This window comes from Eucyclogobius newberryi, unplaced genomic scaffold, assembly GCF_026437365.1.
Source record: "Eucyclogobius newberryi isolate DKJ021-1_F unplaced genomic scaffold, fEucNew1.0.hap1 SCAF_19, whole genome shotgun sequence".
Lineage (NCBI taxonomy): Eukaryota > Metazoa > Chordata > Actinopteri > Gobiiformes > Gobiidae > Eucyclogobius > Eucyclogobius newberryi.
In genome coordinates, this window is record NW_027315823.1 from 14,941,258 (window position 1) to 15,085,436 (window position 144,179).

Consider the following 144,179-nt stretch of genomic DNA (forward strand, 5'->3'; position numbering starts at 1 on the left):
GAACAGAGGCGTGGAAGGACAGAGGAGGAACAGAGGCGTGGAAGGACAGAGGAGGAACAGAGGCACAGAGGGACAGAGGAGGAACAGAGGACATATTGTGCATATAAAAGCCTAAGTCGTGACTTGTTCTAAACCCGGGACAGATGTGTGAGAGGGACATTGGGGGAAAGCATCCAATGACAATAAGGTGCTGTCATTATTCTTTGTTTCTGGATTGTGAGTTGATTAGTTATGTTTTAATTCTGAGTAAACTTACTTGTGTTTATATTTGATGGTCCCAGTCCCAGGTGATGACAGAAGCAGGAAAAGACAGAGATACAGTGTCATGTTATGCAATTTCATTGAATACACTTCATGATATACTTTTTAATGTCTTCATTTAGCACTTGAAGCTCTCAAAATTATATTGACATTGAATATTAACTTAACATAATATTAGTTAATAACTTAATATTAACTTAATATTTGCATAGAGGCTATACACAGGTCGTATACACCCCTCTCCCCCTCTTCTCTCCTCTCTGTCTTTACAGTTCATGTGTTGCTGATTATCACTAGTCCAAGTCTGGACCACCACCCCTCTCTCTCTCCCTCTCTCTCTCTCCTCTCTCTCTCTCCCTCTCTCTCTCTCCTCTCTTTCCCCCCCTTCTCCCTCTCTCTCTCTCCCTCTCTCTCTCTCCTCTCTTTCCCCCCCTTCTCTCTCTCTCTCTCTGTCTCTCTCCTCTCTCTCTCTCCTCTCTCTCTCTCTCCCCCCTCTCTCTGTCTTTCTCTCTCTCTCTCTCTCTCTCTCTGTGTCTCTCTCTCTGTGTCTCTCTCTCTCTTCCCCACTGGAAAACCCCTTCAGTCCAAATCAGCAGCATACTCCACACAGCTCATTGTTTATGGGACTCAACCAAAGCAATATCAAAATATGGATCTTGATGAATTATTCGAGACTTTGACGATGGATTTTAGTTTATTTAAAATGCAAAAGGTGGCCGATGGAAACTAGTAGCTTTAGAAAACTTTGACATCAACACTTCACAAATATTCTCGTATAAGGCACCACCACCTCCCCTCCCTGGGGCCCGTTTGATTGACAGAGGCTGCTCCTGTGAGGGATTATGCTGCAAAGGTGGGCTCTGGAGAAAGGAGGGTGGGATAAAGGGTGGAGGGGGGCCTAGAGGGGCCGACAGGGGCCGACAGGGGCCAAAGACGGACGGAGGATTAGGCCGCGCGCTGGGCTTCATTAACCTGAATGTTTACACAAGCTGATCTCTCGCAATGAGCCTCCTTTCCTTCCCACAAGTGTCCCCTTCAGAATACCCCTGCGCCCCTTCATCCCGCCCTCTCGCTCCTCTGAGGTCTTCAAAGTCTCAGCTAAGCCCAAGTCTAGAGCCACAACAAGTCAGGCGTGAGGGCCAGATCGATAAGAGCCAGGGAAATAAGTGTGTTCGTCATAGTGTTGTTCCATAGCCTCTGGCAGTTCACTTGTATTTTCTGTTTAGTTTCAAAGTCATCGGCCGTACTTGACTTAAAGGGGCTGTATCTGTATGTGATGGTGTTAAAAAAAGCATAAAAAACAGAATTAGTTCATTTTAAACTTTTTGCAGTGGTGCAAAGTTATTTCTCACTTTCTAATTATTCACTCCGATGAGTTTATAAGCGCTTTTCACAATTTTTCAGAGACCAGAGCGAAGTTTGGCCATGACTGTAACAGCTAGCATGCTAACGGTGCACTTCCTGGTTTTCAGACAAGACAACATTTTGGGTACAGACTCTAAGTACAAAAGGAATGTGGTAAAAATGATTTAAAAATAGGGCTGTTCAATATGTGAAAAGGATGTATCAGGAGTTTTATTCAATTTACATTTTTCTGTTCAAAAACACAATAAAATGGCTGTCAGTATTGATTTCACGCACATAAACATGAATTCAACACAATGTATAGGCATAATTCTTCTTCCGAACACCAAACTCTCCTCTAAACCACATGCTTTTACTGACAGACTGTTGACCTCTCGATCAAACACTGAAGCTAATCATTGAAGGTTATTTGATTAATCACCCAGCCCTGAGTACCATCTCTCAAACTTGGGCAGAAAAGCATCATTACATTATAAAAAGGCCTAACGTAATTACTCATGTAGGACGTAGTACTGCATTGTGTCATGTTTTAATACTTGTGTACACCTTGCCTTACTCTTGACCTCCTCACATCTTAAAACTTAAATGTGAGATAGCTGAAGGAGGTCTGTATACATTTCTCTAACTAGTTTCCAGGTCTAACAACCCCTTTCACACATCACTGGTATTTCTTGAATTTTCAGTCACATGTGCATGATATAAAATCAACTTTTTGGAGCTTTTAACCAGATCAAGATTGTTTCTCCTTTTCATTCAACCACTCAAAGTACTTAGAGGGATTTCTATTCTTCTGCGGACAAGACGCCATTGCTCCATGTCACATCCACTGCTCTTTACTTACTTCCATCTGCAATTTCATTTTCTTAGACGGTGATACACTTGATCTGGCTATAGCATTTTCAACCCCGAAGGAGGCCGAATTGTTTTTATGTTCAGTCGTTTTAGATCAATATTGCAATTAAAATATCCAAAATATATCATAATGATCCACGAGTGTCGCAGATTTGAACAATAGAGCAGACAAAAGCACAATAGGTCTTCTTTAAGAACAAGCAGGGGGGACCGCTGTTGCTACAATGTTTTATATTTAGATGTCATGACCAAGCCCAAAATCTGGAGATGGGCTCCTGGGTGCTGCACTGTGATTGGGTCAAATGCAGAGGGCCAATTGCTCCTTACTAGGCAGGATCACATCTTTTTGTTATTTTGTATTAGTAGAATGTATGCGTTAATAATTGGCCAGTGAGAGATTTATTTTCTTAAGCCACATGTTAATAAGCGATATTCAGCACGCTGTTCTCATTTATTTTAAGTCTGAGTAAAAATAACCAAAGGCTGTCTTGTTCAGATTTCTCCTTTTTTCTTTTTTTTTAAACTAATTATGTAATTTGTCCTGTGACGAGTTGGCCACTGTCCAGGATGTACCCCGCCTAAGGCCCGAAGTCACTGGGATAGGCTCCAGTCACCCGCGACCCCGAAAGGGAACAAGCGGTAGAAAATGGATGGATGGATGTAATTTGTCATCATTATACAAGTTGTTTTATACTCAACCTGTGCATGACATGGTTCGAACAAAGTCACAATTGTAATCTCGTCTGAATCCAAACACAATGTAAAGAGTACTATGACAAATTACTGCAATACAACGTGGAAGTTTGTGGAGCAGTTAAAATCACTCAAGTACACAGTCAAAGTTGTACCGTTTGAGTTATTTTGTGCTGCCACGGTTACATTTGCTAAAGTGAAATTGTGTTTTTTACGGATGATGTTTTTACGCGTGTCACTGACTTCCTGTTTGGCCACATTGCCATTTTAACATTGCTTATTATTGTTACTTATGTTTCCTTCCCTTTTGAATCACAAACCTAATTGTAGGAAAAAACTTTGTCCACATGAGTTAGTCAACCTGTGCAGCGCTTTACTATGAAACAGGCCAAAACATTAGGGAAAAACCGCCAAAATAAAACAAGTTACTGGATACTGAGGGTTTTTTTTCCTTTTTTTTTTTTTTTTTTTTACATATTTGGAACATGCAACCAACAGAGCTATCATCACAGAAGGTAATCTGAAAGAAGCTATTGTTTGGTGCCGCGGTCTTGTTGAGGCTAGTTCCCTGATGGACATTTGAGGAAGTCTTCGTGACGGTGGACGTGACATTGACAAATCTAACCTAGCTTCGTTCTGCCAGTCTTGTTCACTCATTCTCACTGAACGCTCACTATTTTTCTTAGTTGAACTGCCAACAACTTTGACATTTCCTGTTGCTAAGTCTCCAAATGCACGTCAACATCACGTAATGCTTCGGGACCGAGAGGGTAAAGAGCCAACCCATGAGTGCCAATCACGTGGACTTCAAAAAGCTCCGACGTGTGCTTTTATTTCGTTCCTCCGCGGACTCGTTTGTCTTTCAGTTGTTCCTGGGCCTCTACGACAACACTGGGGGCTGTTTATGTTTTAGATCAGTGCTTCTCAAACGGTGCTATGGGAACCTGAGTTGATTTAGTCCAAGTTTAAAAGGTCCAAACATCTAGTACACCTTAGCAATGATCCGTGAAGCTCTTCTCTGTTTTTACAGTCAGTCTTTACCGGACACAATCGTGACTCCACAACGCAGCTTAGCAAGTTCATGCTATTGTTTTTGGCTCGATACAAACTGCTACACCTTTCAGTAAGCTAGCAGAGGCAGGCCTTTAGCCTACTGGCATTTTGTCTACCCAAATTTCATGACAAAACAAAGAGAACATAAGTTATATTGCAGAAAATACTAAGCTACTGTATTTCAGATCAAACATTTTAGCCTGAATTCTATAATGCATCTTTTTTTTAAACCCTATTTAGATTTAACGGTGCAATCCAGTCATCTTTACAATGGAAAATCCTGCTAACTGTAAATTCCTTGGAATTTCTTTCTTTTTCTTTTTAGATTCTCAACTGTCCATCTGTTTGAGAAGCCTTCGAACCTCTGCAGTTTTAAATGTGTTATGTTATATTATGCAACTACGTCACTCTCAAACGTCGCTTTATAAACTGTAAATGTAATTTATGCATTTTGGCTGGTTGGACTCTAATTATTACTCATTATTTTTCCACTGGAACACAGAAACTATGAGAAAACATAACTTCCGACAACAGGAACGCATAATTATTCCTGGTTTTATGCTGATCTGATCGGGTTTAGTATTGATAACCTGGAATTGGTACTCTAGAAAAAGGTTAAAAGTTCTGCTTTGGATAGGATTTAGTCTTATTTTAAACCTGTTTTAGTCTTGGTTTAGTCCGCGCTACGACTGACAGTCATTTAGAATTAAGTTAAAAAGATGCAGGGACAATACAAGCGCCCTGTCCTGATTTAGAAACGGTTAAGTTCCAGTTTTGTCTGTGTCAGTATTTTGACCTGCTGAGAAAAAACTAAGCAAGTGTCAAAAGTTGAAAGAAAAAAATAATTGTTTTGCATCTTGAAAAAAAGTGTTTTCTCTGGGCGCTGAGGTGGAAAAGTAAATTAGCGTTGGCTTTGGCTGGCTCCGGCTCTGACACGGGGAGAATGGTGTGTCGACAGCCATGTGATTGGCCTCTTCAAAGAGCTGTAACCAAACGGACACAGCCTGTGCTAAAGTAAACAGTGTGCAGTCCGGAGCTCTTAGGGAGATGGGCAGGCCGGGGCAAGTGCTGAGATACGCTCGGACATCTCATCAAAAGGAAAAGGAGGAGGTCGTGTTTGCCATGTGGGAGCAGATTAAGGTAGACATATGATGCAAAAATGACGCACTTTGAACAGTGCTCTTTTAGCGTTATCTTACTCAAAGTTGTATTTCGATTCATTCATGCAAGTCTGAGTATTCCTGTATTTTCCTGCAGTTGACGCTCGAGTGCTCAGAAAATGTCCCCGCCCACTGTTCTGCACTTACTTTAATAAAGAAAAATCGGACTAAAAGGAGTTAAAAAATGTCAAAACATTTTCATAACAATAACATAATAATAAAATGTAATTGAAAATCTGCTGCTTGCTACAATCAAATTAAGGGGCGGGGCTTGTCAGCTCTGTACTTTTGAACAGGAAGTCTGAAGACATTTTATTATTGATGCATTTTAGATCAATATTGCAGTTTGCAGAATGTGAAATAATTATCTTTGTATTTTTGAGTTTAATACTAAGTACAGTTAATAAAAGCATAATATGTTTTCCTTAAAGTTAAAGTCAACTACTCCAAAATGGCCTTGTTTTTTGTCTTGTTTTTTATTGCCTTAGGTTTCAGAGTTCTACAGTAAATGAGGTCAATGTCAAGTTTATTTATGTAGCACATTTAAACAGCAGCCCAAAGCGCTGTACACATTTACAGACACAAGCAGAAATAAAGAAAACACAACATGGAAACAAACACACAAAGTAAATCATAAGGGAAAACTCAACTGCCAGTTAAAAAAAATGTTTTTCAGTGATTAAATGTGGAGCTGATACTTGTTTGATGTCTTGTCAGTTGTTAATTTAGTCTTCCCTACATATATTTGCTAAGCTTTCAAGTCACCTCTAGCTTGTTTGGCTAACCGTGATGTGTGGTACCTTATAAGTAAAAATAAAAATAAAACACCTTTCTTTTCTTGGAACAAAACCGTTAAGCATCAGTTTGCATATTGCCTTGGTGTGGGTTTCCTGACCAGAATACAATACATATAATCTCATCATGATAATAGGAATAATACACATTTACTAATACTGAATTGGATAAAATATTTACAATTGCGGCTGACAGAAAACTGATCAGTATTATCAGCCTCGGTAACTGAATTGATTTCACACATGAAATTTTAAAAAGGAAGCAATTAAAGAACATTACAAATTTCCTTTAGTCAATCCATCTTTTTTTTTTAAACATTTTTTGGCCTGTAGATTTTATTGGACAGGACAGTAGCGTGAAATGGGGGAAAAGAGCAGGAAGTACTTTCAGCAAATTGCCGTAGCCGGGAATCAATCTCCTCACGCTGAGGCCGACAACCGAGGAATGAGTCAAGACAAAAAACAAAAAAAAAGATTAATTACCGTTGCTTGGATCTATTGTCAGGGTTTTTGGATATGGCCAGACACTAGTTCCACCCAGAAGGAATCAAGGCTCAAATCACGTCTAGGTCTGGCACATATTTATTCGTTGATCCACATGTTTATTCACTACGCAACTGAAACTAAAGTACATTTAACCTGTTTAAAATCTCTCTATCACGTCTTTGTCTACGCACGATCTTGAAAACTGTTGAGGTCAATGAAGGCCCACCACTAAAACGCCACCCACATCTTAAGAGCGAGAAACTAACTGTGGAGGGGAAATAAATAAGGAACATTGTGAAGAAAAGAAAAAAAAAAGACAGAGGCTGGACACGAGTGCCAAATCACGACTGCAGCGGACCGGCCCGTCGACAGGATCTCAGACAGGAAAGGGAAGGAGAGGAGGAGAGAAAGAGAGAAAGAGGAGACATCTGGGTTTGATTAAGTGGGCCAGTGTGGACAAGCCGGTCTTTGGTGCATGTTTTGACTGCGCCGTACACGGAGGAAGCCGGCCATGTTTGTTTTTCATACGCAAGTGCTTCATTAATCGGCGAACTCATACGGGCAGGAGCACCGGACCAGATAAGGCGCTGTAACAGCCGAGGACTTTGGTCATCGATACGCCGAAACATGCCGTTATTGTGTGTATATTTTGAACTCGTCTTTAGTTTGCGTGTTGAAACAGTTGCGTTGACAAGATGGCGTCATTGTCAGACTTGGGTTACGCACACGGCGTGTCTTGACTTATACGTTTGACAATGTATTGGCTGTATTTGCTATAGGATTAATTTGAAGTAATAAACCCTTAATCTGGTCATTAATCTCATCATTATGATAAGAGAATACTATATGAAACCTCTTAAAAATTGGGAAAACAAAAAAGTTGTTTCTTTGCCACATTTGAGAGTCAAAGTGCTGACAAACCAAAGCCACTCTGAAATGTCTTAGGCAAAAATACAAGGTTTATACCACAAGGATAGTGTTTGTACTGGAAGAATATGGTGTGCCTTAATCTTAATTGTGTTTATTTAAATATGTTGTTGAAATCATGGAAACATCTAAAAACAATTATGGAAAATAGAACATATTGTATGAAAGCAAATATATAAAGCAGTTACATGAAACTAAATATATTCAGTGAAATGATTATACCTGTGTTCTTCTGGATGCAGTTACTTAATGGACTGTCCAATATGTAATTTTTAGTCTTGTTTGCAGAGATATCAATATAGAGTTAGAATAGCCACAAATTAACTTTATGTATTTGGAAAAACACAAAATGTATTTATCTGTAATATCAAACTATTTGCTGCATGACTGTGTAAAAAAAGGCCATATTTTTAGCCTCATTGCTCTTCTATTTCCATTTTCGTTCTTAGATAATCATTCAAAATCGGGCAGATTGATATCTGTGAAAACTCTCCAACAACACCGGAACGTTTTAAGAGATCTTTTGTCCCATCTGCTATTGACCTTACTCCACCCCGCCCACTTTTCCCTCTTTTCCCAAGTGATCGACACTGCCGTTGTAATTGCACTTCCGATCCAGCGGGAAAAGTCTCACAGCTAAACTATGCTATAAAGTAGATTGATTTGAGTAAAATAACAAATGTTCATGTGACCAACAAGTCAGCAATGCACCGATTTCCTGGGCAGCCCAAAAAGAGCTTTTGTAGAACCTATTTTCTCTCGAGGTCGGCAACCGTGTGATAACTAATACAACCGGAAGAAGGATTACGTGGAATGGCGGAATAAGGTGAATAAGACTGAGAACTTAACCTTGAAACTGAACCGTATTTTCCGGACTATAAGTCGCACAATTTTTCATAGTTTTGGCCGGGGTGCAACTTATACTTATATTTATACTTATATACTTATACTCCGGAGCGACTTATATGTGATATTATTTGTTATTTTCACACTTGCAACCGCATTTCATACTCCAGTGCAACTTAAATATGTTTTTTTCTTCTCTATTATGCATTTTTTTGGCTGGTGCGACTTATACTCCCGTGCGACTTATACTCCGGTGCGACTTATAGTCCGGATAATACGGTACGTGGAATGGCGGTGTTCAGATGAGCTTCCGGAATAAGGTGAATAAGACTGTACAACAGCTGTGTCTGAATCTTGAATCTGAGCACTTTATAACTACTTTTATCAATTGTATTTATTCATTTTTGCATGCGTGTGTAGGTTATGTGTATGTTACCGAACACCTGACCAACAACCCATCCCTAAATGGCCTCATATGTATTCTCCCTGTTTTTATAAGTGTTTCGTCCATCAATATTTCCCTTGGCACAAACAGGATTCCTAACAATTTTGACTTTGAAACTCCCAGTGCCAACCGTCCCATTATCAAGAATAGGAGACTCTGTACCCACACACACATGGACCAAACCACTGAACAAACATCAATATATTTCACTTTTCCCCTTAACACATCATTTGTCTTGTCATGCAAAAAGGGTAGCAACATTAAAAAAAAAAAAACGAAAAAAAAAAAAAAAACACCAAACCAAATTGCACAGGGCTAAGTGAAGGCATCGCGAGCCATAAACCACTCATTTGCTTTGACAGCTATAAAACATCTGCACTTTTGGGACACATGTGTGGAAATCTCAGGCTTGGAACGCGCTTTCAAAAAATAAGGGTCGTTTTAAGATTGGAGAGGGAACGCTTTTCGAAACACGGGGCCAAAGTGGAACTGCTAGCTCGCGCCTGTCACGTCTCCGCAGACTGATGGAGTGTGAGGGGAGGTTGATGGCACCGCGTCCCGCACCACTGAATATGAATAAACCATCAAGTGCTCGGGCCCGGCCAAGCTAAACTCACGGAGCAGAGAGGAGGAGGGCCCCGAGCAAACTTCTCTGGCAAGTGGAGACAAAAATCCAGCAGTCAGCCCGCACAGGCCCGCTGCATGCTCCAAAAGTCAATTGCCCATCAAAAAACAGATAATAACTTTGAAAAAACATGATCTGGTCCCACAGCCACAATCACAGATCCCACTTGTTTCGAGAAATGGTTTTCCAGCTTTTTTTTGTTTCATGACAGTTCAGACAGGATTGTGTTATATGTACGGCCATGTGAAATAGAACAAATCAGGTTTCTATGGAAGCATTATTGATGGAAGCAAACAGAACGCAATTTTGAAAAAGGGCTGTCTATGAATTACACAAAAAAAAGGTATTCCAGTGGCAGAAACACAAACTGTCTTGATGGCTTCTTATTAAAAACACAACATAATTTTGCTCATAATTTGGAGATACATTTTGAGCTAATTAAGGCGTTTTCGTTGACAGTTGCCCAAAGCAAACTAGCCTGGGATCCAGACTGGTTCTCGGTATATTGAGTGCAGCAGATCTGGGCACCACCTCCTTTTGGGGGGGGGGGAGGAGCATGATAAACAGAGGAGCACATTGGTCGTATCATTTACAACAGTAGTTCTAGTTTGCAAACCAAGTACGACCAGAGATAATATTTAGCCTTCGTAGTACCGCCACATCTAAACCACCAGGTCCAAAAAATGACTATGTCCAGACTAAACCAGTACACTTCTAGTTCTAAACGAGGATTGACCAAAATGTGGATTAGATTTACTCAAATTCAGAGATTATTTAAACTGCAGGATCTTTACTCCACCTGGAGGAGCTCCCGCACCATCAGTACATGCTACCGCAGTTTGAGAACCACTGATTTAGGACAAAATCCAACTTCTCTCACCTTGAGGTTAGTGCTTTACCTATTGATTTCAAAGTTATTATTATTATTTATTTAATTTCTCCCCCCTTGCACTCTGCCATGTTTGTTTGAGAAGGAGGTGCAACCGATGTGGCTGCCATGTTGAATGAAGCTTCATAACGCCACCTCTGGTTTGGTCTAAAACTCGATTATTGACCCAACTGTAAACTGTAACTATTGTGAATTAACAATTTTTGTAAAAAGGATTTATTTATTTTTTGCCGCCAGATGTGAAGTAACCTAGACTCCATACAGCTACTGCATCTAGAATCTTTTGGTTTTGGTTGATACAGTCGGACCTTGAGTGTCCCTGAGTCCACCTGTCAATCAAACTGAAATCTGGGAGATATGTTGAATAATTATCCTGTCCATGCTTCCATTGTAGACAGTATTATAATCTGACAAAGGCCAAATAACGAGGACTGAGCTGGAGATGTCCTTGCTACAGTTGTACATTTTCCTATGGAACATCTAATAAAACATATTGGTGAAGCGTGTGCGTTTGGCTGGCCAGGCAAACACCAAACCTTAATACATTTAAACCTATATCTCCTTCATTTTGTAAGTAAACTTACGCTACAAACACCTCTACTACTTAATGAACATAAAACAGAAAGATTTTGATTTCATGTGTGCATAAGTATCAAACAAATGCATTCTTCAGACCATGCAAGGTGCTAATCCAGCGGTTCTCAACCTGTGGGTCTGATTCCACCATGTGTTGAAGTAAGGTTAAGGTTAATGTCTATCTAGGTAACTGTCCATCCAAACATTAAACATTAAGCTACATTATCACTTTGGGGGAGTCAACTTTTTATGTTTGGAGGGTGTGAATGCCAAAGGTTGTTGTTTTGTTTGGGGGTAGCGACTAGAAAAATTTGAGAAGTTCTAATCAACGTCTCGGCCGTATCCATTATGTCTCTGTATCATGTTATTTTTCCACAAATGCCTGGTGAGACCAACTCTGTTTGACCGGGTGGGGAAAACGACTGGTATATCTCTTTCTTTGTTCAGTTGCTGCAGTGCCGTGGAGGTGAAACTGGAGCCTGGTGGTTGTGATCTCTCTGAGGTGAGTCAGGTTGGCGATGATGGTGATTGTCCCGTTTGGCAGCACCCGCTCCTGCTCATGTACAGCTGTGTAAGTGTCACTACTGAGTCAACTCTCACCCCTTTAGGAACAAACTCCGCTGCGTACGATTGGTTGATATTGGTAGCGTTAGCAAAAACAAAGCTAACAATATATCATTATAACTAACAATAGTGTAATGTTGTTTTTTGTGGAAAGTATTTTTTGACAGGACAGTGCAGCAGGAAATTTAAATGAAACTAGGGAATGACATTCAGCAAATTGTCGAGAGCCAGATTTCGAACCCGTGACGCCCCACACAACATCTTCATCTCTTTTAGCTTGTCAAAATATTTCTTGTGTTTTGTAACTTTGTCCTATATTTGTTTAAGTCATTGTTTTTTATGTTTTACTGTGCGCAATTTTCCAGTTCCAAAGTTTTACAATGGCAAACAAATTAAAGGTGTGATGGAAGATTTTTCGCCGATTTGAGAACTCAAGCAGAACGCGGACGCACAAAAAAGCCTCGTTGCTACATGTGCGTTTGTTTATTAGCGCGACGGATCGCATCGCATCTCTCGTCTCTGTAGATTTCCGTCTCTTCTGAGCTCGATCTGTCTTTCTTTAATTTTGTCCCGTACACAGAGGGAACTATATTATGATAGATCCATGCGCTCAGCCACAGGGAAACATGCTGCTCTCAGGGGACGAGCCACACGCGGCTGCAGGTGAGCAGTAGGTGCGTTCTATGATTGATACGTGGCAGGACTAAACGGCAGTCCACGCCACGAGGAAATGAAACTCAGATTTGGGCCAAAAAATCGTCCATAACGCCTTTAAACCAAAGTGAATTAATACATTACTATTCAATAATGTTACTTTACTAGTTTGTTTGATTTTAAAATGTGCATGGGTATTATGTTTGACTTACTGTTAAACTAAAGCTTGTTTCTGTTTAGCTGTTTACTATACTTAACATCCTGTGAATTCTGTTCACTGACAATGGCATTCTGATTTTTTAAGCTTGTACTTACATTTATATCCACTTAGATGCCACTTGTATGCACCTATTTCATGCCAAAACTTTTCCAATTGAACTAGTTATTTACTGTTGTAACGATAAAAAAAAAATCTTATTCATACACTGTTTTTTACCATTTAAAAGTACCTCTGAATAGGGCAGTGCAATTAATTTAATTCTAATCAAGATTTACTCATTTCCATTCATCAGTGTTTATTTGAGAGGTCTGGAGTTAATCCTCTGTCATCAAAAGCATGTGGTTTGGGGCAAATTTCACACTCTGACTTTTGTTTTGGATTGTTTGTATAGAACTTTGTTGGAACTACACATTAATTTGCCTTAATTAAGCATGAACAAAGACTTAATTCATATTGAACAAATAGTTTAATAAATTAGGATTTATAGTTTATAGTTGGCTATTAATTACTAAGCCTAAGTCATTCTTAAAAACGATTTGTTCATTATGAATTAAGTCTTTGTTCATGTTGTATTTAAGACTATAAAGTGTAACTATTTTATAACGTGTTATGTGCAAGTTAGTATTGTTTTTGTTTAGAAAATATCGAGAAGAAATCAAATTTAAAAGAAAATTATAATTGATTAACATGAGAAAAAAAATGATTTCTGTCTGCAAAGATAAGTCACCGGAATTTCCTTGCTCTCCCTACTTGTTGATGTTTTGTCTTCCTGTTTTAAACCTTGAACTTGTAGTTATAATCCCACCTTGTCTGACACAATAGTGGCTGAAACTTGATCTTTTGGTGAACCAGCTGGTCAGTGGACAATAGAAGAACCTTTTGGATCTCCTCTGTGCTTAACATAAACTCCTTTTCCAGCAACTCAAGTGTTAAAAACCTCACTTCACCACATCTGCTCTCTTATCATTTCTCAACTGACCACATCTATAAGCTTATTAATAAAGTCAACAATTACATTCATGTTATTCAAATAGTCCTGCCAGACTCCATAAAAATACCTCACACAACGGCAGATGATTTTATTTGTATAATGCAACCGCTAATGATGAAAATTAGAAAAGCGCTGGTCCAAAAAAGGCGTGGAAGTTGAACTCACTTTGGTAATGTTATGTCTGAGTGTGGGAGGTCTGCTCGCTTCAGTTTCCTCACTGTGTTTTTAACAAGAGAAATCGTGGCAGTTCTGCTTTTTGTTGAATTTTCCACCCAATGCCAGTGTTTCATCAAATCAAGCAATTAGACAGTGTCCAAATACCACAGGATTCTAACCGTGTGTCAGTGTGCATTTTGTTGTGCATTGTAGATGACTGAAAATACAACTTATGTTTATTTTGTTTTTTTCTAAAGGTTATCCCACTGCTTTGTCCAGGCCGTCCAGCGTTTCTGTGACGTGCTTTGAGCGTTTGCGGTGGTGCTACCAGATCACAACAACTGAACCTTTTTCTACACTGGAACACTCCTGGAAGAATGAGGGATGACTGAACTGAAAACTGAACTTTCTGAAAAATTTCCGAGAGTCTGATTTGTGTCTAGTTCAAAAGTGCGTTCAGGGCTTCAAAGAGAGTGAATGTTTGGTTCCCTGACAAAATTTTCTTCAATCTTCAAATAGTTTTCAATTCTTTGACCAAAAATTACTGTTCAGCCTTTTATTTTTGCTTTTGGGCTTGTTAGAAAGGATTACATAGTCACAACTGCAACTCTTTTTTAACTATTTACTCAAGTATCATTCAACACAATGGCCACTAGAGGTTACCTTATTCTGCAGTACACTTAAAGAGGACTTTGAAGTTATCATGAGTTACCATATCTTAGATATTTAGAGAGTAGGGCACACACGGGGGAGTAAGGTGAGACGAGCCCAGGCCATGCGCCGTAACAGTGGTTAATAAGCTTGACACGGTGGCAATTCTGGTTCAAATCCAAAGTTGATTTTCAGCATCTAAAGCATGTATTAACTTTCTAGCATGCCTTTTTCAAATTGAATAATTTTAATTTGAAAATCTCATAGAAATATTTAAGTTGTGCATTGTTTAAGCATTTCACAACTTTATTACAGATTTTAACCTCAGTCATAGCCGACACCGATGTAACAGATTATCTGACCATTTTATGTAGACCTAATTTACACCTAAACACTGTGTAAGTCTCTTGGTAATCTGCTGCTATATTTATGTGTCACATGTTAAGTTAAAAAGACCTGGGTTTGAGGGCAGCTTGAAACATATCGCATGTTCTATATATACTCTTCTATAGCAGTGGTACTCTAATGCAGTGGTTCCCAACCTTTTTTCCTTGAAGCCCCCCTGAGGTCCCCGCAAATAGTCACACGTGTCAAAAAATATTGACAAGCATTTATTTCAGACAAATAAACTGCAAGTGTGGGGTGTTTATTCCCATAAAAAAATGGCAAAAATTTATTGTTGAAAAAAAAACATTATTACCCTCTTCAGTCTGTGGTTGAGACACCTAGCAGGATATATCACATACTTGTGCATAGTTACTCTCAATAACTTCAGCCTTGCACAGTTTCTAGTCTGACCTGTTATATTTGTATTGCTGTTACAGTATTAGCATCTTGATACTGTTTGGTTTAAATTAAAACAAATCAACAATGATATAACAGTGAAAAAGGAAATTTACATTTCTACATAATGAGCTATGCCTAGTGCTACCATTTTAAAACCCATTTTTAGTGCCAATATCCCTGACACCACTATTCTTCCTTCCCATGCCTTCAGACTTGTCTCCTTATCTTTCTAATCACTCAATCAGTGTGTGGGACTTTGCATCAGGTGAGCGAGGTTCAGACCTCAGCCCTGTGTCATTATCTCATCAAACTATCAGTCAGCCAGTCAAGAGGAAGAGAAGCAGCCCGGGGGCTTTTAAAGCAAACACACACACACACACACACATGCACGCACAGACACACACAGGTGAGTCTTAAATCCTGCGTAATTAGACTGCAGGACCCAACATTGCTGAAAGGTATGGGAAAAGCTGCACTCCACTCTCTGCTAACTTTATGAGCCGCTGACAAATTCACTTTCCATTGTAAAAAACTGTGCAGCTTTCATCCAGCGTTATCATGTAGAAGCACAAATGGAAGGAAGAAATGTCTGGGAGTGGATTGGAAAGAGATAATATTTAGTTTTCCATCATCATTTAAAATTAAAATAGTTTGTAATACGTTGTTATGCACAAAGTAGGAAATGTGCAAGTAAACCATCTGTAAGTGTATTTATAAAAGATTGCAAAACTACGAGTTCACCATCTTTACGTCATTTAGTATTTGGCTAATAATAATAATCAGTGATATTAGGCTATCGTTTCCCATAAACTGGTAGCCGCACTAACTAACAAGCTCTTATTGCGTTATAGTCACGAAAATCCTTATAAATCATGACAATTGGGGACATAGAGGAGTTTTTTTTCTTTTAAACATGTCATCTGTCCAGTCTGCACAGAAGCCCAATCTCCCACACACACAAACTCCCCTAAACTCAGCGCTGCATTTATCGACAGCTTTAAAAAGAAATTTACAGCGCCACTTCCCCTCCCAGCTGGGCCGCCTGTGAGATCTCCCTGCCCCTTTATTAGATCATTTGTCAAACCCTCCAATAGACGTCTGCCATGTTGTCATCTTCCAGAGAGACAAGAGCGTGTAGCAGGCCTGCAGCATGTGAGTAAACAGACAAAGAAAACGTGCAAAATTCCCAAAGGATTAGCTCCTTCAGTGCCTTCCTGTCGCTCTTTAAGGTAGAATTTACAGCTGATTAGGGCCCACAGTAAAGACCGGCCCCCGCACCCCAAAGGAACGCTGCTAAACATTTACGCAAGGCCAGTCGCTTGGGCCGCTATTGAAAACATGTGTCGTTCTACTCAGGACCCCTTCGGAAAGAAGAAGCCGAGGAGGGGGAAGAATGAAGGACTTGGTTTGAAGAAGTGGAGGAGACAGACGGATACAGGACCAAAGACGTGTGTTACTCTAGGTCGGAAATGCGTTGAGGGCGGAAAGGTTGTCCAAAATGGTACAGAGGGAGACCGGGTTGTGTCAAAAACAGCTTCCAGGATGAGGATTTTGATCACATCGTTGTTATTTTAAAGGTCGCATGCCTGTCTCTGTGTAGATTTCACTGCTTTCATTGGGACTGTTCCACAATATGGCATTAAAGATAAGAAAATATATTACGTTTTATTATATTTATATTGAACTATAACATGGTTTTACATTTTGTTCATTGTAAACTGCAATATTGATCTATAACGACTTTGTAATAGAAACAGATTCATGGACTTCCTGTTCAAAACTACAGATCCTCTACAGGGCATTTTAAAAACCCTAAACGTATTACTCGGAGCCGTCATTTTTCAATTATTTATAACTAAATACAGGAATGTGGGTGGGCATAGGGGGTTGGTGAAAACAGGAATTTTCTGAGCACTCGAGCCTCAGTCTTTGAAAACTAAAGAGGAACAATTGTTGAAAGTTGATTTTCTATTACCACTTACCGTAGTTCTTAATTATGTTTTTGTTGCTCAAACATACCTTCAAAAACATGCTATCTTACAGTGAGCGTGGCCGGCTCTCCACAGATCTGACCTGTATGTTGACCTGGGGATGCTATCTGCTAGTCTCCAGGGAGATAGAAATGTTTAATACCATACAGTGGAACATTCTAGGCAAATCAGTCCGACATAAATGGAAATATGCAGGTGGCAGAACTTGTACGAGAAAGAAAACAGAAACGGAAAAAGCAAACAAAAACTAAATTGTCTTTTGGTCATTGTAACATCTAAAAAATGTTTATTTAAGCAGAAATAATCACCTGAAATTATGGGCTGGCTAAAGGGTTGTTGTGAGAAGAAGTGTATCTACATTTCCCCTGCTTTCATGTGTAAAATACAAGCTTTGCAAGTATGTCGCAGATAGTAGGGGATTTATAGAGGGGAAACAAACAAAAAATCATTAGAATGTCAAATGATTGATTGACTTGTTATAGACAGGGTTTGTCCTCTCAACTGACTCAACTTTCTGACACAGACAAATAGCCAAAATCTTCTTTTTTTTTTTTTTTTTTAATTGTATTTTATTTATTTTATTTATTTTATTTATTTTATTTATTTTATTTATTTTATTTATTTTATTTATTCATCAGTTTAATTGTGCGTAAAACAATGCCCGCAGAGGGCACAACGACTCTTTCAGCAATGAGTTATAAAGCGGGTTTACTTAGAAAAAAGATTTTCACTTTCTGGTGGTGGAGGAGCTGTGTTTGAGCTCTAAAGAAGATGACAGACGAAGTGAAGAAACTACTTGGATGAGTGATGAAACCGATTAAACACTTCTCCACCGTTGACCTAATTCATATTTATTTTACTTTGCAGGACTAAGCTAAAACATGCACACAAGTTGCAAATTACACAGCACAACTTGCATACTTTAATATGGAAAACTTTTTTTTTTTAAAGAAAAGCTTCAATATTTACGCACTCACTCACACACGCACTTACACAGTAAACGATCAAACGCCATCAAATCAACCATGTAAAAACGGTGATATTGCCTTCAGAACTTGCCCTGCATCTGGCCCAGCCGTAACACACGTGGGCAGGACCGAGTGTGAAAGCGGGGGCACTGGGCGGCGGACCAAAAGCGGCACATTTTTTCATTACTGTACAGTGGTGGAGCTGGTTAGTGGCTGGTACAGACATCCAGAACGGTTCCTGCCAGGCCTCCCTCCGCCGCCGGCTGCCGCTCCACGTGTTCCGAATCCGCCACGTGCCCAAAGAACACACAGTTAGCCCACAGGTATGTCCCGACCGCCCCGGGCTAAAGCGCTCTCAGCCAGGCTCCTGTCAGAGTCTCTCCCCCGTCCCGTCAACCTAATGAGAAGTGAAGGGTCCACATGATAGTTCCACTCATATGCGCTCTGAGTTCTCTCTTTTTCTTTTTTTTTACTATGAAGAACTGCTTTTGTTTTAACGAGGTGTCACACGTAAGCGAGATGGTGCTTGAATTTGTTCACACAGACACTACTGTTTACACAGTAGTGTGCTGCTGTTGATCTGTGACTGCTGCAAAACAGGAGAAACCATACCATAAGGAGGAGTAATAATGCTTTCCGAGGCTTTTTAGGTTTATATATGGTGTAGTAGTAGTAGTAGTAGTAGTAGTAGTAGTTGGGTAATAGAAAGGTAATGATATTAGTAGTAGTAGTAGTTGTAAAATACTAAAAAGGTAATGATAGCAGTAGCAATAAAGTAACAAAAAGGTAATGATAGCAGTAGCAGTAGCTATAGTAGCAGTAGTAGTTAAGTAATAAAACGGTAATTATATATGTAGTAGTAGTAGAAGAAGTAATAGTAGTAGTATTAATGACAGTAGCAGCAGCAGCAGAAGCAGAAGCAGAAGCAGAAGCAGAAGCAGTAGTAGTATTTAAATAGTCTGTGACCTATTTTGGACATTTTAAACACTAAAACACGGGTCTGGGACTATTTTGAGGTAGTACCCTGCACCTTTAAGTGTTATCCTAAAAATAGCATCTTTAAATTTATTCAAATTAAAAGGTCTTTCTTTAGAGAAATTCTTTACAATTCTAAAATTACTATTTAGACACAATTCTGTAATTTCTTTGAAAGCAGTTTTTCCTATTTTGTGAAGCACTTTGAATTGCCTTGTGTATGAAATGTGCTCTACAAATAAACTTGCCTTGCCTTATATAATAAAAATGTAATGGTAGTAGTAGTAGTTGCAGCAGTAGTAGTAGTAGTAGTAGTAGTAGTAGTACCAAAGTAATCAATAAAAGTAATGATTGTAGTTTTAATAGTAATACAGGAAGATACTACAGTAAAAGTGTTGTTATTAATGACACGCAGGTGGAGATGAGCAGAAAGGTCACAGTGCACTTCATGCCAACGATGGAGCAAGTTATTTTCCCACCCCGTTTTATCTAACCTAAAGTTCTTGCCATAACCAAACAAGACAGGCAGAAATGATTCCTTCTGACATCATTTCAGCTACGCCAGTTTCAACACAAACAAGGGGGCGAATGGGAGAATAATTGTGGTCGATTTGTGTGCGCGGTGGTATACAGGCTGCGTGTTGGATGTGCCGTGCTTTTTCCAGCGTTTTGGATTTCTCTTTAGAAGTCGGGCCCATGAACTCATCTGATACACCGAGTTTGAGTTCACCTAGCACTCCCGTTTTCCCCAGTGACCTTATAATTACGGAAGGGAATTTGTAGTAATGTTAACGCTAAAGTATAAATTGTCACCCGTCTGATGTTACCAGCCAATCACAGCAGCCTATGTTGCATCGTAACAAGCTGTTCATATAAATACACTCTCTGCATTTGTGGTCGTAGTTTCAGTAACGTGCCACAAGCCTCCTCTGAAACAACTTCAACTGCAAAACCATCAACCTCCTCAGCCTCTCCTCATCTTTTTCACTTTTGTCACAAAGGTCCAGATGACAAATACAATATTCTCATCCTTTACTGTCACTCCTGGTTGAAATTAGCGGGCGGTGATGTGCCAAAAAATTAAAATGATTTTCCCGATGTCAGATCCCGTTTTTGATTTATCGCGGTTCATGTTTTCATATACAGTCTTAAAGAGGTAACTGAAGCCATCTGTTGTTTATAAAAGTTCACTCTTCACTACGATTGGTCGAATCCGACTGTCACTCAGGGAATCACAGGGATTGACAAATGGGAGTGAGCAGAGAGCTACATTAAACTAAAATATCACTGAATAACAATATGCCAATATCACCAAAATTGCATATTGTCACAGGGATGAGATCAACTATTATATATTTTTGCTTTTTATTGGAACATAGATAAATAAAAACACAACAATAACACAACAACCAACAACAGAAAGGAACCCCCCCCAAAAAAAACAAAGAACGACATCTGAAAAAGGAGGAATTAGACTATATTAAGTTCTGAATAATTGTCCCATTTTGTCCATTGTTTTTTAAATGTGTCTATTTTATGGAATCGGAAACACCATAACGTTCATTGTTAATTGTTTTGGGGAACATCAATTCAATGCTAATAGGTTATAATACCTATCAAACAATGAGATTGTATATTATTGTTGCCTAGTGACAGTGGTTGCCATGATAAAATATATATACATCCAGAAATTATTTTGTTTAGCTTGAATTAAAATCAGATTCTACACTTCTTTAACCCCATGTTTATCACAATGACCTGAAAACGAACAAACCTTGAACAAACAAAACGAAAACAAACAAACAAACAAACAAACAAACAAACAAACAAACAAACAAACAAACAACAGTTACTATGGCATTGTCTTTATTCTATACAATACCTATGCTAATTGCTGCTTTATACAGTATTCCCATCAGTACATATATGAATCAAAACTGGTCTGAAGTAAACTATAAAGGTGCATCGCTTTACTTTTCTGATAGACGTGGAGATGGAGTCACCTCTTCTTTGAGATCTTATTACTTCATATTCCAAAGAATGGGATTAAATGTACTGTATCTCCATGGAGACAAGCCAGTGACACCAGCGACATAAAACGTGGCGTTGGATGGTTATAAGATAAGATAAGATAAGATAATCCTTTATTGTCCCAATTATTGTCCCAATTATGCTATATGTCCCAATTATGCTATTCATCGCTTAGCAACTTGGCTAGTCCGGTAAGATTTGAGTGTCCCTTATATTTTTCCCTTTAGCCTTTAGCATTAGCCCCCCAAAAAATCACAAATTATGAATAATTAAGAGAGTGTCGGCTTCTACCGATCATAGACTGTATAGAATAAATCTGAATAACATTACTTTATGTCATTTGCAAGACTTTATGGCCATTCTCCCTTGACATCATCCAAACGAACCAAAGCCAAGGGGCACGTGATTTTTTATCAAAACCCAATGAACCTTTCACCGCTTTTCTCTTGCACGTAAATCCATGTGAATATCCCATCACTTCCCCCCAGCTCTGTACAGAACAATCTCAGCCTCTTTTGGTCTTAGCTCGGCTTACTGTGGGGCTAAAGGTTCCTAGTCTATCAACCAGCGCCAATGTAAACACAGCAATTCCTTCCCAATTAGAAACGCTAAATGCATTGGACTCGGTGCTGGACTAGCGCTGGTATGTGCAATTAATGGCGCGTTGGTCTTCCCCGGATGACTGGGATGGCTAAGATGGTTAGGTTTCAGTTCAAGGGCGCTCTGGGGGAGTCTGATTGGGCAGGTTGGACTCATCATGGAAGTATAAACAAGAGGTTGGACGTTGCGCTGGTGGTTTGGGGGTTTTGCTGGGTCAGTGGAGAGAATATGGGGCTGGGGGGAAAGGAAAGTAAAGCAGAGGTCAGTAAGAAAGAGAGGGAAGTGATCACATCTAGAATAATGTGGATTTCTCAATATGTTTGGGGATAAAATGTGATACTGTGAACTGTTCGTACCATATTTTGCATGAGGATATGTATATTCTATCCAACTAATACTGTTTGTAGCATTGTAGACCATTTCTTTCCATTATTGACATGATGTTGTTGCTTTTATTTCAGTATGCATGGAATATGTAACTATGTGGTTGTCATTGTGGTCATTAGGTCTACTTATTAGCTATGTACCTGTTGATTGCATGATGTTCCAACTGTTAAAATAAGGTAAGATCTGCAATCTAATCTTAAAGGTGCACTGTGTAACTTTTTTGTCCACCTGTTTGTCTTTGAGAGTTATTGCTTTGTCTAGAATGTTCCACAGTATGGCAAGTAAACATGTGATTACGAGTGTTTTACTGCTCCAAAAATACCTTGAAAAACATGGATTCCTACAGTGAGCATGGTCGCCTTTCCATAGATTTGACCTTTAACTTGACCTAAAAATACTAAATTCTCTAAAAACTATTTTGATATAACGATGAGAAATTTAAAATGCTAAAGGTTTATGTAATTTGTGTACTAGTTCTGTTAAACCTTGAGATGATTTTGAAACTGTTTTGTTTTTTCAATTTTTGTATCGATTAGTATCTGATTTTCAATACTTTGCCTACATCCCTATCTAACACACAGGTTTATCTAACGTCATCATTTTGGAAACCTCCCAAAACAGCTCACAACAGCTTCCTGTTTATTGTCTATTGTCCAGTGAACACTGTGCATTGTGCTCTGCAGGTGTTAGTTTGCACTGTGGCCTGCACCATGGCACTTTCAGAGATAGTTTGCTAACAGAGCTCTCACTCCATTGCCTCTAATGAAAATCCATACTAAACATTAAGCTGTGTGTGAGAATGGGGGAAATTCAATAAGACGCATAACATGATTTATAAATTACAGGAAGAACCAATCGAAGGCAAAATGGACTTGTGTTTATGGTTTCTTTTTTATTTTATTTTTTGATATTCCAAACAACATGATTCTAAGGTTATATCATGAACCTGTAAATGCAATAATAATCTTCTTCGGCTATTTTTGTCTGTTCTACTTTGTTGCAAACGCATTCTTGGTCATGCTGCCGAAGATGTCTCCTCTGAGGTATTCCCTAAACTAATGGTCGCTCCACCATCGATAGTAAACTAATACAAGACTACAAGGCACAGGGAAGTGATTTGATTACCATTCATCTAACTATCTTCCAAGGAAACTTTCATCGTTAGACCACTTGGACACAGGCCTAAAAGGCAGACTAATGTCACTTACTAGTACTGGCCTTAATGGGAGTTGGAGAAGATGTCTAATTTGGAGAGCTAAAGTGAGGAGAACATTTGTGTGAGGCCGTTAACTGGATTGTTAGTGGCATAGCATTTGTTGTTGGTGAAACCATTGCTGTGGCCCCAGGGCTCTGAGGGTGTAGGGGTCGTGAGGGAGGGGCTCGGTTGTTCAGAAAGCCCCCTATTGGTGGTAAGATGTATAAGATGTTCCAATTCTTTTAAAGGTGCATTATGTAACTTTTTGTGTAGGTTTGCCAGCTTTTTCCATAGTGGTATTAGGCTTACATTACTTGCATTTATTCAACTACATGTGTTTTTATTTCTCAAAAAATACCTTCACATATATGCATTCTTACTAATCTGACATGTGACTTCACCAGAAAATTTACATAGTACATATTTTATTTTGAAATGTCTACTTTACCTTCAAAGTATAGCAAATCATTTAGGTTAACACTAAACAGTAAATTACGAAACTAACCAATAAAGAAGGAATGCCATTGCCGACATTTCTAACAAACTATTTGGCAACTTTCTAAATTACATTTTACAATTTGATCAAATTCCAGCAAGCTAACTTGGGCAGCCTGGCATTCTTACTGTTCTTTGTGTTTTATTTTTAGTTATATTATATTAGTATATTATATATATATATATATATATATATATATATATATATATATATATATATATATATATATATATATATATAAGATAAGATAATCTTTTGTTGTCCCACATGGGTAAATTTCATTGATGCAACGCAGGTAGATACAGAGGTAGATACAGAAGAAAAAAACAGATCACTTATAAGAAGTTTGAAAAACACTCAGTAGAAGATCTCTATCAGATATATACATATAAATATATATACTGTTTTGTTCGGAGATAGTAAATGTTTTCTGCTGCTGTCTGTTGTTTTTATAGCAACTCTTATCACTTATATCTGATCCAAAACTACCCCGGTGTGGTAGAAATAGTGAATTACACATCGAATTTGACACTTTCTATATTAACCGCTAGATGTCAGTGTATGCACAAACTGCACTTCCGGAGAACGATAGTTGTCGTTGCTTGTTTACATCTCCTGTACGTCCGGTCTGTTGTACGCGTTCGTTGTAGCTCGCTTTCAGTGGAATTAAAACTAAAATATTTCAAAATGGGATGTGACGGTGGAACGATCCCTAAACGACACGAGTTAGTGAAAGGTCCAAAGAAAGTAGAGAAGGTATGAATGGTTTATTTGTGTTTATTTAGTGATATATTTGTCGTCGGAATCTATGCTAGCTTAACAATTAGCTAGCAAGTGAATCAAAACTCCTACTAACCTGGAGTCTTTATGACACATCTTGCTGTAACTTAGCTCTTGCTCATTTTGAGAAATTGACATTAGCTAAAGAATCAACTTCTATATATATTTGTATTGGCATGCTAACATAATCGCCCCGGATAACTCATAAATACAAACTAGAACAAACACATTAAGGACTCGGGGTTGTCTCATCACATTTCATAAAAGTGTCAGTTAGCTTAGTGTTAAATCAATGGCGTTTTTAAGATGCTAAATACTAATACTAAATCTCCCATTCAAAAGTATTCTGACACTATACGTGGTAAAAGTATTAAAAGTGTACTGTCGGTATCTACCATCTGATTTTTTATTTGATGGACTTATAATAAACCAAATCTGGCATTCAAAACTCATGCCATAGAAATTAGAAAAACAAAATATTTGGGGAGAAACCACTAAAGCAAGAAACGTAAACACTTTCTCACTTGTAGACACTTTGATTCAAGTAAGGGTACTAATACACTCTAATACACACTAATACATATATATTACTCAAGTAGGAGGAAAAGTACTCCGAGATGTACAATTTCTGTATAATTAAATAAAAAAATGATGGTTTAAAACTAAATATTAAATCTTTTGAATGGGCAAAAGTCTTCAAAATGTTGCATATAACAGTAAGCTAAAGTAGAAGTACAAGTAATATTAGCCCAAATGTTCCTTCTTTTTTTTTATTTATTTTGATATATTTTTCACTCTGTATCACCATTATATCAATTATAATATCAGTATTTTTACTTTTACATTTTTTTGTCAATTACCATGTAGACTGTAGGGGGACATTTCCCCAGTTGTATATCATCATGTTCTGTCATGTTTGATTCATTTATTTGTAATCTCCTTTACCTCACCATCCTCTCAGCATTATTATGATTTACTTATTGTTTTGCATAATTGCTGTATTTTATACAGGTCGACAAAAATGCAGAACTGGCAGCAAAGTGGAAATACTGTGCTCTGAGTCAAGAGAAGCTCAAGCGCCCAATTGTTGCTTGTGACCTGGGAAGGTACCGTACACATGGCATCTGCAAATTACAATGTTTTTTATTGTACTTCCTATATTTTATGCAGGCATGATTTATTTGTTTGCTTACTCTGAATATTCTCTTGTTGTTGCTTGTTTCAGGCTTTATAATAAGGATGCTGTCATCGAATACCTCCTGGACAAGACTGCAGAAAGACCAAACTCTGAGGCAGTGACACACATCCGAGGCACAAGGGTAACGGCTTTTTACTATCCTTTATTGGCATTTCCAAACTTCTGGGGGCTTCTGAAGGAGATGGTTTCATAATGGTTCATTAAAAGTACATTTTCATTACAGGATAATGTGTCCTTGCCATTTTTTCCGATAAGAGCCGATGGCGATGCCGATAAACCAAGGGTCACTAAGATCCGTCAATATTTTAGGGCGGGTTTGGATAATTTACCCCAAATTATACGATTTCAAACTACTACAAACCGATCCACTTACCTGTTTTACATACAGCTAAGACTATGACCTGGAATTGTAAAACGCTTTCAAACCTTTTCACTATATCTATGATCTGACCATGTATCAGACCCATCTTGCACTCACAGAACTACAATGGCACAATTCATACCGAAAAGTGCTTGGAAACTGTGTATTTATATGTAAAAAGAAGATTCACGATTTATTCTCCACTCTCAAATCTTCAGCTCGCTCACTCCATGCCATCTTCTCTCTGCTGTTCGATATAAATCTATATAAAAAGTATTAACACATTTTGATCAACTAAACACCATCCAACTCATATTACAGTCCTAATATACTGTACATACTGATATAACATTCCCCAAATAAATGTATTTTGTCTTTATTGTTTTATTACATGAACAATTGCAATGATTTCTCTCCTTTTTTTTTTTTTTTTTTAACAATTGATTCATCCCAATATCTTTTGTCATCCCTATAGATCCATAATTGTTATGTCTTTACCTCATTTGTGGCTCATGTTGCATTCATGTGGACTTAACTTGATGCCACCATTAATAAAATGGCTATTTTAACAGTGTTTCAAAGATCTATCCAACCAGTAAGATTTGCTGTTTTTGGCCTCCTCCTTGTTAGCTGACAACATCAGTATTTAATCAAACAGTAGTATCGGGTCTTTCCTACGCAAATCCATTGCCATTGTGATATGGACAACTGTCAGTGAACCCCTAAATTTAGTTAGTTTAGTAATAGAGCGCAAATGTTTTAGATAAATTGACAAACCAGCTGATTTTGGTCTCTTCACGCTGCAGTGACATCAGGTGTTGAAGTCGGGCACCAGCCTTTGACTTGTGTGGGCGTTCATGTGTATATTTTGACTCAGAAAAAAGCCTGTGGATCACATGAACGCAGCATTACTACAATAAGACTGTATCTTTACCATGTCGCCATCTGTTTACAGGACATTAAAGAGCTGAACCTGACCGATAACCCCGAGTGGGAGGGTGAGAGAAGAAACACCAAAGGGGACCAATATGAGGATATCCACTGCGGCATGTTCATTTGTCCTGTGGTTGGACTGGAGATGAACGGCAAACACAGGTAATGAAATATCCCCTCCTAATATCATCCTAATGTCACACACAACTGCTTTCATAATACACTTTTTTGTTTTTTTGTCTATTATTGTGTAGATTTTGCTACCTACAAAGCTGCGGATGTGTGTTTTCTGAACGTGCACTCAAAGAGGTCAAGACAGAGATTTGCCACAAGGTGAGAAAAAAACTCTTCTTATACATGGGGGTTTTGGAGTTCCTATCACCATTGTAGGTTTGGCAGGGCATTAACATCTTAGGGAGCAGCTCTTATGAAATGTGACTGAAGATACACTGCCAGACTAGTGTATCTAAGAAGTTTGTAATTCTGCTCTCGTTGTCCTTTTTGTTCCGTCTTTGAAGTGCTGTATTAATAGTGCCTCATGGTTTTAAGTAGGATTGTCAAAAGTATATAAAACCAGATGCCGTATTTTCGGGACTGTAGTTGCTCCGCAGTATAAGTCGCACCAGCCAAAAGGTGCATACTAGAGAAGGAAAAAACATGATATAAGTCGGACTGGATTATAAATCGTAATTTTGGGATTTTTTTTTAATCAAATCCAAGACCAAGAACAGACATTTCATTTTAAAATGCAATTTAAAATAATAACAGATTAAAGAACATGGTGAATACGAATGTATGCTAACGTAACACCTTCCGCTACATGACGCACAGACAACGAAGTGTCTGGTATGTTAATGTAACATATTAACAGTTATTCAGATAACTATAGCATAAAGAACGTGCTAACAAGTTTACCAAAGCATCAGTATTACCCCAAATCACTAAATCTATTGAATTATTTTCCCTCTGTGTCACTTCTAAACAACTCCTCAAACTCCGGATGTAGAAGAAGTGCTGATTCTTCTTCTGCGTCGCTTAGAGCCTAGAGCGCCCTCTTGTGGTTGTCAGTGGAAAAATAATCAACTTGTGAAATGCGGTTGCTAGTGTGAAAATGACAAACAAAATGATATAATAATGTGTTAATGATACCACATTTAAGGGGAGCACCCCAGCTAAACTATGAAAAAAGGTGCGACTTATAGTCCAGAAAATACGGTAATAAGATAAAATTTGCTTTTATTATATCTTTATGAGGACATTTTTGTTGGAAAAGCAATGAGCACAAAGACACACAAAACCGACAAAAGACCGTTCATTCACACCCTTTCACAATATCAAGTATATGCAACACGCGTTGGCAGTTACCATGCAAACTCAAGAAATCCAATCCAATACGATTTCCCATACAAAGTTCCCAGTCTGAGGCACCTACATTGCACTCAGTCCTGGTTCTAAAAAACGCATACTGCACAGTACATGTCTACAAATCTATTGCAGACATGTACATGTGTATAATTGAACCTAGATACTTGATTTAGAAAGAATCGCTACTAAAAAAAATTACCTAAACTTAAAATAATTGGATTTTTTAGAATTATCTTGAGCTGCATCAGACTTTATGAAACATAAATAAAGTACTATTGTTTTGTGTTGAAAATTACTATTGTATAATTTATTGAGCGTGTTCTTAGTATTGAAATCGAGTTATACATTTTAGTATTGTGACCACACATCAGATACTAAAACAAATATTAAAACTAGATACTCTTTTTGGCAGTTATTGATACAAAAATGGGACAGCGTTTTATCTTTCCTGAACAGTTTTATCAGAACTAGTAGAAAACCACCTGCTAACAAAGAAAGTACTAGTTTGTGTTGAAAATGTCCATTGCCCATAGTATATTACTAGTTCTATGCATTATCGCTACACAATAAATAAAGACATGCGTTTTAATATTATCCAAACAACCTCTCGGACCGCCACAAATCACACACCTACGCATACACATTCAGACATTTATATAGATGTAATTGTCAAGTTAATAATGGATGAATGCTAGTCCAACTTGAAAAAGACGCAAGTCTTAACTTGGCTTCAAACGTTTATTCCATTAACAGCAGTCGAAGTAGTAGCAGCAGAAGCAGGTCAAAAACCTTTAAACAAATGCAAAAATAAGGCACTTAATTTCTCTTTCTTTTAAACATTTTATACTGAAATAATACAGAATTTAATATGTTTTAATCATGTTTAGTGTTTTTAATTTCCAAACATGAAATAGGAATTTATCAACTAATATTTAAATGCTGACTTTTAATGTTTTCATCAATAAACAAATTCAGTTTTTAATGAATAAATACATTGTTTTAAGTAGTTTTATAATTTGGTCTAAATAATCTAAATTACATTAACAATGATTCAGTTTAACAAGTTTGCTAAACCCTAAGATGAGGCCAAAATGATCTTGATTTTACTTTAATGACTTTGCTGCTCTACAGCTATAAACTGTAACTGCCTCCAACCAAATTAAATACTTTTGAGCAGGTTTAAGTTAAAAGAAACCTATTTTTACAGGCAAATCCACTCACCATTGCATCTTTGTTTTCTCCTGTGCATTCATGTGTTTGGTTTGAGCCCAATTAGTCCTGCAGCTTAATCTGCCTAGGGCCCCATCTGCTGGCTAGATTGGAGATAGCTAATAAGATAAGATAATAAGAAAGTGGGAAAGAAGAGTGAGAGGAGAGACATGAGAAGTAGGGCTGGGCTATTTGACTTGACAGTAATATTGTACCTAATGTAGTATAACCCTAAAAGTTCTTCTATTAAGAGTGTTTTTTAAACTTCCTATAAATTATCTGTCCTTTTCCTCTGTATCTACCTGCGTTGCAAGAATGAAATTTCCCCATGTGTGGACAATAAAGGAATATCTTATCTTATCTTATAATGTTCTTTTTGCTTATGCCGTTTCAACATGTGTGTTGCATCTGGTTGTCAAACAAGATTCATGAAACAAGTCAACCAAAGTAATATTGTACTTTATACAATCTTAAAATTAAAATTAGTCATACATTATTTATAAAAGTTTGTAAACAGAAGCTTGTTTCCTTCAGTGCAGCTTCATTTTCCTTCATATCTTGAACACACTGAAACATTCACAGTTAAAAGGGCAATTATTTACAACTCAATTAGCAATCGTTTCAAAAGGCAGTGCCGTTGCTGTATGGCAGGGGTGGGCAATTATTTTCCTCCAAGGGCCATATTCGAATCCAGGCAAGTAGTGGAGGGCCGGCCCGCCATCATTGGTGTGAAAAAAAAAAAATCCCAAAAATGAAATATCAAATAAAATATAACTTTTCTGTCAAATATAGGCTATTGAATCTAATTAATTTAATTGATTTCACGTCATATGTATTAAGGATACACGTGCAGACAGATGCCTGAGGTAAAAAAATAAATACATATATACATATTTTTTAATATTACTTGGACAAGCTTGGCGGGCCGGATTGAAAGGCCGGCCCGCGGGCCGTAGTTTGCCCACCCCTGCTGTATGGTATTGCGAGCAGCCATGTTGGCTCTATGGGCACAGTCGCCTGCATAAGCACTTTGATTCTGTGCCACGCTTCCAGACAGTCCAGCGCCTCGGGGTAAGTGCCACTCTCAAACTTATTAGCAAACATGGAATCTCTCTTGAAAATCCACGGCAGGTCACCAGTCCCATAGACGCAGATGTCTCGAACATATCGTCCTGAAATCAATGAATAAGCACATCAGACTTATTAGCAAAGTTTGTGTTTTTTATTTCTACACGCACAATAAGCGAGTCTGGCTGCAAGTGAAGGTTTGGTGCCATTGGCTGATAGAGTAAAGCTACACTACATTATGTCAAGTCATTCTTAAAAGGCTGGAATCTATTAAGTTGCAATACATGGATAAGATAAGATAAGATAAGATAATCCTTTATTGTCCCACATGGGGAAATTTCATTGGTGCAACGCAGGTAGATACAGAGGTAGATACAGCAAGGTTAAAGGGCATGTGACAGGTTTGAGGAAACATTTCACTGAAATGTAGAGAACATTTGACTAAAAAAATTGCCTATGTTGAGGAGGAGATGTGACAGAGAGATAAGAACTGTTACCCAGAAACCATATAACGTTTATAATGTTGTTTCCTGGTTGGAAACGAGGAGCAGATGTGACAAAGAGGTATTAATTGTTACCAAGCAAACAAACTGTGAATAAGAGCCAAAATCCCCTTATAGTTGACATATAATATTACCTGAGATCACCTTTCATTCTGTCAAATTAGTGATTCAAACTGCCAAAGAAATGTATTGTTGCAAAGTGAATTGTAACTAAACTTAAAAACTTAACTAAACTGTCCCTGCATTTTCAATGGAATATCGTTTATTGGTGACATAGCTAGATATTTTTTTCCTTCAAAAAACTGTAATGTAACTGTAATTTGACTGATGAAAAACTATGATATGAAATGACCACAGAGCCCATCCCCCAAACTAAGTAATAATTAGGAAAAACATGAAAATGTGCCACATGCCCTTTAAGTTGGTTATGGTTAGGGGTATTACTGGTAAACCCTACCGAATGCTCCCCATCAACTGCAGCCAGACCCTTCTCAATTAGTCAGTTATATAAAGTTGACTATTTGAAAACAATTACTCAAATTTGAATACCACTAATGATTGTCATTGTATTTACCAAAAAGTACCCAACGATAATTCAAATGTGAAAACAAAGCCTCTTCATAAACAAGTTTAATTTCGTGTTTCCCTTCGAGTTATATTTTACCTTTACACCCATCATGTGACGCCCCCTCTTGATCGGACCACTTAATGGCACGAACGCTTCCTTCCCACCCTCCAGTCAGGTAGCTACCCGGAGCTTCTGAAAAATGTACAGAAAAAAAAGAACAAATCTCAAAAGTCTAGTCCAAACAACTTTAAGGAACTGTAGGCAGTTGGTAAGCATTAAGAAAAGTGCTTGGATGTGCTGTACAGTGTTTCCCAACCAGAGGTACATGGGCACTTACCAGGGGGTTATTGGAATTATTTCAGATTTTAAAGAGATGTGAATTTGAATAGTATTTGAATCTAAAATGTTCTTTGTATTACATTTTATAGCCTTAGGAATACTTTTGTAGGAATTCACTATGAAACGACACATATTGCGCATCATTTGTATTGTTAGTGTCCTTTAAACACACTTTTGTGTACCTTTTGCTTTGGGATCTTCATGTTTTTTAACTTACTTGGTCTACAAATATATATGTCAGTAAGGCATTCTCCTCAGGAATTGAGTAAGCGCTTCGTCAGGGCATTGCCATGGGGAGATGACCACATTTAGCGTGCCCCAACATGCTAATGCAGGCACACAGTTGTAATGAACGCGATTTAACATCAGAAAAGAGTCTTGCAATGATTTATGGACTTAAAAACGGCATAGAAGATCATGGAGCCATGATATCACAAAATGGTGAAATTTGAGACTCAGAGGGGAGAGGACTTACAAAACAGGATTAATCAAACTAGCATGAATTAAGCTATATACAACTCCAGGTATGTTTTTGTTGAGGTTTTAAGTGGAAAGCTCAAAAAAGAAAATTTTGCACAACAAGAAAGTATCATTGTAATAACTGATGGTAACTTGGTACTTGGCGAGACAAAAAAGGTCGGGAACCACTGCTGTACTAGTTTCCGAATGACAACCAATGCTTTTGTCACTTGCATTCACCTCTGATGTGGTTGAGCGTTACCCAGAAGTGCTCGTCCGGACTGTAAGTATCCCGGGACCACACCAGAAATTCCTGAGCCACTTGACTTGTCAGAACAAACTTTACAAACTCCCTCGTGAGCGCGTAGTAGGCCGTCCCGAAGTACACCTGTATTCTGCGAGGCGGGGGAAGCTTAACTCTCTCTATCCTTCTCACATTCCCCGGCATCTCTATGTGCTGCAGACTGGTCCGAGAACTAAACTTCGTCGGTTGTTTGACCCCGGGAGTCATGTTTTTGTCTTTCCATTTTTCGCTTTGCATGTAGCGTACCAGCTCCAGGTTGCTCATGATGGGGAAGTCCTGCCCGCAAACATTCAACACTTTTCTCCAACGGATCCTGGATTGCACAAGCTCCTCCATGCAATTTAAATCGGCCTGCAGACGGGAATAGCCAGCGTAGGTGACAGTCTCACTTCGGCCGGTCACAAAAACGTTCTCAAAGCAGTTTGCCAGTTTGTGAACAGAGACTTTGTACTCCAGTGGGACTTTGGCGTCCATGTGAATGCAGTAGACGTTTTGTGGCATGTATATAGCCCTTAACAAACGTATAAAGAGCTCCCGTTCTTTGTGGATGGTCAGAATGAACGCTAAAGGGTATTCCTCCTCCTCTTTGCTCAGGGGCGCGGTGATGAAGTTGAAGTCTGAGATCAGTGTGGAGCAGTTTAGAGTGTTGTTTGCGATGTAGTGCTCCACCTGGAAAAGAGAAAAGAAACAGATGCAGTCTTTCATTTCTTCCCTCTTGAGTCAATTGGACTGCTTTATTTTTATGTAAATCAGGTGGGTAACTCTGTATTGCTTTTCGCAGTTTGTTCTGTTTATATATAACTACATTCTATTGTGTGAAACAACCTTTGAACTCTAATCTCAAAATTAAGCAAACTAGTGGTCTCAAACTCCAATGATTTCTATTCGGCCGAGGTAAAATAGTGCCACGCCATTGTACATTGCACGTACCTATAATATCTCATTAAAGCCAGGTTAAGGCTGAGCAATATAATATGTCCGTTTGCCGTAACTCGACCGACCTGGTATAAAACTAGCCCACTGATAAAAAAATATCAGCATTTTGTTTAAAAAAAAGGCCGTGGCTGGAGAGCCGCGGTGCGGTGAAATGGCCGCGCAGTTTCAGGGACCGCTGCATTTCCCTTATAGCCCGTTATAGCCTCATGGCTAACCCTAACCTTAACCCGGCGCGGTCTAAAACGGCGCTAAAACGCGGTCAAATAGCGGCGCAGTTTCAGGAGTCGCGGCGCGCGGCCGGCACAAAAATAACATGGCAGTTTCGGCCGCGCGCCGCGGCTCTGCAGACACTCCCTTAAAAAAACTCCAAATTCTTTCATTTTTCAATTTATTTGCCTACCCACCGACCGGTCTTTCCTAAAGCGCCGTGTCAAATATTTTTATAGCGCTGGTAAACTTATCTTTCATCTTAAAGGACTAACAATGCACTGTGCAACGCAGGTGCGTCTTCTTTTCCGGCCCTCTATATACGTCTGTAACAAAACAGATCATGCAGGAGGGAACTTATATTGCCTTATACAAGTTGGTTTGCCTTTGTCACGCCGCTGACCTGGCCATCGCTAATGACGTTCTCTATCATGGTGTGGCGTGATTTAAATTTGACTTGCGCAATGCTTTCTGGGATTGAAACACGCCTAGCAGCGTTGCGCCCTTGTCCCCCGCATGTTCCCCCCGCTCGCCTTCGCCACCAAAATAAAGGATAACGGCGTTCTTTTTTTTTTGCCTTCAAATTTAAAAAAAAAAAGAATATACCTACCAACCGACCCACTTGAAAAATGTTGGGTCGGGTTACAGCAAACAGACAATTAATTTGGGGTTTTACAGAAATGCCTGTAGATTAAGATTTACCCTAGTGTTTTGGTTGAGAAACTGAATAATATAAGCCAGACACAGGCACTTGTAGGATTTAGAAATACTGGTAAAAAGCTTGTTATCAGTCCTGCCCTTTAAAATTATTTGATATTATTTTCTCAACCCCACAAGAGCATCTATCTTGTATTATATATTTAAAACTATAATATAGTTATACATTAAATTGTATATAATAATAATGAATTCGGTATAACTAAATAATATAATGCGACCCCTGACTAACAGACCACAAGGTTATTTTTCTATTTTTCATTTTGAGTCGATCTCCAATTTAGTTTAGAGCTGAGCATTCCTTTTTCTTGTCTACTACGGAGCAGTGGGTGAAGATAAGGGGTGTTTCTTCAAGGCACTCGACTTCACTAGCAACAGGAACAACCACAAACAAAAACAATCATGCCTATATATGAGAAAATTTACCGACAGTATAGCTTAAAGAGGACAACTCCTCCCCTTACCTCGCAGTTCTGTCGGTGCCACCTCAGTCCGCTGTTGTAGCCGAGCAGAAATGGCTTACACTGAGGGGCAAAGGGTCTGCACTCCGCTCTGGACTTGGGCTCGGCTGGCACATCGGCGCTCCAATAAATCAGTGAACCGACCAGAACACTTATTACCAGGCAAACCACAAAGAAGCTTTTAGTGGGCCCCAGATGGCACATAATAGCCTCGTAACAGTCGTAACCTCCACACCGGTGCTGACAACTCCTGTGGAACGGACCCGAAACAAAATGAGGTCAAGAATGTGGGTTAGCCAGTTTTTAGGTCTGATTTTAGTGTCTATTTTCAAATTCAGTCTCTTTTTGATAGCTTGATATAAACTAGTTCATGGATGGGGTGAGGCATGTAGTAACAAACTGCAGAAAAATCAACTCCTTATGAAGAAACCTTGTGGTAAAATTGGGTTAATACACAAAGGTTTATCCATTGACTTGACTGATTAAAGTTTAAGACATCCCAAATCTATTTGGTTAAATATTATGCAAAATGGTCTTTTATCTGCTTTTAATCATGATTAGCTTAGTTGAATTTTGATGTGTGAGTGTTTTTTTTGTGTGTTTTTTTTAACTCTCACGGGGCAGTCGAGTATAGAGTTGTCAGTGGAGATAAGGGGTAGATTGGAAAAAAGCATTCTTCTGAGCACTCAAGCCTTGCATGCACGATGATACAGGATTACTCAAAACATGCGTGAATCAATCAATCAATCAAAATACAACCTTGATGATTGGTCAGCCAATAAATCAGGCTGATATTTGCACTTTTTCGCGTATCGGCTTAAATTTTCCTGCACAGGCCGATTTGTTTGTCTTGGCCAGCCTGCGGCGTAAAGAATAAACATTAAACGTTTTAACAGTTAACAGTTAAGAAAACGGGACTGCATTGCTTTTTTACAAGTTAGTGGTAAAACAGGGGTGTGAATGAGTTTGTGGTCAATTTAAATCACATACTCTGGGGGAAATGATAAAAATCTGCCCTACGTATCAGCTCAAAAATCTCAGCAGAGTTTATCGGCCATTGTTTTCTCTAGATTTGGAACATTCTGCGGTCTATCTCTACTCATGAGGAGGCAACACCATCATAAGCTCATTTGAAAACCAAAACGGATTTTAATGCGACCTTACCTTCGAGCTGAAATCACAGTTCAGAGCTAAGTCTGTGCATGGAAGATGCCCTGCAAATCCTCCGCAACATTAGCAGTTTCCGTTTGCGTCATCATTGCCCACCAAAACAATGGCAGCACCGAGCAGACTCTTCATTTGAAACAAAGGTTTCTGTCTACTACACGCTCAATGCCGCATTTAAAGATTAGAGTTCTATCTGTCTGTACTGACTCTGATTTAGTCACTCCCACCTTTCCCCGAAGGGAGGTAGAGGCCGGCTGCTACTGGTTACCGGCAAACACCTGCACCTGACCACTCTAACCGCTAACGATTCTCTAAGGTTTTTCTTTCCGTTCCCCTCCTCCTCCAACGCATCACCCATTCGCTAATTTTCATCAACCCTAATTTTTTTTCCAAGTTGACTGCATAGAGTGTTCTGCAATATTTCAATTCATTACGCTCATAGAAACTTTTGAATAATGAGCAATTGCTAAAATTTTGCCATGCCCTGTGTTTGTTTTGTTCCATTTTTATTCATAATTTACATCTCTTGGTTGAGTATTTATGTAAATATTTTGAAAGTCATTGTTACATAACCACAAACGCGCATCATTTTAATAGACTGCTGATGTTTTTGTGCTGGTTCTATACATCCTTGGCAAGCTGTAATTATAAGTTTTAGATTAAGTAGAATTGATGCATTATAAGCATTTGCTGGGCAAGTAACAGTAGAACAAATGGGAACTATCTATTAAATAAAATATTGTTAATGATCTATGTTACAACAGTTATTATTTTCAGGGAGACCAATATAATCACATAAGTTGGGGCAGCAAAATTGTGACTATTCTACAAAAATATGAATTAATAATTCATACATACTCGAAAAACTGTGAAACAAGTAAATAAATAATAATAAAATAATAAATAAATAATAAATGATAACTGTTTTCTGAACAATACGATTACAATACGAAAATGCATACAAAAACAACTTTTTATAACAAATACAGAAGCATTATTAAATCAAAATGTCTAAAAAGTCTCTTACTGATTTTACAGATTATAGTCTTTTTTTGGAACTATATCTCTATATAGAAACCTTCCGTCACTATATTACAACCTTTATTTTATTAAAAATGTATTAAAAAAGTAAATTTTGCAATATAAATAATCTTTTGACTCGTCGACTAATTGACTACTAAAATAATCTTTAGTTGCAGTCCTAATACAATTTTCTGGTCTCTTCCTTAAAATATACAATTTGTTTTTTATTAATAAAGTTGATGTTACTCACTGAATTAGGCACATATCTTCGCACAGGCCTCCTCAATGATTCCAGTAGTTTTGGCTGAAGCATATGGACTCTCACAGCTTTTACTGACAATCCCACAGGTTACATATTTGCATTTCAGATGGCTTTGCTTGTACAGGTGTACTGTAGCCGGTGCTCGGATGTTTTACATTAGTTCCTTCTCCTGACAACTGAGTGAATGTTTACAGTTATGGCTTTCTAACGATGCAGAAGAAAATTATTATAAATTCTTTTATTAGAAATAAAACCCAGGGTAAGTTACAACTCAGCTCTACAGAGAGCAGCTCACAGTACAAATGCTGGGGTTGACTGTGAGGCGTGGCTCAAGGACGGGAGCGGGACAACAGGGGTTGACTGTGAGGCGTGGCTCACGGACGAGAGCAGGACAAGAGGGGTTGACTGAAGCATGGCTCACGGACGGGAGCTGGACAGCAGAGGTTGACTGTGAGACATGGGTCACAGACGGGAGCGGGAAAGCAGGGGTTGACTGTGAGAGACACGGGTCCCAGATGGGAGCGAGACAGCAGGGGTTGACTGAGACATGGGTCATAGACGGGAGCGGGACAGCAGGGGTTGACTGTTAGACATGGGTCACAGACGGGAGCGGGACAGCAGGGGTTGACTGTGAGACATGGGTCACAGACGGGAGCGGGACAGCAGGGGTTGACTGAGACATGGGTCACAGACGGGAGCGGGACAGCTGGGCCAAGATTGAGGGTAGGTCGGGACAAACATACAGGCATAGGTAGAAGAGGACCATCACCCTATTCTGAACGAGTGCCCGGAGTAAAGGATCAGGATCAGTTTTTCCCGCAGGTGTTTCTGAAACCAGGGTACCGTCATGGGCTGGCCTTCTGAAGTTAGGAACAACGGGGAATGAGGAGGGCCGTAGTTTGACCCGATTGCATCGCATAGGAATGACTGTAGCAGAGAAGAACGACTGCGCTATGACGCAAATGCAGGCAGGCTAGTCTGAGGGGAGAGACGCAACAATGGCCACGGAATCTAAACATATGCCCAAAGCTCTGAGATGTTGCGGGGCCGATGGTCTTTGCATTGGACAACGAAATGCTTGGACGAAGAAAATCTGCTTGAGCTGTGGCAGGGACCCACCAACAGGGAAGGTCTAGGAGAAAAATTGTCCAGCAGGTGGAACACAGAGGAGAAGCAGACATTGTTTGACGAAATCCACCACAGTGCCTCGAAAACCATTTTAAACAAACAGGTGCTGCTCCTGCAGCCGAACGTGAGACGCAACAAAAAATAAAAACTGACTCCGGTTTAGATGGGAGTCAGTTCCGTTGAAAAGGATAAATGGGAACTATCTTGAAAGCGTTGTGATATACGCCTTAGCAAGTAGAGATTAGCGGCTTGAAGTCCAAAAATACAGTACTTTTTTAAAAATGTTTTTTTAAATATATAACCCTATTCTAGGAGAACAAAGGAGCAAATTGTCTTTGGATGGAAGATTGGCCCGATCTTGAATTAGAAACCATGAAAGAGGGTGAATGGCACCAGATGTACGATGCGTTGAGCTGGCCTCGATCTGTTTGAAGAAGAGCAGGCGTTGGGTGACTCTGGTGCAGGGACGGAGCAAGGATGTTTAGGGACTGAGAGGTGCCCTCATAATGAATGAAAAATGAAATGAGTTTGTTGAAAATTACTTGGTTGAGGACCCTTAGATCTTTCTAAAGATTGTGATTTATGCAATATTCAAGATAAAAACATTTTAAAAATACTTAATTTCGACTGGGAGCATCACTGGGCGTTCTGCTTAAGGCCCCCAATTGGCTAGCAGCGGGCCTGGGACCAGCCCCCATGTCCCGTTCAGATGCGGAGGGGGAACAGCGGTGGTGGCGGCGGCGGCATGTAGCAGGAGGAACCGATGATTTCCTTGGTTCTTTACCACGGGGCGCATGGCTGGTGGATCATCTGGTTCAGGATCTGACGTGATATGAGTCGCAGTGTACTCACGATCGCAGTACACTCTGAAGCGGCCGAGCCAGCTGCATGAGGGTGTAAATGGGGCCAATGTGCTGATTGGGAGCAAAGGGGATGCGCTGTGCCGCCGGGAGGAGTAACTTTGGTGCATTGATTGAGGCTGGATCGCAGGTGTGCCCTGGTGTAGCAGTGGATGTAGATTAGGTCTTCCAGGCTGAATTTATGCAGGCTTCATTTCTGGTTCCTGTGATTTTATGAAATACTGTACGGTCCCTAAACCGGTACTCTTCCTTCAGACTAACAAGCCGTGATTTTGGAATGTATATTTAGCCTTTTGAGTTCATTCTCTGGTGCCCCGTTTTTATAGTTATAATGTTAACTGTTAAAAAGATGACACATATTCATGTGCAATTACTGTTGTGATCACATGCAATGGTATTTATTTATTCATTTTTATCATTATTATTTTTCCCCTCCATCCCTTGTTGGGAAATGGGAGGTTTTGTCTATAGGAGTTTTTGTTTATAAGAGATCTTCTACTGCAGGCATGTCCAAACTACGGCCCGGGGGCCAAATGCGGCCCTCAGATCAATTTTTGTTGGCCCTCCTGATTCCTGCTAAGTTGACCCAAACAACAAATAGAAGTACTTTTACTGTAAAATTAGAAAAGATCAAGCATTTTGATGTTATACTAACCTAATAATAATGTTCCAAGTCTTATGAAAGGTGTGGAGGCATCAAAACTATGTCAGATGTAAAACTTCAAATGAATCACTTTTCAAATTTGACATTGTCGGGTTGTTTTTTTGCCCTTTGCTCCAAATAAGTTTCAAAATGTGGCCCTCAGTGAAAAAAGTTTGGACACCCCTGTTCTACTGAGAGTGTTTTTCAAACTTCCTATAAGTGGCACCGCTTCTCCTCCGCTGCACCGGCGTTTCCGTGTCCGATCACCGGCTCCACCACCAGCGGCACGCACCACCACGAGCCGCACGCACCACGAGCGAGCGGCACCGCTTCTCCTCCGCTGCACCGGCGTTTCCGTGTCCGATCACCGGCTCCACCACGAGCGGCACGCACCACCACGAGCCGCACGCACCACGAGCGAGCGGCACCGCTTCTCCTCCGCTGCACCGGCGTTTCCGTGTCCGATCACCGGCTCCACCACGAGCGGCACGCACCGCCACGAGCCGCACGCGGCTCCGCTTCTCCTCCGCTGCACCGGCGTTTCCACGCCCGAACACCGGTTCCGCGCTCCCGCACCCGCCGCCCCGGAGGTCTGTACCTGGGCGAAGGTGTGGCCCCAGCCCGCCACAGGAGCAGACACGGAGAGCGGGGCACCGGCTCCACCCGGAGAAAAGCAGCCCCATACAACCAAGGTACAGCCCCGTTTCTCTGCTTTCCCCCGCTCCACAGACGGGGGCGATCTGGTCACAAAACTGGACTCAAATGCGTCTTGATTGGGCTAGAGCAACGTCGGCGTCTGGTATGTGGACTGCCGCTTCTGTCCCAACGTCTTTGTTTTGTTAGTCGTTTCCATTGTTTTGTTTTGTTCCTGCGTCTCTGTGTTGTCTTCTGTCTACATCCCTGTTCCTTAACTTCATCGGACATTACTGCACCGTCCATCGCTCATCTCCTCCCTCACTCCTGGATTATCTACTGCCCTAGCCGCCAGCTAACAGCTGGCTTAACACCTGCGGAGGTCCGTCATGGTATCGCGGGGCCTCCCTGCCGTGCAGACAAGGTCTGGGGCAACCAACGCCACTCACTCCACCAGCTTCAACACCCGGTCCACTGCTGCTTTTTCACAACTCTCTGCCCACCAGCTTCTAGTTAACCAGCCTCTAGCCACCGCCAACATACTAACTGTATTACTCTCATCTGCTGCTACGTTCCATCTCCTCCTCGGACTATCACTCCCGCGCCTCCAGGCCACCGCTCCACCAACTTCTCGCCTACTCACCTACACCGCTGCTGACCTTCACCTCCTCAACCATAACTACCGTCTCCCAGCTGCTGCTGCCTCTGCCGCTAGCTCAGCTGGGATCCTTCGCCGGCCCCGCTACATCCACAGGGGCTCTGGTCTCTCCCATAACCAACACTCCAACGACGGCTCACCTATCCCCTCACTCTGGACTAGTTTTCGCCCCCCCGTCACCCCCACCTGCCGCACTGCCAACCTCAGCAACCTCCGCCCCCCCACCCCTGCGCCCCCATCCATCTCCGCGCCCCCATCCATCTCCCTTGCACTGCTGAACTGCCGCTCCCTCTCCAACAAATCACCTGTTATATCTGAACTGCTACTGGACAATAACATTGACCTGCTTCTCCTCTGTGAAACATGGCAACAGCCCCTGGACTTCTATGCTCTCAACCAAGCCACTCCCTTCAACTACACTTACACTGCCAAACCCCGCCTCTCCGGGCGTGGGGGAGGTCTTGCTGTTATTCATAAAAAATCTACATCCATCACTGAACTGAACCTCAACCTTCCATCCATCTCATCATTTGAATACCTCGCCTTCTCCCTCCCCAACTCTATCACCGCTATCCTGATCTATCGTCCCCCAAAGCCCCACCCCTCTTTCCTCACTGAATTGTCTGAACTCCTCACCATCGCATCCTCTCTCTCTGCCCGCCTCCTACTCACTGGTGACTTCAACATCCACATTGACTGCCCCAACGCCCCACTGACATCCGACTTCCTCTCTCTCCTGGACTGCTTCCATCTCACCCAACATATTGACTTCCCCACCCATACCAAAGGCCACACTCTGGACTTAGTCTGTTCCTCTCTCCTACCCATATCTAAGCCCCACCCCCTCCCACTCTCTGATCATCTCTGCATCCTTTTCTCCGCCCCCCTACCCTCGCCCCACAACCCCAAAAAACGCACCATCACCTACCGCAATATCAAGTCAGTCAACCCCCTCACGCTCTCCCAGCTCATATCCTCTGCTTTCCCCCCTGACTCCCCCCCTCTTCCCCCGACGACTATGCTGTCATGCTCAACACCACCCTCTCCGACTCCCTTGACTCCCTAGCCCCCTGGAAAACCTCCTCCGTCTCATACATCAACCCCGCCCCCTGGTACACCCCTGAACTCCGCACCATGAAGCAGACTGGCCGCCAACTCGAACGACTCCTCAAAAGAACCCGCCTCACCGTCCACGCCGAAGCTTTCAAATTACACATCTCCTCCTACCGTGACGCTCTCCAAGCCGCCAAATCTGCCCACCTCTCCACCCTCATCAACAGCTCCCACCGGAGCCCTCGCACCCTGTTCTCCACCGTCAACAAGCTGCTCCAGCCACCGGACATCACTCCACCCTCCTCCCCTGACCTCTGCAACTCTTTCCTCCTTGCCTTCAATGACAAAATTTCTAAAATCAACAGCTCCATGACTGCCGTCTCCATTAACTCCATCACCACCCCCACCCCTGCCCCCCCCCTCTCCCTGACCACCCACCCTTCCCTCCCCTCACCACCTTCTCCTCTGTTAACTCCTCTCATATCATAGACCTCATCACCGCTTCCAAAACCACCACCTGCTCTCTCGACCCCCTCCCAACGACTCTAACCAAGGCCTGCCTCCCTGCTCTCATCCCCCATCTCACCACCCTCTTCAACCTGTCTTTATCCCTCGGCCATGTTCCTTCCATCTACAAACTGGCCTCCATCACACCCATCCTCAAAAAACCCACCCTAGACTCCGCCAACCTCTCCAACTACCGCCCCATCTCCAACCTGCCGTTCCTCTCAAAAACGCTGGAACGCATCGTCGCCGCCCAACTTCACACCCACCTCCAGTCAAACAACCTCTATGAACCCCTCCAATCTGGCTTCCACCCACTTCACAGCACTGAAACAGCCCTGGTCAAAGTACTCAACGATCTCCTCACCTCTGCAGACTCCGGGGCCCTCAACATCCTGTTACTACTAGACCTCAGCGCAGCCTTTGACACTATAAACCATTCCATCCTCCTACAAAGGCTGCGCCAACTGGGTGTTGAGGGCTCTGCACTTGACTGGCTCACATCCTACCTCACCAACAGGCAAGAGTTCATTTCCCTCTCCTGTCACTCATCCACCCTCTCCCCAGTAACGCAGGGTCCCCCAGGGCTCAGTCCTCGGCCCCCTCCTCTTCATCTGCTACATCTTCCCCCTTGGTCACATCCTCCGCCAACTCAACCTGGACTTTCACTGCTACGCTGACGACACCCAGATATACCTCACCACCAAATCCACCCAAAACCCTCCCCTCAGCCACATCGAAAATCTGCATCTCTACAATAAAATCATGGCTCACGCTCAACTTCCTCAAACTGAACAGTGACAAAACAGAGCTCCTCCTCATTGGCACCAAATCCACTCTCAATAAAACTGGTCCCTTTTCACTCAGCATCGACACCTCGACCATCACCCCCTCTACCCTGGTACGCAATCTCGGTGTCGTCATGGACCCCACCCTCTCCTTCACTCCCCATGTCAACCACATCGTCAAGACCTCATACTTCCACCTCCGCCGCATCGCCAAAATCCGACACTGCCTCACCCTCCCCGCTGCTGAATCCCTCATCCATGCCTTCATCTCCTCCCGCCTCGACTACTGCAACTCCCTCCTCACTGGCATCTCCTCCCATTCCCTCCATAGACTCCAAATGGTCCAAAACTCCGCTGCCCGCCTCCTCACCCACACCCGGTCCCGTGATCACATCACTCCCGTTCTCCGCTCTCTCCACTGGCTCCCCATTAAGCAGCGCATAAACTTTAAAATACTCCTCCTCACCTTCAAAGCTCTTCACCACCTTGCCCCCCCCCTACCTGTCTGACCTCCTCATCCCCCACCGCCCCTCCCGAGCTCTCCGATCCTCCTCCTCTCTCACCCTGACTGCACCAACATCCCGACTCAAAACTTTTGGCGACAGAGCATTCTCCCGAACAGCACCCCGACTCTGGAACTCCCTCCCCCAACCTGTCCGCCACTCTCCCTCACTCACAACATTCAAATCCTGCCTAAAAACATACCTCTTCACCCAAGCCTATGACCTCCCCTACCCCTAGCCTCCTCTACCCCATTGCCTACTCTTCTACCCCCTGTTACATCCCCATCTTTTTCTCTCTACTTCTTCTGTCTTGTTCATTTTATCTGTATATTAATGTGTATTGTACGTGTTGTCCCCCCCTGTCTGTAAATACCCCCCCCCCTTTTTTATTATGTTCAGCGTCTTTGGGTCACTGAAAAGCGCTATATAAATAAAAGTTATTATTATTATTAAGTGATCTGTTCTTTTCTTCTGTATCTACCTCTGTATCTACCGGCGTTGCATCAATGAAATTTCCCCATGTGGGACAATAAAGGAATATCTTATAACAATTCCAAATCACTAAATTTGATAATTACCTATTAAGATGGTACATGTGTGTATGCAAACACTGATGCATACAGCGTGCAGGTTTGCTTTCCTAACGCATATGTTTATGGCCCTTTTACTGATCTTATTCCGTATCGCCGCTTCCATTGTAATCACACTTACGATCCAGCGGGAACTCTGTTGGTTTAAATGAAGAACGAGGGAAAAGTCTCACCACTAAAATATACTATAAGTCATCAAGTCAACAATGCACCGATTTCCGAAACACGGCTTTTTAGTCTGCGTAGAACTTATTTTCGAGGTCAGCAGCCCTATGTTAAAGGCGCAATGGACGATTTTTCTGCGATTTGAGAACGCAGGCGGAAGTGCGCACTCCCCCGTGCGGACTGATACAACACACACGTGCGTTTGTTTATTAGCGCAACGGATCACATCACAACTCTCGTCTCCCGTAGATTTCCGTCTTCTTCTGAGTCAGCTCGAACAGTCTTTCTCAGTCTTCATTTTGTCCCGTACACTGAGGGAACTATATTATGATAGATCAATGCGCTTAGACACGTGGAAACGTGGGGACGAGCCACACGCGGCTGTAGGTGAGCGGTAGGTGCGTTTTATGATTGATACGTGACAGGACTAATCGGCAGTCCACGCCACGAGGAAATGAGACTCGTCCATTCAACCTTTAGCTAATACAACCGGAAGGATTACGTGGAATAGCGGTGCCCAGACGGGCTTCCGGAATAAGGTACAGATAAGTAGTCATAGGTTTGACGTCCTCTTTTTTAATTAAGAGCCAACAGTAGCTAAAACTGCGGTAAACCCATAAACGTGTGTAAAACGGACAGTTTTTGGTTGTCAGCTCTTGATGTGGATCTAGTGGTTTATTGTCTTTTGCTGCAGAACAAAACTACATAACAGTTTTCAAATGAGTCGTCAGTCAGACATTACTGCATAAAAAAATTAAATAAAACCTGTTTATTTTTAATAGAGTAATTTATTGATTGCAAACCCAATAGAAAGTCAACTGCTGAAAGCGGATTGGCGGAGCATTGGTGGCCCCCCTCGCTTTATGTCAGAGAAAAGCGGTTTTAAAAGCTATACAAATGCCTGAAAATGTATGCATGTGAAAATTAGAAATAATAATGACCTCTAATCGCTCGTGGGTGTAGTTCATTTGGACAAATCTTCTAGCCTTTTGACTGGAAATCAAAGGTTGAAAAAATTGTGTTCCGCCCACAATGGCCGACTCATAAGTCATAAGATAATATTTTACTTTTCCTGACATGAAGTATGTACAATGAAAAAGGCCCGTCATTGCCAAAATGCATTTTGAAATTCAAGGTGGTGCTCAAAATGTATGCATGTGAAAATTAGAAATGTGCCAAAGGGTTTGTGAGAACTAGGTCAGATGACTCAATGACCTACATATCCTTCCGCGGTTTGAACACCGGTTAATGCAGCTTTTACAACTGTTCATTTATCTTAATAACAATGCTCCACAGGCTGAGAAATAGATTTTCAAAGTTAGGGGCCCCCAAGCAATTTCAGGGGCCCACAAGCGCGCGCGGCATCGTGGCGTCATAAGAACAAGATAAATGTGTTGTTTTAAACCTGGTTATTAGCATGTAAAACAACTTAAAGTACTTTTATATGTTATTTGATTTGAAGGAAGAGCACAAATACTGAATTATATAAACCAGAGATCATGATCTTTAAAACTGTTTAATTCAATATAATAATGTTTCTTCGATACAAAATAAATGCTGTTTACAGCATTTGACACAAGGAGATCTTGTGGAATATATGAAATCACGTCCTAAAAAATAAACTACTAACATATATACATTCCCCCGAAAATTAGACGGGCATTTCCGAGGACACGTGAACGCAACACCAATGCAGCACGCAGCGCTCATCGGTGTTTTTTTTTTTTTTACGGCGGGCCCCCTCCTATTTCAAACCGCGGGTCCGCCGGAGATTCAACTGCTTGCAGGCCCCGGGCCCCTGTCTATTTCGCAGCCTCCTCCAAGTCCTGTAATGTCATGTAAATAATAAATATAATGTCCTAATTATAATAAAGAATGCAATGTGGGCTCCAAATCTAAAAAACTAAAGAGCAGGAAAATGGGTATACCTGCGCTTTGACATGGAAAGCATGGCTTTGTTTGTATTGCATATGAAAATACTTGGGAACGTCCTTTGAATTTCATGTCTAGTCATTTCCATTAGCAAATATCAAGTAATACCGTATTTTCTTTTTTCATAGTTTGGCCGGGGTGCCACTTATCGGAGTGACTTGTATGTGATATTAACACATTATAATATAATTTTTGTAGCGAGATTCTTCTTCTTCAGAATCAGAATCAGAAAGGGTGGGAGTTTCTGGTCCGAATGGACCGTGATGCCATCCAGATGTTTTTATCCGGTTCCCAAAACATTTCTAATATATATTTATTGATTTCCGATATATATGTAGCATTTTTTTGCTAGAACTACGAGTCCCACAATCCTTTGCAGAACCCCCACGCTGCTTAGTGCTGACCTGTGTGCTCGGACAAGTGCCGAGGGCTATGAAATGCTGATGCACTAAACTAGACTTGATCAGAGGTCTGAGCAGGGAAACAGATGTGGTTTTGGGAAACACATGGAAGAAAGAAAGGAGAGGGTTTTGTGGATGTTAGAGCTTTTACTAAAAGAACAACAAGAAAACAAACTTCTGTGATGATCCTCTCTGAGGAAAACATCCAAACCAGTGCAAACCTGGACAGATCAGGAGCCACAGGTAAAAACACAGGTCAGAGTGTTATAAAGTATGAACATGACCGAATGAAACTGCTGTGAGTTTGACAATTTGTCACTAAGATAACTTTTCATATCAGAAATCATATCAAATGTCCATGTTTCTGTTCCTGCATCTGATGCATAAATACTGACTGGCTTTCACCTGCTGCAGATTTGAGCAACAGTGTCCACATATAATTATTACTAGCTTACATAAAGCTATTCATTTCTTATATTTTTATTGTTTTATTTTTTACATTATGTTCGGCCCGCGACCCAAAATTAGTTTGACACCCCTGGCGTGTCAAACTAATCGATTTTTTGCCGATTTGAGAACTCAAGCGACTGTTTGACTGTGGAAAAATGCTTATGCGCGCACACACTCTGTACAGAAGCATGCAACAGCCTCGCTGCTACACGTGCGTTTGTTTATTTGCGAACAGATCGCATCTCTCGTCTCCGCAGATTTCCGTCTCATTTGAGCCAGCTCGAACACAGTCTTCCTCTGCCGTCCTTCAGCCTGTACACTGAAGGATCTCACTAAACACACACCGGCATATTAACCACGCATGCGCAGCCAGGGAAACGTACTGTTAGGTTGGGGACGAGCCAGAACGAGGCTGCAGCTGTGTAGTAGGATGAAAGGGATGATTGATGTGTGGAAGGACTAATCGACTGTCCACGTCACGAGGAAATGAGACTCAGATTTTACGCCAAAAGATCCTCCATAATTCCTTTAATATTCGCATTAGTTCTGTCTGTCTGTAATCTGATTAATTTCACATAAACATTCCTCCTACACGGCCCTGCGACGAGTTGGCCACTGTCCAGGGTGTACCCCGCCTAAGCCCAAAGTCACTGGTATAGGCTCCAGTCACCCGCGAGTCAGAAGGTTTACATGCAAACGAAAAAAACAAATTGTTGCTTTAATCCGATACAATTAGACATCTTCGTGTGCATGTAAACATCTTACTCTGATAGAAATCGGCGTTACAAATCTCTGAGACACCCAGATTATGTGGTTGTGTTCGGTTTCCTCGTGCCATATATAGGCCTTAATCACGCTGAAACTAGACTAGGCTTGTGCGCATGCTCCACGGCCCACACTGACGTATGACCCCGGAACAAAATGTGTTCGGGTACCAAGGACAAGACAACTTTCCCACTTCTTATCACCACATGTGAACACTTGTGTGCTGGAATCTGAGCAGATCATTGTAATATAGTTCTTATGCAATTTGTTTACATTTTGTATTTTCTACATTGTTTTTATATTTCTATTTACTTATATTTGTTTTTATATTTCTATTTACTTATATTTGTTTTTATATTTCTATTTTCTTGTTTGAACTGCAATTGCACTGTGCATGTTTACATTTTCTAAGTTTGTATTTTCTAAAATTGTTTTTAATATATTTTTATGTATAAAACACACCAAAGCAATTATTGGTTTTGTTGTTTTTATTACAGTAAATTACTCACAACTGTACAAAATAGACAAAGCTGCCCTCAAAATCAGCCTTTTTTTTAAAAAATTGTATCTTTATTTTTCCCCTCCATTCTTTATTAGGAAATGAGAGGTTTTGTCTATAGGATTTTTTGTTTATAAGAGTTTTGTTTATAAGAGTTCTATTAAAAGTGTTTTTTAAACTTACTATAAGTTATCTGTCCTTTTCCTCTGTATCTATCTGCGTTGCAACAATGAAATTTCCCCATGTGTGGACAATAAAGGAATATCTTATCTTAAAACAATGCCCTACGCAGAGGAACGTTTGCCCCCATATACTCTGTTAGAACACATCTTGTTTCCTGACCACCACCAGACACGATTCTCTGCACAACTGGCCAGTTTATAGAGCACAATGGCGGTTCTCATCTCGAGTAGAATTGGTGCTCGCACAGTCGCTTCCTGGGGGCTCAAAACACCTCGAATCAGTCCAAGTTTATCAAATGATCTGCGCGTCGTTCGGAAATTCTCTTTCCATTCAGTGTCGGAAAACTCCTTCATCACGACCCTCTCCCACCAGTCTGTGCTCCGAACCCACATCCAACAAGAACGGGAATTCCGGGTCAGTTATTGCACAATAACTAACGCAGACATTACATACGAGATGAACAAAGCTGTACTACTATCCATCTTGCTGTTGTTCGAAAATGCGCATGACAGTTGTTTATATGTGACGCAAAAGGTCAACCGCTGAAACGACGTATATCGCCACTTAGTGTTAGGACACGTTCTTGTCAGGAATTCGACTTTCTTGTCTGCATGTATACTTGGGCAAGGACAGAGTTTCGTCAAGACGTCAAAACCGAATGTTCTAAGAATGTTTTGTAATAATGTAAACACACTGAATGATTCCTCCTACACACATTTCTAGTAACATTGTTTTACATGCGTTCACATTCTTTGTTGTTTTGTGTTGCAGTGTGGCGACCCCTTCAAAAGTGATGACGTTGTGGTTATCAACAGCTCAAAGGAAGAGGTGGAAAAGCTGAGAGAGAAAATGGAAGAGAAGCGGGCCAAAGCTAAAACTAAAGTAAGATTCACTTTACAAGCACTAAATGAAAATGTTCATTTCCATAAAAGCTACTGCAGCAAACTAACAACAAATACAAGTTATAATAATTATATGATAATTAAAGCCACATGTATTTTTTGAGTGAGCATCATATTTTTACTGCGACTTTTTTTGGCCCTATGCTAATACATTTTTGAGGTTTTGCTACTGGGCCATCTTTAAATATTTTTTCACATGGTCAAAATTAGAGCTACTCACTGAGGTCGGGAGCCCCATGTTAATTAATACAACCAGAGGGAGGATTATACGGAGCCCCGCAAGTGACATCAGCGAAATATAATATTTACACGGAATTATTATTATTATTATTTTTTATTATTATTATTTTAAATTATCACGAGATAATTATCTCGTGGGAACGTGATAATTTTGAAAAAAAATGTTTTTAAACTTTTTGGGTCAAAAAAAAACAAACTTTTTTTTGGTCCCAACAACAACTTTTTTTTTGGTCCCAAAAAAAAACAAAAACTTTTCTGTGAAAATTAGCATGACCTTACCTGTCAGCATGCCATACATAAATCACGTGATCATTTATGTATGGCAGGTGACCTCTTGGTGGCGCTCTTTAATAGTATATACAGGAAGTGTGTGAAAAAGCATAAAAGATACCAGAATGCAGGACACAATGGACCGTGACTCCAAAATCAAACATTATTTTATGCTGGGGATGAGCTACAATGATATATTGGCCTACGATGGAGTATAAGGGCCAACCAAAAAAAAAAAAAATGCGGGGCACTATGAGAATAAAGTCATTAATTAATGACTTTTTTTCTCGTTAATTAACGAGAAAAATCTCATAATTTAAAGACAATAAAGGCAGATACGCGGTTCACTTTCAGCACCATGTTACGTGCTCAGTGTTGCATAATGGTACAGTCCAGTAACAGCGCTGTGTTTTGTATGTTTAAAGCTATGAAGCTGATCTGCACTGAGTCAAATGCATCTGTCTAGAGTCTTCATAACACACAAACACACCACCACCAGGACGCATGGCGCTTGATTAAAAGTGAATACAAATGCCCACAATAGATGTCGATCTTTATAATGCGGGTCTTTTAGACATTACAAACAATAATGTACCCGGTGCAGTGTCCTCATGTCAGGTCGCGGACCTGTAAAATGACGTACTCCGGTGTTGATGCTTGCGTGTGTTGGAGCTGCGCTCATCAATATTGTATGTGTGATGATGTGTGGATGATGTATGGATGACGTATGGATGATGCATGTGCGTAAAACATATCGCTTTTTGGCTGTGCCAAACACGATCCGGGCGTCAGGAGAAGCTGAGTGGAAGCGCAGACGGATGTTTGTGTTCTGTGTGTTTTACTGAGTTTGTCCAAGGGATCACAAAAGGTTAGAATCCGAGCATAAAACTTAATTGCACACAATGAGCATATGAGAATATTGACTGTGCGCAAAGTGCCCACGTAGACAATCTACTTAGAGGAGCAGAGAACGTGTGAATATAACACCGAGGCTGCTCCTCCTGTCTGCGGGCGGCTGTGGCGCGGAGCACGGCTGCTGTTTGAGCTCACGGTGCATTATGGGTACATCATGGAGAAAGTAAAGCGTTTATCCAACTGTCTGTGAATGATGCGACACAGGAAAGGTGCTGCTAAACGCAGTGTCTTGTCTTGTAATCAACACACACGTAAGACATCGTTTTAAAGACCAGGAAACACTTTAACATCTATTTTAGGCTTTTATGTAGTTCTAAACTGTCAACTCATCCAAGCCCATTCTTGTGCGTCCTGACATGGGGCTGAAAGTGAACTGCTCACGTCACTTTGAATCGGCGCCTGAACTATGACTTTTTTCTCGTTAATTAATGACTTTTTTTCTCGTTATTTAATGACTTTTTCTCGTTATTTAATGAGTTTAATGTCGTTAATTTACGACTTTTTTCTGACTTCGACTTTTTTCTCATTAATTAACGTCTTTTTTCTCATAAATTTGTTCTCGTAGTGCAGCGCATTTTTTTTCTTCTTGGTTGGCCCTTATACTCTGTCGTAACGACGATATATTGGCCACACTTGCTTTGGATGGTAATATTTTGAGCAAAAGACATTTGATGAGAATATTACAAACGCATGGACTCTACCGTCGTCGGTATGCTAACTTCGAGCTTGTTGTTAGCTTCATACTTAATCAATTGGAAGGGCCGGGGAGACTCAATGGTTATCGGTGGATGTATGCTAAGTGTTTGGAGCATGGTATCCGCGTCAGGAACGAAGACGTGAGGTTACTGCTTTCGCTCCTAGATCCTGTCAACGTCCAGGCTCGTCAGAGAAGACGTCTCATACGGCAACGCTATTTTTCACGAGGGCCAAACTTTATATGGCATGCTGATTCTTATGACAAGCTGAAGCCTTATGGGATTTGCATCAATTGATGTATAGATGGATGTGTGGATCTAGGAGTTAGTATAAAGCTAACAACAAGCTCGAAGTTAGCATACTGACGACGGTAGAGTCCATGCGTTTGTCATCAAATGTATTTTGCTCAAAATATTACCATCCAAAGCAAGTGTGGCCAATGTATCGTCGTAGCTCATCCCCAGCATAAAATAATGTTTGATTTTGGAGTCATGGTCCATTGTGTCCTGCATTCTGGTATATTTTATGCTTTTTCACACACTTCCTATATGTACTATTAAAGAGCGCCACCAAGAGGTCACCTGCCATGCATAAATGATCACGTGATTTAAAAAAAAAAACTTTTTTTTTTCACAGAAAAAAAGTTTTTTTTTTTAAATTATCACGTTCCCACGAGATAATTATCACGTTCACACAAGTTTATATATATATATATATATATATATATATATATATATATATATATATATATATATATATATATATATATATATATATATATATATATATATATATATATATATATATACACATATATATATATACACATATATATATATATATATACATATATATACATATATATACATATATATATATATATATATATATATATATATACATATATATACATATATATACATATATATATATATATATATATATATATATATATATATATATATACATATATATACATATATATACATATATATATATATATATATATACACATACACACATATATATATATATATATATATACACATATATGCCCTGCGACAAGTTGGCCACTGTCCAGGGTGTACCCCGCCTAAGGCCCGAAGTCACTGGGATAGGCTCCAGTCACCCGCGACCCCGAAAGGGAACAAGCGGTAGAAAATGGATGGATGGATGGATGGAGAAATGTATATGTTTACATCCGGCAGCTTTCTTTATTTAAATGCAATTCTCCAAGGTGAAGATTAAGATTTAAAAATGCAACTTATGACGAGTATTTACATTCTAAACTTGAACAAGCAATGACCAATTTTGAATCATTTTGGCAATTCAAAACAAATTATGTCTACAATAGCCAAATAAAACCTATAAACAGCACTTTATGTCACAGTTTTACTAATCACCAAAAAACAGTACAAACACTTAAATAGTTGGAATATTTATTTTTCAAACATATCCGGGTAGATTGACAGGTTCCGGCTGGGTTCCGGAGGTGGATTATTAGGCTGACAGTGTCCAGAGCAGGTAGGTAGCAGGTAGTCAGAAGGTAGTCAGACAGGCATGCAAGAAAAAACAAAAACTGGCCCCTGGACACAGGACACGGTAAGTGAAACCAAAAAACTCCAACTGGTGTAGGAAAGACGACTGGCAATGCACATAAATCAACATTTCTGTAAATGTGCCAGTACTGGCTGTAGTTTAGCTATCATATTTACAGCGCTATACAGCGCTCCTGAATAAAAGCTGCCCACACAAAATTTACAAAAAAAAGTTGCCCACATTGTAACATGAGATATTTACATATATACTAACAGTAATGATGCCACTTTTGAACCGGGGTTCTCGCTCTGCACCCGCTGGTACCGTTGGTTCCACTAAGATGACAGTAGATGATCTTAAAGGGGTCCGCTAGACCAAATCAATCTCCTGTTTTGGCACTGATTCTCTCATTTCCCGCACTGTTAAACACAACACAAACAAAGAATTACAACTTTATTTTTCTACATTCACAACCTTAACATGCACAGGTAACACTGAATATGCTCTTTCTTTGATTGTCTCGTCTCTCCAGAAAACCAGTCAGCCCACTCATGTCCCATGCAGGTCAAAACGGCTGTGAACATACCGCTAAAAGGTGTTCAGGGGCGTCTAGTACTGCAGCATTAACGCTAAAACTAAAATTTCAGTCAGGATCCCTTCTAAATGATTTGCCTTGCGCAGCTATTATCATATGATTTAAATAATGTTACTAGTAGGGATGCAAATTACATACTGAGGTTTTATTTTCACATTTTGCTCATCTACAGTCCAAAGACATGCATGTGTTAGGCAAAATTGGCAACTCTAAATTGGCCCTAGTGAATGAATGTGAGAGTGAGTGGTTGTCTGTAATGTCTATGTCTCTGTGTTGGCCCTGCGACGAGTTGGCCACTGTCCAGGGTGTACCCCGCCTAAGGCCCAAAGTCACTGGGATAGGCTCCAGTCACCCGCGACCCCGACAGGGAACAAGCGGTAGAAAATGTATGAATACATGGAAACAGTTCTTGTAGTGCAGTATTAAAGAAAGAATAGGTTGCAGATTAAAATCATTCTTGCATGGAACCTGACCCAACGTGCGCTGTATATACACTGAGTATGTCCAGTGTTTCCCTAACGTTCTGCGCAGAAATGCACTTCATAAATCCTGTTCAAAACGGAGCAGAACAGTACATGGTTTTTCCTGTCATGCATGTAAGTGTTGTGACTGTGTTGGGATGTCCTACTTACATAACAAACGGATGTTGTAGGATCTGAAATGGAGTGATCCTCTGAGTCTCATTTATGTTGAGCATTTCCTTGACCAGGTGAACGCATTCCACCAGCTTGTGTGTCTGGTAATCCTTAGAAATGTTTAGTAGAGACTGGAAAAGTAGATAAAGTAGAGAATTATATCAAAAGAATCCTAATACAATATACACAGCAGTGTGTTCTATACAGAAACATTTATCTAATGCTGAATATAGAGGTGAAAGATAGAGACATTCAGGGCCGTATTTTGCCCCCGGAGTTGGCGTTAATGGGAGCATTTTCCAGGGGGCGGTTCCAGGGTACTATTTTGCTACCTTAACGCTGGTGTAACACAGGTGGAAAAATGAGCTATTATCTAAATCTGGTACAGAGCATCTCTTTTCTTTGAGATTCATGTTATCTGTGCACTGTTTTGTCAATGTTGCCCAGCCCAAGCTGAAAATTAAAACATACCTCAATTAGTGTGTCCACAGATTCAGTGTAATCTGCACTGTGCATTTGGATAGTACCCGGAAGAAGGCCATTAGACTCTTCAAACTGCTTTTTTGACTAAAACAAACAGAATATAGGTGTATTATCATATCCAGCTGAAAAACAACAGATGAAAGAAAAAAACAAACAAATGTAATTTACCATGAATTTCCAACCATGTGAAGCACATTTAAAAAACTGTTTGGTTTTAAGGGCCAAATCAAGAGCGGCGACGGAAGGTTGACCAAATAATTTGATCATAGTCTTCAACTAAAAAACAGATTTGTAGATATTTTAGAATGTATAAATGTTTTAGAGCAATAATGGACTTACAGTCTCAAATTCAGTTCGGCTGGGAAACATGTCGTAGGCGATCAACATGGTGACCAACATGTAGCCCAAAGACCAGACATCGATGGCCTCGTTAAAAGGCAGACCTAGGATGATTTCGGGAGCTCTGCCAGGAACAAATCACAGTTGTCAAAATTGTTTGTACAATTCAGTATTTCTATCCTGCTATAATTATCAATACTGAAGAAATAACATGGTGATATTAAAAAAAAAAAAATGCATATTTTATACATAGACATACATATGTATATATAAATGTTTGTTCCTACTTTAACTACCTACCTGTACTTGACAAGTTGTACCGTCATGCCCGGTTTTGCCTTCTTCCTCCAAATAACTGCGCCAAATTCCGCCAGTTTGATCTGGAGAGGCTGATCTTTCTGACTGCAAAGCCAGATGTTTTCCATCATGACACCAGTATGGATTAACCCCATGGACTCCAGGGCCTGTAAGGCGGTGGCCGTCTGCAATAGTTGTAACATTGGATTAAAAAGACATTTCCATGTTTGTTCCTTACATTTATTTGAACATGTTACTTGTTGGACAATGGCCTGGATGTTTCTTAGGTGGAGAGGGTAGTGGGTGTCATAGTATTCAGATAAGTTCATGTTGAGCCTCTCCAACACCATGACCTGCCCACGACTGGTATCCAAGATGTCAAGAAATGTGACAATATTTTGGTGGTTCATGTCTTGATCCACAAATTTTTGAAGCAACCAAATCTAAATGGAACATAAAACAGTCAGTGGGTGTTAGCTAGTGATGTGATAATGAGATGGTTATCACTTTCTGTGGTTATTCAAGTTACAGTATAATCAAATAATATAATCTTGAGAGTTTTAGGTACAAAAAAGTAATTTGTACTCAATTTGTACTCTGAAAAAGTGAACCCAAATGTAAAATCCTTTTTTCAGACCAATTCAACGAGTTCGTTGTACACTCAGAAAATAATAGAAGTTTCCATGCGGCACGGTGTCCTGTTGGGCATTGGCCTTAAGAATGCTATTGATATCTTTTACTGCCAAGCTAAAGACTAAAGGTTTTATTATGCAAAAGTACAGCAGTGAAGAACTTCCACAACGATGAAAGTACAAACCTTGGTATTATTTTGGCTTTGTGTCTCTCCAATGCAGCGGTGTAGACAGACTTTAGTGTGACGCTGATGTCAATTCATGAATTTGTGCGGCTAAATATGAGCGTGTGATCGTTAACGTGAAATAAGGGTTAAAAATTTGACACTGGCAGGTTGTGGAAATGCAGTTAATAGAAAAGAATTAAAAGAATGAGTTGTTGTTTGGTGTCAGTAATTGTGTATGATGGTAAAATGTTAATGTTTCTTCTCACAATGATTCTAACACTATCAGTGTTCATACTTACCTCCTGCTGAGTCCTGTTGTTGGAATTAGGCAACTTGATTGTAACAATCTTCTTGCTCTGCGGTTGACAACATTTGACCATTTGGCCAAACTTTCCATCTTCCAGCATTTTGGTGATTTGGTATCCTTCAGGTAGGATTTTATTTATCCCCATATAGGTCAAAGGCTTGTTGATGCACTCACTAAGGACAAAGACAGACACTAATGTAATTGAGTGACTGTATAATGCATTACGCAGTCACTATTTGTCACTCATTCATTCATTCATTTTCTACAGCTTGTTCCCATTCAAGGTCGCAGGTGACTGGATCATATCCCAGTGACTTCGGACAGGGTTATTATTATTTATTATTTCTGATTATTATTATTTTTTATTATGGAAACACGTTTCACGGGTTGCATTTCTTGTCCTATTTTCATCATTCAAGGTTCTTTGTGTGATTCCTACTGTTGGTTTTGGTATTCCTTGGTCTTGTAGCTTTTTCGGAATTTGTCATCAAAGTTGCAATTTATCCTATCTTTTAGAGTAGCGGAATAGTAGTAGTAGTTAGTTCTAGAACTAGTTGTATTTGCATCGTATGTAGTGTTTTCATCATGCAATGGTCTGGCCATGCATTACACTGTCACTCGTGATTGCTTTTTGCTATTGCACGGCTTCTAGTCTGAGATTGATCTTGAACCTTTGTTTACTTTGAAATCTTTACCTGTTTTTTTCATCCTGGTCCAGGCTTTGCTGTGTTGTAGTGTTTACTGCTGGACACTGCTCACTATTGACAGAAAAAAATAATTCATCATTGTTCATTACTGGCTTTTAAATGGGTCAAGTTGCAATAAGAGAACATTTATGTTAAAGAGTCGTGACATGTGATCAAACACACCTTTCAGAATGGATGAATCGGTGTTGGAGGATTTGTGACGGAGTAATCCTATTAGCAGTTTCCATTTCTAGCATCTTTCTGAGCAGGTCTGAGGCTGCTTCCATAATGTCCTTCTCGCTCGACTTTTGAAATGCAACCTGTACAACAAGTATTTGCTCAGGAGTCGGTTTAAATTGTTTTGAGGTTGAACAGTAACATATACCTCAAACAGTTCTTGGAGGGAATTGTAGCTTTCTGTTAAGTCGGTGCCAATCTTGCAGTCGTACCATGCCATGACATGCGAGTCAGTCTAAAAATATTTGGAAATCAAAAATGATCTCTTGTATCATTTTTGTGATACTAGACAATGTGATTCTATTTACCATTAAGTTCCAATGGCTGCTATCATAGTTGAAGTATTGGTGCGTAGTCATTCCTTGACTTAGGAGGTAATCCGGTGGTTTGCCAAAGAGTTTCAGCATTACTTTCAGCTTTATGGGGGAAAAAATGCCCATTTGTGTTAGGCAAGGCTTAATAGCATTTGCAGGTCTACATTTGGCCAATGACTTACCGTCTCAAATTCAGTGCTGTTGGGGAACAGGTTGCCATCAAACAGCAAGATGGCCACCATGGTTCCCAGACACCACACATCCACGGACTCGTTGAAAGGCAAACCCAGAATGATTTCAGGAGGTCTGTAGGAGAAAGAAAGGCATGACATGGGCTGACAGATAAAAGAGTGTTTGATGAGACGAGCAGGAGTGGCACAGTTCACCTGTAGCATGTGTTTTGGATCTTCATGCCTCTTCTGGCCTTAGAGGCGTGCATGGCCAAACCGAAATCAATGAGTTTGACCTGCACTGGCCTTTGAATGTTGTTCACAACCATCACATTTTCCAATTTTATGTCCGCGTGGATTATGGACCAGTCTTTCAGCACCTCCAAAGCGGTGGCAACCTGCACAAATGATACATTACAAAATGTAAAAAAAAAAAAAAACATTTCTGATCTTAACCTATTCAGGCCGGTTATTTTATTACTTGGTTTACGGATTTTTAAATGAAATATATTGAACAGGCGGGCGAAATATAGATATAATTTCAATTTCAATAGATTTTTTCTTCCGGGTTTACACAAAACGGACCACGGGAGGAGGCGGGGGGAGGAGGGGGGGACGCGGCGCGCAGGTGTGTGTAACAGTAGATTTAGCGTGTTTTGCATTGTCTAAGTGTGCACCCTTAGTCACGGCAAAACGCGCTGGAGAAAATGTGTTAAACAGGTTTAAAATGTGTATTTGCGATATAAAGGCATTGGCGCGGCGCCTAGCACACAGGGAAACGGGCGTGCATGCTCTCCCGGGGCCGTGTGCAGGGTCCGTCACAGACTCCCGCAGGAAAAATTGCTTCACGTGCTCTTATCTTTTGACTTAATACCGCTTTTTATATTTAATGTAATGCTATTTTGCCTTGTCAGCGGTACTTTATAAAAAAAAGTATTATAATTTATATCATTTATATTGTAGAAATCAATAATCTAAGCGCGGCGGATCCGTTAACCAAGTAATAAAATAACTGTGGCCTCATCTTAAATATAAAATAAATAGGTTGATTATCTGTGTAAAAGTACTGTTATTTTCCATTACAATATTCAGGCTTTCTGTAAGGCCTACAGCTAGGCCTGTCTCAATAACACATTTTGATATGCGATATAAATTATTGCTGAATAAAATAGAGATGATAAATTACTTTAGCATTATCCCCCAAAAATGATTCAGAATCTTGTTAATTTAAGGAAAATTTTATTTTGAAGTTGTATTGTCCAATATAAATCTTGCATGAAATACATGAAATGTAAAAATGCCTCTAGACCCAAACTGGACTATGTTTTTGCTTCCAGGTGAATTATTTCATCAAAAGAGCAGTTTTAGTTTAAGTGTCTAGCCTTAAACAACATGGTATCTGTACTTTGACCAACTGCAGTCCTAAATATTGAGTCACTTTACCTAATATATACCTGTTTAATTATGCAGCGGATATCTGAGAGGGGCAGCGGTTTAAATAGCTTGTAGTAACCCAATAAACTCATGTCCAGCATTTCTAAGACCATCGCTTTGCCCATATGAGTATCAAACGCCTCGTAGAACTTAACGATGTTTCGCTGGTCCATCCCTTCTTTCATCAGCCGACGCAGCAGACCAATCTGAACACAGGGGAAAAATAATTTAACATACTCATTTACTTGAACCAAGTATAACAACGATTGGAGCTTACCTCGTTCATTGTGTCCTGTTTAAATAATGGCATTTTAACAGCCACCTCACGCCGAGTGTCTTTGGTGCGACACTGGATGACTTTGCCAAATCCTCCGCTGCCCAGAAGTTTGAGGAACTGGTAATTTTTAGGGATGGATTCCTTGATCTTGGCAATATTCAATGTAGTTTTTTCAGACATTGTTGTTTTTTTGTCTGGATAACTGAAATGCATGAATATCTCATGAATCAAGTCCAGGTGAAGTTCAGAAGAGTGTCTTGTACATAATTGCAAAGTAAAGTTGCAAAGTGTGTAACAGTAAAGATGGATAGGACATTTTTTTGAGTAACTATTCAATAATGTTGTATTTAGACGCAGACAACATACTGAGGTCTTATTTTCACATGGAACCTTTACCAAAATGCACTGTAGATACCAGGGGTTGGCAACCCAAAATGTTCAAAGAGCCATATCGGAGCAAGAAAACAAATCTGTCTGGAGCCGCAAAAAATGCATAGCCTTATAAAAGCCTTGTATGGAGGGAACACAGGCTGTAAGTGTATAAAATGACTAGGCTACAAATACATAATGAGCATTCCTGATTAAATGTTTATTTTCCCTGTAGCGCTCCCTGGAGGGAGTGACGCACCACGTGACTACTCTGCTGTACAATATTTGGCGCTTTAAGGTTAACTTCCATTACAATGTTAATGTATCATATTTTGTTGCATAAATGAAAATATAGAAATACAATCAAGAACTCAGATTTTTGAGGATTCGAAAAAACAAAAACGCAGTCCTCTTCAAACCTCAATAACAATACAATTCTCTTCTTTCCCCCAATATCTGGGCAACAGTGGAATTGAACACCGCCTGCAATTATATATTTGATCATTTCTTCTTGCAGTCAAAATTCACATACCTGCATAACAGCGCTGTCTGTTCGATATCGACCACGTCACACGACTCATCACAGGCACTTAAGTATGCTGGAGCTGAATTAACGTCCTTGATTTGCCGATTGGTGATAATGCCTGCCATTTTAATGTCCCTTTCCTTGTGTCTTTGCGGAGAATCCTTCATGTACTCACACATCTGTGAATGGTTTTCCACACTGTATTATCTACTGGATTGCAACAAAACTAGCAGCAGTAGTGGAGTTTGGAGATGCAATCCACTTATTAAATCTATCTTTGCGCTCCTAATTTCTCCAGAAGTGCTGAAATCGCAATTTTTCTCTCACTTCCAACTGGGTGGTCGGCATCAAATTTTGCATGCCCTCCCTGGAAATGTCTTTCCAAATTACTTGTATGTGTAATCCCTCATTCGTCCAGGAGTGTTCCATTGTAGAAAAAGCTTCAGTTGTAGTCATCTGGACTCAGTTGTAGAAAAAAACTGAACGTTTCGACTCTCATCCAAGAGTCATTGTCAATCTGCAAATTCAGGCCTGGGAACTCAGATATTTATCCTATTTTGTGGTAACCCCTGCCCACCAGGGAGGGGGCCCTGAAGAAAAAGAAAAAAGTTGTTTTTTTCAACAGAAACTTCACCTCTTTGTTTTCTAGAGGCTAGCCTGATAGAGTCCAGATGACTACAACTGAACCTGTTTCTACAACTTTCCAAATTACTCTTATTTTTGTTTGTTTGTTATTTGACAACTTCTCATTACAAAGCAAACATGCAAGCAATCCTTCTACTTTGACAATGAAACAAATGCTTTGATAAGTTCTTCCTTGAATCCTCTGTTTTCATCGGCCGTGGCCACGGCGCAGTCAAATAGCCCAGCAGTTTCAGGAGCCACAGCACGGCCATTAAGCCTCATGGCTAACCCTAACCCTAACCCGGCGTGGTCAAATAGCCCAGCAGTTTCAGGAGCCGCGGCACGAAATAGCCTAGCAGTTTCGGCCGCGCGCCGCGGCTCTGTAGACATTCCCGTTTTCATCAGATATCTTTTGTCCCGTTTGTTTACAACAGCAACGTGCCCATGTGCACAGCGCCACGTGTGTCGCAGGCTATGACGCAAATCTCCGTTGACAGAAATGTTGAAATTCAACATTTATTATAAACAGTTTTACCGTATTGGAAAAAGTTAAGAATGTTTGAGATCTGTTTGTCCTCCTACAGAAACCAAATTAAAACAACAAATATATCCCCCCCACTATTTCTATTTTCATACTTTTTTTAAAAAGCCACTAGGAGTGCGCTAAAGAGCTGCATGTGTCTCCGGAGCCGCAGGTTGCCGACCCCTGGTATATACCATATGCACCGAGAACGGTCGGTGTTTCCTTAATCAACGTTCTGCACTGAAATCCAGTTCATAAATCCTGATCAAATCGGAGCAGAACAGTACATGGTTTTTCCTGTCATGCATGTAAGTGTTGTGACTGTGTTGGGATGTCCTACTTACATAACAAACGGATGTTGAAGGATCTGAAATGGAGTGATCCTCTGAGTCTCATTTATGTTGAGCATTTCCTTGACCAGGTGAACGCATTCCACCAGCTTGTGTGTCTGGCAATCCTTAGAAATGATTAGTAGAGACTGGAAAAGTAGAGAAAGTAGAGAAATAGACCAAAATAACCATCATACTATAAACACAGCAGTGTGTTCTATACAGAAACATTTATCTAATGCTGAATATAGAGGTGAAAGATATTTGAAACATTTACAATATCGCAATTGTTTTTTGTGTCCAATTTGTTGGTAAATATACGGTCCATTCACTTTTTGTATTTGACGAAGACATTGACAGTCACATTTTCGCACGTTTCTGATGGATTGTCATATTGTCTGAATATTGCCATCGGGAAAATGATGTGAAGATACAAATTTTCGTTATTATCGCCCAGCCCTAGCTGAAAATGTTGACTATAAGACACACCTCAATTAGTGTGTCCACAGATTCAGTGTACTCTGTAGTGTGCTTTTGGATAGTACCCGGAGGAAGGCCATTAGACTCTTCAAACTGCTTTGCAGACTAAAACAAACAGAATATAGGTGTATTATCATGGCCAGCTGAAAAACAACAGATGATAGAAAAAAATCAAATGCAATTTACCATTAACTTCCAACCGTGTGAAGCACATTTAAAAAACATATTGGTTTTAAGGGCCACATCAAGAATGGCGATGGAAGGTTGACCAAATAATTTGATTATAGTCTTCAACTAAAAAACAGATTTGTAGATATTTTAGAATGTATAGATGTTTTAGAGCAATAATGGACTTACAGTCTCAAATTCAGTTCGGCTGGGAAACATGTCGAAGGAGGTCAACATGGTGACCAACATGTAGCCCAAAGACCAGACATCGATGGCCTCGTTAAAAGGCAGACCTAGGATGATTTCGGGAGCTCTGCCAGGAACAAATTAGTTGTCAAAATTGTTAATACCAAGATAGAAATCCATACTAAATTTTACAATTATCAATACTGAAGAAATAACATAATTAGGACATTGGGCCATAATCAGAACTAAAGGATTATCTTATCTTAATCAGAACTAACATAAGACCACATGGTGATATTTTAAAAAATACAATTATTTTGAAGGTTCACTTTATACATTTTCTGGGGCATGCTCTGCCACAAGCTTGTTTTATTTTATTTTATTTTTTTAAGAGTTACAGAGGCCATGTTACAGATCAGATCTGTCAGAATGCATTATTCATAGTAATGAAGAAAATGTCATGTGTAATGCCATACTGTAAAACATTTTAGGTGATACATCTCAATGGTACGACGGAGTATAAGAGCCCTTTTTTACAAAGTCACTGCTCTTTGTGTGCAGAGGTTTTACATCAGAGCAATACGGGCTTGTGGAGCTACAGTGCCCCACAGTTGGGATATATGTGCAAAATTACGTGTTGGGTGCCTCTCATTGTAGTCATCAGCCTGGGCTGCATGGTGTGTTAGGCTGTAGTTGTGTTACTCGGCTGTAAGAGGTGGAATCAGTTGTATGGATGATGGTGTGTGCGCTTTTTGGCTGTGCCAAACATGATCCCAGTGTTAGACAGGAGGAGCTGAGTGGAAGTGCAGACTGCAGACAGCTGTTTTGTGTTCTGTGTGTTTTACTGAGTTTGTCCAAGGGATGACAAAAAGGTTAGAATCAGTGCATAAATCTTTAAGTGCACACATTGAGCACGTAAGAATAGTGATTGTGCGCGAAGTGCCCACGTAGAGAAACAACACTATAGAAGAGCAGAGAACGTGTGAATATAATGCAGAGGCTGCTCCTCCTGTCTGCGGGCGGCTGTGGCACGGAGCACGGCTGGTGTTTGAGCCCATGGTGCACTACGGATACGCCATGGAGAAAGTTTGATCCAACAGTTTGTGAATGATGCGTAACAGGAAAGGTGCGGCTAAACTGCAGTCTTGTCTTGTAATCGGCACACATGAAAGACATCGTTTTAAAGGCCAGGAAACACTTTAACATCTATTGCAGGCTTTTATGTAGTTCTAAACTGTCAACTCATCCAAGCCCGAGTCCTGGCCGTGGTGCTGAAATGAACTGCTCATGTCACTTTGAATCGGAACATTGACACCGGCCCCTAAACGACGACTTTATTCTCATAAATGTATGACTGTATGCTCATTAAATTCTGAGTTTATTCTCATTAAATTAACAACTTCTTTCTCATTCATTTACGACTTTTTTCTGGCTTTGACTTTAATCTCATAAGATTATGACTTGGAAAGCTGAAAAGATTCAGTTGTAGTCATCTGGACTCTGTTTTTAGAAAAAACAAAACGTTTCGATTCTTAGATGAGAGTTGAGAAGTTTTGTTTTAGTTAAATACTTGAACCCTAACTCCTTGATTAAGGCTTAGTAATTACTTAATTAAGTCTTTGTTCATGCTTATTAAGACTGATAAAGGTGCAGTCATTATAAAGTGGTAAATAAAATAAAATTACTAAAATTATTGTCTATGCAAATGTTTGTTTTTGAATTATCATTGTGGAATTGAACAGCCTTTTCTTTTGTATGAAAATCAAGTGTGAAATTTATCTCTAGAACAAAAAAAATAAGCAAATGTTATCACTTTTTCTCACATTTAACAGTATTACCTACCTGTACTTGACAAGTTGTACCGTCATGCCCGGTTTTGCCTTCTTCCTCCAAATAACTGCGCCAAATTCCGCCAGTTTGATCTGGAGAGGCTGATCTTTCTGACTGCAAAGCCAGATGTTTTCCATCATGACACCAGTATGGATTAACCCCATGGACTCCAGGGCCTGTAAGGCGGTGGCCGTCTGCAATAGTTGTAACATTGGATTAAAAAGACATTTCCATGTTTGTTCCTTACATTTATTTGAACATGTTACTTGTTGGACAATGGCCTGGATGTTTCTTAGGTGGAGAGGGTAGTGGGTGTCATAGTATTCAGATAAGTTCATGTTGAGCCTCTCCAACACCATGACCTGCCCACGACTGGTATCCAAGATGTCAAGAAATGTGACAATATTTTGGTGGTTCATGTCTTGATCCACAAATTTTTGAAGCAACCAAATCTAAATGGAACATAAAACAGTCAGTGGGTGTTAGCTAGTGATGTGATAATGAGATGGTTATCACTTTCTGTGGTTATTCAAGTTACAGTATAATCAAATAATATAATCTTGAGAGTTTTAGGTACAAAAAAGTAATTTGTACTCAATTTGTACTCTGAAAAAGTGAACCCAAATGTAAAATCCTTTTTTCAGACCAATTCAACGAGTTCGTTGTACACTCAGAAAATAATAGAAGTTTCCATGCGGCACGGTGTCCTGTTGTGCATTGGCCTTAAGAATGCTATTGATATCTTTTACTGCCAAGCTAAAGACTTTTATTTTATTTAAAGTTTTTATTATGCCAAAGTACAGCAGTGAAGAACTTCCACAAGTATAAACCTTGGTATTATTTTGGCTTTGTGTCGCTCCAATGCAGCGGTGTAGATGGGCCTTAGTGTGACGCTGATGTCAATTCATAAATTTATGCGGCTAAATTCAGGCTTTTAGATAGAGACCCGTCTTCCCGTATTTTGGACGGGGTATTTTAAAATGTGGAAGGCCATTTTCGAGTGCAGGGACGGCCATTTTATTAATAAATCTTAGAAAAAAAGGGAATATTGTCATTAAATCGGGAAGCAGTTGACAATAGTCCGCCATTAAAATTGAATGTTTACAAGCGAAAATTTGCATGCTGCGCGCTGATTGGTCGATGAAATTTGTGTGCTTGGCTCTGATTGGCTGCCGAGCCGTGGTCCAGAGAATGCCGAAGCTATGTTTCCAAATCCTATCTAAAAGCCTGACTAAATACGAGCGTATGATTGTTTACGTGAATTAAGGGTTCAAAATGTGACACTGGCAGGTTGTGGAAATGCAGTTAATGGAAAAGAATTGAGTTGTTGTTTGGTGTCAGTAATTGTGTATGACGGTAAAATGTTAATGTTTCTTCTCACAATGATTCTAACACTATCAGTGTTCATACTTACCTCCTGCTGAGTCCTGTTGTTGGAATTAGGCAACTTGACTGTAACAATCTTCTTGCTCTGTGGTTGACAACATTTGACCATTTGGCCAAATTTTCCATTTGCTAGCATTTTGGTGATTTGGTATCCTTCAGGGAGGATTTTATTCATCCCCATATGGTTCAAAGGCTTGTTGATGTAGTCACTAAGGACAAAGACTGACAATTACCATATGTAATCCAAGATTGATCTTGAACCTTTCTTTACTTTGAAATCGTATGTTTATTACCTGTTTTCTTCATCCAGGTCCAGGCTTTGCTGTGTTGTAGTGTTTACTGCTGGACACGGCTCACTATTGACAGAAAAAAATAATTCATCATTGTTCATTACTGGCTTTTACATGGGTCAAATTGCAATAAGAGAACATTTATGTTAAAGAGTCGTGACATGTGATCAAACACACCTTTCAGAATGGATGAATCGGTGTTGGAGGATTTGTGAGGGAGTAATCCTATTAGGAGTTTCCATTTCTAGCATCTTTCTGAGCAGGTCTGAGGCTGCTTCCATAATGTCCTTCTCGCTCGACTTTTGAAATTTATCCTATAAAACAATCATGAACACATCAGTATTTGCTCAGGAGTCGGTTTAGGTTGAACAGTAAAATATACCTCAAACAGTTCTTGGAAGGAATTGTAGCTTTCTGCAAAGTAGGTACCAATCTCGCAGTCAAACAAAGTCATGACATGCGAGTCAGTCTAAGAAAACATTTGGAAATCAAAATTATATTGTTTTGTAAATGTATTGTTTTTGTGATATTAGAAAATGTAATTCTATTTACCATTAAGTTCCAATGGCTGCTATCATAGTTGAAGTATCGGTGCGTCTTCATTCCACGACTAAGGAGGTAATCTGGTAGTTTGCCAAAGAGTTTCAGCATTACTTTCAGCTTTATGGGGAAAATTACACATTTGTGTTAGATAAGGCTTCATAACATTTCCAGCTCTGCGTTTGGCCCATGGCTTCATAACATTTCCAGCTCTACGTTTGCCCATGGCTTCATAACATTTCCAGCTCTACGTTTGCCCATGGCTTCATAACATTTCCAGCTCTACGTTTGGCCCATGGCTTCATAACATTTCCAGCTCTACGTTTGCCCATGGCTTCATAACATTTACAGCTCTACGTTTGCCCATGGCTTCATAACATTTACAGCTCTGCGTTTGGCCCATGGCTTCATAACATTTACAGCTCTGCGTTTGGCCCATGGCTTCATAACATTTACAGCTCTGCGTTTGGCCCATGGCTTCATAACATTTACAGCTCTGCGTTTGGCCCATGGCTTCATAACATTTACAGCTCTGCGTTTGGCCCATGGCTTCATAACATTTACAGCTCTGCGTTTGGCCCATGGCTTCATAACATTTACAGCTCTGCGTTTGGCCCATGGCTTCATAACATTTACAGCTCTGCGTTTGGCCCATGGCTTCATAACATTTACAGCTCTGCGTTTGGCCCATGGCTTCATAACATTTACAGCTCTGCGTTTGGCCCATGGCTTCATAACATTTCCAGCTCTGCGTTTGGCCCATGGCTTCATAACATTTCCAGCTCTACGTTTGCCCATGGCTTCATAACATTTCCAGCTCTACGTTTGCCCATGGCTTCATAACATTTCCAGCTCTACGTTTGGCCCATGGCTTCATAACATTTCCAGCTCTACGTTTGCCCATGGCTTCATAACATTTACAGCTCTGCGTTTGGCCCATGGCTTCATAACATTTACAGCTCTGCGTTTGGCCCATGGCTTCATAACATTTACAGCTCTGCGTTTGGCCCATGGCTTCATAACATTTACAGCTCTGCGTTTGGCCCATGGCTTCATAACATTTACAGCTCTGCGTTTGGCCCATGGCTTCATAACATTTACAGCTCTGCGTTTGGCCCATGGCTTCATAACATTTACAGCTCTGCGTTTGGCCCATGGCTTCATAACATTTACAGCTCTGCGTTTGGCCCATGGCTTCATAACATTTACAGCTCTGCGTTTGGCCCATGGCTTCATAACATTTCCAGCTCTACGTTTGCCCATGGCTTCATAACATTTCCAGCTCTACGTTTGGCCCATGGCTTCATAACATTTCCAGCTCTACGTTTGCCCATGGCTTCATAACATTTACAGCTCTGCGTTTGGCCCATGGCTTCATAACATTTACAGCTCTGCGTTTGGCCCATGGCTTCATAACATTTACAGCTCTGCGTTTGGCCCATGGCTTCATAACATTTACAGCTCTGCGTTTGGCCCATGGCTTCATAACATTTACAGCTCTGCGTTTGGCCCATGGCTTCATAACATTTACAGCTCTGCGTTTGGCCCATGGCTTCATAACATTTACAGCTCTGCGTTTGGCCCATGGCTTCATAACATTTCCAGCTCTGCGTTTGGCCCATGGCTTCATAACATTTACAGCTCTGCGTTTGGCCCATGGCTTCATAACATTTACAGCTCTGCGTTTGGCCCATGGCTTCATAACATTTCCAGCTCTGCGTTTGGCCCATGGCTTCATAACATTTCCAGCTCTACGTTTGCCCATGGCTTCATAACATTTCCAGCTCTACGTTTGCCCATGGCTTCATAACATTTCCAGCTCTACGTTTGGCCCATGGCTTCATAACATTTCCAGCTCTACGTTTGCCCATGGCTTCATAACATTTACAGCTCTACGTTTGCCCATGGCTTCATAACATTTACAGCTCTGCGTTTGGCCCATGGCTTCATAACATTTACAGCTCTGCGTTTGGCCCATGGCTTCATAACATTTACAGCTCTGCGTTTGGCCCATGGCTTCATAACATTTACAGCTCTGCGTTTGGCCCATGGCTTCATAACATTTACAGCTCTGCGTTTGGCCCATGGCTTCATAACATTTACAGCTCTGCGTTTGGCCCATGGCTTCATAACATTTACAGCTCTGCGTTTGGCCCATGGCTTCATAACATTTACAGCTCTGCGTTTGGCCCATGGCTTCATAACATTTACAGCTCTGCGTTTGGCCCATGGCTTCATAACATTTACAGCTCTGCGTTTGGCCCATGGCTTCATAACATTTCCAGCTCTACGTTTGCCCATGGCTTCATAACATTTACAGCTCTGCGTTTGGCCCATGGCTTCATAACATTTACAGCTCTGCGTTTGCCCATGGCTTCATAACATTTACAGCTCTGCGTTTGGCCCATGGCTTCATAACATTTACAGCTCTGCGTTTGGCCCATGGCTTCATAACATTTACAGCTCTACGTTTGCCCATGGCTTCATAACATTTACAGCTCTGCGTTTGGCCCATGGCTTCATAACATTTACAGCTCTGCGTTTGGCCCATGGCTTCATAACATTTACAGCTCTACACTTGGCCAAAGACTTACTGTCTCAAATTCAGTGCTGTTGGGGAACAGGTTGCCATCAAACAGCAAGATGGCCACCATGGTTCCCAGACACCACACATCCACGGACTCGTTGAAAGGCAAACCCAGAATGATTTCAGGAGGTCTGTAGGAGAAAGAAAGGCATGACATGGGCTGACAGATAAAAGAGTGTTTGATGAGACGAGCAGGAGTGGCACAGTTCACCTGTAGCATGTGTTTTGGATCTTCATGCCTCTTCTGGCCTTAGAGGCGTGCATGGCCAAACCGAAATCAATGAGTTTGACCTGCACTGGCCTTTGAATGTGGTCCACAACCATCACATTGTCGAATTTTATGTCAGCATGGATTATGGACCAGTCTTTCAGCACCTCCAAAGCGGTGGCAACCTGCACAAATGTGTAATTTTATTCATATATATCTTAAATGTGAAATAAATGGGCAAATTATCTGTATAAAAATACATAGTAGAAAAAGCTTCAGTTGTAGTCATCTGGACTCAGTTAGAAAAAATATATTTTGTCTAACTGAGTCCAGATGACTACAACTGAAGCTTTTTCTACTATGGAACACGCCTGGACGAATGAGGGATTACACCGACGTATAAAAATACAATTATTTCCCATCACAATATTCATGCGTTCTATAAGGCCTTCAGCTAGGCCTGTCACAAAAACACATTTTGAAGTGAGATATAAATTATTCCAGAAGAAAATAGAGATTATCTATTCTATTATCTCCAAAAACTTATAAAAGTACAACATTGTTAAAAAAAACCACATGGCTGCAATGAATAAATAGCGGCTTGAAACACTTTTGTAGTTAGTTTGTATCTATAATGAGTCATCCAAGTTATTGAATCACTTTACCTAATATATACCTGTTTAATTATGCAGCGGGTATCTGAGAGGGAGAGGGGTTTAAATAGCTTGTAGTAACCCAACAAACTCATGTCCAGCATTTCAAAGATAATCGCTTTGCCCATAGGAGTGTCAAAGGCCTCGTAGAACTTAACGATGTTTCGCTGGTCCATCCCTTCTTTCATCAGCCGACGCAGCAGACCAATCTGAACACAGGGGAAAAATAATTTAACATACTCATTTACTTGAACCAAGTATAACAACGATTGGAGCTTACCTCGTTCATTGTGTCCTGTTTAAATAATGGCATTTTAACAGCCACCTCACGCCGAGTGTCTTTGGTGCGACACTGGATGACTTTGCCAAATCCTCCGCTGCCCAGAAGTTTGAGGAACTGGTAATTTTTAGGGATGGATTCCTTGATCTTGGCAATACTCAATGTAGTTTTTCCAGACATTGTTGACTTTTTTGTCTGCATAACTGAAATGCACAAATATGTCATGAATTAAGTCCAGGTGTAGTTCAGAAGAGTGTCTTGTAGTAAAGTAAAGTTGCAAAGTGTGTAACAGTAGAGATGGATAGGACATTTTCTTGAGTAACTATTTAAAATGTTTACTTCTACTTGTGTTTGTTCCTTGAGTTTCTCTTCTCACTATGAGTAAATCTACAAGAGACAATAGCTCTATTTAGTTATAGTTTTATTAATTTCAATTTAGTTTTGTCTCATTTTTCAACTGTTTCCTATGAAGTACCTGATTTTGTCCTTTATTTATTGTTTTGTCCTTCCAAGTACATTAATTTCAAAATAAAATGGATGTTATGTCCAGACTGCTAATCTTACAATTACCTTTTACTTTTACATTTTTTAGACCTGCAGAAATTGTTGAGGTTTTTTTTTTTAATGCAAAGAGTTGGAGCAAACAAAGACGTAAAGATAAAAATGACACGGAAATTCAACGTTTCAACAATTTGGTTGCTTCTAACTAACTTCAGATTAACTTAAAATCAGCACAATTCTTTATCACGATCACTTTAATAGTTCTCAAAATGTGTATAAAATACTCTCAAAGTACTTTTGAAAAGGGCACTTCAGTACTTTACTCATGTCATTTTTTATCCCTGTATCTGTAATTTTACTTTGAGTAACAAAACTTAAGTAATTCCACACCTGCTGTAACTTTTTTACTTCTATTTCTTGGCCTACTTTTAAAAATGATCTTCTCCAGTAATATCATTTTGAAATAGTTTGCTTATACATGCTATATTATGCATGATTATATATGCTTATACTTGAGTAAAACATTTACTTGATCCACCAATGTCTTTCAGTGAAAGACATTGCACAGGTTTAACACGTCATATTGAACTCAAGTAAATGTGTTTTTCCACACCAAGATACTCATATACAAGTGTGGAAAAAGCTTTTTAAACTAGTTGTTGTTACTTTTAATGGCGTTTCGCCGCCGACTGAAAAGGTGCATTTACCGCCACCTACTGTAGTTGTGCGTCTTCAACGTATGTATTTAACGCTATACCGGAAAAATAAAGTGTATACAAGGTTGAGTCTCTGTAAACCCGACTGTGTGCGTTCCCTGTGGTGTTGTTGTTGTTGTTGTTGTTGTTGTTGTTGTTGTTTTATGGCGGTTGGCATCCAATTGTTGCATTACCGCCAGACTTTATTCCTCAGACTTTTCGTAGTCCTCAGACTCCCTGTGGTGTGCGTCAAGAAATCAGGACTTTTGTGTTTGGTGTCAGAGTTGTAACATTCCGATTCCATTTTCTTGTCCTCAATGATGTCATATCCTCAAAGAGATGCCATAGCGATAGAATTCCATTACAGCTCCATGATGATGTATGGTAATGAGGCTTTTTTCCCCCCCGTCTCTTTTTCTCTCTCCTTTTATTTCTCTTTCTCTCCCTCTTTCTCTCTTTTTTGGTGTGGCATGGAACACACATACTTTAAGTCTTACAACTACAGTAGTTGGCTGCCAACCGCCATCAAAATACACAACAACAACAAACATCATATACTTTCTCTCTCAGCTTCTCTTTTTTTACTGTATAACGTAAATCACATACTTTGAAGACGTTCAACTACAGTAGGTGGCATCTTTTCAGTTGGCTGCCAATCACCATTAAAAGTAATGCAACAACAAACATACATTTTCACTAAAACACGTGTATATTCGGGTCGTCCAACGTAAGGCAATTAAATCAGAACTCTACAGCGGAATAATATGTGTGGCCAGACCGACTTGTCAATGCCCGATCTCGTTAGACCTCGGAAGCTACGTCAGGATGGGCCTGGTTAGTACTTTGATGTCGTTGTGTCCTTGGGGAAGAGAGTTCACCCACTGTACCTCCAGTCTCCATGTATGCTGGTCTATGAAAGCGACTGTTTGTGAGAGTGAATGTGAGACAATGGCCGAAAATGCGTATTGTGTAAAATGAACATACACTGTCCTGACCAAATAAACAAATAATACATAAAGTGGATGTTCCGCAACTTCGCCAAAGTTCTGCCACTCTAAGAGGTTGGGGGAAATTGCAAATTTGAAGACGAATCCCAAAAAAATTACAAGACCGAGGAGCAACAAATGCCACAGCAAGCATCAGACTAGAAAACAAACATCAAAGTTTGAATGACGAGAATCGGACAAGTAATGAGACCTGTGGTATGTGCCAAAAAATATATATAATAATAAAGAGTCAGCAGAAGATTTAGCAGCATTTTAACACAATTTAGGCACATTTTGAACAGTATAATACTTTTCACGTTTAGTTTTATTATATATAATGAACATTTGACCTGACCTTAAAGCAGATACTGCTTTACAACATAGATACATAACCTTCTTCGTTCAAACACGAGTTCATAAATGGGTAGCGCGAGCCGAAGCCACGCCCACCCCGCGTCCTTCATGTTAACTCATGGATCTAGGAAGCCGTAAGTTGCGAGAGTTTTAAAGCTCTTACATTCGGACAAACTCGGGGTAGTCCAGAAATGGTCTGAGGTCGGAGATGCTGGTGCAGAATACATTTTTATTTTTATTGAGGTTTTGGCCAAAAAAACATCGGAAAATCCGCTAAAACAGGAAAAATAAAAAAATAAAACATTTGGACGTCGGCGGACTCTCGAAACAACTTCTTTAAAACTCCTGCCTTGTTGTATACTATTTACTATTTTGAATACTATTTAACAACATTATTAACAATGGTGTATCTATCAAAATAAATAGAATTACTGATGCAGAATAAAGTTGTGTTTGTTCTTCAATGTCATCTTTAAATGAGAAATGTCTATTTCCTCCTCAGAAATCAAAAAAGAGCAAAGCAGCAGTGGAAACTGGAGCCGCACCACCTGAATCTAAAGGTTTGTGTTCGAGTGGTTGTTTTTCTCCTACAAAACAATATTTGTACATCTTGGTCAGGAATTATGAATGATACGATTGTGTGCTTTGCAATGTAGATGAAACGAGCTCAACAAAAGCAGGAAGCTCTGTGGAGAATGGAAATGGCGCAAGCAGCGATCCAGGTAAGTAGTCAACAGTGACTTAACTGCTCATAAACTCTATGTTGACCTCATTTATTCCAGGGTTAGGGTTACTCCATTCCATTAGGGTTAGGGATTTTTCCATTGGGATAACATGGGAGGTTTCTGTCATTGCTACGGCTACGCCCTGACAAATATGACATTGGTCTCATTTACTTTTTTGATCAGGATGCCAAAATGGAATTTTGTTCCAAATTTCATAAAATTTCGAAAAACTAAATATTTTACTCCCCATATAAAATTTTATTTCACATTGTAGGGGGCGCTATTGTGCTAAATTAATTTGTTTCACTTCAAGTAGGTTTAGGGCAAAGGGTTTATCAACTGATTCAAATTTGATGCAATTCAGACTTTGTATGCGCCAATGGCAGCAAATTTTAAATTTGGGAAAGTGTTTGAATTTGAGCAACAGTTTGCGGCTTTGCCGCACAGACACCGTGAAATATATCTAAATAATTGGGATAACTTTTCTACACTTTCCTATGTTATCGTGTGGGTCCCTGGTCACTGACAGGCACTTTTTCATTATTTTTGAGTGGGCTCCGCCTACTTTGTGTTATTGGCCCGCTATACAATATTATTTTTTTATTTTTGCATTACATGCTTATATGCACGGAACGTGCATGAGTTGCCGAACGTATTTGTGAGCTACTTAGCGCAAACGAGGGCTTTACATGGGGATGATGACCACGCCACAGTTATTTTATTACTTGGTTTACGGATTTTTAAATTAAATATATTGCACAGGCGGACGGAATATAAATATAAATATAATTTCAATTTCAAAAGATGTTTTCTTCCGGGTTTGCCCAAAACGCACCACCGGAAGAGGACGCGGCGCGCAGGAGTGTGTAACAGTAGATTTAGTGTGTTTTAGACGGACAGAACTGACGCTTAAGTGTGCACCCTCCCTCACCCACCCAGTCACGGCCAAACGCGCTGAAGAAAATGTGGTAAACGGGTTTAAAATGTGTATTTGCGATATAAAGACACGCAGTAGACAGGGAGACGGGCGCGCTCACCCCGGGACCACGCGCAGGGACAGACCCGCTCTGTCACAGACTTCCGCAGGAGTTTGGCGAGAAATTGCTTCACGTGCTCTTGTCTTTTGACTTAATAGCGCTTTTTACATTTAATTTAATGCTATTTTGCTTTGTCGGCGCTACTTTATAAAAAAATATTTTAAGTGCGTTAAAAAAGTGCGACGGATCCGTAAACCAAGTAATAAAATAACTAAGGCCTTAGTGCGCACATGGGCTTCGCCCGTTTACAGCGGTAATGTTAAATTTCTCCTACTACTAATTAGTATGCACGGGACCATCGGGACATGCATGAGTGGAAGAGTGCGTTAGTGTTAGTGAGTGTTTGGAAGCGGGCGAGTGCTTTGCGCTCGATTTCGCGGCTGTGTTTCGCACGGCCTTATGGACCTAATAGGGCTCTCGCCAGCTTGTTGCACTCGGGTCTAATAATAATAATAATGACCGTCACAAACTTCAGCAAACGTAACATGTTAGACCACGAGAATGATATCCTTTCTTCTGCTCTCTTGAAGATGTGGCCGGTCCCAGCTCTTCCAAAAGCGGCGGCGCTTCCAAACGCTCCATCCAGGAAATGCAGGACAAATCTGAAGTCTTCAAATCCCTCTTCACCAGCCACACCTCGGCCAAGCGCACCAAAGACCAGACGTCCAACTGGGTCACACACACACCCTATCACTTTTAACACCTTCATTCACAAATCTACTTATATTTTTGCATTGATACAGCGTTTCCCAATATTAGAGGGACTTTTGGTGGCCACAAGTCAAATTTTCTTCTCGGAACATGCTGAACCAGTAAGTTGGTTTGACATATTATGCTTTCTTTTGTTTCTTGCATTATCACAAACGTTTACTAGTATGCAAATCCATTTTAAAAGTGAGGTGTGTATTGTATGAAAAATAAAGACAATGACAGCTGAACATTCATATTATGGTCCGAATGTGTCTCTATTGTCTTAAGTGAACCCGTTTAAGATGTTTACGTTCGCATTCTTTTTCCTAAATTTCACCTGGATTGGATTTTTTCATGACATTATGACCGGCCTGAATCAGATTAATATACCCTGGCCACTTTTATATGTAAAACTACATCTGATTTGAATATGATTTTTTTTTCTTTTCCAGTCTTTTAATTGGAAAAGACTGGAATTAAACTGCTTTTTAAAAAGTGATGTTTTAAACTGAATTGGTTTTGTAAAGTTTGACAAAAGTAAAATATTGACATTGGTTTATATAGGACAAAAGATAAAGATGACTATAGCCGTTTATTGACAAATGGGACGGAATCTGCATTGCCCCTGCAGTGTGAACATAGTCCAAAGTGGGCCGCGAGTGGTTCTAGCTCCCAAAAAACGGTCTGGCTCGCTTTTAAGCAAGACGGCAAAAAGCAGATACCGTGTGACATTTTTCTTTCTCACCGACTTGATCTTGTGATAAACCGCCACATTTCCAGTGATTATTGAGTCGATGTGCTTGGCAAAACAAAGCTAGCACATGTTAGCATACATAACCATCAACAACTCGACCATCTTGTACTATGTTTTTCAAGACTAAATCGACATTACATTTGTCATCGGTAAGAGCTAAATGTGAGTTGAACATGTTTACCTCGCATCTGGAGACACAAATGTGGATTGTAAATATAAAATGTCTAAAATAATTCTCCACTTAACACCCAATTGTGCATATTTTACTGTGTACTTCTAAATCATCCCTAAAATCTCAATGTTTAAGGTGAATTAATTGTACGGATATTTTAACAACTGTCAAAGTGGAGGTGAAGGTACAGAAATGTCACAGAGGGAAAAAAAACACATACAGGGCCTTTAAACTGTGGTAATGGGTGACATTTATACTTCAAAAAGTGTATTAAATAAAGCAATTAAAAACAGTTTCGTCACAGTCTCTGTTATTGGTAGGAAACTTCGTCGGTCTCTATAAATAATGCCTCGCTTGTGTCTCTGTTCCCTGTTCACGTCCTCAACCGCTCTTAGCTGTGTTCTCGTATCACAAACATTTGTCTTAATAGCTCCCCTGACTCTTCACAGTTTTTGTTTTGAAGCCTTTACCTTATACCTCCCTGGTGTGTTTTTGTCCTTTGAGTTTGCATTCATCGACACCTTTTTACGTCAAGGCCATACTTTGTGCAGCTGCTGACCCCTAGTGGACCACACTGACACAGCTCTCTGACACAATTTCAATTTAAATTGGTATTTATTTGAACAAAATGGTAGTGTTTATTTTTATTAAAGATGTAATTAATCTGTTTGGTATCTTTTGTTTGTGAACAGTAGTAAATATGTCAAATACTTTCCATTTGCCGTGTATTAATATAAGACTGCAGTAAGGATTACATCAGAACGATACAAAAACAATGTAGGTACGTCGCTGAAATGTACAATTATAATTAAATCAGACTTTATATTTCCAGTGCAAAAGTTGAAACCCGTGAATACAAAGACAAACGTGTAAAGGTGAATTTGTGAATAGTCTGCAAATAGTTGCGTCTTCTATTGATCAGAAATAAAACTCAAATGTGTGTTTTCATAACCAAGAAATGCACAAAAGGGCATTGAGGTGACGGGACTTGTCTGCCTTTGAGATCAGCATCCACAGGGATTATTTGTAGGGGATTATTCGTCAGGCACGAAAAGGCAAATATTTTTAAAGCCCAATTTGATACTCAAGCTGTAGCTGTGGGTTTGTACAGACTGTGCTCTCAGTCCCTCTCTCACGTTCACACAGCAACGGCAACTCAAGTATTCACAGTAATTCAAAATGAGTCTCTATTTACTGATTTGGAATTATATTTTTGGAGCTACATCGTGAACATGAATACTACTACTACTGCTACTACTCCTGCTACTTCTACAACTACAACAGAGGCAAAAAAGACAGATATTAAAGCCTCCACCTAAAGAATAAATATATGATTGTAGCTGTGTATGGAAAAAAATCAAATGTTCATACAGGCTTGAATACTAATGTCAATGTAATATCAAAGACCTTCAACTTTTCTTATATGACATTTCTGATATCTTGATGTGACACATTTTGTATTAGGATTTTTGAAGTATATCAATAAATCTCTTCATTAGTTTTAAAATAGAACGTGGAGTGTTCATGAATGGCTGTTCTATACAAAGTAATTTCATACATCATTGTACACATTTTATAATGTTCTTAGTATTTATGATTAATATTTGTTTGATGAATAAATTAACACAATATGTAAGGGGCTTGAAAACGGTTACAATTCGAACTAAATGCGTTTGTGTTTTGTTCAGAGTAGAAGGGGAAGTACTGACAGACAGGGGGAAATTATGTTTTAAATAACCAAACAAGTCTGATTATTATTAATGACGTTGAACAACAATAACCTGTGTAAAAACAGAACATACTTGCCATTTCAAATAGTACATACTGACGTGTATCCAAAAACAATCAAAAACACCGTGTTGTAACGTGTGGCAGTGACCGCAGGGTGGCAGCAGAGGGCAACTCGCGGCTTAATGTGAAGCTCTGGTGATAGTTAAAGACAAACGTAAACTCAGAGTGTCTGCTTCTCATTACGCAATATAATGTTACTCCATAAATGATGCTATTGTTGCGGCTCTATTTCAAATAAACACCCCGTTGTCTTCTTTTTGCTGCAGAACCCCCCAGAGACACGACGTTTGCTGTTGACCAAAACTTTCATCACAGATACAGATTTGGTGCAGTGAAATCATCATAATAGAACCCACAATTGCAACAAAAAATAATAATAATAAGACGACCCTCCTTTGTCTTTGATGTTGTTTTTTACCACAGTCAAATAGGCCTAAATCCCTAAATTCTCCCCCCCTAATTAGATTACAGGTCCAAGTTTTTATTGAAGGCCATGCTGAGGTCTAGGCCCACACTCTTTAGTACAGAATAAAACAATATATAATTAAACACAGAAAAGTGGGAAAAAAATCTAAGAAAGAGCCTAAGCAATTATGATTTTATTTTTCCAAGCCTTTTGTGCCCCAATGAGACACACGCGTCCACTACCTTTACGCACACTTTACGCACAACGCTCAAGCTTTTGTGATGCATAATAAGTCGTTACAGCCTCTAATTTTCCTTCATAATAGAAGAAAATCGTGTGTTAATCGTGTTTGAAGTCACAAGTATTCAAAACCGGACCGGACTTGCAGTTTTTATGGCAGGTGACATCGCTGGAGATTAGAAAACGCGAAAGAATGATCCGAGAACGAGTTTCTCAGGCCCATGGGAGAGAGACACTTTGATGTGATCATTAGTTTAAGCTGGAGTATTTGGGAGATCAGATAACACGAGCCATTTTTCGGCCTAAAAAGCTTCAGTAGCTTTTGAAAGCAGATTCTTTTGGTCAGCCTCGGGCGGTTTGTCTCGGGGCTGGAATTACCTCATTCTGAAAGAAATCCCCCCCCCCCCCCCGTGTTTACATTTTCACCTTTTCTTTAACTTTGACCTCTGTAACAAAGTTAGTAACACATAATAAAGACTGTAACTCTGATTTAAATAACTGCAATTACAGACTTTCTCGAAGGTTGTGTTATCAATAGTAGATAAGCAATGTTTATTACAATATTAAAGTGGGACAATATAATGAAATCAGGATTTAAATAAATGTAACAGCGCGTTTTAACCCTTAATTGTTAATCAAACGTGCATTCTTGATTTTAGTATGTTCAAAATTGCCTATTTTAATGTGTTTGCAATTTGAGAAAAGAGCATAACCTTTGCATTATGGCTTCTTAGTTGTAAAATTGTAACAAATACAGCTACTCCAATCTCCTTCTGTGACGATTTTATGATTTAACAGCATTTATTATCTATAAACTTAAATGCAATTTGCTCTTCACTCCAAATTCCACAGGTTGTTGACACCAGAAATGTAAAACAAATGTGGTCTATGAAGTACAAACAAATCAAATAATCATAATCAACTAAATATGAATTGAGAAAAACTTTACTTAATGGGCGTTAAGGCTTTTGGGATTATTGCAAAATGTTATTTACGACTGCCATTCCTTTTCTCTGTGCGTTGTGGTCGATGAAAACCATAAAATCATAAGTATTTTAACTGCTATGTCTCTTACATAGCCCTCTTTTATATGATTTGAAGTGGTCACTCTAAACTTTGAACCACTTGCGTTCCATTTCAATCCAACTTTTTGACTCCAGTAAAGAAAGATAAAAAAATAAAACATGTATGTGATGCGCTCCTTTGATTCCTGTCTGCATTTTCAATTTCAAAAACCTCAGACTACCTTTTCTCACAGGCTACACTGCTTTTAAGATAAGATAAGCCTTCATTTGTCCCACAATGGGGAAATTCCAGTGTTGCAATACAAAGTAGCTACAGAAGTAAACAACAAAGAACAGATAACGTATAGAAAACTTTAAAAAAAAAATAGAAAAGCTCTTATAAAAGCTCTTATAAAAAACACTCTTATATTCTGAGTATGCAATAATGTGCACACGGTGTTAGTTTAGGCCTGCAGACATGATCAAACCAACACTGTCTTCACCTGCACAAACAATATCCACTACATATAATTTTACCAAAAGATTTTGCTCTGTTGTTTTGCTTTACCCCCTTTCAGGTGCAATGTGAGGGGCGCATGCGCAGTGTGTAGCCAGCAGGTAGCTGCTCCGCTGTGATGCTTCACTCGTTGCGCGTGTCTCAGTGGGACCGTGGCACTGGAGTCTTCCACATGTCTGTGATCGAGAGGATAGACTGGAGGGTGAGTCGAGCCTTTCTCCTTTTCCACTGCTGCATAAACCTGTTCGTTTTGCACTGACTGAGAGCTGCTTTTTACACAATTGTTTCAAAAACCTTTCGAAAATAAGTGCGTTTTTTTTTTTTTTTTTTTTTTTACAGTTTCAGTTTTGTGTTATTTACAAAAGCAATTCAATTTGGATTATGTTTGGTTTAACATGTGTATTTTGAGGAGCTTATCAATCAATGGTGTTTTAGGCTAAACAACACTTTACCACAAAACGAAGACCAACCTGTTTTACAAGACGCAAAAAGAGGTCAAAAAGCCCAGCAGTTTCGGGAGCCGCGGCACGGCCATATAGCCTCATGGCTAACCCTAACCTTAACCTTAACCCTAACCCTAACCCCGACCCTAAACCTAACCCGGCGCGGTCTAACCCGGCGCGGTCAAATAGCCCAGTAGTTTCAGGAGCCGCGGCACAAAAAAGCTCTGTAGACACTCCCAAAAAGGGCCCAATACTGCGAGCACAATAGTGAAGGCTTAAAGGAATGAAACATTTAAAATGAAATGGTTTACCTGCAAACAACTATGCTGTACAAATGAGTATCATGATTTAAAAAAAAAAAAAAAGACACACAATAATAGACTATATTTGCCATTCTGGTAATTGGAGAGTTTACGCAACGGAATTAAAATGACGCATCAAAACGTAATGTATAGTTTTATCAGTATAGTTTATTTGCCATTTAGGGCGCGTGCGTTCCCATGTCCTGGGTTGTTCCTGGTTTGAGCCCAGTTTAGTCCTGATGTAGACTTGCTTTAATCCTTTTCAAGCCTTGGTTTTGTCCTGTTTTAGTTCCGGCTTTAGTCCCAGTTCAATCCCAATTTTGCTGTGGTTTGTGTGCACGCCCCTTTGGTTAAAAAAAATCGCAAAGCTCAGCGTGCACAGCAAAACATTCAAAACCTCCACGTGCACATAATGGGTTAATCACACACATCTTTACAGCAATACGCACAGAATCCAGCAGGTTCGTAGTTAATTTGACGCCTTTAATGCGCCTGGATCGCTCTAATCCCTTAACGTACTGCAGGAATGAGCCGTTTGTCAGCGCGGGGGCCTGTGATTGGAGTGACAGGCTGTCCCGAGCACCACCGTCAGGCCAAGCGTGAATAACTCCCTTAAGGCTCCCTGCATCCCGCCTGCGTGTTTGTGTGTCTGGTCCAACGTAAAATAACATCTAATCCTTCTGCCTCGCATCACAACAAGCCGGGGACCAACGCGCACAGGATTTATTCACCCCGGCACGTCACCTGCGCGTCAACGTTGCAGCTCCAGCGCGTTAAAATGCTACTTATAATTGATAAAAAATAACATAAATGCTAAATTAACATTGCCTGAAGTGCGCGCGAGTCTCTCTGCGCGCTAATCGACTGCAATCAAATAACGAACAATCAAGAATCGTGCCTTTTGTTCACGTTTATTTAGATTAAAATCAGCTCGCGTTGTTTGGGGTTATTACAAAGCTCCACCAGAAATTTAAATGCGTGAAAAAAAATGCTTTATAGTCGAGATCTCTTTGAGTTTCAGAGGTTTAAAAGGTTGGGAAAGCGCGACGCAGCCAAACCCCAAGGCCTCTCTGCGGTTTGGAAAGGTGTCGCCGCGGAGATACCTGCATTAAAGTGTCACGTGTACTTAAATACCTGTTATTCCCACTCTCACACCTGTTAGACGACTCGAACTGTTAAGTGGGTTTGCAGACAGTCAACAAAGAAACATTTTGGATGCTGCGTGGTGTAGTTACAGCAGTTGTGCGTAAAAGTAGGTTACAGACGACTTTCTAGACGAATCCGTGTGAATAAAACACGGGTGACAGTCATGAAATGTCATTATTAGACTATGTTCACAAACGCACGGACACTTTAAAGGTGTGTAAACAAAAGCATTCTAAATTCCAGAGTGGAGGTAAAAGTGAACATAATTATTCCAAGGGAGAACGAGGGATTAACCTCAGAATGTCACAAAACCAAATGAAAACAACCCGGACACATATGAGTGAGGTTCAAACACATTTATAAAGTATTTGTTTATTTAATAAGTGGTAGTAAGCCTTTTCTTTTAAGTCGTGAGTTTTAGGTTATTATGGACTTACACAAAAATGCTGAGCCCACAATAGTTTTTTTCTTTTTGTCTCCAGGCCCATTCCATAACCACATATTTGAAGCTCAACTACAATTTTGAGGCTATTATTACTATAACTACTACTATACTATTATTTGTAATAGAAAATCAAACTAACTGACATTTTTACTCTGGAAATTCCAAGTTGTTGCTTCTATTTATATATTTATATAAAGACACAAAACCATTTGCATTTAAAGCTGATGTTGACTTCAGTTGCCTCCATTCTGTAATTTAGAATATTCTGATGACATTGATTTGAAAGCTTTACTGTATATGTTGAAAGAAAGAAATTAAACTTTATTTGTGTAGCACGTTTCACAAAGTGCTTTTCACAGTAGTAAAAAGTTTTACAAGCTGAGCAAATTAGGCTAAAATGCTTGAAAGAATACAAGTGTTACAATATTAATGATTTATCAGAAACTCAATCAGGAAAAAAAAGCTTTACTGTCATCGTTATAGAACAAAATACACAATATTGTTCTGCAATATATATGCTGCAACATAACACAAAGATAAAAGCAAAAGGCAAACAAACAAATACATTAAAACCTAAGACATACATAAAATAACATACCAGAAATTAAACCTTGACTATGGTTACAAACGTGTCACTTTTCTGTTCCCTTAAGGTTAAAATACCCCATGTTTAGTTTTGTTTGGATGCAGTCTATGATAGTTCCCAATCGTTCACGTGTTTGGCCTGAAGGCATTTCCACTAGATTTGAAGAAACTGGTTTGAATGTGGATCAGTTGTGCTTTATTTTAACTAACTTACACGAAGTTAATGACACAAGTTTACAACACATACAAGTTTACAACACACGTGTCTGTATGCTTAATATGTACATTTGTTTATCATTCATATGTGTTTGATGCACGTGTAACTGAAAAAAATACCACTTTACTCGACAATTGGAAGGTTAAATTTAAAACAACTAATACAAAATAAGAATAATAATAAATACAGCTGTCTAACTGCCGTGACCCGAGTGGTCTCCTTACATGAAACACTGTCAAACCCGCGCGTGGCCTCGCAGCGCACAGACGGACAGAGCTGTGATTGGACCGCTCCCCCGCCAATCAGCGAGACCTTCACGTTTCCCTTCTCTCGGCGACGTCATGGCGCACGGTCCACGCCCACCGCGCGCTCCCGCTTTCGCCGCGCAGTTATAGAGCTCCGGCTGCTTTGCCCTTTTCCAGTGGGACTTGAACATCTGTGTGTTGTCCAAAAGAGGGAGTCAAGTGTCTTAAATGCGCGCTTTCACCCACGTCCGCATCAGAACCGGACTGCACTCGGAGCGGAGAGGAGCGGAGCGTGCATCGCGGGCTTTCGTTACTGTCGTGCAGCGCGGCGAGAGACGCTGCTTTCTTTCTTTTGCTCACTTTTTGTAGCTTCATCCTTTTTGGTTTTGGAAATTTTCTACTTTTACGCATCTGGATTAAAACCAAGTGGTCAACATTTTTTTGTGTGTGTGTTTGTGTGTGTGTGAAACTGCCAAAATGTTGTGGAAATTAGCGGACAACGTGAAGTACGAGGATGACTGCGAGGTGAGTTTCAAGTTTCACGCGCAGGGGAAAGAAACAAAACAAACAAACAGAAAACGTCGAGCGCTGACGCCGAAACGTACTTTGCATTTGAACACGCGAGACTCGACTCAGGCTGAAAGTTTGTCATGCTAATTAACCGACTTGGCTTACCATAAGTTCAGTGAAAATGCGCAAAAGACAAAAAAACAACCGCGATGGGGGGCGAGAGAGGTGCGCGTTTGAGGTTAGAATAAAGTTGGAAAAGGACAAAAGTTGGAAAAAGTTTTTGCGCGTTTGCGTTTCAAAACCAGGAGAGGATTTGATTATTTATATCTATTTTTGTATTAAAATGTATCCAAACCTTAACTATAACTGCACGTTGCGTTATTACAATTGCGCTAGTTTACGTTATAAAAAAAGAAGCAGCTTTTATTGCACTTGGAGAGCTTTTACGCACGATTGTTTTTGAACGTAAAACTTACTTCAAATTGATTTACTGACTTCATTTTTTTATTCTTTTTCCCTCCCCCAGGACAGACACGACAGCAGCAATGGCAACCCGCGGCTGCCTCACCTGCCCAGCCAGCACCTCTACAGCCCGTCTCCGTCGCTCTCACACTCGGCCGCCTCGGACTTCCAGCCGCCCTACTTCCCTCCCCCGTACCAGCCCATCTCCTACCCGCAGTCCGGCGACCCGTACTCCCACCTCGGCGACCCTTTCAACCTCAACTCGCTGCACCAGTCCCAGTCCTCGTCGAACCAGCAGCAGCAGTCGCCGTGGTCCGGGCGGCAGGGCCAGGACGGGCTCGGCGCGCACGGGCGGAGCGGGCTCGCGAGTCAGATCCTCGGCCTGGAGGGAGGCTCGTCCGGCGGCGTGAGGCGAGGCGAGGGCTTCAGGCGGCCCGAGCTGCTGGGGTCGACGCACGGGCACGGCATCGACTCGTCGGTGATCGGTGATAGTATGGGGATGCACGACATGGGACACGGACTTGACGACGTTCAGGTGAGGCCTTCAAATGATTTAGGTATTTTATTTACTTTATTTTATATTTTTCTTACGCTGAATTAAACGACAACATTACCATGGTCTTTTTTCCACCCCACCATTTTTGTTTGTTTTAATAAATATATGTGTAGATCTCATAGATTTTGCTCAAAGTTCTCCTGAAATGTGAATTTTAATGCAAGAATCTCATGCATTTCAGAACATGTTTTTAGAGGTCTACACGCGTTGCAGCCCCCCCCCCCCCTGTTTTTATTTTTTGTATTTTATTTTTAATGCCAGACTCTGTAATGAATAATGTCTAAATTTGGACTGCACATTATATCACAAAACTATTGATAGTGTCCTCCATCTGATAGAATTGTGTTTTTTTTTTAAATCAAAATGCTGAAAAAGGCTGATTTTGAGTCATAATTTCCCCCATTAAGTGCAAATTAGCCTTGATTTAAGCAATGTTTTTATTTTTGACCGAGTTTGACTTATACATATTTATATAATAGATAGAATTCAAATATCACAACAATTTTCAATCACATCGCAATCGCTTCCAATAATATGCAGCCCTAGTTTAAACTATTCTATCCCTAAAATGTCAATAATGTCAGTGTCTCACAATACTAGGCATGTTTTTAGTGATAATGCAGAGGCTTTTTTAAATAATATACACATTGCTGTTACCAAGACGGTTGACTTTGTAAACTGTGTTTTGTAGTTGCATCAAATATAATGGTCATTTCTTCTGTCTCGAACGTCATTGCACATTTCGCTAACAAGCATGCCATTGCAGACGCTTTCGACGTAATTAACCCTTCTCTGTTCATGTCCTCTTTCACAGCACGTCGACGACCACAGTATTATTATGGCCGATCAGACGGTAATCAAAAAAGGTAAGAGTATTTTGCGTTTAATAACCATGCTCTCTTTAAAAAAAACTAAAAAAAACTGTTTTGGAAAAAGCAGCCTTGGTTACACGCGCCATTTTGTGCAACCGCATTCCATAATTACTGGCACGGGTTTGGAACTTTACCGTAAGAAGTGTATTTTTTCCACTTGAAATGTCAGTTATTTCTATAGTGGCGTGTCACGATAGCGAGCAGGAGCCTTTCTCTTCTGCCCTTGCACTGCACACAGACGCTAATCCCCCAGAGACGCACTTATCTAAGCTCGCCGTGATCCCAGTGCCTTTTCTCTTGTGGAGGTGCTTGAAAGAATGCCCACTGGCAAAATGCAGTCCTTTTGAACAACTGACAGGTGAGCTGTCAAGAAACTGAGCCACCCCAAAATCCTCACAGTCTTACCAGCGGAGGTGGGTTAAGTAGCCAAGAGGAGATTGTAACTTAGACTTTAAGAATATTGCTCGAGTAGAAAAAGAAAGTATTGATACCAGTAATTACACATGGAAAACTACTGCTGTTTAAGGTGCAGTATGTAACCTTTACACTGAAGGGTTCATCACCCAAAGTTATTAGCAAAATGGAACAAATTACAACCAAATTTAATCTGAAAACAGACTTTGGATGTATATGGGACAGATATGCATATATGTTCTTGTATTGTTTTGTTTTATATTTGAAAAATCTTTGAAAAAACTTAGAAAAAAAAGACATGTTCCAAAGTATGGCATTAAACGTGTCTATTTTCCATGTATTCATTCTAAAATACCTTTAAAAACATGCATTCTTACTTACTTATGACATCTGACCTGTAAGTTTAATGCCATACTGTGGAACATCCCAACAACTATTCATGCCTTTCAGAGTGATGAAAGTTTTGCACCGTTGCTATGACAATTGACAACCTTTAAAAAAAGGTTGTCAAGTTGTAATCCAGGAGATGGAGGAACCAGAAAAGTTACATAGTGCAGCTTTAAGTTAAAGACCAAATCATAATTAATGTTCAGATTCTGGTACTTTTCAAACATAGACTAAAATGAGAAAAGGCTCAAGTAGCAACAAAGCATATCCACTTTTGTCAGTGGTAAAAGTAACTTTTACTTCTGCGTGCTGTAACACAAGTAGAAGTACTGCAAGAAAACTACTCTCAGAAGTAGCAATCGAGGAGCGGTTTGCGTAGGACTAAATTCTCTTTCTTTTCCTGCTCTTGTTACAGGGAAATCATGAGCGTAAAGTAGGATCTGGCTTTAGTAGGGGTGTGTCGGCGGGTGTGCATGTGAAGGACGTTCCAGCTATGTGTCGAGACTTGAACCGTTTTCGGTGTGATCCGATTCCCACTGTGTTTTATTAAATTTGACTCACAGCTGGATCACCGACGCTAACGATACGCAGCAGCTTAGCGCCGCGGTCGTGATTCATGCCTTGTTATTGACACAGGGAAGCACTCGCGGAACATGACAAACGCGTTGGATTCGATTGCATTTTGTGGTTTCAAGCTGCAACAAAATACGACATTTTAATAATTTTTTTTTTAAGTGAGTGTATAAGTTATCACTGCATCGTCTCAGTTCCGCCCTTTTTGCAGCACTTGTCATGAGAAAGTTAGCAGTTTTAAAGTATAGTATCAGACTATTCTTACATTTAGCGTATTAGCATTCGTACGACCTTCTGCAAATCCTTAAAAACTCAATTTCCAAACGTTCTACACACAGATGAATGCACTAGACGCGAAAAACAACCTTCTCTCGACACATTTCACAAACAAACCGACCAGTCCGGTTACACGGAGTCACCGAAGCCTCGTTATTTCGTAGTTCCCAGGCTCCGGGGCACGCTATGGGCCATGTAGGCTTCCTCATTTGTACAGCGGCGCGTCATTCCCAGCCAGAGAAGAGACCGGAAAGCACTTCTGTTGCAGTTTAAGGCGAGACACTGCAGGTGAAGAGGCAAAATAAAGCGTACATTTACTCACAGATTGAACCCTTTGATGTAGTTTGATCGAACAGATGTTTTTAACACAATTGCCTTCGTATAAAGATAAGGCATTTTATGTGTGTGTAAATGTGGGTTATTTGGCAAGTTACTAAAGGTTTGAACATGATGCTACTACTACACTAAAGAATAGGCTTGATACGCAATACTCATGTCAATACTTCAATGGCAAAGTCAACACAAAATGATAGTACTTTCTTTACGTCATCGTGTTGTCTTATGCGAGCTCTGACAAAGCTCAAAATCCTTCTAAAACTGTTCAAAAAGTAGTCAAATTTGTCCCGTCTTTTGCTCGTTTTGATGCCTAAATAAGTGTGTGGTATTTTAAAATATTGAACATATAATTCTGAAACATTGATGGAGCAAGGAGTACATTTTTTGCTTCATTTTGTTGACATAAAAAAATATGTATCTTATTTAGTATTTGAGTAAACTAGATAGAAAATTGAAATTAAAAAATCAAATTTCACAGACGTTTTTGGAGTTAAAACTGTGATAAACCAGGCGTGGAATTAAATCTCACCAAATCCGTCAGTAGCATACACCAATACACCAAAAATTCTGTGTTTAGATGCTAATTTAAGGACTGACATGTATGTCTCTGTGGGAGAAAAAGTACCTTTGAAGCTAGGATGTCTTATCATATTTCTATTAAGTTGATTAAATGAAATGATGGAACAGATCGGACGATGTTGTTGTTGTGAAAGCTTACGCTGACTGAACAACAAAAATGAAGACAAAAACAAGACTTTTGCCTGTAGTGTCTGGCCTTAACAACTTTTCTATGTGATTCTGTCTCAGTGTTGGGCCTACGAGGCGCCCGAAACCTTGAACGCATTCAGAGGACATATTATGAGGGGGGCATGCTGGCTGGTGAGGACGGAGCTATAGATTTTACTCTATGTTTGTAATGTCATTGTAAAATCATCCATTTTGTCTGTCACTGTCAGTGCTTGCAACTATCAAAATGTCTTAAAACAAACAAACAAAAAAGGCTCGTGTGTGAGTATTTGTTTGTTGATAGAGTTAGTCTTTTGTCTTTTGCATGAGGGCGATTTCACTTTTCTAGTACCAGCAACCGATGTTTAGGAAAGCCACGCCATATTTCAAAGGGCCAGAGTAAGTTTCGTGTGTTTTGTAGACACTGGGGTTACTCGTGTTGTCGCGAGTCGCACACACACGCACACACTCTCCCTTGTTATTACACCCATCAAACAGAAAAGGATTACATGATTAGGGCTTGGGCGCATACGCAGGAAGAACGCGAGCGTCATTGCTCAACCGCTGCGCGAAAGGAGGGTTTGGAGTCGATCGAGTGCGAGTGAAAATCTGCCCTTTTTTTAAATGTAGAGTCTTGGTTTTTTTCGATAACAGCATGCAGACGGCAATAAAATCCTTCGTTTTCTTTCAGTTTTGTTGTAGCACATTGTCATTCTTAGATGTGATTGGTTTTATGATATCAAACTTTTTGAATGATAAAGTGTTATGTGTTAGTTTGAGCTGAACCGCCATAGAAAACAGCACTTTCATTTGACTTTTTTTGGAGTAAAGATTGAAAATGAATGACATGATGATTCCAAAATTGTCACTGTTATTATTATTTTTGATCCTGACAGTTATTTGACCTAAAATATTTTCTTTTTCTAAAATAAAAGCATAAAACAACAACAAACAGGTCAGAGAGAACAAGTTTTGTCAAATATATTTCTAAATGTATTTCGGAATGAGAATCATCCAGAGAAAATAAAGTTAGATTAAGGCGCACACAGTCTAAAATAAAAGTCTCATTTAGTCCAATGTCTGACTATTTTTAGATTATTAAAAAAAACTTGACAAAGACAGCACTGATACAGCAATTGTTTATTCATTTATAACATTATAACTGCGCGATTCAGAGCGATAAAAAGAAAAACTGTTTAGGTAGGACAGTTGCCATAGTAGTTAACCATCTTTTGAATGGTAAAAGTCTTCAAAATGGCACTCATAACAGGAAAAGGTCATGTGTCAGAAAGCGCCGCACCACTATTGCAGCGTTTTTACATTTCAAACCTCTTCATGGTGGAATTAGCAACAACAAAACGTCCCACGATGTCACTCATCCACTTCCTTTTCACCCGCTAAGCCTGTTCTTTCTTTTCCCGCCCAGGGCCCGTCTCGCTGCCCAAAGGAAACGCCGTGGGCCTTCCCTTCCAGAAAGAGTCCCTGTTGGGAATGGTGTCCAACCCGACCGAGGTGTTCTGCTCCGTGCCAGGACGTCTGTCTTTGCTGAGCTCCACCTCCAAATACAAAGTGACCGTGGCCGAGGTGCAGAGGCGCCTCTTACCGCCGGAGTGCTTGAACGCGTCGCTGCTCGGAGGGGTCTTACGCAGGTCAGAACCACGCACCGGCACAGCATCTTACGGAAAAACGAGCACGCAAAGACACGTATCGAGTTAAACCCACAGAACTGATTGGTTTCACAGACTATGATTACTCCCAGAGCACAATTTTCATTCATTTTGAAAGCTGAATGGATGTGCTGCTTATCATATTTATTGATAAGAACAGAAAAAATGGCAATAGTCACGGCGTATTGAATCTCGTGTAAAACCATTGGCATTTTATCCTCACTTTTAATGTACCGTACTCATTTTAACACGTTAACGTTCACACTTGAGCCCAGTCTGCTCCCGATGTGGAGGTGGTTTGGTCTTCTTCTAGTCCTACTAGACTTGGTCAGGAGGACTTTTTTACCACTGGATTGTGCATGTTTTTATCTTGACATAGCGTTTTTGGAGCCTTTTGTTGGTAAAGTCTTGCGAGATACGTTCATAAATGTGAATAAAAAGAAACGTGCCCATCCCAGAAGGACGCAACGAAGGACTGATGACAATACAAACTGCAATAATTGAATTGTCTGTTAGAATCTGATTGGAATTAAACTAAAATGACACCATATTACAAAAATACAGTTGTGTGCTCGTTTGCAGTACAATATAGGAGACCACAATGCAATAAACTGCGACAATTTTACTCTTTCTTTATACAAAACGTACCTGAACTTGAATAGAAAGTTAAATTAAATGCTTTTATTGTCAGTAATAACATCATCATCTCAGCTTCATTATTTCCAGCCAGCATTATCGAAACACAAAGTTTGCTTTCAGCTCTGTTTTGCCTCAACATTTATTCCTTTTTTTCCTTCTTCTCAACGTTCGTGACATTCTTTGTGTGGTCTGCAATTTTGGTTGCACGCTTCCCTCTGAGGATTGGTCACATCCCCGATAGTTTGTGCCAATCTGCAGACGAGAGTGGTGGTCATCTGTACGCACCACCGCTGCCCTCAGCTCCGGTGCGAAGCCGACCTCACGTGGCACATCTGTCTGTTTCGAGGCCTGGAGGATTTGACGTGTATTTTTTTTTGTGCTTAAATGGCATGTTTTCCACTTCCCATGTGTCCGAGCTCACGCTGATGAAGAGCGTACATTCACAGTTTTTTAAGTAGGTCATTGAGCCGCTGTTGGAGGATCGTTAGCACAAGAGGAGAAGGGGGGGTGGGGTGGGTCGCCTCCCCAAAGATGCTGCCCCTCTCTCTCGCTCTCTCCCTCGCCCGCTGTGCACAAAAAAAGAGCTTTGCCTCCAGTCATGCAGAAAACTGAATCAGCGATGGCAAGTGGAGAGTTTAAGTGTTTTCTCAGTGTTTTTTGGGTCAGAAGATCCTCGCCTAAACCGGACTAAGTCGACATTTTAAAATCCTCGATGTTGGTTTTGTGTTTGTGTAAGGCCGGGCCATTGATCGAAAGATCGTGTTTTTGAATGGATGATCGGAAGTCAGACTTTGGTGGAAGAAATGTGAAAATGATTTGTGTTTATTGGCACAGATTAAAGGTCTGTATAGTTTATGTTCCTGAAATCATTCTTCAAGTAAATTGAGATCGATCAATATGATAAAAAACAGTTGAGATTTTTTTCCCCCCCAGATTGCCAAACCCTAGTTTTGCGCCTGATCATGTTTTATGAAAATACTGGTAGTGCGCTGTTAGCATGCTAATGTTTGTTAGCTTGACGGTGACGCCAAACTAGCTCTGGGCTCAGAGAGTTGTGAAAAGCGCTTATAAACTCGAGGCAGTGAATATTTAAGGTGCTAGAAAAGCATTAGGTAAGTGAGAGATCCATGTGCACCACTGTGAGATTGTTGTTTAAGATCAGGTACAGCACCTTTAAGTAGGAACTAAGCCTGGTTCATTCTCAGTCCCATTCTAACTCATTAGTCACATCGGATGCACTGAAGACAAACAAAACAATCTCGCAACAATATCATAAAAATTACCGATACCTATATGTAAGAAAAAGTACATATTGGTCAATATCAGCACAAACCATCCATCCCACATGATTTATAACAAGTGTCGGGTTTTATTGCACTGTGAAATTGCTTGAAATTTGATAATCATGTGCCAAATTTGATTCCAAGAAATGACTCTTGACTTTTGTTCTGCTCCAGGGCTAAGTCGAAAAATGGCGGCCGATCACTGAGGGAAAAGCTGGATAAAATTGGGCTGAACCTGCCTGCGGGGCGGAGGAAAGCAGCCAACGTTACTCTGCTCACCTCACTGGTCGAAGGTATGACATGTCACTCAAACCTGAGCAATTACACACAGGAATGTCGCTTTAATGCTACAGGATCGCAGGAACCACAGTTCCTATATATATATATATATATATATATATATATATATATATATATATATATATATATATATATATATATATATATATATATACATTTATACATTTATTTACAGAAAATAATATTTTTTAAATTTAAAAAACTTCTTGCATACATTTAAAGGCACAGTATGCAACATTTAGCCATGAAATAAGACTCAAACAGAAGCCTATCTTTTTATTTTGATTTGACTTTATTGCACTAAAAATGCATGCAAAAAACTAATCTAAATTGTATGGTTTAAACTCTATTCCCATTAAATCTTACAGGTGTCTTGCCCCCTCCAGAAAGTGTCACACTGTGGCTTTAAAGATCTTTCACAATTTGGCATCAAACATCTCTTGCTTATATTTAATCAATTACAGGTGTTTTATTGCTCAAAAAATACCTTGAAAAACATATATTGTTAGTGAGAGCGGCGTCGCCTCTCCACAGATCTGACCTGCAGCATGACGTAGAACATGCTAGGCAAAGCGATAACATCTCCATGGAGACAGTTGAATGATAAAGTAAAAAAAGTAAACAATTGATTATATATATCTTTGCAGATCATTCAGTCATCGATGACATTTGCTCCTCACAGCTCAACAGGCTTATGAACACAATAGTTAACAATATTTGTCGTTGCTATATTTTAAACGATGTGCAATAACATTCAGTCCTGTATTGATGCTCCAACTTCGCCTACAAAGCACTAAATAAGAACACTTCATCATGTGCTTTGAAGACAGCCAGGCTTTTGTAACGCCATAAAACAAGTGTACATCACATCTTATATCTGCTTATACTGCTTATCTGACACACTATTTCAACACATCAAGCTTTCAACAAAGAACCTTAAGATCAGTGCTTGCGTGCATGAGCAAAGAATTCCATCAATATTCCTCTTTCATTACAATATCTACAGTACACACGGCAACGGCAACGTCAGTGCTACAGTAAATCACCGATCACATGCTTACAGTGGAACAAGGCGATATTGCGACCGAACTGCCGTTTTCAATCACACGTACCTGCCGCGGGCTAATAACTCGTATCGTTATACTTTTTTTTTTAGTCTAAATAAATGGACATAGTATTCTTTGCGAAGAAGACGCTGCGGGCGCGTGTTATTTCGAGATCTTCAAAGCTGAATTAGGCCCTGTTATCTTGCGCACAGCCAGGAGCCAGGAGCAGCAGATGACCTTACACTTTTCGCCCACAAATAGCCGACCGTTCCCCGCCGGCAACGTGCTGTCAATAAGCGGTGTTGTTAGCGCCGCGGGGCTAACTCGGGCTAGCTTTTTGCACACTTAAGAGTAGTCATTTTATTATTATTCATCAAAACCGCCCCGCAGAACTGAATCCGTCCATCTCACTGGATTCCGTGCCCTCCAGCGGGAACATGAAGCACTGATGATCACTCCGGAGTGTCTCATGGCTGGGAAATGTCAAATTCTTTATTAGACTCTTTAACTTTGTACGGTGGTTCTGGTGGGGGGATCGCCACGGGAATTTTGGTTTATGTGCTAAAAAATGGAAAATGTATGTTAAAAAACGATCAACAATGTCGTGCAAAGTTTGGAAAAAAATCACTTTTAGTAACTGTCGCATGCATCACAATCGAATAATCAGCTCCATTTGAGGAGTCCAGTTGTTTCAAACTTTAATCGGACTGTAAGAGATCGCATTATGGCACGATTTGATAAGACACATTTTTAGCTACCGTAATATGAAGGATTTTATTTCTTTATCCATGGGTTTCAGACTGACGATTCATTAAAAACGCTGACATCGCACTTCAAACAGGTCCACAATCAATTTAAATGGTCAGAAGTCCTCAAAATGGCGCCCGGAACTGGAAGAAGTCATCTATTATGCTTTAAAAACGCCTAAAAGTCATCTCATTGCGCAAAGATGATGATTGACTTGTATGTAGCATGTTTGTTTTGTTGTTACAGCTCTTTTCACAGTAATATCACGTCCTCTCGGCTTTAACTAACTCGGTTTTCTCTCTCCGTCTTGCAGGCGAAGCCGTTCATTTAGCCAGGGACTTCGGTTACGTGTGCGAGACCGAGTTTCCGGCCAAAGCGATCGCCGAGTACCTGGGCCGGCCGCACGTGGATCGCAGCGAAGTCAACGCGCGGAAGAACATGCTACTAGCTGCCAAGTGAGTATCTATTTTGGATGGCTGCGGGTTTAGTTAGCGTGCCAACTTGGCATACCTGCGACAAAGGAACACATTGTACTTTCAAACGTTCGCAGGGCAAGAAAGCTGCACTTAAAATCTGACGCCTCGTTGTAGGAGTATAGATAAATATAAAAATTCATAGCCCCAAGTAATAGAGAATAGACCTGCGGTGGATTTGAATTCAGATTCATTTCGTTTCGTTAAAAAAAGTGACATGTTGAGCGTAACTGGAAACTTGTTCGTCAAGCTAGTAACAAGTATTCCAATAAAATATCCCTATGTGAGGTATATTCTGTAATAATCTAAAGTAGTGCAGAGTATGCTGTGTTGTTAGCAGTTATTTTAGCAGTTTTTGGATTTGTCGACTATTCAAACGATGATTTAAATTGTACATTGACACTTTTAGAATAAAATTTGACCTTTTTAACGCCGCTGTCTTTGTCTAAACAAAAAGTCATACATAGTTTTTTTTAGAGTCTGTATAGTCCAGTTAATGATTACATTTAGCAAAATACGACTACATATTTTTTTTACTTTTAGTTAATATTAGTAGTGTTTTTACTTTTTGTGTATGGGATTGAACAAAATAAATAAAAAAGAATTGTGTGACTGGACGAAAGTTTTAACAGTGAAGACGTTTTGCCACTCATCCAAGTACCGTATTTTCCACACTATAAGGCGCACTGGATTATAAAGCGCACTGTCAATGAATGGTCTATTTTTGATCATTTTTCATGTATAAGGCGCACCGGAATACAAGGCGCATTAAGCGAAACAAAACGTGTACCACACAAAATCTCTTCGAGGTCAGTAAGCACAGCCAGAATCAATCAATTTATAAGGCGCACAGGATTATAAGGCGTTTTTTGATAAAATGAAAGGCTTTTAAGTGCGCCTTATAGTGCGGAAATTACGGTAGCTTCTTCACCTGAATTAGTCTAAATCAGAACGTTCCAAATCTGACCAACAAGCTCAAAAATCCTATTAGGAGATAAGCACTAAATCACTTTCTCTTCTCCCCAGACAAATCTGCAAAGAGTTCACCGACTTACTGACCCAGGACCGCTCGCCTTTGGGTAACTCCCGGCCCGCGCCCATACTGGAGCCGGGCATCCAGGGCTGCCTCACCCACTTCAGCCTCATCACCCACGGCTTCGGCGCCCCCGCCATCTGCGCCGCCATGACCTCCCTGCAGAACTACCTGAACGAAGCCCTCAAACAAGCGGACAAGATGTACCTGAGCGATAACCAGGGCTCCTCGGACAGCGGCAGCAAATCCTCCGACAAAATGGACAAGCACCGGAAATGAGAACTTTTTTCAAGAACTTTTGTCAATTTTTTGGCACGTTTTTTTTTTGTCGTTGTCGTCATTGAATGACTTGTATTTGTGGTAATGAAAGATGATGATTGAGTGAGACTTCCCCAAGCACAGTCTGATGCACTGCTGTCAGAAACCATAGGACTTTTACATTGTTGACAAAAAACAAGACTTTTTTCTTCTTTTTTTTCCCACATAAAGAACATTTCAAGGCAAAACCGTGGCTGTGAATCCATCCTCCCCCCCGCTGCTGTCTGGAGGCAAATCCGCTGATTTCCTGTGTCTCAATGGACAGTCGTTTTACCAGAAGAGAGAGAGAACAAGAGACAAACTTTTCATTCCTCGTGTGTGTTTGAAAGTGTGCGGCCACTTCAAAATGGCTCCAGTGTTACTGACTATCGTTCAAGAGTTGATTCAAAACTAATGTTGGAAAAGCCCTTAGAATGACTTCAGTATTCAGTGTTCATAAAGTTGTTGTTAGAAGCCGTGGCGATGCTTAACCACTACTTTTTCCGAAATATTTAATAAGATCTTGAGTTGTCAATACTTCCAAGTCCTGCCACCTGTATGCATGTACAGTATGTATGTGGTGTGAATGCCCTATTGTACATATTTCTCTATTTGCAAATGTTTTAAATTAGACATTAAATTTCCAACATAGGAATTTATCCAGTGTTGGTTCTGGGTGTAAATATTTTGTTCTAATTTATTTTATGTTTTTGTAAATATCAATGGTGCTTTTATTACCACAACGACATGTTTTCTAAGCGGGTTGCATTTTTTAATTTTTTTTTAATTAGCAGTCATAGACGTTAGGAAGCGGGCCTGAACTTTTGGAATTATGTAAAAAAAAAAAAAAAAATGAAATCTTAGGAAAATAAAATAAATGTCCCTTATGGCTCACGGATTTTGTGTTGAAGCTCATATGCACTTAGAGTTGTTAATGGCTAGTACCATTGTTCTGTAACTGCCATTCTGAACAGTGTGATGTTTCAGTCATGTGATGAAGGCTGTAAATAAACAAGCAAATGCCCTTAAAGCTATAATAGGGAACAGTAGCTAGCATTATCTGCCCTCGCTTCACAAATAGGCAGTGTGCGGTGGAGTACGACCTCAAAGCGCATCTTGTGATAATCAGACATGGGCGACCCAAGGCAATGATGCAGTTTTAACTCATAACCCAGTGTCCAATAAAAAGGAAACGTTGACCCAGAATAAATATAGTATATCCTCATTTCCATCAAAATATTTCATGTTAAATGTTGAAACAGTGGTAACGCTTTAAAATAAGGTTCCTTAGTAAAGTATTTGTAAGGCATTAATAAGCACTACCCCAGTTATTAGTATATAAGCACGTAGACAATTACCAGCATTTGTAGTTTGCTCATAATACCTTATAAATGTTAATAAGCCATTAAGTAAAAACGTGTTATTAAAACATGTACAAAAAGAGCATTAATAAGCTGCTTTTTAAACCTTTTTTAATTTCCAAGTGATAAATCCTTGTAAATGCCTTATAAGTGCTTATAGACAAATACTAAGAAACCTCAGTATAACGTGTTAGTGAAATAAATCTACAGAAAATCATTTGCAAATAATAACATGGGAAAAGGTAATAAAATATGCACACCTACATCACATACATAGTGGTTCCAGAAGTAAATTGCAATTTATTTTTCTTCAGAGATTTTTCAATTTTTTTTCTAAATTTAAAGGCACGACACAGTTAAGTCCGTAACATGGTTGTTTTAACTTAAAAATCTGCAAAATTTCGCAGTTTATAAAGTTTCAGAGACATATTTTAAGCTTTGACAATTCAAATAATATTTTTGGGGTAAGTCCATGGGAAAAATGAAGTGGTGGGCGATCACATGTTTAACGCTTATCAGAGTCGGTCATTACTTTTCTTTATGCGGTCTGTCTTGTTGCAATTAAGGTGTCAACACGTTTTAGTTTCATTCTTGGGATACTTAGCCTTGCAGATTTCACACAGTTTTCAAGACGAGAGATGAAAAGACGCATACTTCAGTCTGCTCAAGTGTAGTCGCAATATGTTGTTGTCACAGTCATTGAGATCATGCTTTTCCAACACCAGAACACACTTATCATCCACATAGTTTGATGCAATCTGTCAGTTTACTATTCTACACCAATGAAGCGCACAAATGTCTTCATATGTGGTCTTGTTGGGAGGTAGAACTTCCAAATCTGGTCGGTCGCTTGAAATACAACAAAAAACAAGATTGGACAAACACATCTATCAAAAAAGATGCAAAGATGTTGTTAAAAAGGTACTTCCCGCATCCAAATATGATTACTGAAAAGTGATAAAGAATGTAAAACCTGATTATTGCAACTGTAGAGAAAATGTTACTGGCAAATGTCGAAAAACTAGAAAAAAACAACAGAAAATGTTTTGCACTATGCTACGTTTCCTGTGGAAGTTTCCATCTTGAGCTTTTCTCCATCGATATGCTGCTAATTTTCCACAGTACGGCTTTAATCCTGTTTTATTGCCCTTTTTTGCTTTTTTTCCCAGTCACAGCTGTTTTATCGCTTTAAAAACATAGGTTCTTGTTAAGATTCTTGCCGCTCCATAGATCTGCCCTGTAACTCACAGCAGATAACGCCACACTGCGGAACAGTACGAACAAAGCTAGTACATCCCAGTAACACACCAACAACAACAATAGTGCACTTTAACATCGATATTTTAAGGCTTTTTCAGTGTACAGCTTCAAATATGAGTCACCGAACACTCACGGATGAAAGAAACCCAAACGCAACGTGGACGAGAAGTCACAACAGGAATTCTACTGACGCTGGGGACGTTACAAAGAAACCACAATCGTCGGTTGGTTGGTGACAAACTGTTGTGTCAGCGGATGACAGGCGCACTTAAAACACACTCTCATAATAGTTTTGAATGTCCCTTTTGTAATTACACCTTGGAGTTGATGACAGTGACATTTGCAGTCGCCTCCCAGTCCTCGGTACACGATCAATGATCAACTGGGTTTTTGTTTACCTAAAATAATCCGTAATGCTTTTAAAATCCTTATTAACCGTGACCAAAGACGTGCCCTGAAAGAAGTGGTTACTAAGCCTGAATTATTCTTAATCAACTATTTGCTATTTACTATTTCGTCTTTGTTAATGCTTTATTAAGCCTTAAAGTTGTGGTTATTATAATGTGGTACCAAATAATCTGAGTGCCTTGAATCTCCAGCTAGTACTAAATATAGAAATGTGTTTCTGTTTGAGGGTTTTTTGAAGCGGACCCCTCGTGATGCTAGCTCCCGTGGGGTCTCGCCGTCTTTGGCTCTGGGTCCGCTGAAGCTAAAGACGAGCTACACACCGTAACAAGAGAGGACGAGGAGAAGAGAGAACGCCAACGCGAAAATAACACGGCAAAAAGCAGATATAAACAGAAATGAATGATTCCTCGGCAAACGCTGACTTGCTTTGGTGATAAACCGCTGCATTTCCGTTGATGGCGACTCATGATTTCGCTGGCTTTCCTCTGGATTCTCTTTGATTTTCCTCATAAAGTTAAAACAGGTACGGTTGGCTGATTCCCCAAATACTCTTGTCCCAGACCTGGATCCGTAGAAAGTCTCTCATTTCTCCAAAACGCTTTCATAGCAGCAACATTGAAAACATAGCAACATTCCCTTCTCTACTTTCAGACATTTTTGCCCATTTTGCAAACAATGTGCACAAAAATACTCCAAAATTAAGATATCACCAATGTTAAACTGCTTTCATAATAATACACATGTACCAAAACTTATATCAGGAATGACTCAACACTTGTCTGGGACGCTTTCAAAAGTCAATGTTTGCACCTTGCTGAACGCTCAAAAAAAGCACAAAACAAACATGAAAATCTACTTTAAAACAACACAATAATCGAGTCAAACAGAGAGTCATTTTCCGCAGTCGCCTCATAAGCATTTCAAAGCGTGACTCTGCAGGGAATAGCGTGTCGGGGAAAACCGTGGTGAGCTGATGGCTGCAGCTGCTGCCGCGGTAAAAGCTGTAAACGCTGCAGTTGGGACAAGTATCAGCCTCTCCCTAGAACCTGTCCAACCAGACCTGTCACTCATGGGCCGCTTCTCTCTCTTTACTCTACAATAACCGACTCCACTTATCTAGGCTGCTGTGTATCCCACTATTTGCATGAAAGATCCTGCCCTGCATACTGCAAAATAAATAAATCTGCAGTAGTTCAAATGTCTTGATTAAGAACAGATGGATTGAGCAGTGTTAACAACGTAGTTTGAATTATGTGACCTGTTTTATTTATCGGTTAGATTTCTTGGCTTGTTCAGTTAATTTTCTACATAACATAAAGTTATGTCATAATGTTGCTGGACAGAAAAAAGTTGATCAAAATCTAAAAATAATATGTACACACAAACAAAAATAAATGCTTTTTCATTCTATTTAATGTTAGGTTATATTGTTGTTGTGTTAAAGTAATTTAGTAACACATAATTATTAAGTTCCACAGCTTAATATATTTGCTTTGATCAACAATGACAAAGCTGTTCAGAAGACATTTTAAATGAAGTACCTTTGCGGATGTGATGGGGAACGCTTAGATCAACACGTTTTGTCCACAAGCCGAGTGTCCCACTGGCGGACTCTTTCATGTTCTGTCTGTGACAGTGCGGCTTTGTTTTGACAGCAAAGACTATTAAATGTCATTCAGTTGACTTACCTGCACTGACACAGAACAAATAGAGAAGTGGTTTTCAAACTGTAGTGCAAGTACTGCTGGTAACAGCCGAGTACTGTTTACTATTTTAGTCATCAATTTGTTTTTAGACATAGCAGCTTGCATCAGTGTCAACAAGTACTACTTGCTGAAGTATCGTTATAAGAGGTAAATATATTGGTACTTAGTACACTTTTGGAATACCATGGAGTATTCTTAAACAGAATCCCTCTGTGATGTCATCAATACGCGACATTGAAAACACAAAGACAATGGCCCTGTCCAAATACTCACACTACACACATAACACATAACACACAAAACACATAACACATAACACACTACACACATGACTGAAGTGTGCTTTTTCTCTAATTGCACAAAGTGTGTGAGTGCACACGGGCGCAGGAGGTGAACATTAGTGTTGTGAATGTGGTAAAGAAAAACAGCAGCGTAAAACAAAGCCACAGCTCAGCGTAGTTTGGATCATTTGCTGAATAACAAATGAGAACAGGCTTCACGTTGTTACAGTGTTTCTGCTGGACAGTCGCATATTTATTTAAAATATCATCAGTTTAACCGTTAAGACATTCCTTTACATTGTATCCAGTTAGCGTCCGGTTAGCTCATGCTGCTAAGTTGCTCAGGTACAAGCTCTGCACCGTTTGAAAACATTACAGTGAAATGCATTGTGGGGAATGTACTTGCCTGAAGTCCACATCGCTCCACACTTGCTGGAAGTGCAGAGAGAAGCCGCGGTGAAGAGTAGATAAAAACATTCTAAGAATTGGGACGCCATGCACACTTCAGCGGCTCGTCGTGAACGCGCATTTGAAGTGCACATTATGCGCATAGTGGGACAGGGCCGATTTACACTTCACTGAAACACTTTTCTGACAGTTTAAACATTCATTCAACACAAGAAAGTTGTAGGGTATTATTGTTTGCCAAATCTACTACTTTGTCATGTAGATTTTGGCTTCACAATTGTGGAATTACCTCTACATATGTCATATTTGCTGCCCATGTCCAACCAGGAAGTACAATTATAAACTTTACAAAAATAGTCAAACTGGGGACAGATAGGCAAAAAGTTGTATCTACTAAGCCTATTACTACTGCAAATGTATTTTTTTTGCTGTACATTGTGGTAGTTTTAAGACAAATAAAGTTTTGCTTATCTTTTTTTTATCTTCTCTCGTTTTAGAATCCAAACGAAAGCTATCATACAAATAGGATAATCCTTTATTGTCCCACGTGGGGAAATTTCATAATGGTGTTAATTGTGCTTTAACGTGTTGGCGCTACGTTGCGTTACGAGCAAAAATGCGGTATATAATTTCCCTTCGCTGCATTACTGTCCGCAGTAACGCTCCGAGCCAAGAGGCAGCCACTCGGAGTGATTCACCTGGGACACGCCTCTTTAAAGTGTAAGAGAGGGGCGAGTGCGGGCCTGTCCGTGCCTTCCCTGTTACCTCTGCTGTGGATGAGCCTAATACTCATCAAACTGTACATTTTTTCCTGCTTTGGAGTAGATGCGACGTGGTAATATCATGATGTGATCTTATTACGTTGCCCTGGGCGACTTGTGTCATTCTGGGAATCGCTGGAGTGCACTCGTATTTCATGCCGTCCCTGGCTGATGACCTTTCTTTGTAGGTCGTGGAGAAGTCACATGACACGCCGGGCTGTCAGAGCAGTGCATCCAGTGGAATGTGCCAGAAAAAAGAAAAGAAACGAGTAATGTTGTAATGATGAGCTGGCTTGAGGATGTCAAAATGGTGCTGTGAAATAATGTTACAAAATGTGCCATGAAAAAGATCAAGCTCATACATTAGTATAGTATATTCAGTATTATTCAGTATTTATTTTTTTTTGGGTGGATTTTTCTCTCAAGTGTTGCCAAAGAAATTCCTCACAACAAGAAGGTATCAGGTTCAATTTCCAAGCCAAGTGAAGTCTTAGTGTTCTGTGTGTTATCCAGTTTCCCCCATCAACCTATGGCGTACGCAAACACGTCCAGATACTCCTGACCAAACCTATAGATCTTCAGGCGCTGGACTGAAGTTGCCCAACGCCCTGGTTCCCTTAAACATTACCCTTAATATTTGTACTGTAAATGTTCTATCCCTTTCATTTTAATGTGGCAGCAAAATAAAAACATGACTTTATTTTATGTTTTGCTATTTTTGTAATAAGAGCCAATATGTAACTTCCATATTTACATTTACTTGATCATTTTCTGAAGAGGCTCTGATGTATCTCATGTGTGGCCAGATTTATTTTTATTTTTGAATAATTTGCAATGTTTGGTGGCTAAAAATACATTGAAGCTAACGTATGAAGCAGCACCAGCTTTTAGAACACTGGAAGGGTTTAGTCGCAAAACTAGTCAAATGAATCAAACATTTTATTGTGTTATATTCAATAGCTACCAGTGCATTTAATAGCACATTTGACTTGACTTTTTTCTTCCTCCAGACTGTATAAACTCATGCTGTTCCCACATGCTTAGCTCTTTGCTCACAGCCCTTCCATCAGCCTGGACCACTTCTCTGTCGTCACTCAGAAATCTGCAGCACATTAGGCTCATTTGCACTCAGACTAATCACTGCTCACAACCGCTCCACCACCAAAAACCCTTTTACGAGACCGGGCCCCGTCGTCTACACGGTAAACGCGACACATTTCACCGACAAAACGAACCAGGAGTCGGACGGCGAATCAAGCATCGAAATATGCGTCATGTCCAATCGTTCTCCAATCGCAGTGGTTCAGCGTACTCTACAGACATGTATTACTCTGATCTGTGTAATCTAATCATTTTTGTCCTTTTATGATTGAGTTTAGACCTGCGTTGACCCTGGTGTAGTTCTGATTTGATCCGCACCCGGTTTTCCTGCTGGTCCCGGTAGTACACATGGAAAGGCAAATATTTTCTGAGGTTGGAAAGGCCTGTATCTTCAAACAATGCAATTTCTTATTTCTTTTGATTACCAGTATCTTTACAATAGAAAGGAAATTCTGGTTAGCAGTGGCTAGAATTTAGAGGCACAAACTTTTAGCGCTGGTCCTTTTTACGCTTATGACTTAGTGACTTTACCTTTACTGTAGAGAGTACACATTGGTTGGTACACATTCTGGTTGAAATAAGTCGGGAAAATACTTGATAAAAGCCTCAACCCAATAATTACGATAAGTGGACGTTGTATTGTTATTCATGTGCATACAACTGATGTAAATAAGAGTGTTTACTTTACCATTATTATTCATTATTATTTGTCTTATGCCAGCTATTTTTTATTTTAATTTGTATTATTTTAATTTTTATTATTTTATTGTATCTTTATTTTTATTTTATTTTCCTCCCTCCATTCCCTACTAAGTTATGAGAGGACTTGTTTACAGGAGTTTTTGTTAATAAGAGTTCTTCTATTAAGAGTGTTTTTTAAACTTCCTATAAGTTATCGGTCCTTTCCCCCTGTATCTATTGCGTTGTAACACCAAAATTTCCCCATGTGTGGACAATAAAGGCTATCTTATCTTATCTTATCTTATTCACGTGAAACAATGTATTCACCAGTTTAGAAAATCATGTAAAACATCACTAAATGTGTTCATGCAGCTGCTTTGGCCCAACGTCCTCATAAATACCTACTCTACATTTTAAAAACAGCGCTCAAAACATAATTTGCATACATTTTCATACTTTCACGTGTGAGTAAACGTTCTCGCGGCGATTCTGAATCGATGTAGTTTGTTTGCGTGTCTTTGGTTGAGGGGGGAGGGGCGGCGGGGGAGCGTACAGCAATAATGAGTGCATTAAGTGGCTGTAGCGGGGGGTGAACCCAGTCTGAGGGCAGGGCAGGGGGGCTAATCCCTGAGGAAAATGTGGAAGAAATTAATCTAAATTACAAGCATGAAGCTCGTCTGGTCTGCCGGGCTGAAGAGGGAAGTCACCAGAGAGCGTGCAGTGTTATCATCAGAGGTAGAAGGAGTGAAACTGAAGTGGCCAAGTCAATTTATGTGTTTTTGATTCAACGTCTCTCTTTTTTCTTCAGGGGTCTTTTGGCAAACAAGACACTGTGATTTGTTGGTTTTAACTTGTGGCCAATGGTTATATTGTGCCACAGACAGATACTTTCTTGTGGGAATTAAAACAGACGTATTATGCTTTTTTTGTTTGTATTTAGTATTAAATTACAACATTTCACATTGTGATAATTGTAAACCAAAACATGGTCTACAGCAGTTTATAGAAAAGGGCCCACAGACTTTTTGTTCAATCAACAGTTTGTGTGTGTCCCATTTAAGATAAAACATAAAAAAATGCTTCTGACAAGGTAAATTATTTTCTAGCCAATTAGAATAACTTTTTTTTAAAGATTGTAACCCTTAGAAAAGAATAATAACATGATTACTTAAATATGTTAGGATTAATCCCATTCCAGTACCACTTTATCATAACTACACCTTATTAAGTCTATAAGACAAGTTCTAACTATGACTTAGTTTGGTGGCAAATATTTATCATAGTTTTATCCGTGAAATGGTAGTTTGTGAAAAAAGTTTGAAAAACAAAACTTTCAAATTACAGGAAGTAGAGCTGAGTTATAAAACGGAATCCCTCTGTGATGTCATCAATGTGCGACATCCCATTGAAAATACTGTTAATACAATACATCCACGGAAAACACAGAGACAAAGTCCAACCAGGAAGTAACATTATAAACTGTAGAACATGCAGTTTATTATGAATGATTCAGGCTTAGTAACTAAAGGTTAGAAGTTAAGGGTGTTAAATACATAGTAATAAACTAATTCTTCATTGATGAATGAAGTCTTTGTCCAGGATTTATCAAGGCTATTAAAAGTGTAGCTATTTTAAACTATATACATTGCTAAGAAAATGAATCAGCCAATGAGATAAGTGCCATTTTCTGACCCTATAATGCAAAGTATATAAATAAACCAAACTAAAATAAACCAAAAACATCTCAAATGAATAGTCTTTGAGTGCTGAGAAAAGCAGGATGAATAAAATGTATTAGTGACAGCGACTGTAAGAGTTTTAACAAATCAAAATATTCCCTTTTGCAGTGTTACTTAAATACTTTACTCATATGATATTATACTATGCTTACTGTATATTTTGTGAGAATAAACCAGCCTGTCATCTTTCGTCCCAGGACATCCTCTCACCGCCCCTCCTCTTTTGGATCGTGTGTAGTTTTGGACCAATTAGTTAGCATTAGCCTGTCCGCGGCCTGTGCACTGCAGACATTCGGACCCTGATCCCACCTCAGACGACAGATGTCTCCGTTTCTCAGGGAAAAGTACTGGACTCTTACAGATTCTTCCTCTGCCAAAATAAAGCCCCTTCACTTTGCTCACACTCCAGTCAAATGTGGCACAAACTGGTTATTATCTGGTCCATTTGCATTTGGTCAGGTCAGTGGGAAATGCTCTCTTGATGTATGTAGTGACCTGTGGTGACCTGGACGAGTAACCTGCATTTAGCACGACAGCAGCTTCAAAACTCTCATCATTTTTGTAGGTTTATTGGGAAAAAAAATGATGTGAATGTGGTATTTTAAACTTAATAAAAAGTTTCGAAAAAGAAATTACACAGTGCTTGTCGGTAGTGCAATGGTTTCAGCTTTGACCATTTGCCGAATGTCTATTCTCTCGCCCCATTTCACGCTACAGCTGGCCTGTTTAGTAAAGCCTTCGGGCCAGAAAATGAAACACAGTTGTTTCATTAACTTCTGTTTGAGTAATACTGTATTGACCCTTCCAAAATAAAGAAAAACAAAGTCCAATACAGTACAATAATCTGTACATTTTGATCATTTTTGGATGTTACATTACAAGATGTGGGGAATTTATCATTTTGTGACACTTCAATAAATTGTAAGTTTGACCACAGTTTGTCTGAGCAAATATCAGACTCTCGGCGCAGCGTGGTAACGCCATCGTAATGCCATTGTGGTAACGCCATCGTGGTAACGTCATCATGGTAACGTCATCGTGGTAACGCCATCGGGGTAACGCCATCGTGGTAACGCCATCGTGGTAATGCCATCGTGGTAACGCCATCGTAATGCCATTTTGGTAACGCCATCGTGGTAACGTCATCATGGTAACGCCATCGTGGTAACGCCATCGTGGTAACACCATCGTAATGACATCGTGGTAATGCCATCCTGGTAACGTCATCGTGGTAACGTCATCGTGGTAACGTCATCGTGGTAACTCAATCGTATAACGCCATCGTGGAAACGCCATCGTGGTAACGCCATCGTGGTAACACCATCGTGGTAACGTCATCGTGGTAACATCATCGTGGTAATGTCATCGTGATAACGTCATCGTGGTAATGTCATCGTGGTAATGCCATCGTGGTAACGTCATCGTGGTAACGTCATCGTGGTAATGTCATCGTGGTAACGTCATCGTGGTAATGCCATCGTGGTAACGTCATCGTGGTAACGTCATCGTGGTAACATCATCGTGGTAATGTCATCGTGGTAATGTCATCGTGGTAATGTCATCGTGGTAACGTCATCGTGGTAATGCCATCGTGGTAACGTCATCGTGGTAACGTCATCGTGGTAACGTCATCGTGGTAATGTCATCGTGGTAATGCCATCGTGGTAACGTCATCGTGGTAATGTCATCCTGGTAACGTCATCGTGGTAACGTCATCGTGGTAATGCCATCGTGGTAACGTCATCGTGGTAATGTCATCGTGGTAATGTCATCGTGGTAACGTCATCGTGGTAACGTCATAGTGGTAACGTCATCGTGGTAACGCCATCGTGGTAACGCCATCGTGGTAACGCCATCGTGGTAACGTCATCGTGGTAACGTCATCGTGGTAACGTCATCGTGGTAACGTCATCGTGGTAATGCCATCGTGGTAATGCCATCGTGGTAACGCCATCGTGGTAACGTCATCGTGGTAACGTCATCGTGGTAACGTCATCGTGGTAACGTCATCGTGGTATTCTTGCAGTGTTTTTACTCTTTGAAAAGATTGTTAATGAAGAGGAAAGGTGGAAATGTCGAAGACGCAGCGAGACGAGGGCTCACTCTGCGGCAGAGATTCCAAAATATAGACCTTTGCTGATCTTTGGTCGTACGCCAGTTCTGTCCCTGTCTAATGTGCAATACTGTCATATTCATGTGCAATACTGTTTTTTCAACATTCTCTGTCCATATAACAGCTGTAAATAAGAGTGTCACTATTGTTATCATTATATAGTATAAGAGGTTTTTTATAAGAGTTTTGATGAGAGCTTTTCTTTTTATAAGTCTTTTATAAGTTATCTGTTTTTCATTATTTATTTCTGTACCTACTTTGTGTTGCAACACTGGAATTTCCCCATTGTGGGACAAATGAAGGCTTATCTTATCTTATCTTAACCATGAGACCCACGTTTTTCAGCCACGACTCCGATATTCCCATGATGCAGTGGCCTCAGGGGCAGTGTTGTTTCTACAACCAGAGATTAGCTTGGACAAACACACGATTAAACATTATACTTACATCTTAAACTCCCAAGATGTACCTGTAAATAATCCCTGATCTCCTCAAGAACATCTCTCCCCCTTCCACTCTTTGAAAGCTCTTAAAGCCTTCACTAGGGACACGCAGAGGAGATCATTTTGCACACCGATCCACAATTACCAGTAAAAGGGCCGTCTCTTAATTCTCTTATTTAGTCTGACGTGAAAACAGATAAATTACACAGGATGGATGCCTCTGCACATGTAATTAAGCGCATGTGTCCTCTCCTAACAAACACTATACTATAAAGAGTCGTGTTCAGCCAGGCCCCGCTAATGGGAACAAGCTGTTATGGTCAACAAACAGGCCAGTAAAAGCAACATGCAACCGCTTATATGTGCACACTGTAAAGGTTTTGTAAAAAAAAAAAGTAGTTCAAGACGTTATAGGAAAAGGATTTGTGGGTTTTGTTAGTGTTAATGGGATTAGGAGGGCTTATTGATCGGTTCATGTCTCGGCGTTAAACTGCATTAGATCATCGCACATGGGCGATTCCCAGGCCACACAAACCAATCAGATGAGCTGTGTCTGTACGGGATGGATGGGTCAATGGACAGTTTGATATATTGTAAATTTAATTACCGTATTTTTCGGACTATAAGTCGCACCAGAGTACAAGTCGCACAAGCCAAAAAATGCATAATAGAGAAGAAAAAATATGTATGAGTTGCACTGGAGTATGAAATGCGCTTGCAAGTGTGAAAATAACAAATAATATCACATATAAGTCGCTCCGGAGTATAAGTATATAAGTATAAATATAAGTATAAGTTGCACCCCGGCCAAAACTATGAAAAAAGGTGCGACTTATAGTCCAGAAAATACGGTATTTGTTTTTGTTGACATTGTTTTGTATCTATGGACTATTTATGGACTTTAGTCATACTTTTTTTTTATTTAAATTTGAATTTTCGTTTACTTTATTATTCTATTAGTTTATTATTTCATCCAATTTAATTTATCAATGTATAAATACAATCCAAACAGACTGGATTATTCATCTTTTTACCTGAGATTACACTCTAACTTTACACTGCACAGATTTATTTAAGAGTGGTTTATTTCAAATCCATGTTCAACAGTGTGTTCAAACAGCTCACATCCAGTCGTCTGTGTCCAGTTAAAGCTCTGTCGCTGTCTGCTCTTGTTTGCGATGCGTTGTGTTCTGTTACTCTTGTTTTTCCCTCAACCCATTGATGACATTTGCACTGGTGGCTATGCAAAATATTTGTTCACAATCACATGGTTAAGGTTAGGTTTAAGAAGAAATTTAGATGTATTTATTTAAAAGAGACAGTGCATATTAATGAACACGCCATGTAAATATGCCAGAGTTAGCATATCGGCTACTTTCCATCTGTAGGACAACATAGAACATACAGCACATACACAGCGCACACGTTCAATACAAATGACAAAATGAATCTCTTCAGAATCAATGATCACAGACCTGGTTCCTCTTGAGCCAACGTTTTTAAGTTTGTCTTAAATGAGTTTAATGTTACTGAGAGCGGCTGATGCTGTTCCAAGTCTCTGAGCCTTTGACTGACAGCACTCAAAGGAACTGCACAATCACCTCGAGGAGACGTACTGGTTTCTCAATTTAATAAACTCATTCAGGGCCAAGAAAGACCTTCTCAACTTTTATGAATTGCACAAGCTTTCAGACAGTGTGTTTTTTCATTAACCAATTTGTAATGCAAGATTCAGTGTGGAAAAAAAAGATCATAAGGTTAGGGCTACAACCGAAGAAGATCCCTCCATACTTTGGTCACGCCTATTACAAAGTACTTAAACAACCAATCATGAGACTTAAAGATGATTTTCCATGTCCTGTTCTACTTGTTCAGTTCCATGCCTTTAATGTCACCTTGAAAGCCCCATCACATTGACCTTAGTGAGGGATGTTTCATGTCATGTTGCTGGTCATAAGGTGTTTTTTCAGAGACTGTGGAGATTAAGCCTTCTACATGATTTACCAGCCATTGGCATTGGTTTCACATGACTCGGATGCACAGAACAGACGATCGTATGACCTTAAATACAGTCAACATGCTTCTCAAACGAGGTCAGAACCAAGAAGTTAGATGTCGAATCTGAACTTAAATGAATTCAGCCTTCTAAATGCTGAAATGGTGTCATTCTTTGTGTAAGACATGATATGGGTTTGTTTTGGGTGACAAATAGCAGTGAAACTCACTAAGAAGATGAGGTCAAGCGGTTGAATTGAGAATCCATATAGTTTTGTTTTGTGGGTCATTTAGGGTCATGGGTTCATTTAGATCTGGTTTTATCCTTTGTAAGTTCAGAAAAGGGATGCTTTAGAGGGGGCCTTTCAAGATAAAGCACACTTCAGACGAGGTTGGCACTGGTTTTGGTTTAATTCTGGTTCAGCACTAGATTGGCAATTTTGCAGAGCCGTTTTTGACTGTTGATTTACCATTTTATGCTGCTGATAACCTGGACCTGAGTGCTGTATTTAATTTACAGTATTTTCATCATCATTTTTAGAGTATAAGTTGCACCAGCCAAAAAATGCATAATAGAGAAGAAAACATAATTTATATAAGTTACACTGGAGTATGAAATGCGGTTGCAAGTGTGAAAATAACAAATAATATCACTTATAAGTCGCTCCGGAGTATACGTATATAAGTATAAGTTTAAGTCTCACCCTGGCCAAAACTATGAAAAAAGACTTATAGTCCGGAAAATACGGGTATATGCATTTTCTTAAACTGAATTGTCAAAAAACAATTATGATCGGCCATGTTTACAGCATGTATTTCATTTACGTTCATTAACATGCACTGTCCTCACTAAAAAATAAACAAAAAACATAGAGTTGGAAATACTTTCAAATAAGCAAAGCAAGACAAGTTTATTTGTTCAGCACAATTCGTACACAAGGCAATTCAAAGTGCTTCACACAACAGGAAATAGACCCTTTTCACGGTAGGCCCGGTTTCAGTTGTCGTAAGAGTGCAGATCTTTCCTTCTTTCATTCATTCTCTGTGGGAATTGGGCACAAACGAATCTAAATTAAAAGATCTGACAGCAGAGAGCAAGTTACAGAGGGATACACACAGGCAGCATGTTAAGACTTTTACGTAGGATTTAAATACCGTATTTTCCGGACTATAAGTTTTTTCATAGTTTTGGCACGGGTGCAACTTATACTTATATTTATACTTATTTACTTAGACTTATATGTGATATTATTTGTTATTTTTCACACTTGTAACCACATTTCTTGTGCGACTTATACTCTGGTGCGATTTATTGTCCGGAAAATACGGTATTCACGTAGGGCTTATATATGTTTATGAAAGTAAGTGGTTTTGTCTCTAAGCTAATGCTAACATACATAAATGTAATCAAGGAATAAGTACTGAATGGAACAGGAGGTGGAGCTCTGCAGTTTTAAGGTTCGGTTTGGTGAAAAGAGCCTATTGTGTTTTAAGCGGCTCATGAAGCCACAGCCCTCAGAATAATCTGTCACTAGGGAAAGTGTTGTTGAATTGTCCTGCTAGGTTTGAAGTCAAAACATCGTATTGTTGCAAAAATACATCTGTATCTTGTGCATTTACTTAATAAACAAGTAAGTATAGCTTTAAACAAAAAAATAGAACCTCATTTTGGATAAATAGTTGCAAATATTTAGACTTTCTACCCTCACAAATCTGCTCACGTCTCCCTCAGGCTTCTCAGTCCCTGGCTTGGGAAACACTGGTGTGGAAAGAAGAGTCTGAGGGCCCGAAGGCAGGCACAGGTCTTTATGGTTCATGTAAAGGTAAAAGTCATTATCCGTCCAGCAGCCCATAACCAGCTGCACTGCAAGGCTTCAGCTTCTGCCCCGGGCATTTTGACTCCCCATTCATAAAGAGAGCATGCCCACAATCTGTCTGAGGAGAAAGAGAAATGTTAATAGTGTAAGTACCGTAAGCATTCTTTAAACAAATAAATAGGCCAAATCATGCAAGAGAATGCACGTCAAGTCTGAATTTGAAGTCACTAAGGTTATTGTTATTTTACAACATATTTGCATGTAGAAAGTGAACTAGGCCAGCTACAATTGTCTAAAACGGGTCCTTCCATTGCCATTCAACATTGTATTAAATCATTTACAATATAAAGTAGCTATTAAAGGTTCACTATGTACTTTTGTGGTGGAGGTGTGCGAGCTGCTTGTCTCCACGGAGAAGTTTTGCCTGCAATGTTCCAACGTAATGGCGTTTAACTTTATAGGCTCTCTGGACTCGCCAAAAGTCTGGCATTTTGTTCTGAGGGGCGGAGCTTAGCATTGTAATTTTCTTGCATTTTCCAAGAAAATGTTTTTTTTCGACATTATATTACTCCACAATTAGGGTAAGGTTAGGGTTAGGATAAAAGTTAGGTTTAAGAATGGTTCATTTGGTTAAAATTAGAGCTTTTGAACACGGAGCGCTAGTCCCATCCTGCAACGAAATGCCGAACATTTGCGCAGAAGCGTGTTGTTTAGCTAACTGTTTGTTTATTTATTTCGGTGGGGACAGTATATTTTATGAACATACATGAAATACATTCTGTAAACACTCCGGATTGTGACTATGGGCTGATTTCCATCCATTCTCCCCCACTCTCCTTCATACACCAGCATACTATTGTACATGTTTTTAGTGTTTTTAATAGTAGGGGAAACTTGAGCACCCGGATGAAATGCAGACACAGCTAATGCTAACTTTGATTAAAACATAAAATACAAAGAAACAACCACTTAAAATGTTAAAACCTGCTCACTTTTTCTTGACAATAGACAGTTTATAATATTCATTTGCTTTCTTTTGATATTTAATATGCCTCAAAATTAGCATTAGCATTGACCCACAAACACTCCCATGAAGTCTCATTCGTAAAGTGTTTCACATGTTGTCAGAGAAATTCACAGCTGCTGCCAGATATTTAAGCATTTATACATTTTAGCGTGACTCGACAAAAAGCCCATAGAGATAGGAATTTGACAGGAAGTAGTGACGCTAACACTGAGCTAGCCGAGCCCCTTACTTTTATTTAATTAGGTCTACTGGTGTTTTTTGTTGCTTAATATCTTGATAAGAGACTCGTCAAGTGGTTACTGTACGTCACCTTTAATGGTAGACGTACAGTAATTGTGTATAGCCCTTTTTTTCTGCTTAAAACCAAAAAAACGTAATATAAATAAAATAAAAATGAAATCAAACCAATCCAATCAAAAAGGCAAGAAACACCTTAAAAACTTTACACAATTTGTGGTCATAATGTTCCAGTCGATTATTGTGAAACGGTGGCAGATTTAAAATGACAAGTGCTAACTCGCCATCTACTGTTTCATCAACTTGTCCTTTTCAAACCAAGCAAACATTGGTTGTGAGCAAAACCCATACACTCAAATCCATTAAACCCTGTATGAGACTATAAGGTGTGTTCAGGGGGTATAGGAAATTGCCAACCTGATCCATATCTCCTAAATAAGCTGGGGAAAATAGTAAACACGTGGGCCCAAAGCTGGCATGAATGCACTTCTTTGGGAGTAAATGCTTCCAGTATGAGTGAATCACAGTTAACCACATTCATTTCCTGCCTGTGTTTATCCACACGGCCATGAGACACTGAGCTGTCCGGACTTGTTTGCAGCGCTCACCATAATATACAGATGCAAGTGCTCATCACGGCCAGTGAGAAGTCTCAGGGATGTTTAAAAAGATAACAGTGGACAACGTGACTACTGTAACTACATGAATGGATATGAGCACGAATAGAGATTATGCATTTTTAATTCAATTAGAAAATACTCCTGAACATTCTGACTGTGGCAGAAACATGAAACTGAATTTGATGTAATTTAGTGCTATTTCTAGTACTGTATTAGCTATTGTCTGGTTCAAATTTTCTTTCAGTTTCCATTTTGCCATAAAAGTTGCCTCATTTGTGAAGAGCTAACTGCAGGGGTAGATAAAGGACACTTTATCTTAGGCCCACAACAAATTATTTTCTCTACACACAGATTCAGAAATATCTTCCTTAAGGAAAGAAAAGTAATCAGTTCAATTATGTCCTCATCAGTAATACATGTGCATAGCCTACAGTGTTACTGTTGTTCATCTGGTTTTCTGTTACTGTTTACTTGCTTTTCTTCAGGTACAAACTAAGTATTACTAAGCAGAACTGTTGACATTCACTGCAAACATTTCTATACAAATCGATTATAATACTAAATTAATTTAGCGAAAGAACATAGCATAAAACACAAATTAATTACCAATTTAATTTGTAACATTGGTTAATTATAAGGATGACATTAGATTAGTTGAAGGAGGTCGGTGTAATCCCTCTTTTGTCCAGGAGTGTTCCAGGAGTGTTCCATTGTAGAAAAGGATTCAGTTGCAGTCATCTGGACACTGTTTGAGGACAGTGTGGTGAAGATTTTACTTAAATACATTTTCGGGTGCTCTGAGCAAACTAATACAAAATCCCAAGAGCCAGACACACAGTGACACATCCATTATTGACACCTCTTGTTTTCTAATAGGGTCATTTGATAACAGTCTTTGATCATGTAACAATGTCGAAACTATGTGTTAGTTACATTGTGGGTGACAGAAACACAGAAACTCACTCCATGGGGACCTTTAGCTTTGTGGGCACCAAAAGTCAGAGACATCCTTCAAATTTAAATCAATGACATGGAAGATACGGGTAAATTTAAGTTAAGGTCTGGCAAATAGTAATAATGGCTAAGGTTAGGATCAGTTTGCAGTAAATAAATTAAATAAATGTAGACTCGCCGCAAACATACATTGTGTGTGATATGAACAAGTGAGAGTGGTTTCTAGGCACACAAAACCTGCATTCAAAGGAGCCAGTAATATATGAAATTCACTCATTTATCACTTATCTTATCTTATCATTCCAGCACTAGAGACTAAGAATAATATTCTTATTCAAATATTACATATTTGATCAAAGCAGCATTATCTAATTTAGACATAATTAACCCACTAATCAAAAAGGTTTGTGACTCAATACCTTATAAAATCACAGCATTGTGTCCCGCAGCAAGTTCTAAATCAAATGATTCAGTGAGAAATTAGCAAAAATTCTGCCAAAATCAAACCAGCATTTTCACAGTTCCTTTTAAACATATCGACCCTCATCTATATCTGCGATGTGCTACGAGACAGACTTTGAGTCAATAAATGTTGTAAACTGCACTGAAAACCAGAGCTTGTTTGATCAAAGCTGAAACTCATTTGCACAAGTCAGATTGTGGATGTCTCCAGGCAGCAGTATTGTGTGTACATAAAGAGCAACAAGCGTTACACTAACTGCTTCTTCTCCGTGTCCTTTCTGAAAACCAGTATTTCACCGGGTTTCACACCTGCATGGTTATAGGATGAAGAAATTCCTTGGAGAACGGTTCAGATGACACAACGTACGTGGATAAGTAAAGGAAAAAGATGAGGGCAGACCTGCATGAAAGATGTGAAGGTGTGATAGGGAGATGATAAACCTTGTATCTCTGTGTTGACATTTGTACCGTTGATATGGACCGTCTGATGAGAAAGTGTCAGTCTATTTGTCAAAGCATTCAGAGATATTCAACAGAAACGAGAGAGGACGTCCCTAATATGGTCATTTTTGCACGTGGCATCTGTTAAAAAGACAATAGGTTTTCCTCTGGGGCCAGGACTCTCACTCACCACAAGTATCCAAGTATTCACAATGAAGCAACAAGATATTATGTGACAGGTTAGTTAATATATAGATTTCGTAATTCAGAAATACACTGCCCGTGCAAGCAAATACAGTAGATCCTCTTTTCCGACTGGATATCTGCTGCACGTGTGATGATCTTCACGCTGCATTTGGAAAGAAAAATCCGGTGGTCATGGAAAAAAATGTCAGTGTGTTTGAGTCAAATTATTGGTATCAAAAAGAGCGAAGGCTTTGTGCAGTGGACACTCTCTCCATCATCAATACAAGATGAATTGATGAAAAATAATGCAACACTGGGTGGAACTACATATTCTAAGAGATGTCACGGAGAAAGTGTGTTGTAATCAAAGCTAGAGTCGGTCCTATGAAATATGAGCATTTTTTTTCCTATGGTAACTTTTCATTGGGACAGGCAGAGTATGTTTTAATTTAATTACTGTATCTCCTGTAAAAAGTTCTAATCTGTAGTTTCACTCGGGTTAATTGAGAATTTGAATAATGGCAATTTGCAGATTTTTTTTATTATTTAGAGAAAAAAATGAAATTTGAGAGTTTGAGGGACGTAACCTTCAAACCCAAACAGAAATGAATTATAGCAATTTATTATACAACTACAACAAGTTTAATATTACGATTTACAATGAACAAACTGTCAAATAATAATCTACACGTGTGATGAAACATTGATGCAGAAACAGTATTCAAACCTATTTCATATACATTTTCATACGGCCAGGACCCAGCAAATCCAAGAAAAATGGAATTAGCTGGAACAAAGGCGGAGGGATGTTGGGAAATGTGGTTCTTGGCCCACGTTGTATGGAGCAGATGGGACAGAACCTGTTTGTCAGTGAGATAATAAGTATGAATGAGATATGACACTACAATAACAGAACACACCTCACACTTCCCTTCCACTTCAACACTGCACTACCGCTTTGAAACATTTACTGAACAAATACATTATTCAAAGCTCACCAAAACGTATTCGACGGACAAAAGGATCCATCTTTTCCCGCTATACATTAACGATAACATGAATAACAATTATACGAGGAATAAGAAATGTTAAATGTGATCAATTTGCATAGACACCTACACCGTATTTGTTTGTAATGTGATTTGAATGCATCGTTTCTGTTCTCTAACTACTTCTGTTACACATTTTGCTCTACAAATAAACTCGCTTTGCCACAAACATTCAAACGGACATGAGGAAATGAGGAAACTGAACGGAACGAGCTCTGTGTGTATGTGTCTGTGTCTAAGCAGTTAATGCCTTGTCCAAACAGATAGTGGTGAGGAGAGAAAAATGTACGGCCTGAACTCATCCGTCTTGTTCCGACACGTTTCATCGTTTTCTCCTCTCCTCCGACCGCCGCGTTTCTGTTGTCGGTCGTGCACTTTCACAATGGACACGCGGTGACACATAACAAGGCTGTTTGTGTCCAAGGAAGAACCAGTGTTTGGTGTTGTTACTGTGTTTACAGAAATAGACCATTGTTGTGTTCATTTGGAATTGGGAATATGTTCATTTTTGACCAGGACTAGGGCATGTTTGTTGACTGACATGAAACTGCTGCATGTATTAGAATTTAAAACCATGTGTCCGGGCTTAAAACTCAATGGAAAGAATGGATGGATACTTTTGGAATATACTCTTGACAACAGCAGCAGCACATTTTTTTACTGGAAATCATTGGAATACATTGGTAAAATATTCTCAATCAAATATGCCCTTTTCTAATTTATTAAAAGTTTTTGTTTTAACCTTAAAGAAGAAGACATAGCAAACACGTCAGATTGCAGCCGCAAGGACGTCTTTGCACTCATTTATACACCAGTATACAAGTGTAACCACACACACAAAACAGGCTGTACCGTAAGATGATAAAGTAGCCTTATGCATAATGTGTTATTTTAATGTCAGGGTTTAGGGCTGGATACAATTTGATAGTGAACTATGAATTAGGGATGTCACAATAGCCAAAATACCGTAATAAGCTTCTTTGCTTAAATGCATTGTTCAGAAACTACTGAAGACCATGATCCATTTCAGTGCGAACAACATGAAGGAATAAACTGTTAGTAAGCTCTTTTAAATCTCAATTCTTTTGAAATAAGACAGAAATTATTCAAATCTGAGGCTTGTTAAGGTGTACAATTCTGTTATCGCCACAATATCGCAATAAATATTGTACTGTGAGATTTGCATATCGTTACATCCCCAATAGGAATCTACATTCACCACCAGGGTTTCCAGCCTTATTTAAGACAGTAGCAATGCATTATATCCCCATGTCATAAAGAGACCCCCATGTTGAGAACCACTGGACTAACAGCCAAGCCAATCTGCACCATTGGCCCCTCCAAACATTACCATCGTAGTACTTTTATTTAGACCAGACCAAAGCAATAGTTACAAAAACGCAATCAAATTACAGCATTTAGAACAAAAGCGAGTTCAAAAGAGCCAGAGTTAAGGAGTTATCCGTGGAAAAGGGGCTTACATGTCCTGTGGGAGCACTGTGAATTAGCCCCTACATTTACAGCAGAAGTGTATTTCCTGTGTCCGCGGGTCACTGCTGCTGTGAGCTAAACCACTTCCCCACTTCCCCGCTCCTCCGCTCCATTTGCCCTTTCCCCTGACGTTACCCCTGTCTGGAATCCACCACTTACTCTGATCTGCGTACATCTGAATCCAATCTCCTGCAACAAGTGCCCCCCCCCCCAAACGCCAGCAAACCACTAACCGGGAACGTCATGCTTTTATTGAAAAATACTTACCTGTCATTTCAAATCATACGCGGTGTAATCTTACGCACCTCAAATGATGTTATAATTATGTGATATGAAAGTTCAGGGACATATCTGGTTGCTACGAATGCTAAAAAGAGAACGTTGGAACGTCGGAATCCTTGGCAAACCTCAATAGATGTCATAATGGATCTTCTGGTATATCTGAATATGTGTTTATCGTTCAGCAGAGGACAGCATGGTGAAGCGAAATTGTGAGGTTGGATATTTTAGTTTGAAGGCCAAGTTTATCGTGTATTCGGCAGGCTTGGGCTCGGAATTTGTTTTTATTGAGCAAAAATACCTTGAGAAAACATACACTCTCACTGCGAGCGGGGTCTTCTTAGGTTGAAAGTGTGCGTACACAAATGTTACGTATGTGAAGTTCCACAGTAAGTAACCAAGTGAGTAAACATAGAAATGAGCGGTCCAGTCCAAAAACTCTGAACTTTGGGTGTCAGTGTTTTTCAGAGATGAGGCGAAAGGGCATCTGAGCTCAAGAGAAACAAGAAGTGAGGCAGTTTGAGGAAGTTTTAATATGCAAATCTCTCCTTGTTTTATAAATGAGACCTCTGACCTGTAATGTTATGGTGCCATCTGGTTGTTTCCTTGGAGATAAATCCCATACAGTGGAACATTCTGAGCGTAACGACTTTTTGAGCCGATTGTTACGATGTTTGTATCCTCATCACTTCCAGAGAGCTCAGAGTACTTGGTTCCACTAATGACATCATGAGGTGGTAATTCAGGATTTGAGTATTCGCCGGTCATATACTCCATAAACACTGGACTTGTGCACATTTGTTTATTTATTTTCTATGCATCTCAATAGAAGCAAGTGGTCAGTTCTTATGGTGCGTTCACACTTGTCGTTACTTGGTGCTTAATTTGATTTATTTGACTCCAGATGTGGACTCGGTTTGGTTTCTTGTTCTAGTCTTTGTTTAGTCCTGATCTAGTCCAGGTTTAGTTTCAGTTTAGTCCAGATTTAGTCTAAGTTTTGATGTGAATGTAAGTGTGAGCGCCTTGCACAGAAATCTGATTAAAACACATTGCTACTCACTTCTATCATCTTGTGGATCATGCGGGAGTCAAGTGTTTTGTATCTTTCTTCTTTACGCTTATTGCAAAATGTATAGACGCTTTATAAAGCAAAATGGGGATAAATGAATCATTTTGAAGAATGCTACTCTACCAAAAATATAGGCTGCATCTACTCTTAAGCTATATACAGTAAGTAATAATATGTAATCATCCCAAAATATGTCACAATACTAAGATTTTGAATTAAATGTTGAGTCTATGAAACAGCTTGATACCACATTTATATAAAAAAGATATATATATATATATATATATATATATATATATATATATATATATATATATATATATATATATATATATATATATATATACAATTTTCTATTTTGAAGGTGTTTTGCATGTCACAAGAGGAGTTCTTGGATTTTAAAGAAAATGAAGGATGGGAAGATGACGATGACGATGAAGATGAGATTTCATGTTACTGGACTGTATCTTAATTTATACACAAGTATTGATTGGTCTGTGTTTATTATTTCAATAAAAAGAAAAGAAAAAAATCAAAAGAAAAGAAAAAAACAAAAGAAAATAACACTGTGACATAGACTGACATTTTCAATACAAAACACAGGAACAGTGCTGTCTTTTATTGTCTGCTTTTATAATGTTTTTATAGATCTTTCAGAAGCTATTTAGGAAAAGTCAAATTTCATCTTGCTTATGTTTTATTTTTTTATTCGCCCCCATTTCAACTGTTGTTCAAATGAGTATCTTGTTTCGACAATCCTTTCAGTATCCATTCAGTATCCCGGTATCAAACTTCTGACAATCACGACCACTAAACGCCGACTGTGTTCTCCATCCTCCCGTGGTGATGTGCGGCAGTGACAGCTCGTAGCATCTGTTTCCACTCCTCACCTCCCGGACATCCGCCGTGACAGGTCTGGGGTGGAGCAGTGGCAGGTGGCTCCGAGGTGAGGCTGAGCATGGCAGGTAAATAAACACGGGGATCTGCTCTGACACACTGAGCACAGCCAACGAGTGAGGGAGAGAGACGGGGGATAGAGAGAGAGAGAGAGAGAGAGAGACGGGGGATAGAGAGAGAGAGAGAGAGAGAGACGGGGGATAGAGAGAGAGAGAGAGAGAGAGACGGGGGATAGAGAGAGAGAGAGAGAGAGAGAGACGGGGGATAGAGAGAGAGAGAGAGAGAGAGAGACGGGGGATAGAGAGAGAGAGAGAGAGAGAGAGACGGGGGATAGAGAGAGAGAGAGAGAGAGAGAGAGACGGGGGATAGAGAGAGAGAGAGAGAGAGAGACGGGGGATAGAGAGAGAGAGAGAGAGACGGGGGATAGAGAGAGAGAGAGAGAGAGAGAGAGAGAGAGACGGGGGATAGAGAGAGAGAGAGAGAGAGAGACGGGGGATAGAGAGAGAGAGAGAGAGAGAGACGGGGGATAGAGAGAGAGAGAGAGACGGGGGATAGAGAGAGAGAGAGAGAGAGAGAGAGAGAGAGAGACGGGGGATAGAGAGAGAGAGAGAGAGAGAGAGAGACGGGGGATAGAGAGAGAGAGAGAGAGAGAGAGAGACGGGGGATAGAGAGAGAGAGAGAGAGACGGGGGATAGAGAGAGAGAGAGAGAGAGAGAGAGAGAGACGGGGGATAGAGAGAGAGAGAGAGAGAGAGACGGGGGATAGAGAGAGAGAGAGAGAGAGAGAGACGGGGGATAGAGAGAGAGAGAGAGAGACGGGGGATAGAGAGAGAGAGAGAGAAAGAGAGAGAGAGAGAGAGAGAGAGAGAGAGAGAGAGAGAGAGAGAGAGAGAGAGAGAGAGCAACGCCCCTAAAACACTCCCCCGGCCAATCACTGCCATCCAGGGAATATTTATCTTCGCCGGTAACGCAAAGAGGCAGCCGACTTGTCTGGCCTTCAGCTATTTTTGCGGAAATCTCACCAAAAAGGAAAAAAAAGGAGAGAGAGAAGATGAGGAGATAAAGAGGAGTGGAGACAGAAGAGTGTAAATAGTAAAGACAAAACAATACTATTGTGTGACCTCATTTGAAAGCATTAAGCAGTGTGGTTTCTTGAGCTTTAAGGTATGTAACAGTGGAATTGAAAACCGCATAACCCTTTGTAATAACTGCATGTTTAATGGCCCGAACAAAGCATTAACAAAGATTAAACATGTCGTTTTTTTAAGCATGATTCAGGCTTAGTGACTAATACCTAACGCCTAACACTCCTTACTATAACCCCTTATTTAAACATTTACTAAAGCTGTTCATTATTTATTAAGTCTTTCTTCTTTATTAAGTCTAATTACGCTGTTATTGTAATAAAGTGGTACCAAAAACCTCTATAAAAAGATTTTATTTATTTTTAAGTGCAAAATAGCCAACATAAGAGTGTGTTTTTCTTGATATAATCTGTCCTTTCCTCCTGTTCCACTGCGTTGTAGCAACGAAATTTCCCCTTGTGTGGATATTAAAGGATTATCTTATCTTATCTTAACTACTTGAAATTTGTGAACTATTATTATTATTTAATTTGTATTTTTGTGTGACTTGCTGGGCAACCGACAATTCAATAAAATAAATAAAATATGTAAAAAAAGAGATATTGTCAATTAATTAAATTAATAAGATAAAAATAAATGTTGAAAATAATAATAAAACATACATACATTAAATTGAGAAAAATACAATTAAATAATAAAAAATAGCAATGAGCATTTTGAGCAACATTTACATTTTACAACATCGTTTGATTTGATGATTACAAAGTTTTCCTGTAGTACTTTTTTTAAAGTTACTGTCTTTCAACTCAGAGTTAAATCTGTTAACTGTTAATTAAAATGACACACATTTCCACTTCCTCTACAGACAAAGATGAAATCCCAATAATTTCCAACACTATTTGATATACTTAAATGCTGCTCGTCCCTCTCTTTTGTGTTCCTCCTGGTGCCTTCGGGGGGTGTGGGGTGCCGAGGCGTGGGAGGGTCCGGAGCCTGTCCCGTCTGTGGTGCACGGGGCAGGGTGAGGGGTGTGTGTGTGTGCGTGTGTGCCCCCCAGGCCTGACGGGGCATCTCTCTGTAGCGAGCTGATTCAAAGTGAATGCCAACGTGCCGTGTGGCTCCATCAAGGCCAAATGACTTGTGACACTGCTTGTTCTCGGTTGTCTGAGGAGCACAGACACGCAAACACACACAAAACACACACACAAACACACACACACACATGTACAAATATAAATGTGTCTGTGACTTCAATTTGTTTCCTGGAGACTTAACCCCAACAGGACAGCGAGACCCCAACCTCAGCACAACCTCAAACTCAATATGATGCCAACACTTCATCTGAATACAATGGTTTGGATTTGTAACACTGTGATATATCGTCACAGATAAACCTCGTCTGATGGTAGCTACATCATATTGTGGTTTAAGTAACAGGCAAACAAATGACTAATCTTTATTTAACCATGAGTCCCATTGAGACTAAAAATATCATGTTAGTACAAACATTGAACAATACAATGTTAAATAAGCCGCAGAGGGAAAAAAGATTTACAGCCTAATTCATCTGCATTGCACATATGGCCATATTGCACAAATTCATATTGCACATATCCAAATTGCACAAATACACATATTGCACATATCCATAGTGCACAAATCCCTATATTGCACATATCTCAACATTGCGGAGACTCATATTAAGCTAATTCCTATTGCACTAAGTTTGATATTAATTAGTCCATATTGCACAAATCCCTATATTGCACATATTTATATTCCCCTGATTCATATTGCACATTTAACAAGGCAAAACTTGCTCTTTTTTATAATCAGTAATGTCTTTGTTCATTATTTGTAATGTTATTGATTATTTTAGATAAATGTATTAACTTATTGGAACTTTTAAAGACAAATATTTTTCCTATGAGATTCAGGGCAATTCCTGCAGTGGCTTCAGTTCATTTTTACACCCACTTCCTACAATCTTCACTTCCACTAATGAACTAGATCAGCTTTTACCAAGTCCGTTCTTCTCAGATGGTTCACTTTGATAAAAAATGAAATAAAATAAAATAAAGCAAAAGGTGCAGCCATGTTTGGTGGAAATCTTAGGGACCAACAGTACTTGTCTTTAAGTTGGTGTGTATATTTTATTTCTTCACAAAATGTTTATTATATCCATGAAACAGTGTCATAGAGTTAACCATACAAAAAAAATATGAAAGGATCAGAAAGAAAGAATGCTATGGAGTGAATATTTTTGTGAAAAAGTATGAAAAAGATTATTTTTATATGTAAGTAAGTAAATTTTCACAGACAGAAGTCACGAAGTGCTTCACAAAAACACAGAATAAAACAATAAAACACAAGAACTTACAGTGAGAAATACATACAACAATATACAGTCAAATCAGTCCCTAAAGCAAATGTAATTAAAAGTAAATGTAGGCTATATTCTTGACATAATGTGCTAAAATTCAGTTTATTCTAACAATTTCTGACTAAAATAAAATTGGAAGAGTTTGAAAACTTACTGAAGCCACTGTATTAATAACTCTTCATTTATTCATATATTCCATCTGTACTTTCTGGTATTTCAGTAACTAAATAGAAGAGTTACGCAACAAAAAATGGACCATCCTTTGATGTCCTGACAGATATTGACAGCAGAGCAGACGCAGCCCACCAGAGCCGCAGCGTCGGAAACCCTGTGACCCAAATGTCAAACCAAATTACAACGCAGCTCTTGTCATAGTCGCTCACATCTTTTCATCCCGTTTTTCTGTTTCCTCCAAAGTTCAAGGACAAGATTTTAGTCGCTCATAATGTAGCCCCCCAACAAGATGAAGACGTTTTTGTTTTTCAAGCCTGCGTCTATGACTTTCAAGGGCCCACCATGGTCTCTGATAAGGAAATTGTTTTATTTAGATGTTAATTTGCAAAAAAAAATAAAAAAAAATTAAAAAAATAAGTGATTTTATCTATTTTATCTTTATTTTTATTTTTTTAAGCAACATTTTCCTAGCCAAATCTATTTTTGTGCAGTAAAAATATGAGTTACTCCCTTACTGAGGAAATCTGAGGAAACTTAATTTACAGTATTTTCCGAAGTATAAGTCGCACCAGTCAAAAAATGCATAATAGAGAAGAAAAAAACCTATATAAGTCACACTGGAGTATGAAATGCGGTTGCAAGTGTGAAAATAACAAATAATATCACATATAAGTCACTCCGGAGTATAAATATATAAGTATAAATATAAGTATAAGTCGCACCCCGGCCAAAACCATAAAAAAAAGGTGCAATTTATAGTCCGGATTCTATTTATCTGTTGACCTGCATTAACCCCACCACATTGCATATATTGTCTAGTTCCGCTCATCACTTGCTGTCATTTTTTGTCAATTGCCCTCAGCTTATTTGTATAAAGCTGCTATTTTGCCGACGATCTGTGACAAAATGTATTTAAAAAATATATATAAAGCCAGTGTTATCTTGCTGTTTGATCTATCACTTGCTCCCACACACCCGCTGCACACGGGGTTCCTGCTTCATCCCTCTGACCGACTTCCTCTGCATTAAAACTAAACGTTACAGGGAGAACGCAGCACCTTAGGCTTCTGTGGTTAATGGAGGCTGTAGAAAGACTTCTGTGTTGAGTGTTGGCTGCATCTGCGTAATTTTATGCCGTGTGTTCGTCTGGTTTTAATGTTATTGGAGCGCTGGGATTCCTTCTGCAAACGCATTTAACAGCAGATACAAACGAAGAAACATTGAATTTATATGTTTTAACGGTTGCGATTTTGGGGTCAAAATTGTCATCACTTGTCGCTCAAAACTCCCAACTTTGCAGCTCATACTTGCAAGTTGAACACATCATCTGCAGGTAGAAGGTAAAGCTTGAGCTGTGATCCAAAAAAGATCCAACACAACATGCATCCTTTTTCAGAAACGTTTGCGACACAGCCAAGTCCCAAGCAGAAGACAGTGCGAGCAGCTTGTTCTAATGCCAGTATACCACGGCCCACACAGGCTGACGAACATATAATGAACGCACTTGTATATAAATGACTTTAGGGGCCTTGAAAACGGGGACAATCGGGAGGATGTTTCAAATTTAGCCTGTGTTTGTTCTGATGGAAAGCCCAATGGAAACTGTGACGCAGGAGGTTCTGCAGCAGAGTGCCCGACGATTCCGTGGATCTGTTTGCTTTCTTTGACATACATCTGTTTTCTGCATGTGTTTTACTTTAGCATCACTGACCTGAGCGAAGCTAGGCCCGGAAAGAAACGCACTATCAAGGGACGGACGACGCGGACACAAAAATAAAACATCATTCTATGTTTTGGTTGACTCTTGGCAGCGCTTATCTGCCAAAGTAAATCTGTATGTTGTGGACACAGCGATTAAGATAATAAATAGAGTTCTTAGAGGACGTTTATTTGGTATTTGGAGTCTCGAAATTGGACATTGTAACTTTTTGAATCATCTCTGTTTCCCTAAATGTTCTCCGATTCCAAGTTTGCACTACGACATCCTCAGCTTGTTCTGGGGTGTTGAAAGCTTGTTTAACTGAAAACAAAGAAAGAATGTGTGGTAGTCCCGGGTGTTGAAAGATGGATTCATGGATACGATAACTTTCTGAATGTCTCTACAAACTCTTTACCCACAGTACACGCTTCCACCCGCCAAACCACTGCCACTGGTCGACAAAGGGGTCAAATTGTGTCATTGTGTGGACCAATAAAGGCTTGTATTATCTTATCTTAAATGAAACTGAAATATGTGTCTATTTTTTGCAACTTTACCAGCCACTCAAACACATTTGCAACATAAATCTTGTATTATATTATATTATCCATGGAAATATAATGTTAAAACCGTACTTCGGAACATTCTCTATGGAATTAAATACATGTTATGTCATACTGTGGAATAAAAGAGAATAAAGTGTGGAGATGCATAGTAAGGACTCAGGTTTTTATCCATTTTGAATGGAATTAAACCATCCAAAAAGGACAAAAAACAAGAACATGCTTTTGTTTTAGTCTTTTTTTCTGGCTAAAAAGTTACATTTAAAGATGTAACTATGTAACTTTTTTGGGTTTTGGGCCCGTCACCTGCTTGTCTCCATGGATATGTTAATTCTCTGGCTGGAATGTTCCACCCATCCTACATTTATTGAATTATAAGCGTGTTTATTCCTAATACCTTGTGAAAACGTGCGTTCTTGTGACCAGGTTCGCATTCCCACAGATCTGACCTGTAGCTTGACCTCTCCATGGAGATAAGTAAGTTAAATGCATTATTGTGGAACATTCCAGAAAAGTGTACAATACCAAACTGAGCAGAATATGTTTTGACTGTTCATTTTTAGGTTTTGAGTCTGAAACACTTCATTCACAATAATGTCAAAATGGATTAAAAAAGAAGCTTTGACACATTCAAATCCTCTGCCACTACGAAGCAACACAAACCTCCCATTCGTGCATTTCAGCTGTGTCTTTTAGGCCGGCTTGTCGTGAACAGTCTGCTGCGTGCTACACTTGTCCTCCCTCGGGCCGAACACGTCCAAGACAAACAGCAGAACTGACGGCAACCACGTCGTCTGCTCATCCTTACAGAGCTTCTTCCAATCCCGCTTCGCACACCCATGCGCTCCAAAAACTGCATCGCAACAAAATAAACAGTTCCAAAACATTGTCAACACGGGTCAGAAGACATACTTTAAGCTTGCGTGATCAATCTTAGGCACAGATGTTACGCAGATGAAAAAAAGGCTTATCTTTTGAGAACTGTTATGGACTTCAAGCTGATCGATGGTCAAGGATTATTGTCACGGCCCGACTCTGCGACCGCAAAGATTACCCGGATTAGCAAACTCAATATAACATAAACGTTGAATAAACGGTTCCGTGGACATCTGGACGGATTGGGAACGCCAGCAGGAGTCGGGGTGATGAGATGCAAAGTGGACGAGGAAAAGAAAAGAAAGGAAATAAAGTGAGGCGAGCCCCGTAAAAGGCGCCGGGCACAGAACTCCACCCGCCACAAAACAATCAAAGAAACACTGCACCGCTCGGGGCCGCCACATTATCCCGTGAAGGTAGCGCGAACGGAGCGGAAACCGTGCCTTTGTAAAGCCAGGGTATCCAATTTGATTCCAGTAAATGAGAGCATTTTGTCAGCATTTGGTCTGCGTCTAATTTCAGCAAACCTGAATCAAAGGGACGTGTGCGTTACTATCCAAAGCTCGTGTTTACAGTGCGACGGGCTGTTCCAGATAACATGCATTAGACTTTTACTCAAACAGTGACATTGTGTTCCTTTCGTAAATCCTGCAGCCATCTTCTAAAGTCACCGTTTAAAAGGAGAAGGAAAATCAACATTGGTAACTTAGTAACTTCCACACGTATTTGAAAAACAAGCGCACAAATCTGTTCTTTATTGTGGCCGAATATTGGAAACGGTTGTGAATACTGTCTGATGCTATCGCCGAATCTTTTTAAATGTATCCACTGGACCTGCTCACCTGCACAAAGCTTTATCAAACTCTGCTCCTTTGTGTATTCTACAGAGCGCTGTGTTTTTATCGTCCGACTTCGTGTCTGTGTTTGCGGGCGTGACGACTCCATGGGCTGTGGGAATTTTGAATACAAATAAATCATTGCTTTTTTAGGATCCTGCGCGTTCATGGTCAAGGAGCTGAAGAGCGCCAGATTCTTTAGAATGTTTTTAGTCACACCTCGCAGTTCTCTCTGTGGTGGAACGAGACAAACGTCAGGCATATTTCCCACAATGCATTTCACTTCGCTGTTTAAGCAACTGGATTAAATGGAAATGAATGCCTTAAAGGTGAAACTGATATTTTAAATGCTGACAGTCCTGCTAATGTGATACAAATGTTGAATACTGTTCTTATTAGTTTGTGGACTATTCGAGTAAATAATCCAAACTTGGCCAAACTTTTGATTAATTTAAGTGGAGCTGCACCGCGGTCAGTTTTTTTACGCCGCTGGAAGTTTTACCATATAACTTTCTTGTGTTATATGAAGTGCAAACTCTCATAATTCTCCTTCTCACAATTAACCCCTGCGCCCATGTCAGACTCCATTAAAGTGTGTGTGTGGCTAGTGTGGGTATTGGGATAGGGTAAAATATTGTGGATTATTGTGGTGCTGTAGCGGCTTTTTACCGTCTTAAAAACATTTAAAAAGAGCTAGTTAATTTCAAACATGTTGCCGTTGTCCAAAGTCATTCTTCACTTTCCTTAAACATTCCGAGCAACCTAATTATTGAGTATATAATCGCTTATCACCACTTTCAGAGCCCAGAGCTAACTGACATTAGCATGCTAACAGTGCACGTCCTGCTTTGGGGAGAATAAAACGCTCTATTATTAGATGCAGACAGCACACTGCGGTGTCATTTTGACCCGGATACATGCTTTTACAATACACTGAGGCAAAACAGATTTTACTTTTGCACATGAAAAAAAATCCAGATACAGGCCCTTTAATACATAATTTAACCACATTGAGAACACTGAAAAACTGCATGTTTCTGTTTCACATGGAAACGCCCAATAATTATAGACTATTAATCATAAAATGTCTAACATAGCATTACAAGAAAAGAGCCTTTATACATTGTGTTTACATCCACACAAAGCTAGGAAATAGACAAACACACAAAAAGTTATTAATGATTTGAATCTAACGCAACTTTTAGCAGTTATCTGACAAAGCTCATTTACCCGAGCAGGCTGCAGCATTATGTAAGTGTGTGTGTTGTGTGTTGTGCGGGATCTGAGGGCATATTACAAGCTTGTCTCTTTGAGTGAGAATCACCCGGACAAGCTCTAGACACGGCTGTCCTTCCCCGCAGCCCGTGGTAACCCTCTGAAGAACAACTGCAAGAAACCACTGGTGAGTTTTTATGTTTTCTGACCTGATAACTTGTTTCCTTAATCATAGTTTTTTGACATTGTCTGGACTGCAAAAATAAAAGAAACGAAAAAGCAAACAATGGTATTTTCACAATGCTTCCTGAAGGGTCAGTGAAAACCCTCATTTGTCCAGGAGAGAAAAGGTTTCAAAGGTCTGGACACTGTTTTTAATCCGGAGATCATATTCAATTGAAAATTACTTCCAGATGGCAGTCGAAAAACTTTCTGTGCAGAAAATATGAGCTGAATAATAGGTGCTCAGGTTGTTGTGGAATAGTGGCCCTTTAAGCTGTGACTTATAGATGAAAAGGTTGTCAAGTCTATTCCGATTACAGACAATCATTTTGGGGTTGTTTTTCATAGTAGAAAATAATTATATTAGATAGATTTTTATTGCACTTTTTGGACACTCAAAAATGCAAATTCCACCTCATTCTTGGCCAAGGACACAATGGCAGCATGTAATGGTTATATTTCTGATTAGTCGGCTGAAGGCTTCTAGAGAGAGAATATTTACCATATATTTTGGACTATGAGTTTCGGGGTGCGACTTATACTCCAGAGCGACTTATATGTGATATTATTCGTTATTTTCACACTGACAACCGCAAGAGTCTCTAAGCACTCTAGGCTCTAAGCGACGCAGAAGAAGAATCTGCACTTCCTCTTCTTCCAGAGTTTGTGGAGTTTTTTAGAAGTGACACAGAGGAAGAAGAATTCAAGAAGAATATGAAGAATTCAAGAAGAATATGTTTTTTCCTTCTCTATTATGCATTTTTGGCCGATGCAACTTATAGTCCGTAAAATACGGTACAAATAAAGTGAGGAAAATCAATTCACTTTAATTAAATTGATTTTTACAACGCCCAAAATCACAACAGCAGTTGCCTCAGAGGGCAACAGTGAAAAACGGATTAAACAGTGTCCCAGGGACATTTAAAATATGTTTTTGATATTTTGTTTTAACAATGCCACAATCTTTGTTAAAAAATGCATTTTTGTATGCATTTTAAAGTCTCTATAATCCAGCAAACAATTACATCTAAAAGATAGATTAATCGCTGCAGCCCTACAGCATGTACTTATCTATGTGGGATTTTACCACGAAAATATAAAGCGATCGTCCTATTTTTTTGCATCAAGTCACGTTGATTGGTCAAAAATGTCCACTAAAATTGTGGTGGCAATAAAACAAAAGAAAATAGGGAATTAGTACGAATTAAGGTCGAAAAGGGTCGATTAATGGCGCACTAGAGGCGACCGATAATTCGTCTCCATGACGTCTCCATAAACGATAAACTGTTGATTTCATTATAAAAGTCACTCACACATCCACTTTCCCAAACCCGTCTTCCTCTTACCTCTCGTCCTCAGTCGCTTTGCCCCTGGGCCCGGGGTCAAGTTCGCAGACGATTAATGAACCAATTAGTGAGTGGCCTGTGGAGGCGTTGGAGGGTGCGTTTGTTTTCATTCACAAGACGAGACCTCTCAACCAGAGCGACTGTGGTATATTTCTGCTCATTTGTGCCCCGGAGTGAGAAGGTGAGTAACCTTTTAATGCAATTATGATCATTATCCTGATGTATAATTCCGATGCCTGTTCCTTTTTACCCTGTGCCCGAAGGTACTGACTAATGACAGAGAAACAAATGAAAGCAACTGCAAGTTCAGCCACTGTTTCAAGTGTGGGATTTCTCTTTTACATATTGATAACAGTCTGCATGCAAAGCTGTTCAGATGTTCATTGTCAACTGGATTTCTACCTATACTGAAGAGAATACAGTTAACTAGAACAATAATGTTAACTTACTGGAAGTTTAAGACATTTTTTAATGATATGGGGGGGAAATGAGGGAACCTGTTTAAAGTGGCATTTCCTTGATCTCTGTTTTACTTTTTTCTGTAATGTAAATTATCCAAAAAAGCGCCTTTTTAAATTTGATGTATTATTTTTCTTATTTTCTTATTTTTATGTTTGATATCCATGCACTTTTACAACTTAAAATGAACCTTATTAACCTTACATTTACATTAAAAATCATATGTTTTGTGGATATTATTGGGTAGATTATTTTCTGAAATGTGAAATGTATGAGAATGCCATATGACATGACAGTTTGGGATCGGGGCAATTCATGACAAGGCTATAACTTTTTAAAAGTAATGGTATTTATGAATTAAAACCTGCAAAACATGCTATTTCCCTTTGTCTATTTTATCATAAACAAAGTATGTATTATTAACCAAAAATAAAGCATTGGTTTAGGGGACAATGTATTATTGGTGAAGTGGCAAAGTGTGTCTGGTCAAATCTGTACTTTTTTTGAGCATAGTCTGTATGAGAACAATTGCTCTCTTAAAGGTGCACTATGGAAGTTTCCTGGAGTAACTGACATGTTACCTGCTTGTGTCATAACATGTTTTATTGCTTTGCCTGCAATATTCCACAGTATGGTATAAACTCATATATCTTTCACTTGATTACAGACTTAAAAACATCACCATTAAAAGTGGTATGACAGAACAGGGTCACAATGTGCAGTGGTTCACATGATCCATTGTCTTTCTGCGTGATTATCAGGCTCTAGGCTGATAAGTGACAAAGTTGCGACATGCAAGCGGTGTTTTCACATTTGCAAAAGTAAAGGATGCGGTCCCGTTCACTGCGGCGCTCTTCTGCTGTTACTTTGAGGTGCGGTTGTGTTTACATCTTTACAGAGTGACCGTAGACGCGGCGACAGGGGGGCTCATTCTGCCACCAATATTCCAAAATATCAAACAGGATTGATATAAATCGTGGCTCGTCTTTAGTCGTTTAATCTTCATTCCTGTCGCACTGTGAGACCTACGACCCACAATTTTGAGCTACGATTCAAGATTTCCCCCACAATCATAAATCTCCCGATGCAGACGGCCAAAAAATAGACGCCCGGCTTAAAATTGAGAATTTACGTCTGTTCAGAAGTGTTTGCGTGCTCTTGTGGTGTGCACATAGAATTTTGCATTGCATTATACCATATCCCCCCTTTAAAGTGTATATGAGAGGTCTTCGTGTGTTTCTAATTACCACCTTGTTTGGTTGGATAGCCCTAGTGGTAAATATCTGTTATAGTTTTACATCAGTCAAGATGCACTTTGTCAAAAAAAGTTCAAAAGTAAGAGATGAACATTTCAAGAAAGCGTGCATGCAACTGACACATTTATCAAAGTTTAAGCAATCATTTAACAAAATACAGGTGTTGTTAGGTATAATTATTTGTCAAAGCCAAATTATTATGTCATTTAAATGGATTTTTGGCTCTTGTTTGCAATATGGCTGCTAGGTAACAGTTGTGGAATTACCACAACTGTCATATCTGCTGCTCATATCCAACCAGGAAGTAACATTAAAAACTCCATCTACATGTTGGTAACGTGTAACGTTTTGAATTTGCCGTTTGCCGTTTCAGCTTCAGGCATGATCATTCTGAGCGTTGTAAGGACAGGCAAATGCAACATGTCAGGTCTCTGCGTTCGCTGTCAGTCGCACTGTTGAATATGTACGCTTCATGTCACCACTGACTGTCCCCATTAACGCACACGGCCACAGCGGGGGGCCGACAGTTCCACCCCTTCACTCATTTGCGCCCTCGTCCAGTCATAACATGTGACCATAGCAGCACAGGAAGGGGCAGGATCACTCAAATGAGCGGCTGACCCCTGGACTGAACCACTTAACCTCCGGAGAGCGGGTATAGCGTGAGCCGAGTCCCAGTGCTGCTGACCCCCACAAAGCGTTTACGTGCAAGAGGCTCCCAGGCGCGAGACTCCATTACTACAATGTTTCTACAAATATTAGCCAGACTTTCGCACCTCTAATCACCTCTGAAATGCAGCATTTTCATCTGTTGATTTATCGTCCACCAGGTTGACGTGGTTTTAAGTGTGAATTATTAACTTCAACTTCAGTTTCTACTAAATTGTACGTAATATGCAAAACAAATTGCAAATTGAAGACACCATCCGATGTTGTAAAATGAAATGTCCGAGGTTCTGTTTGTTACTTCAGTTTCCATTTTGGTCTCATAAAGTTGTTTTCCATTGTTGCTTTGATAGCGGAGAGTTCACATGTTGGACACAAGCAGGGGGAGATAAAGAACACTCCTCCTCAGCCAACAAAAAGGAATTTCTTCAACACGAAAAGAGGAAATGTAAGGAACACAAGGTTCAACTACTTATAATTATACAGTCTGTGAGAGAAATACATTTGTGAATATCACTTTTGTCAATGTTTCTACCTTTATTGGTCCTAAGCATCAGAAAAGATTCATATGTTCAGATTTTTTGATTTTTTTTTGACACGCTTGTTCTGCTCTGTTTCTAATTGGCCTTGATACAAACTGAATGGTCAAGTTGGAGGCACTCATTCCAGCAAATATGATTTTTGGCATTTGATGGTAAAAAGGGACACAGCATCCTTGGATCCAGAACAAGGATGTGAGTTTGTCACCAGTTTCATCCCTCAGAGTTCAGATGGCCGTGATTGACAAGTGGGTTAGCCAGTCAGGGACATGCAAAGTCCATTTGTATAAAACAAAAACATGACTGCTTACAAGGAAAAAAGAAAAGAAGCAATATCCCAGGGGGCTGAAAACCATTGTGGATTTCTGCAGAATCAATGGGCAAAGCACAGAACTCTATTAATCTGAGATGAGAGAGGTTTGATTTTTTTTATTCATTTCATATGCGCCACTTCTGTCTGAGTTTAAATCTTGGTGCAGCAGATGGAGGGGACCAGAGTGATATCCTTCTGTATCAACAATAGTGGACTATGACACATGTTAAGGTAAAAAACAACAACCAAAAAACCCCAAATGAATGTGTCATATAAACAATATTACATTAACAATGACCTGTTTATGATATTATGAGACAGACCTTTGATTAGTGCCATTTATCACAAAAATAGTAACATTTTGTTTGAACTCCCATACTTACTGACAAAGGATTAGCCACAGACTTCTCGATTAAAAAGACCTGAGCAAATCATTGACAATTTGAAAGTCGATGTAAGGCAATGAGAACCAACACTATCTCCTCCCCATCTGTTAGTGATCTGCTACATCCCTGCGTTCTGTGAGTGAGAACAGGCAGAAAAGGGCAAACAAGAGGAAAGGAAAGTCGCTTTTACTGCATCCTGGTACATCCTGCCTTAATGAGCCCCCCTGTCTCTTTGCCCATCTGTCCTCAGCGGGATTGGGCGCACCAGGCCCCCACAGTGCCCCGGTAAGTAAGAGTGCCTGTCTTTGCTCCTTAAACCTCAAGAAACTTCAACATTTTACACTGGCTTCTACAACTATTTGAATTTTCCTCCCACATACTCTGCATACTTCTCGAAAACGTTTATTGGCGGGAAGCCGGAAGTGGGCAGAGTGAGTCATCGCCCCCTGGTGGTAACCTCTCTGATGACCCCTCTCCGTGGTACAGTCTCATTAGCCCGAGCTGCGGCGGCTTGTTAACTTCGCTGATCAAAATGGGAGAGAGTATAAAAGAGCACAAGAATTTACAGCCAGGAGCGCACTTCAAAGGGACAACAGGGAGGGGGCATCTTCTCGGAGACTGGCCTAAACGTTGGTAAAGCTTTGTACCATAGGACTATTTACCCTACTATATGGTGTGCGTATTGATCTGCAAAAGAGATCTTACGTGTTTTCAAAATATGTAACCTCAAAAAGCGGGTTTGTTCAAATTGCGGAAAGACGTTAACACAGTAGAGACGGAGTAGTTTGTGCACTTGCCCCATAACAGGGGAGTTCTGAGTTCAATTTCAGAGCCGTATGTACCGTATGAAGCCTTTCTGTCCGGAGTTGGAATGGTCTGGTGCGTTTACTCGTCCACCCACTCAAAGGTTGTAAGATTGATTCATACTCAGCCCAAGTTCTGTTTTTGTGTCCTTAGGCAAGAGTGTAGTGGTCGGAGGGACAGTGGTGCAGATAAGCAGCCTCTGTCAGTCTAAAGTCATATTACAAGTTATTATTGGACCATAAACGTATACTGTGAGTTCAAGTGATTCTTAAACGGGATTGTACTAAATACGAGCAAAACTTATCTCACCAATTCAAAGTAGAAAAGTGCCCCCTCGAGGTAGCACCTTACTCTCTTCAAGATGCAAATACTTGTTCCCATAATTAGTTTGCAAATACCCACTTCAAATATGATTTACTTGAAGTTACTTGCCACTGCTGAAGATCATTTTCTTCTCCTCTTGCGTGATCAGGTTTCTGTGACTTTAAACGCTAGACTCTGTGTAGACATTTCTCAGCTGTCTCCAGAACGGGTGCATGGCAGAGGCTGGATCCTCTGTCATATTCCCACAGTTTGTGAAATATTGTATGTTTAAGAGAGGCGTGCTGCGGCCTGCCCTCACCTCACCATTATTCTCAGAGGAGCTGACGGACGCCCATACAATCCACATCCTCCTGCACAGGCACCGGAGCAGACAGAGGTGAAGCAGCCATCTTTATTACACAACATACGTGCATGTGCCTTGTCACTATGGAGATGTTACTGTTTCCCCGAAACGGTCTGCAGCATAGCATTTAACGTTTCTATTTTCACAGTGATAAGCCGGTGACACACCTAGTCCAACCAGGGTACATGTCAGATCTCTGGAGAGGCGACCCCACTAAGAATGCATGGTTTTCTTTATAAACAATTGCAATTAAATACATGTGAAATAGAAATGTAGTGCTATACTGTGGAACATTCCACTGAACGCAAAAAACATCCTTGTATGCACTATGCATTTCAAGCTGGCCACTCACTTCCAGTTCTTAGTACACAGTTGTACTGATCGTGCTTAGACGGGAGAAATTCACATAATGAGTCTGATTTAGAAAATGACAGTTATTGAAGATGTTTTTGACGCTCTGAGAGGAGAGGACTTTCTAACCTGGATTCATCAAACTAGCATGAATGAAGCTAATGGTTAAAAGCTCAAAAAGTAAATTTAGCATAATATGTCTCCTTTAAGACTGAAAAGGCTCATGATCCTTGTGATTCTGCTATTTATATTGATATTTTTGTATATTTTCACCATAAGTTCACCAAAGAATATATTTGATGACCAAATAAGCAAACAACTAAGCAAATAAAATAATACATTTCTACAGGAATGTGTCTGTTAAAATGATTTATTGACTCGAAAACAGCACAGCACATTAGAAACCAAGAGTTTTTTGTGAGGGTCAGAGGGACGAGGGTCTTGTAAACATGATTAATGAAACAAAGATGAATGAAGCAAAATACAAAAAACATTCATTAAAAGTGAAAGATCAACCCAGTTTCCCCTCGTGTGCTTCCGTTGACCATTGGGAAAGCACTAGCAGTTCCTTCTATCCATCATCAGCCCAGCTCTGCTCCACGTCCACTGACTTGGGCGGGTGCGCCAGTCAACACTTGGCAAACTCTCCAATCCCAGAGGTGCGGACAGCTGCTTTGTGGGGTGGAACATGTAATCCGTTTTAATCACCCGTACGTGTTTACCTTCGGGAGCCTTTGTGCCACTTACACTACACTTGTTTGCTTTGCGTCATTTTTAGTGTCAGCACCCAGCTTCTATTTTTCAAATCATTCAAACAAAGTGAGACGCTGTGGTTTGGTTTGCTCTGCCCGAAGAGGGATTTGGCCCAAGGCGCACCACAATGAAATCTGCTAATGCCACCACGCCGTAACGGATTAAGTGTTGAGGTGTTTTTAGGCGCAAATCGCAATAAAATACCAATGTTTTTACATATCATCACATTGGACGGTTGTTGGTTTTAAGGGCTTACGGTGACTGGTATTAAAATCACATATCAATGCTGGAGTCAAAATGTTACCTTCAATCTGGAATGCAACACTGTTCTGCTGTATACATAGAAAAGTTACCGTGGAACGCCACATGCAACTAATCCAAGGGGCAAGATACACAGAGTATTGTATGTGTGTCTGAGAATGTACACATCCTGTACTTTTGCCGCTCCTTGTGACCTTGTTTGCGTCTGCAACAGCTAATGTTGCATTTGCACATTTTTAGAAGATGAATCATTGTGTTTCTACGGCTTCTAATAATCTTCTTTCCATTTTCATGCCAGTTGTTAAAATAACCTCTTTATGAAAAAAATGCAATGCAACATCTCTGGCCAGAACTCTTGCCTCACACCGAGACGGTTCTGGATTTGATTCCCAGGCTTTTCTGTCTTGAGTTGGTGGAGTCGCCATGTTCTCCCTGAACCTTTCCACGGGATGGTCTGGTTTCGCACATCAATCCCAATCAACATAAAACATGGAAAATCTGCTAATCCTTAACGTTATTCTCTCATTGTATATGTAATTCATTCACGTTTGAGTTGGATCTCTTCTGCACACTATTAGAAAACTGTTCATAATCCTTTACAGTTTGTACTTACAGCCCACAAGCTTACGTAAAAACTTGTTTGGATAGTGCACACTAAAACACAAACTCTAAAGAAAGACGCTCTCCACACAAAAAAGTGAGTAAGTCTGCAACTTGTTTTTGGCTGATTTACTTGATTCCAACCATCAGTGGTGAGCTACCACATGCAAATACTTACTTTTAACTTTTGTTTTTTACTGTTATTACTTCATAAACCTGCGTGTGATTGTGTTGTGCTGACTGTCTGAAAGCACAGAGGAGGGGGAGTTTACAGCATCAGAAACGAAGCAGAAACAAATGAAATATTTTGAGGCAAATACACATTTTCAAACTGACAAGATATTCAGCTGTATAGTGCTTTTCAAGGCATAAAAAAACACTCACACATTCACACACCAGTGTACGCAGACTTGGGGCTAAATAGGCTAATTGGTTAGCCCAACTATAAAGTTTTTTGAACCCCCAGCCTTCTTCAAGGATTTTTTTATCAGCTGAGATCTCATATCATAATTCCTAGTGCAAACCATTTATTTTTGCTCCTTCTACAATTTCAACTCCAAAACCAACTGTACTGCAAAACAAAAAAGCCCAAATTATTGCAAACTTTGGTTTTGACATTGTTGATTTCCATAAGTTTCCATTAGTTCAAACCCACTGTGCCATAGCCAGCTCCAGATCTGAGTCCTCTGTGTCCACCGCCTGTTTATTTGTATTCAGAGATACACAACAGCTTTAGATTAAATCTGTTTGTTTGATGCTCGCTGTCCCACCACAGGCTGTTTGGAGCCAGTCCTTTGAAATGCTCCTATTTGAATAATACCCGCTTCCAAAAAAGACTTGAAACACTCTTATGTGGCGGCATTGGATGGTATAATTTTAAACAGATACACTGAAGTTGAAGGAAAGTTGAAAGCCGCGGCACAGTGGGTGAGCAGTCGCCCTCTTACCAGGAGGTAGTCAGTTCAAATCTCGTCCGGGAGGTTGGTGGGTTTGACATTGAATCCACATTCCATTGCAATCACAGCATGTTTTTCCAGGCTTTGTTTTCTGACTGAATTTTGGTTGTAAAATGTTTTAAACAGCCATTCGATTACTCAAATCACTTAAATTTTTGGTGAATCTATTCATATTTTGCAAATTATTGTTCAAAGCTTCAACCCTCTGGTCTAGTTTACAGATAAATTGTAGATAATTACTGACTTGCCCACTGCATGACAGAATGATAAGTGAAGACACGGCATGAGAGAACCCAAAGCTGCACTAACATCATTTTGAAGACTTTTATGGTTCTGCGGTCAACAAATCAAAAATAATCTGTGGTAAACCATACCTAAACCAAAGTAAAATTAAATATGTTTTTGCGGGGGAGGAACATTGTGGCTGTGAACAAGACATTTCAGGTTCTTGATGTGGTCAAATACAAAATTAAAGTTTGACGTTATTTTCCTCCGAGGGCCATATTCGAATCCAGGCAAGTAGCGGAGGACCGGCCGGTCATTGGTGTGAAAAAAAAAAAACACACACTTTTCTGTCAAATATAGACTATTTAATCTATTATTTAATTAATTTCACGTCATATTTATTAAGGATACAAGTGCAGACAGATGCCTGAGGGCAAAAAAGGAAAGAAAAAAAATATATATATTTTTTTACTTGGACAAGCTTGGCGGGCCGGATTGAAAGGCCCAGCGGGCCGGATGTGGCCCGCGGGCCGTAGTTTGCCCACCCCTGACGTAGAAGGACGAAAATAATCCAGGCCCAAATGTTTCAGGTTTATTTCAGGTTTTTGAAATACAACGCATCATGGGCTGACTTTGATTACTTTGCTCTTTATTACATATCCAATAAAATCATCATAGTAAGGTACATTTTATCTACCTGAGATCCAGAGTACACAATTCTTTACTAAGAGTGAGTTTGGTCACCGCTCCCTCTGTCAAGCCTTGAGCAGAACCGTACGATCAGACAAACAAACAAGTCATTGGATTAACAGCATTTTTTACTTCGCATAACTATGTCATGTTTTTCCATCCCCTGAGACATGTTTTTCCTGTCTTTTTTCTTTGCCATGCTTTTTTGGTTTTGATACAGACCATGTGTATCCCTGATTGGCTAATCCACCTGTCAATCAACCCCATCAGAACTCTATAAAAAACAATTGGAGATATCATTCTGGACTTTCAAGGTCAATATTCTATTGTCCATGTAAATGTGTCCTTTATATTGGATCCTTAAATAGCCACAGTGCAGTCTTACCATCACTGAAGAGTTTTTCCTATTGCATGAAACGTTGATGGAGGAAACCGAGGACGCCCACCAGTTATTGTACAGTTAATGTCCAATGAAATGTTAAATTCAATAACTTGGTGGTTCAAATTCAGCTCTGACCACTTCTTATTGATATTGTACAATTGGTGCGACACTTCAGCCACTTGTTTGTGTGAACGTTGTGAGTGATTTGTGGTATATATAGTAGGCCATTGGTGCAGTTTGTCAGATGTTTCCGTCATTGACAATATACATCTAAGCCGTTATTATTATTTCTGTGCCAGTTTGTGCTTTCTGGGGATTTTATTGCAATCAAACAGAAATGAATGGCCTTGATGTTTGCTGTCACACACAATAGAATATGATGTGTGACAATGTGCACTCCTGTCTTACACAAACCAAACATTCATGTTAACAACCACAAATTGGCCCAAATGTGGATTATGACAGAATCTGTCAAAACGTGTGGACTCCTTCACTAAAACTGTAAGCATGACTGAATAAATTACCAAAAATCTTAATTCAATCAAACTCTCCAAAGGCTCTGAATTAATTAAAGGGTCAACTGTAAATGTAAATAATCAAAAATTAACCCACTAAAACCTATAAGCAAGTCTTATTTTTCTTCCTTTACAAAATTCTGTCATTGCACTTGTCACTTTGTAGCATGTCACGAGCGGAGAATGTATGCAAGCCTGTGGCAAAGTGTGACCTTAAAGGGGCGGCCCGGGCGCACGCTGCCTAATTAACGCAGCGCTGCTCATGCATACAGACACAGCCACACAGCACAGGCCTCTTCATTAGACACACACATTATCACATTCATTTCATCTGCATAAATGCAAATGGACCCTGCGCCACCGCCATAACCAGAAAAACTGTATACACGTTTATGTATTAAACCATGGATGGCTTTAAGTTATATTTACAGAATTAAAATGACTAATTCTGGATTTTCATTATGTTTAACGTAGTTTTGGCCACACTTTATAACTACACCTTAACCTTAACAAAACATGCTTTACTTACACCAATTATCCCATAATGAAGTAGATACTTGGTCTGGGTCATTATTAATAGATTATTTGCTCATCATGAATTAACTGTTTGTGCTTTCTTGAGGCTAATTAAGGTGTAGCTGTGGTACAAAAAGTAATATTTACAGAAAAAAATGACACAAATACAGGATTGTCATTATGTTTCATGCAGCTTTGAATTTTATTTATTTTTTAATTTATCACTACTTACTAATTAGCATGAATAATTACTTAAATCATAATGTCGGTGTAATCCCTCATTCGTCCAGGCGTGTTCCATAGTAGAAAAAGCTTCAGTTGTAGTCATCTGGACTCAGTTAGAAAAAATAGACGTTTCGAGTCCCTGTTTATTTTAAACCAGGAAACACTTTAAGACAAAAACTGGTTCATCCTAAGGACAAGTTGCCGACTCAAAAACAGAGCAATGTAGTTTATTCGATCCAATGCAGTGAAGAAAGCTGTAAAGAACGGTACATAGGTGAGACGAAACAGCCTCTACACAAGAGGCTTTATCAGCACAGAAGGAATACAAGTTCAGGACCTCAGAGTGCCGTGCATCTCCATCTTGAAGCCTCTAATCACTCGTTTGAAGACGGTGAGGTGAAGGTTTTAAGCAGGGAGAAAAGATGGTTTGAAAGAGGAGTCAAGGAAGCTATTTTTGCTAAAAAAGAAAGACCTTCTTTAAACAGAAATGGAGGGCTAAGATTCAATCTCCTGGTATCTATAATGGTATACTGAACCCCTGGAAAGGTAGAGGACCAGGACCAGGACATTTAGATGCTAATCAGCTACTCAGGGTGGTTGAGCCAGGGTCTCACAAAGACAAAGAGGATTCTAATAGCCCATTAAGATTCTGAATAGGCTAGCTCGGTAGATACAAGGGGGGAGTTTCTGTTGAAACAAACAACTCTTTCTGCTTCAGGAAGGCCCCGCCCAATGGGCGGGTCTTACCACAGAACAGTATTAATATCGGAGTTCTCGATCTAAATTCTTTTATTGACAATGACTCTTGGATGAGAGTCGAAACGTCTATTTTTTCTAACTGAGTCCAGATGACTACAACTAAAGCTTTTTCTACTATTAAATCATAATGAACAAAACGTTTATTATGAATGACTCAGGCTTAGTAATACCCTAAACTAAAGTGGAGTAAAATACTAATAACAACTTCAACATGTAACTTGAAATAAAAAGATAAAAATAAATGCACAAAGTAAACAAAGCATTGAAAAACCAAAAATCCCCAAATATAATTGTTGTTGATTTGTGCAGTGTAAATTTCCAGCCAGTTCTACCTATCAGAGAAACACAATCACAAGACTAATCAAATGAGTCATATTTTTAATTTATCAGTCATATGCATCACGTCTTTGACTCACATATGGGGCTATCTTAATTAATAGAAGACAATGCACAA

General features: G+C 39.7%; 4 protein-coding genes and 2 long non-coding RNA genes across 9 annotated transcripts; 2 read left to right on the forward strand and 4 right to left on the reverse strand.

The window, feature by feature from the left end:
- The first annotated feature begins 24,234 nt into the window (after positions 1-24,234).
- rtf2 (replication termination factor 2) lies at positions 24,235-76,782 on the forward strand. The gene is made up of 9 exons (XM_072451823.1): positions 24,235-24,393; positions 25,429-25,523; positions 25,643-25,736; positions 26,932-27,071; positions 27,164-27,242; positions 50,024-50,134; positions 74,405-74,462; positions 74,559-74,624; positions 76,195-76,782. Exons 1-9 carry the CDS (start codon positions 24,325-24,327, stop codon positions 76,362-76,364), a joined length of 882 nt encoding a protein of 293 aa, XP_072307924.1. The 5' UTR covers positions 24,235-24,324; the 3' UTR covers positions 76,365-76,782.
- On the reverse strand, positions 28,897-35,251 carry gcnt7 (glucosaminyl (N-acetyl) transferase family member 7). The gene is made up of 5 exons (XM_072452906.1): positions 35,049-35,251; positions 32,661-33,393; positions 31,719-31,814; positions 30,449-30,655; positions 28,897-28,904 (listed from the first exon to the last, which is right to left on the reverse strand). Exons 1-5 carry the CDS (start codon positions 35,247-35,249, stop codon positions 28,897-28,899), a joined length of 1,245 nt encoding a protein of 414 aa, XP_072309007.1. The 5' UTR covers positions 35,250-35,251.
- Positions 54,138-55,619, reverse strand: LOC140365417 (uncharacterized). The gene is made up of 3 exons (XR_011927824.1): positions 55,516-55,619; positions 55,042-55,175; positions 54,138-54,233 (listed from the first exon to the last, which is right to left on the reverse strand). It is a non-coding gene; the product is annotated as an uncharacterized lncRNA (long non-coding RNA).
- LOC140365416 (uncharacterized) lies at positions 63,257-63,709 on the reverse strand. The gene is made up of 3 exons (XR_011927823.1): positions 63,596-63,709; positions 63,425-63,532; positions 63,257-63,343 (listed from the first exon to the last, which is right to left on the reverse strand). It is a non-coding gene; the product is annotated as an uncharacterized lncRNA (long non-coding RNA).
- Positions 65,355-71,552, reverse strand: LOC140366240 (homeodomain-interacting protein kinase 2-like). The gene is made up of 12 exons (XM_072452907.1): positions 71,367-71,552; positions 71,110-71,295; positions 70,437-70,618; positions 70,233-70,356; positions 67,651-67,758; positions 67,481-67,567; positions 67,276-67,412; positions 67,102-67,164; positions 66,837-67,017; positions 65,689-65,874; positions 65,435-65,616; positions 65,355-65,373 (listed from the first exon to the last, which is right to left on the reverse strand). The coding sequence occupies exons 1-12, from the start codon at positions 71,544-71,546 to the stop codon at positions 65,355-65,357; spliced, it is 1,635 nt and encodes a 544-aa protein (XP_072309008.1). The 5' UTR covers positions 71,547-71,552.
- A 4,531-nt stretch (positions 76,783-81,313) lies between the features above and the next one.
- Positions 81,314-97,378, forward strand: tfap2c (transcription factor AP-2 gamma (activating enhancer binding protein 2 gamma)). 4 transcript variants are annotated; one of them, XM_072451828.1, is made up of 8 exons: positions 81,314-81,440; positions 85,658-86,128; positions 86,964-87,015; positions 89,815-89,886; positions 91,160-91,382; positions 93,497-93,615; positions 95,729-95,870; positions 96,915-97,378. In XM_072451828.1, exons 1-8 carry the CDS (start codon positions 81,357-81,359, stop codon positions 97,198-97,200), a joined length of 1,449 nt encoding a protein of 482 aa, XP_072307929.1. In that variant the 5' UTR covers positions 81,314-81,356; the 3' UTR covers positions 97,201-97,378. The 4 variants fall into 4 exon arrangements, with proteins under 4 accessions (XP_072307929.1, XP_072307931.1, XP_072307930.1 ...); XM_072451829.1 differs by lacking the exon at positions 81,314-81,440 and adding an exon at positions 85,040-85,146; XM_072451830.1 differs by lacking the exon at positions 89,815-89,886.
- Positions 97,379-144,179: the final 46,801 nt, after the last annotated feature.

Coding starts and splice junctions, on each gene's coding strand:
- gcnt7 (XM_072452906.1), bottom strand. CDS start 35,249: ATGTGCCATCTGGGGCCCACTAAAAGCTTCTTTGTGGTTTGCCTGGTA. Junction 33,394..35,048: donor GGCACCGACAGAACTGCGAG/GTAAGGGGAGGA, acceptor TCTCTTTTCCAG/GTGGAGCACTACATCGCAAA. Junction 31,815..32,660: donor AACGCTCAACCACATCAGAG/GTGAATGCAAGT, acceptor TACATTTTTCAG/AAGCTCCGGGTAGCTACCTG.
- LOC140366240 (XM_072452907.1), bottom strand. CDS start 71,546: ATGTCTGGAAAAACTACATTGAGTATTGCCAAGATCAAGGAATCCATC. Junction 71,296..71,366: donor AACAGGACACAATGAACGAG/GTAAGCTCCAAT, acceptor CCCTGTGTTCAG/ATTGGTCTGCTGCGTCGGCT. Junction 67,018..67,101: donor GACCTGGATGAAGAAAACAG/GTAATAAACATA, acceptor CTTTGTCCTTAG/TGACTACATCAACAAGCCTT.
- rtf2 (XM_072451823.1), top strand. CDS start 24,325: ATGGGATGTGACGGTGGAACGATCCCTAAACGACACGAGTTAGTGAAA. Junction 24,394..25,428: donor GTCCAAAGAAAGTAGAGAAG/GTATGAATGGTT, acceptor TATTTTATACAG/GTCGACAAAAATGCAGAACT. Junction 27,072..27,163: donor GAGATGAACGGCAAACACAG/GTAATGAAATAT, acceptor ATTATTGTGTAG/ATTTTGCTACCTACAAAGCT.
- tfap2c (XM_072451828.1), top strand. CDS start 81,357: ATGCTTCACTCGTTGCGCGTGTCTCAGTGGGACCGTGGCACTGGAGTC. Junction 86,129..86,963: donor ACGGACTTGACGACGTTCAG/GTGAGGCCTTCA, acceptor CCTCTTTCACAG/CACGTCGACGACCACAGTAT. Junction 95,871..96,914: donor AACATGCTACTAGCTGCCAA/GTGAGTATCTAT, acceptor TCTTCTCCCCAG/ACAAATCTGCAAAGAGTTCA.